We start from the raw sequence: 144,179 nt of genomic DNA, 5'->3' as shown, positions 1-144,179 counted from the left end.
ACTGAGCAAAAAGCTTGAAGAAATCAAGTCACACTGAATCTCTTCCCTTGGCAGCCGACACACAATGGCCCTGGGGGAGCTTCCCCAGGCCTAGAAGTATAATGTGCAGATCAACATAGTAAGGAATTTGATCTGCGTTCAGATCTTGCACTTCTTCTGTAAATTCGTCAGCTAGATTTCCAGTTCTTAAGGACACTGACCTCTTTTCTCCTTCTCTAATTTCTTTTTCAGTGCCTGGAACATTACTATAACCCTGTCTAGTCGTTGATTAGCTAGTTGGTATTAAGTTCATCTTTTTACCTATTACATAAAGAAAAGCCTAGGAAATGTGTAAACTGGTTAGTATAAAGAAAGAAATCTGACATCGTTTTCCTCTCAATGAACAAAAACACAGTGGAAATGTTATACTAACAAAGTTATTAACAGGAAGAAGCACATCTATATTTTGAAGGAAAAAAAAATGCTCTGTTCAATCGGTACATCTAAATGTAATGTGTATAGAATTTCAGGAAAAAATATGTAGCTATATTAGGTCATGGCATTTGGGTGAATTTTTTATTCTATTTTCCAATAGAATTATTCTTTTCTGTGAAAATTTTATATCATGCTAAAATTAAGAAATACAAAGAAAAATCCAGACAGATACAGTGTTGTCCATTAAAAATGTCTTAACTCTTTAATTAGAAAATTTTAGAATAAAGTATTCCATTTAAAAATAAATGGACGGGGCTTCCCTGGTGGCGCAGTGGTTAAGAATACTCCTGCCAATGTAGGGGACACACACGGGTTTGAGCCCTGGTCTGGGAAGATCCCACATGCCGTGGAGCAACTAAGCCCGTGTGCCATAACTACTGAGCCTGCGCTCTAGAGCCCGCGTGCCACAACTACTGAAGCCCGCACGCCTAGAGCCCGTGCTCCACAACAAGAGAAGCCACCGCTATGAGAAGCCCAGGCACCCCAACGAAGAGTAGCCCCCACTCGCCGCAACTAGAGAAAGCCCGCGTGCAACAATGAAGACCCAACGCAGCCAAAAATTTTAAAAATAAATAAATTTTAGAAAAATAAATAAATAAATGGATGGGGGGAAAGTCAGCCTTTAGAAACTTTACACTCTGAAAAGGGAAGAAAATTATATTAATAAAAATAATTTTTACCTTTGGTTTATTGGTAGCATTTATGGCTATGACAGCTTCAGAAGTCTCAAAAATAGACTTTGTAAAGGCAACTGCAGCTACAGCCACACTATTTTAGATAACGTAACCTTTCTAAATAGGTAATATTTACTTCAAGGCCTTAACGTAAATCAGTGAGTGAACAGTTTAGCTGAATATTGAGTACATATGTTTGTCTTTTCTCTGTTTAAATGTTTGCCTCAACCCAAATCAATTCAATTATGCTTACCCTGTAGAACTTGGCCTAGATCAAGATAACATGATAGACAAGAAAGACAGGCAAAGGTTCCAGACTTATGGCCTAAGGAAGAGAGGAATTTGTTGAGATGACCATGTTTATGAGGCCAAGTCCTACACCTCTATATTAATTTGTGAACAACGGTTATACATTGACTTGTGTCCCCCACCCCAAAAGATGTTACAATCCTAATCCCCAGTACCTATGAAAGTGACCTTATTTGATAATAGGATCTTTGCAGATGATCAAGCAAATATGAGATCATTAGGGTGGGTCCTAATCCAGTAGGACTGGTGTCCTTATAAAATGGGGGAAATTGGGACACAGAGTCAGAAACATACACAGGGAGAAGGCAGAAATCAGACTGATGTATCTCAAGTCAAGGAGCACCAAAGACTGCCAGCAAACCACCATAGGTTAGGAGGGGGGCATGGGACAGATTCTCCCTCAAAACCCTCAGAAGGAACTAACCCTACCAACACCTTGACCTTGGACTTGTGGCCTCCAAAACTATGAGACAAATTTCTGTTGTTTAAGCCACCCGGGGACTTCCCTGGCGGTCCAGTGGTTAGAACTCCGCACTTCCACGGCAGGGGGCACAGATTCCATCCCTGGTCAGGAACTGAGATCCCACATGCTGCACAGAACTGCCAAAAAAAAAAAAAAAATGCCTTGGGCAGTTCACTCAGGCCCCTTTCCAGTCAACCCCCCAGACTGGGCTCCCAGGCAACTAGTACATTTTTTGTCACTATAGATTGATATCACTTGTTCTAGAACCTCATATAAATGGAATGGAATCATGCAATATGTATTCTTCCTTCTCTGCCTTCTTTCACTCGGCATTTTTTTTTTTTGACATCTATCCATGTTGTTGGGTATCAGTGGTTAATTCCCTTTTATTTTATGGATGTATAACAGTTTGTCTATCTATCCAGCTGTTAATGGGCCTTTGTGTTGTTTGATTTTTGGTTATTATGAATTAAAAAGTTATAAACATTCAGGTACAAGTCTTTGTACAGACATGTATTTTCATTTCTCTTCAGTAAATATGTAGGAGCAGTACTTCTGGGCCATATGATAAATTTATGTTTATGTTTTCAAGGGACTGTCAAACTGTTTAAAAAGTAGCCATAGGGCTTCCCTGGTGGCGCAGTGGTTGAGAGTCCGCCTGCCGATGCAGGGGACACGGGTTCGTGCCCCGGTCCGGGAAGATCCCACATGCCGCGGAGCGGCTGGGCCCGTGAGCCATGGCCGCTGAGCCTGCGCGTCCGGAGCCTGTGCTCCGCAACGGGAGAGGCCACACAGTGAGAGGCCCGTGTACTGCAAAAAAAAACCAAAAAACAAAAACAAAAAGTAGCCATAGAATTTTATACTCCTACTTTTCCTACAAGGGTCAGCAAACTTTCTGTAATGGGCCAGAGAGTAAATATTTTCAGCCTTGTGGGACATGTAAAGTCTCTGTCACACATTCTTTGTTTTATTTTACAACCCTCTAAAAACATAAAAACCATCTTGGCTCAGGAGTGATACAAAAGCAGGCCTTGGGTTTGATCTGGCACCACTGCCAATTTGTATCAGTCAGGGTTCAAGCAGGAGCCCTGGGTGATACAACCATATATAGATGGCCCTTCATATCTGCAGGTTCCACATCCGAGGATTCAATATAAAAAAAGAAAATTTTTTTTAATTCCAGAAATTTCCAAAAAGCAAAACTTGACTTTGCTCCCCACTAGCACCTGTTTACATAGCACTTACATTGTATTTACAACTATTTACATAGCATTTACATTGTATGTCATATTATAAGTAAATTCAGATGATTTAAAATATAAGGAAGAATGTGTGTAGGTTACATGCAATGTTATATGTCGTTTATATCAAAAAAATTTGAAATCAAAAAAGAAAAAACGTAAGTAAGGATTTTAATAATGATTGAAAATATGACCCATATGCTAGAACTATTCAATCACACCTTGAGGCAGAGACAGCATCAGGCAAGGTGTGATCAATCTTTGAAGAATGAGTGAACTTTTTAGAATATAGTACAGGGGCTTCCCTGGTGGTGCAGTGGTTGAGAATCTGCCTGCTAATGCAGGCGACACGGGTTCGGGCCCTGGTCTGGGAGGATCCCACATGCCGCGGAGCGACTGGGCCCGTGAGCCACAACTGCTGAGCCTGCGTGTCTGGAGCCTGTGCTCCGCAACGGGAGAGGCCGCGATAGTGAGAGGCCCGCGCACCGCGATGAAGACTGGCCTCCGCTTGCCACAACTAGAGAAAGCCCTCGCACAGAAACGAAGACCCAACGCAGCAAAAATAAATAAATTAATTTAAAAAATAAAAATAAAAAATAAAAAAAAATTTAAAAGTACCTATGGTACTTAAAAAAATATATATATATATAGTACAGCTGGCCTAGTTGGTAAAGCCTATCCACGTGATAAAACAGGATGGTTAGGAAATAAAGCCACCACTGTGGATACACAAATGCAGTGATTCTCAAACTTGCGTGTGCATCAGATTTACCGGGGAGTCTTGCTACAATACAGATCACTGCTCCCTCTCTCCTCCCCGCAGAATTTATGATTCAGCATGTCTGGAGTGGGGACCTGAGAACTTTCATTTCTGGCAGGTTCCCAGGGGACACTGATACTGCTGGTTCCAGCCTGCATTCTGAGACTCACACAACTCATGGTATTTAAGTGAACTCTGGCAATATATTGCCGATCGTATTTTAACAGATGTAAATTCATTTTGGTTTCAGGATGTAAATAACTTCTCTCCCTGATATTGATTACTATTAAAAATAATGGGGGAGATGTTTTCCGAAAGACAAATCTTTTTGCCTATCTGAAAAGTTATTTAGAACCAGTCGAAAGACGTGAAGCTCAAACTGCTATCTGGGGACTCCCAGAGCATATATAAGCGGTCATGAAGAAAATGATACACACATTTAATGTTGAATGAGTTACTATTAAAAATTAACCTGTCTTGGGGCTTCCCTGGTGGTCAGTGGTTAGTACCCTACCCTTCCACAGGGGGCCCAGGTTCGATCCCTGGTGGTGGAACTAAGATCCCGCAAGCCACGTGACGTGGCCAAAAAAAAAAAAATTTTTTTTTTTAAATCAGCCTGTCTTTACCATTTAGCCTTGTCTGGACTAAATATTCCTGGGCTACAATATAACTCAGGCCTGAAATAGATTTTAAAAAGATGAATTACAGGGCTTCCCTGGTGGCGCAGTGGTTGAGAGTCCGCCTGCCGATGCAGGGGACACGGGTTCGTGCCCCGGTCCGGGAAGATCCCACATACCGTGGAGCGGCTGCGCACGTGAGCCATGGCCGCTGAGCCTGTGTGTCCGGAGCCTGTGCTCCACCGGAGAGGCCACAACAGTGAGACGCCCGCGTACCGCAAAAAAAAAAAAAAAAAAAAAAAAAGATGAATTACAAATCGAAACTGAAACTTGTTTTATTTCCCCATTTCCATCCCTATTTATTCATTTCTCATCCTGATGGATCTTTCTTTTTCTGCCCTTTCTTTATTATTATTATTTTTTATTCAATGACTCTACTTTACTAAATACCTACAAATACTTTTTCTCTTTTTGTAGGGCCGCTAAGTACTTCATGTCAAGTGTAATAAGCAGGATCGACTGTACAAAGGAATCTATTCTAAACAGCCAGACTTAGTGGATTTGAACTAAATCCAGTGTGTTCTCTACGCGGCTCCAGATAATTTTTCCAAGCTAATGCTATTATGATGTCAAGTGGAAACGGCTCCCCTGACCCCACTTCATCTTATGAAATTATCACCCTCTGTCCTTATCTAATAATGGGTATAACACAGTTAAGTTTTCTGTGTTTAGCCTACCCACTCATTCAAACAGGAATAGTGAAAAGTCATTGGGGCAGGGCTGAGCTATGAAAGAAATATCGATTCCTCGTGTTTAGAGGAGCCCAGAAATGATGTTGATTTGTCAGCGTGAGCTCTAGTGACTGCATTTTCCCATTATCAAAGCCAGCTCACAGAAGCTTAGTCTCTCCTGGGGGAGAGGAGTCACTGAAAATATAATACTTTATTGCTTTCACATATTTGATGTCTATACAGTGACTTGGTGGATTTTATGAGACTCACATTGATGTGATTTGTCAGACTCCAGACAGCTAACTCTTACAGAGCCATGTTGAGACCCAGGCATCTCAGTTTGCTGGAGACGGACGGGGTTCTCGGGATGCAGGACTTTGACTTTTAAAATGGGACAGTCCCAGGTGAACTGGGGCAAGTTGATCATCCTAATAGATCTAGCACATGCGGATGCTAAAGCGTCATTTCTGAAGGTTCAGATGCCTTCTACAGCGCTCTGAAGCCCCACCAGAGGAGATGGCATTCATGTGAAACCCAGAGCACTTGAATAAGGAAGGTAGTTTCTACCTCCTGACTGACCAACCTGAGGACTCTAGCATCACAAGTGTCCTCCCAGAGGAGGTGGCTCCTGTCATCCTGTCACTACTTGTGGGTACACAGCTATTTCCTCACAAAATTTTTAGCCATATTTTAATCTGCCGTTGGTGCTTCTCACCAGAACCGATGGGGTCAGAACTTCAGCTCCCTCAGTTCTCCCTTGTAAGGTGAGGCTGATAATACCAAACACTTTAGGTTCGCTGTGGAGAGTAATGAGGTGACGAATGAAAGCAGCTAGGAGCGTGCCTGGTGCACACGTGTCCTGCAAATGTGAGGTTCACCCTTCTTTGAGTTTCTACTGATACCTATAACGGAGAGGAAAATGAATCTTTTAGAAGAGGCAACCTCTAAATGATCACTTCCTAAAGCCTAGGATTTATTTTTGTCAGCCTCTTTCATCTTTTTTTTAAGTGTTCTCTTTAACAACTTTATTGGAGTATAATTGCTTTACAATGGTGTGTTAGTTTCTGCTGTATAACAAAGTGAATCAGCTGTACATATACATATATCCCCATATCTCCTCCCTCTTGCGTCTCCCTCCCACCCTCCCTATGCCACCCCTCTAGGTGGACACAGAGCACCGAGCTGATCTCCCTGTGCTATGCAGCTGCTTCCCACTAGCTATTTTACATTTGTTAGTGTATATATGTGCATGCCACTCTCTCACTTCATCCCAGCTACGCTTCCTCCTCCCCGTGTCCTCAAGTCCATTCTCTATGTCAGCCTCTTTCAATGGAAACATTCTGCGAGAATATTTTAACTGAACTTGTATATTGAAAAGGTGCTGGTTTACTATGGTAACAGATTTTTTTCCATCCTACATACATAATCTGAAACAGACCCGAACAGAAGATACAACTTAGGGCACAGAAACCTTGAGATCACCGAGATGACCCAGATTGCACTTAAAGGGTTTGCCTCAAAGCATTAGACGTAAGAGACACTCCCTGACTTATTTACTATGAACAATAAATTGGTGCAGTGGGTGGGAAGTTTTTAAAGCACTTTTTTCTATGAAAAATTTCAAACACGCACAAAAACACAATAGTACAATGGAGGGAGTTGTTTTAACATAGCTGAAGTTATATTGCAACACAGGGAGCAGTGTGATTAAAGGAAAATGTTTGAACCTAAGCTTATGCCTCCAGTAATGAAGTAATAATTTATTTAGTAGTCATAGGATTCTGTTTAAAGTGTCATATGGTACTCTCTCTCTCTCTTTTCTTTTTTTTTTGTTTTGTTTTTTTGGGGCGAGGGTGGTAGTGTTTTTTGTATGATACTCTCTTATCAGCAGTGATTAGCGCAAACCACAGTAAAAAAACAAAACAAAACAAAAAAATTTTACCTCGTGACTCATACTTTATGTATGACCAAGAGAAAAGTTTTCTAAAAGAATCCTTACCATTTGCAATGAACTTTGATTCATTCACTTATTCCTCCATTTGTTCAGTATATGTTTGTAATGTTATATAAAATAGGTGGAATAACATCTGTTTAGAGAACAGGGATGTAGAAGAGAGAACAAATACCCCATTTGTCTCACTTGATCTCCTTTCTGAAGATCTAACTAAAATTATGCAGGAGACATAATTTCTTTTCTGCCATAGGAAGCCCACAAACCTGATGTTCATGTAGCCTGATTATCATAAAGGAAACTTGGAGTATTTTTCTTGAGAACTGGAGAACCGAGGCACATATGTGTCATTTAGATCCTGTGACCTGTCCTGGGTCAAAATGCATAATCCTAAAGGGACTGCAGAACTTCTGCCCCCAGGCAACAGCCTCCACTCCAGTGCTCTCTTATGCCCTCTCCTGGTGGATTTTCTGCAGCAAAGTATACATCCAGGCAGCTCAGAGTCCCAAATCCTAGACAATTAAACATATCCTTTGCTTAAGCAGTGGGCAGACTACTTGAACTTCCGTTCACCCTGGACCCAGCAGAAAAAAGAAAAGGAAAAGGATAAGGAAAAAAGAGAAGAAAACATTTGGCTATGTCTAGCTTTGGTAACTCCAATTAAATTAGAATTAGAATTATTTCTCATCAAGCCATCTACCACTTAGTCTCTTTTTCTTTTCTTTTCCTTTTGTTCCTTTTTCAAGAAATAAACACAAAATAGCTCATCAAAATAGCAATGACTAAGGGGTTGGGAAGAAGGAGCCCACGTTTGATGTTGCTTTGTTTCTAACAGAATGAAAAAAAAATTCTAAACCCAAACCCTATAATTCAACCCAACTTGTCGTGACCCTCTGATTAAAGCATTTTTTAAAAATAACAGATAGACGTAGAGATCTGCACTGAGATAAGGATGGTTAGCATAGATCAAAAGGAATTGTACATATGTCAGTTAGATTAAGGGACAGGATGTGGGGAAGCGGTGGGGTCCATATCCAGTTACTTCATGCAAGAGTACATTTGTTGAATGCAGGTACTCTAACGGGAGCCGCACATAGACGGAAACTGGGGAAATGAATGGAAGGCGACCTATAACGGTTAGAGTGTTTGTTCTAATACGGATCCAGGACCACATTTCTCCTAATTGGTAATATTACTGTAATGTTTTATAACTGCCTATCTCGCCCCGCCCAGGATAGTAAATTATCTTTGAAGCTTTCATCTGGCATTTCTGAGAGGTCAGCATTATGTGGTAAGTACTCTATAGCCCACATATATAAACTTAGTCATCAGATATAGACAGACTACTTCCCCAAGCCTAAGAGAAGGAAAAATATTTAAAATCCTCCCCCTCTCCACACACACACAAAGATTCCATCTATGGCATTTTAGGGAACAAAAGGGGCAAGTAATGTAGAAGAATGTCAATAGCAATGGATCCCGAAAAAGAAGAGTCAGGAGGCTTTATGGTGAGGTGGGGCTGGGAGATGAGAGGATGAGAAGGAGAAATAGTAAAATGGGAAAGTCACGCCGTGTTTATTTTTCTGACAGGGAAATTTGCAATAGAAGAGTGTTGCTGCAGAGTATAGTTACTGCCACGTATTTCTTTGGGATGCCATTCATACATTACATTTTATAATGAAGATGATCTTGGCTAACTGAGGCCAGGCTATAAATCAGAGAAGTTAGAAAGCCATGTTACAGAAGTTCTGTGCAGCTTAACGTAGGGGTTGCTTCCTTATTTAACTTAGTCACCAAAATCTAAAATTCTAGAGCTGGAAAAGACCTTCTCATTTACCTCCACCACGCTTAACTATTCCTCAGCTTAGTAATACTCAAATCGAATCACCTTTTAGCTGAAACGATTCCACACCCTTGATAATCCAACAGGTCAGGACTAGAGTGAGGGGACTGAGGTCCTTGCCTGGGGCACAAAATTTAAGCGAGATGCCGCAAACCTCAGTAATCAAGATAGACAAGATTTTAACTTCCTCTACGCAAATCCCATCTCTGTTGGATCCTGTCTTTATTTAAAATTTTGATACACTGTTCATCATGGATTTTTTGCACTGATTTTTAAAAAATATTATTTATCTTGATTACTGAGGTTTTTGACACTCAAATTATGCACCCAGAGGCCAATGCTTCACTCACCCCACAGTAGTCCTGGACCTGTAAACCCATTCCACTACTTATATAACTCCAAGTTCAGAAATTTCTTTCTTACATCAAACCCAGAGTTTCTCAACTTCAACACTATTGACATTTCTGGCTCAGATAATTCTTCGTTGTGGGATTTTTTCCTGTGCATTGTAGGATGTTTAGTGGCATTCTGGGCCTCCACCCACTAGATGCTAGTAGCACCCTCCCTTTTCCGTCTCCTTACCATCATTGCCAAATCACCTCTGGTTGAAAGCCACTGATCTAAGCAAAGTCACCTCATTTCTTCCCGTTCTCAGGCGAGACAGAAAGCAGCTTTTCATCATCCTCTAAATAACAACCCCATGAAAGTCTTTGCTTTGTAGAGTGTGTGTTTAATTTACAACCTGATTAGAGTGACGATAATCATATTAGTGTGTCTAGACTTACGAAGGTCAAACCCCTGGCCTCTGCAAGGTTTATTCCTATCTTATATCTGACATCTCAGTAGACCACTTGGCCATCTGAAGCAGTAGCTTCTTCCAGAAGTTCAGAGATGCCTTGTAATTATAAAACCCTTTGTCAAACGGCAAATTCAACTCTCTCATTGCATTAGGCCAGAGAGATTCGTTACCCGGCAACCACATTTCACTCTCTTCAAAGTGAATTCCATCTTGGAATTTATCAGTAACTTTTTTGTAAGCTATCGTATCTTCTTCCATCTCAGAAGCTAAGCCTCTAATGAGTCAGATTACGTTAAATAATTCAGCAGTTCAACTTCCTCTGTGATCTCAGTTTTGTAAGTACTACAATTTGAGGAGGCCATTTTGCTTATAACAGCAGGAAAGATATGTAGTAATTTTCTTTCTTACTATTCAAAGGCCAAATTCATCACAAAATTTTTAAAGCACAGAGTCAGACTTGGAAGTCAATTTACACTTGGAAGGTAAAAGTCCACTTCTGGACACCGGTTTTGTAACAACACGCTGAAAAATCCCATAATCGTCCATGCACACTGCAACGTGAATCATAAATAGATCAATGAGCTAGAAATTGTTCCCAATGATCCACCATCTTCCGCCTTCACCCTCTACTCTGTTGAACTCTCATAAAATTCTGGGTCCGTGTGTGTTTTTTCTTCCAGGTGGGAATGATGTATGTTGGAGTCAACCTACATTAAAGATAATGAGTCTATATATTATACCAGTCAGGGTTGTTGGCTGCAAGCAACAGAAACTAATTCTGGTTGATTAAGCAGAAAAAAAAGCATTCGTTGGTGACTTGTGAAATAGTTCCAGGACTTTCCAACGTGATTGGAACCAGGCAAGAAAAGGAAACCAGATGAGGGAAGCTTTGCCGCAGGTGGACCCCAGCCAAAACACATCACCTAACCCACCTAGTAGGGAAACCACCACCACTGATCCACCATTGAAAACTGGAAGCCACAGATTGCCTGGCAACCACAGACACCGGACTTTAGATGATGCTCCTCCTGCTACCACCCCCCTGGCACCTCTGGATTCTCCACTGTCTCTGCCTCTTTAATGTCACCAACTCCCAATTCAGAGTCTCTAGCAGAGGCATCTGTTTAGTCAGGCCTGGGTCATCTGCCTGCATTCTAGCTGCAAGAGAGGATGGGACAATGTCTGGACTTTTCAGCTTCTAAAATAGGAGGCAGGTCGCCAAGGAAATGACAGGTGTCCATTAGAGGTGTGGTAAAGGGAGGTGGTTAATAATAACAGATGAAGTTTTGGTCTCTGAAGTCGGACTATCTGAATTTGAATTTATGCTCTATTACTAGTTACGTGACCTTGGGCAAATTACTTAAACCTTTAATCATTTCTCTTTCCTTATGAGGATTAAATTAAAATATCCCTGTATGTACAGTATATGGTACATAGTAAGTAGTTCTATCTATCTGTGTATGTGTGTGTGTGTATAGACACATATGTGTGTGTATGTGTGTGTATATGCCAGCATGCAACATTGATAACAGAGATAGAGTTCCTCCACCTCCATTCCCTTCCCTCTTTTATAAACACCTACCAGATACTGAGACCGTACTTGCCTATCTTAGACTTTTCATTTAGTTTAATGCAGAACAAGGAAATTCAGTTTAACTTTGGTCTCCCCAGTTAAAGCATACGTGATCTAGCAGAGTGAAACCAATGAAGGAATAATTATAATTCAACATATGCTATAGTAGCATGAAAATGAAATTTCAGAGAAGGATAGGATTAATTTTATCTGGGGAGCTAGAAAAATCATTATAGAAGGAACTTCCCTGGGAACATAATGAATGGGTAATAAGATTTTTCCAAAGAGTTGAGAGAGAAGGATTTCTACCAGGCAGCGAGAATACCCTCAGCACAGCTGTGTAAGTGCAGGGTGTGCCTGGGAATTGGGAAGAGTTCAGAAGGACAAAAGCAAGGAATTGATGGGAAGGTGGGAAAAGATGAACTGGGAAAGATAGACTGGGGCCAGATGGTCCAAACCCTCAGGGTCACACCAGAGTGGTATCTTTTCTTCTGCTAACACACATGCCAGCAAGACTGCTAAGAACTGATCAAAAGCCCCAGCAATGTGTCTCATCACTGCTACCAACATGTTAGGTCAATATTTATTCCTGGTAAGATTTTTAATTCATTATTCAGAAGTTCAACCTATCAACTGAAAAAAGATGCACAACTAAAAGTTGAGAATTATATTTTATTCAGCAGACTTGCTGACGACTTAAGCTTGGGATACAGCCCCTCAGATAGCTCTGAGGGAATGTTCCAAAGAGGTAATGGAGGGGCCAGGATATATTGGAGGTTTTGCAACAAAAAACGGGTGGTCAGAACATCAAAAATTAATTACTGTTAATTAAAGAGAAAGCAGATATCTCAAAGTAATGAACTTAGCACTTTTCTCTGTAGGGGAAGATGCGAGAGTCTGGGCTCAGTGAAATCATTCCTTTGATATGCACCTTAACTACCTAGGACCACTGTCCTGCTTTTCTCCATCCTGAATCCCCTCAGGGTGGGTGCACAGTCGGGGCGACTGCAGTGGTTGACAGTTTGATGGTTGCCCCATCCTTTGTTTACTGATATGGCAGGTGACATTTTTCGTCCACAAACCCCAGGGATTAAGGTTGGCTTAAGGGAGACAGGGGAACAGGCAAAGCTTGTCCCAGTTCTTCATTTTGTTAAGTCTTCCTGTCCCTCCTAACCTAGGTCCCCAAGGCCACCTGGAAGCCTCTGCCTGTACAGGACACCCAATGCTATACTGCCAGAGGTTTCAGGCTCTCGCTTGTGCTCCCAGCTCCATGTCCTGCCATTCTTCTTCCCCCACCACTCATCAGAGCCCCGATTTCTGTCCAGGACGAGATTGAGAATGGGCCAAACAGCTAAACCAGCCTCCACGGCAGCCCTGGTCCATGGCCATTCTTAGTAACACATTGTGCTCATCGCACAGGTCTCCCCAGAAACACCATGAACAGTTCTCCAACCTCAATTTCTGTTTGCTCCTAGACATACATTTTTCCCAACCTCTCTTCCGCCCACCCCTGCCACAGTTAGAACAGATGCTCTCATCAGATAGAAGAACTTCTATCCACCACAAAATAAGGGTGCTCGAAAGAGGATTGCTCCAGAAAGTCTAAAGAGAGTGGCTGCTTCTTCGTTTCTCCTCAGGAAATGGAAGCAGCTTTGGGCTGGGCCTGAATCTGCTCTTTCCTTCTGCACCTAGAGTTGGGTCTCAACTTCTCCAACCCTATGAACCAACAGATCTGAGCCCAGTGGCTCCAGCCTCCGCAGGACTGGAAATGGAAGGGTTTGGCCCCTTGCTATGAACTGGGGCTTCAGCACACTGATCGCAGAGCCGAGTGGGTTTCTTCCAGCTTTTGTTTCAGCTGCCAAGAGCCCGGGGGCTCATGACCTGGGAGAAGCTCAAGAATGTCAGGGAGGAGGGGTGAGCCCAGCAAAGGCAAGGAGGCCTGGGGCTGAGGGCCATCCGCAGAGCTCAGGCTAAGAGGCCTCTGTGCTGCGGGGCCAGCCTCTTTAATAACCTATTCTGGTAAGACACGAGGGATGGATAAAAATGAGCCATTATACACGAGACAGATCCGTTCCTCCAGTGGCAATATATTTTCCTCACATGCTTTTCTCTTCACAGCAAGTAAATGCATGTGAAGCCAGTGACTCTGAAGTCGGTCATATTGAATTTACTCAGTTTTCCTCAAGTCTTCAAGCGTGAAGTGTTACAAACCTTCATATGTACACTGGGGAAAGAAAGGATGAAAAAAAAGCTCCAAGGCAAGGCCTAAGGAAAAGCCTGTGAAAGAAAATGGTAAGATAAAGCAACACAATTTCAAATCTTAATCTCTTGAAATGGTGCCTTGAAAGCCACACTTTCCACATTTCTGAGTGGAGGCTTCAAAACTCCGTGTCAAATCACGTTATAACCTTGCTTCTTATCTGTTTGTGAGAGATTTCAAGGGCCAGTAATTCCCCCAGATGTGGCAGAAAAGTTCACAGTAGAGATTTGCACACTTGACTAAGCTTCCTGCATTGCTTTTTGTGAGGACTGGTGAAGGAGAGAGATTTGTTCTCCCTTTCAGAACTAAATCATGCCACCGCCAAGGACACAGTCTCGAAGCCAACTCCCTTGGTCAGATACTCTCCAGGACAATGACTTAATACTATATACTCCCTGCTTTGGTCCAGCAAAACACGTAGCCTGGGAGAATGTCCCTGCATTTTTTTCTACCTCATTTTTTTCTTCTCAAGTAAAAGCTAAGAGACAAGACCCCTCCTATGAGGGACGCCTTTGGGTGCCCTCTCCCCAGACACTCTCCTGTGATACCCCATCCCATAACCAGCGATGGCCTGGATATTTGGGTGCTGGCTGGAGGCTGCGGTGATGACAGTGCAGGGGGGCTTAGGAGAGAAGAGTCACGGAAACACTAATAGCTGTGGAGAGACGGTGTCACCTGCCATAGGAAGGGCAGGAGACAACTTATTTTGTCTTCTTCTCTACCCGCCTGGTGGCACTCTGACCGGTCTGAGGCTTCCACAGGAAGAGGCAGGCGTGATGAGCTCTCAACAGCATCCTCAGGACCAGGGGTCCCAACACAAGCGTCAACTGGGGTCAGGCAGGTAATGTCAGTGAGTGACTCACCTCAGTTGGTGAAGTGTAAGGCTGTAAAGATGGCTGGAGTCTAGAAGAGAAAAGAAAAAAAAGAAACATCTACTGTGTTATTTGTTTGTTTGTTAAAATAAAGATAACTTTCTGAAACAAAACCAAAATTAGTGCTTCTTGGCAAACTAATATACTTTCTTGTAGGCATGACATTCATCATTCCCTTTTCCTCTTGACTGTCCAGAGGCTCAAAGCTATATTTTGTGCTTCTCTTTGATTTTTTGATTTTCCCTTTGATTTTTTTCCCTCTCCTTCCCATCCTCTTCCTCTCCCATACACACACACACACACACACACACACACACACACACACACCTGCTTGGTAGTCTGTAAAGATGTGACATAGATAACATAGGAGTAATACTGGTTAAGTATTTCAGAGTTCTTAATTCCTTTTTATTAAGCATTAATATATGCCAAGGTCCTGTTTTTTATTTTCTTCTGTTTTATGTATTTTCATGTAAAACTCTCTCCTGAATGTCCAGACTCAATAGAAAAGGCTGTTAGGTTAATTCTAAATTCTGGCTCTGCCAGTGAACTCCAAGGGATTCTAATTTTAAAAACACCCTGTTATCTTCATTTTCAGGACTTAAAGTATCTCCCTTTGGAAGCTTTTTCATTTTGTTGTTGTTGTTGTTTTCTTTCAATCACTATCATCTCTGTCTGCAAGCCAAGATCATGAATAGAGATAATATATTTTAGGGAGGGGCCGTAGATCAAAAATTAATCTCTGCCAAAGTTAATTCCTGCATAAATTAAGCTGAATGTGTTTTTCAACACCATAAATCCTGTGTAATAGGTATAAATAAAACGTGAACGTGGGTTTCCTTATTTATAACTTCATATCTATGACACTCCAGTGCAGAAAGGGCAAATTTGTTTTTTCTTTTTTAGAGCTGTGGCGCTAGCCATCTCAAAGGTGGTAGCAGACAGTGTAAAATTAGATTTCCTCTCTATGGCTGAAACAGCTAATAATCAGAAGCTCACAGAAAAATTTCCTCTGTGTACTTGTGCAATACCTCATGACCCTCCTCTCGGAACCAGCAAACCAGTAGAACTGCCAGGGATGATTTGAGAATGAGGTGGGAGAGAAACCAACATCTCTGGGGACTGGGAAGTTTGTTCTGCTCCATGAAGTCGTTGGCCAGGTTGTTGGCTTCAGGTTATTCTGGGACTGTAATTCAGTTCTTAGAGAATCTGTGAGGTAGGATGAAAATAGGGCGTCAGGATGACCCAGTTGATCATCCTGTGACCTGCAGGGGGCGCGCTACTGCCTCATCCGCTTTGCTTGGCCAGAACGCACACCCCACGCCCCTCGACTGTCTGAATGCCCACTGCTAACAGTTTTTTAAAAAATTTTTTATAGAAATAGAGTTGATTTACAATGTTGTGCTAGTTTCAGTTGTACGGCAAAGTGATTCAGTTATACATATATATAAATATATATATTCTTTTTTTACATTCTATTCCATTATAAATTATTACAAGATATTGAGTATAGTTCCCTGTGCTATACAGTAGCTCCTTGTTAGTTACCTATTTTATATATAGCAGTGTGTATATTTTAATCCCAAACTCCTAATATAGCCCTCTTCCCTTTCCCCCTTGGTAACCATACGTTTGTTTTCTATAACGTATTTACAAAACATAAATAGACTCACAGACATAGAAGGGATCTGTTGATTAAGAAGAGAAATGTAGAGTGAAAAGCACTGCTAACAGTTTTGCCTGGGAAATTATGCTCTACCTACCCTCCCACCAAAGCCAGGGCAGCCCATAGCCAATGAGAACATAAGACGCTCACCCCTTCTTCTCAATTCTGATTTGACGTTTATACTCCAGGACTGCGTTGTCCAACAGTAGCCATGACTCTTATGTAACTATTCACATTTTAATTTAATTTAATTAAAAATTGTATGTCAGTTACACCAGCCATATTTCAAACGCTCGATGGTCCTATGTAGATAGTGGTAACTGTACTGGATTGTGCCAATTACATAGAACATTCTCCTCAGTGCAGTAACTTCTACTGGACAGCACTGCTCCAGAGTCTACCCCTATGGATCACACAAAGGCCTGTCCTGCTTCCATATCTGACTTCCCTGCTTCCCTTGTATTTTTTTATTTATTTTCTTTTTTTTTAATAGTTCACAGATTTTATTCTAACAGCTGTAATTATAGTGTTTGTTTGTCAAAATGAAAACTGAAAACAAGTATACAAAACAGTGGATTATTCATTGTGTATTGAAAGCCGTAAGAGGTTCCATGACGCCAAATAAACCAGTTGGGAGGTTTTCCCCAAGACAAAGTTTAACAGCTCCAGCTTCTTCGGTGTTTATCCAAATACAAAAGAAAAAAGTAGAGGTTATCGTTTTCGATGGCAAATCTGACGTTTGCAGGCTGAGGGAGTGAAAGCACATGTAGACAGGGGCTCCGAGGGGCTGGCGCTCAAGGATGACCACCCGCGCCCCTGCTGGTGAGACCCCAGAGCCCGGAGCAGGCAAGCAAGGGGACTGCAGGGCTCCCGCTCAAACCGGAGCGTTCAACCAAAGTGCCCATGCTGACCCAAGAAAAGGCTGGGGTTCCTCCAAGGGGTCTGAGAGTGGTGGATGCAGCCTCCAGCCCATCTCCTGGGAGGCCATGTAAGCACAGATACAAACACAAATGCTGCGGTGTATGGGATGACCCGAGACAGAGCAAATCACAGGGACTCTACTGTGACCATGCAGAATGGATCATGGCTGGTTCTGCCCCGTTTCAAGTTCCCAATGGGAAGCAGACCACTGGTGGACTCAGGCCATTACTGCAGAACCTACACTAGGCACATTGCTCCCTTCTGTGTGTTCAAGTCTTCTCCTTATCTTGTATTTGTAACTGTTTTTAAAAATGCACTGCGGGCTTCCCTGGTGGCGCAGTGGTTGAGAGTCCGCCTGCTGATGCAGGAGACACGGGTTCGTGCCCTGGTCCGGGAAGATCCCACATGCCGTGGAGTGGCTGGGCCTGTAAGCCATGGCCGCTGAGCCTGCGCGTCCAGAGCCTGTGCTCCGCAACGGGAGAGGCCACAGCAGTGAGAGGCCCGCGTACCACACACACAAAAAAGGAATACAGTTCAATTCAGAGTAGCCGCATTTTTTTTTAATCAACGTGTAGTTGACTTACAATGTTGTGTTAGTTTCAGGTGTACAACAAAGTGATTCAGTTATACATACATATATATCTTTTCTTCTTCTTCAGATTTTTTTCCCTTATAGGTTATTACAAAACATTAAGTATAGCTCCCCAGACGAGCCACTTTTCAAGTGCTTGCTGTCACCGTATTGGGTATTGCAGTTCCAACCATGGCCTTAACTTAAAATCTGTCCATCTGTCAGTATATCAGGAATGAGTTCCATGAACAAGGACAAATAAGTTTGTCTTCTGGGGCCTCATGTACAACTACTTGATCTCTAAAAACCCCTCAAGCTCTAAAATTCTTAAGCTCTGTGATGTCTGTTTCCAAAGTCTCCTCCAGCTGATTTAACCAGTGTGACCTACTGCCTATCAAACCAGCAAGATTTGAGGTAGTGAGCTACCATTCGTGTGTGTGTTTGGGCCTGTGTGCAAAAGCCGGCCCGTTTTCAGATGGCATAGGCTGTCTGCAACTGGGAAAGGAGACTGGCCTGTGAAAAGAGTACAGTTTGGTTCATGGCTTTTAAAGATAATTAAATTAATTTTTAAATCATTTTTTAATTTAGTTTAAAAGCAGTGAGCTTTACCCATCTATGTGTAAAATTTAACTGTATATCCACACAACTATTAAGTAAATATATACATACACACAGGGATATTCATTGCAATAGTTTTTAATATAGCAAAATATTGGAAATTAATTTTGTCTACCCAAAGGTAGCTATTAAAAAAATAATAATAAGAGGCAGTTCTACAAACTAGTGGTTACCAGTGGGGAGGTGGGGAGGGGTAATATAGGAGTGGGGAAGTAGGAGGTACAAACTATTGGGTGTAAGATAAGCTATAAGGATGTATTGGACAACACAGAGACGATAGCCAATATTTTGTAATAACTGTAAGTGGAGTGCAACCTTTAAAAATTGTATTAAAAATTGAACATGCATGAAAATAAAGCCATAAATCAACTAAAAAAAATGAGGCAGTTCTAGACTGAAGTGGAAAGATCCCCAAGAAATTTTATAAAGTGAAAAAAACTAGATGCAGTACAATGTATACTCTCACGTATAAGGGGAAAAGAAAATACACACACATGTTGCAAGTGCATAGAACAGTTCTGGAAAGTTGCAAAATCAACTGGTAACAGTGAACAGGTGGATGTCTGTGAGGAGGGCAACTATATAGTTTCCTAAGGAATAGAAGAGGGGAGAGATTGACTCTTACTCTTGCTGTATACTTTTTCATACACCTAAACTTTGTGCATATATTATCTACACAAAATAAAGTGCAAATGATTAATTTTAAGTGAGATTAGAAACAAAATAATTTAGAACAAGTGTTTCCAAACAATTAAACGTGTCCACCTTACAGAGGATTTTAAGGTCAAATAATATTGCTCACGTGGATGCCCTGCACAGACTGCCATGGAGTAGGTGTGAAATAGATCATCAATAAGCGTGAATTAAAACAAGAAAAATTACAGCTACCCTCATTTACATTAAATAGTGAATTCCTTTAAAACCTATGGCTTTCCAACTGTCATGACACTATTTCTTTGGAAGGAGCGTGATGGGCTGGAAAAAAAGAAGCCGGTGGGATTAGGTGGGCTAGACTGGAATCCCACTCAGCCACTTCCTAGATGGGTCACTTTTGACAAGGTGTTTCACTTCCCTTTAAGCTCCACTCCACATTTGGGAGTGAGGCGGGGAGGGGGGTGGGAAGTCTGCCAATTTGTAGATTAACCGAATCTGTGCATGGGTTTAAAAAGACAGAGCCACATACAGAAAATCTCACCCTCTCTTAGGAAAGCCAAATGGGACACACTTTAAATGTTCTCAACGTTGCCCAGATATATGCTGCATTCACTTCTCCCTCTTGCTTTCCCTTACTCTTCTCCAGTGGAGCTCCTTTGCCATCAATCAGGCATCCAGCCTGGGGATTTGTATCAGAACAGGACACTCCATCTGTATGATAACGGCTAGGTTTGTCCGTGGAAAGAAGGAAGAAGTAGATAAAGCAAGTGGGGTGAGACAAGGAGGGCAGTGTAGAACCACCAGTTATCTGGACAAGAAACTTCCTAGTCACCAGCCCAGGAGAAAAGAAATCTGGATAGGTGGATAGGACAGTAATGAACTCTCCTCCTACAGAAAAGCGTAAAGGAAAGCCTCTGGATTCTCTTTTGCAAAAACATTTCATCTGGTTCTGGAGTATCTCCCCTGGGATTTACAATGGCCCTGGGTGTGGCCCCAGGTATGAGAAGCAACCTCACTGCAGAGGCTCTGCCTGTAGACTGGTCCATAAGGTCATGCAAATAAACATATTCTTCAAAGACTGTGGTCTGAGACCACACAAAATGCAAGGTGTTCGCAAATTGGAAATAACAGGATAAACTTTAAACAGTCATATTAGTTACTTTTTTTTTTTTTTTTTTTTTTGCGGTACACGGGCCTCTCACCGTTGTGGCCTCTCCCGTTGCGGAGCACAGGCTACGGACGCGCAGGCTCAGCGGCCATGGCTCACGGGCCCAGCCGCTCCGCGGCATGTGGGATCTTCCCGGACCGGGGCACGAACCCGTGTCCCCTGCATCGGCAGGCGGACTCTCAACCACTGCGCCACCAGGGAAGCCCCATATTAGTTACTTTTTAAAGAATCAGCTCAGTATGTTTTCAGGTGAAATATCTCTAAATTTAAAGCAATGGGCCCAATTTTTAAAAATCCGGGGCCCAATTTTGAAAAAATTGCAGTAAGACCTCCATTTTTAATGTGTTTCTCAGACTTGTGAACACCCTTCGGAATTTCTGGAATGTATTCACAGTAGTCCCCCACCTTATCCATGGTTTCTCTTTTTGAGGTTTCAGTTACCTCGGTCACCTGAGGTCTGGAAACGTTAAATGGAAAATCCCAGAAATAAACAATTCCTAAGTTTTAAATTGCATGCCATTCTGAGTAGCATGATGAAATCTCACACCATCCCTCCCCGTCCTGCCCAGGGGTCCCCAACCACCAACATCATCTGCTCCTGATATGTAACCATCAACATCATCATGTCTTAATGATCCAGGATCACCCAAAGTCGATGATCCTCCTTGATGTATTTTTATGTTTTGTTTTGTTTTGTTTTGTTTTTTTGCGGTACGCGGGCCTCTCACTGTTGTGGCCTCTCCCGTTGCGGAGCACAGGCTCCGGACGCGCAGGCTCAGGCGGCCATGGCTCACGGGCCCAGCCGCTCCGCAGCATGTGGGATCTTCCCGGACCGGGGCACGAACCCGTGTCCCCTGCATCGGCAGGCGGACTCTCAACCACTGCGCCACCAGGGAAGCCCCCGTGATGTATTTTTAGAAGGTCAGTAGTAGCCTAACCCTCCGTCACAATGCCTACATCATTCACCTCACTTTATCTCATCAAGTAAGCATTTTGTCATCTCACAACATCATGAAGTACAGTGAGTCCAGTACAATAAGATATTTTGAGAGACCACATTCACATAACTTTTATTACAGTATATTGTTATAACTGTCCTATTTTATTATTCATTACTGTTTTAATCTCTAACTGTGCCTAATTTATAAATTAAACTTTATCATAGGTAGGCGTGTATGGGAAAAAACATGGTATAATATATATAGGGTTTGGTACTATCCACGGTCTCAAGCATCCACTAGATAAGGGGGGACTACTATATTACTTTTTTTTTTTTTTTTTTAGAATTGTATTGAATTGTCAGGACACCCAGCTGGTGTCTGGAGCATTGCTTGGTGGTGTGGAGGAAACCCCCTTCTCATGTTGGAATCGGTAACAATGCTTTTAGTAAATTAACAGTAAGTTTATCCTATAATTCCCAACTTTGAAGATATCCTACTGAACCACTTGGTTAAAAATGCAGACTCCTGTGCCGACTCCAGACCTACTGCAAGCGCGTTTCTGGGAGGGTAAAAATTTGCATCAGTAGCTGTCCTTCTCTCCCAGGTGATTCTTACATATACCCAGGTCTGAGAAAAGGACCCCTCTGGACGGGCTGCACAGGCTACTGCATAGCTGTCAGCTAAGACAGATTCTGAGGGCTGACCGCAGTCCATCACCTTTGATGGGACTCACAGCAGAACGGGCTAAGAGCACCAGCTCTGAAGTCAGATATGCTGGCCTGAATCTTGGCTCTACTGAAACCACATAACTCACATGGCATTCGAACGCAGCCAGAACTCAGATTGGGACTCAAACCCACTGTCTTTTAATTCAGCCCCCAAACTTTTTGGCACCAGGGATTGGTTTCGTGGAAGACAATTTTTCCACAGATGGCGGGGGGTGGGTGGGTTGGGAATAATGCGAGTGGTAATGCGAGCGATGGTTCAGGCGGTAATGCGAGCGATGGGGAGCGATGGGGGCAGGCAGATAAAGCTTCGCTTGCTCGTCTGCCGCTCACTTCCCGCTGGGCGGCGGGATCCCTAACAGGACTTGGACCAGCACCTGTCCTCGGCCCTGGGGTTGGGGACCCCAGGTGTGTAATTGAAATCACACACCTGGTCTTAGGACTTAAGAAGTTCAGGTTCTTTATGTCTCAGCGCGGAAAGAATTCAGCAAGAGGCAAAGTGATAGGTAAGAAGTAGATTTATTGAGGGATAAACAATCCATAGACAGAGTGTGGACCATCTCAAAAGGAGAGAGCGGCCCTGAAATAGGGGGTGGTTAGTTGTTTTATGGGCTGGGTAATTTCATAGGCTAATAAGTGAGAGGATTATTCCAACTATTTTGGAGAAGGGGCAGAGATTTCCAGGAATTGGGCCACCGCCCACTTTTAGGCCTTTTATGGTCGGCCTCGGAACGTTCATAGCACCTGTTGATGGGGTATTTAACTAACGTATTACAATGAGCATATAATGAAGCCAAAGGTCTATTGGAAGTCGAATCTTCTGCATCTTGGGCCTAATCAGTTCTAACCAGATTTTGTCGTGTTGTCAATGGCTATGTCATCCTTTTCAAGGTTGTGCCCTGCCCCCTTCCCTCCTGTCTCACTACAGTTAGTCCACTACATAAGAACCTTCAAGTTGCAAACTTTCAAAGATGCTAATGTGCATTCTCGTGTCCAATCATGTAAGTTAGTTCACGTATCTGGCGTACATTGTCACTTGTGTGCATCCTCTACAAGTGGGGTTGTGTTTTTGTGTACCTTCCTGTACAGTACTATATAGAGTACAGTAGTACAGTGTCTTTATTTCAAGCCCAGGATGTCAGGAAACAAGCATAAAAGCACAAGTGATGTAGCTGGTACTGCTAAGAAGTGCCAGGTGTTGTACCACGCTACTGTACTTTTCAAGGTACTGTACTGTAAGATTAAAAATGTTTTCTTTACTTTTTGTGTTTGTTTTTTATGTAGTATTTGTGTGAAAAGTATTATAAACCTATTACAGTACAGTACTACATAGTCGATTGTGTTTGTTGGGTACCTAGGCTAACATTGTTGGACATACGAACAAATTGGACTTATGAACTCGCTCTCGGAACAGAACTCGTTCGTATGTAGGGGACCTACTGTACCACTTTACAGTTGGGTGACCAAGAGCAAGCTACTTAGACCCTTAACCTTTATTTCCTCATCTACCAAGTAGGGTTAATGATTGCACCTAACTCGTAGGGTTGTAAGGATGCCATCAAGGGAAGTGACGGTTAATTCTGTGTGTCAACTTGACTGGGTGACAGGATGTCCTAATAGCTGGTAAAACGTTATTTCTGGATGTGTCTGTGAGACTGTTTCTGGAAGAATTGGTAGACTGAGTAAAAAAGGTCATCCTCACCAGTGCAGGTGGGCACCACCCAATCTGTTGACAGTCTGAATAGAACCAAAGGGCGGAGGGAAGGTCAACTTGCTTTTTCTGCTTGAGCTGGGATGTCCATCTTCTCCTGCCTTTAAACGTCAGTGCTCTTGGCTATTGGGCCTTTGGACTCAGACTGGGACTTTCACCATTGTCTCCCCCCTTTCTCAGGCCTTCGGGTTGGGACTGGAACTACCGCACCAGCTCTTCTGGGCTTCCAGCTTGCAGAGGGTAGATGGTGGGATTTTTCAGTCTCCATAATCATGTGACCCAACCCCTCATTCTAAATCTCTCTCTATCTCTATAGATCCTATTAGTTCGGTTCCTCTGGAGAACCCTGACTAATACAGACTTCAACATATCTTTTTTAGGGGGGCACAGATCAATCATTTATTACATGACACATGGCGACAGCCAGAGAAGATCAAAATCTGAGGAAGAGTTAGGAGCTGGAAGCCATGGACAGAGGACCAAGTCAGGCATCAGGCATCAGGCCGTGGATCGTACTTCCTGAAGTTAAGGGTTTGAAGGAGAGTGAAGGCGGTTAGATATGAGCTGCTATTTCTGTCTGTCTCCAGCCGAGGAAGCCAACTGCAATTCCAAAGAACACAAAGGGAAGCGCTCTAAAATGTGCCGCAAAATGCCCAGTTCCTGAGCCAGACGCTGTACTGGAGCTAAAAAAAGAAGAAAGTGGGGGCAGAGGGTGGCTTTGTACTTATTTTCCTCCAGTCCCAAGGGAACAGACAGTTTTAGCTGGAGACTTTTACTGCCGAGATTCTAGCAAGGTTTTTCAGAATGCTCCAGTCATCAGCACATCCATTATTGCTTGGGAATCCCAATTTCTTAGGCATTTTCCACAACCCATTCAGACTCCGTCAGCAACCAAATCCTCCTACAGGGATGTCTCTTGATTTAATTTCATCAGACCTGAATGACTTGGCTGGAGCCCTCAGGATGCTTCACTTAGACATTACGCATTCAGAGTGAACATCCAAAAACATTCTGACGCACAAGCCACATCTGCTGGGCATTAACACAAAGATTCTGGCCCTTCATGCTTAGAATTCCCTTCTTGGCATCCATATACGTGCTTTTAAATGCTTTGTCGGACAAGCCTTGGCTATCGCTCATGCTGATGCTTGTGAGGGGGGCGTGGAGAGGAGAGGGTCTGGATGCTAGCATTAAAGCTGAGATGCACTGGGGTCCTAGAGGTGAAAATGAGTGGATTACACCCTGACACATGACCATCGATGAACCTGATTGCACACAGTGACCAGAGGGAGGGAATATCCAGAAATAAAAGTAATAATAATAATTGCTCCTTACATTTTCTGAGCATTTACTAAGTGCTCTACAAGTATTATATAAGCCTCTCAGAGATAGGAACTTATTGCCCCCATTGTAAGGGTGAGAATACTGAGGCTTGAAGGAGTTAAGTGATTTACCCAAGGTCATACAACCAGTTAAGTAGCAGTGACTGAAACACAGGCAATCTGACTTTGAAGCCAGCCCTACTCTCACTATTTTTTATTTTGTTCTATAATAATTGATACTTACACATACACACACACACACACACACACACACACACATATATGGCACATATGTTACAAAGTGTAGTAGTGACGTACATACTCATAAACCCACCATGCAACTTAAAAGATGTGTCATTACCAATATCTTTGAAGTGAGCCACATGTTTCCATATGTCCCATCTCCTGCCTACCCCCAGCAGAAACCACCATTCTGGGATTTTGTGTTTATCACTCTCTTTGTGTTGTAAAACAGCTTTTATCTAATAGGTATATATCCTTAAAATTAAGTTTAGTTTGGTTTTGAGCTTCAAAAATGGGGTTATATTATATACAATCTTCTGTGACTTGCCTTTTTTTTACTCAACATTATGTTTCTAAATTTCATCCACATTTACTGGTTAGCTGCCCTTTCATCATTTCCACTGTTGGGCTCCGTTTGTTTAAATAGACCACAATTTTTTTTTGGATGAATAAGTGTTTTATTCACATTTTAAATTATAATTCACATTTAATTGCATGGAGAAACAAGGATCTTATATTGAGAAAGATAATTCAGGATAACCTGCTTGAAACTAATTACTAAGTTCAACCTATAATCTCTATGCAATTTCTTTTTTTATTGAAGTATAGTTGATTTATAATGTTACTGCTATACAGCAAAGTGACTCAATTATACACACATATACATTCTTTTTAATATTCTTTTCCATTATGGTTTATGCCAGGATATTGAATATAGTTCCCTGTGCTATACAGTAGGCTCTTGTTGTTTAGACCACAATTTATTTATACATTCTTCTATCAAGGAACATTTGCATTGTTTCCAGTTTTTGCTGTTACAAACTATGCTGTTATGAACAATTTTGAACTTGTCATCAGGTACACATGTACAAGGATTTCTCTAGATATTGTAGGGCCAAATTATTTTCCAAAATATTTGCATCAAAATACACTCTTCAAGGAGTTCTTGCTTGTCCACATTTTCACCAGCGCTAGGTATCGTCAGTCTTCTTCTTAGTGTTTACTAAGTTGGTGGGTGTGTAAAATGGTGTCTCACTTGGTTTCAATTTGCATTTGTATCTTATTATTATTATAAATCATATTCAGACAATGTTTGTTTACATTTACCTCAATTTAGCCTTCAGGTTTACTAGGTATTTTTGCTCATCACTCCTGCTTATATTTCTGACCTTGCTACTGAGATAAATGTTGCTTCTTCTTGAATTATATCCTTTAGAAGTTCATGTTGTTAAGAGCCATTGGTTGTAAATCCTCTCATTCTTTGCTACTCTGAAGATGCCTCTACTTATTCCTTGTTCTTAAAAAAAAAAATCTGGAACACAATCTTATTTTGACAGTATGTTAACCAACTTGAAGATATTCTTCTATTGTTGTCTGTTTTCCTTTGTTATAATTGAGAAGTTTGCCATCAGCCAATTTGTCTTTACTTTGTGGGTGATCCTTTTTCTCTGGTTATTTTTGAGATCTTCTCTTGGGCTTTGGTATTTGGTAGAATCATACGGATATGTGTCTAGGTGTGGAAATTTTTATCCTGCTTGATACATGTTGGTCTAAACTCCACTTGATCATGGTGTATGATCCATTTAATGTGCTTTCGGATTCTGTTTGCTAGTATTTTGTTGAGGATTTTTGCACCTATGTTCATCAATGATATTGGCCTGTAGTTTTCTTTCTTTTTGACATCTTTGTCTGGTTTTGGTATCAGGGTGATGTGGCCTCATAGAATGAGTTTGGGAGTGTTCCTCCCTCTGCTACATTTTGGAAGAGTTTGAGGAGGATAGGTATTAGCTCTTCTCTAAATGTTTGCTAAATTCGCCTGTGAAGCCTTCTGGTCCTGGGCTTTTGATTGTTGGAAGATTTTTAATCACAGTTTCAATTTCAGTGCTTCTGATTAGTCTGTTTATAATTTCTCTGTATTAGTCTGTTTATAATTTCTCTTTCTTCCTGGTTCAGTCTCGAAAGGTTGTGCTTTTCTAAGAATTTGTCCATTTCTTACAGGTTTTCCATTTTATTGGCATATAGTTTCCTGTGGTAATCTCTCATGATTCCTTGTATTTCTGCAGGGTCAGTTGTTACTTCTCCTTTTTCATTTTTAATTCTGTTGGTTTGAGCCTTCTCTCTCTTTTTTCTTGATGAGTCTGGCTAATGGTTTATCAATTTTGTTTATCTTCTCAAAGAACCAGGTTTTAGTTTTATTCATCTTTGCTACTGTTTCCTTCACTTCTTTTTCATTTATTTCTGATCTGATCTTTAGATTTCTTTCCTTCTGCTAACTTTGGGATGTTTCTGTTCTTATTTCTCTAATTGCTTTAGGTGTAAGGATAGTTGTTTATTTGAGATTTTTCTTGTTTCTTGAAAACAAGAATTGTATTGCTATAAACTTCCCTCTTAGAACTGCTTTTACTGCATCCCATAGGTTTTGGGTCATCGTGTTTTCATTGTCATTTGTTTCTAGGTATTTTTTGATTTCCTCTTTGATTTCTTCAGTAATCTCTTGGTTATTTAGTAGTGTATTGTTTAGCCTCCAAGTGTTTGTATTTTTTACAGATTTTTTTCCTGTAATTGATATCTAGTGTCATAGCGTTGTTATTGGAAAAGATACTTGATACGATTTCAATTTTCTCAAATTTACCAAGGCTTGATTTGTGACCCAAGATATGATCTATCCTGGAAAACGTTCCATGAGAACTTGAGAAGAAACTGTATTCTGTTGTTTTTGGATGGAATGTCCTATAAATATCAATTAAGTCCACCTTGTTTAATGTGTCATTTAAAGCTTGTGTTTCCTTATTTATTTTCATCTTGGATGATCTGTCCATTGGTGAAAGTGGGGTGTTAAAGTCCCCTACTATTACTGTGTTACTGTAGATTTCACCGTTTATGGCTGTTAGCATTTGCCTTATGTATTGAGGAGCTCTTGTGTTGGGTGCATAAATATTTACAATTGTTATATCTTCTTCTTGGATCGATCCCTTGATCATTATGTAGTGTCCTTTGTCTCTTCTAATAGTCTTTATTTTAAAGTCTATTTTTTCTGATATGAGAATTGCTACTCCAGCTTTCTTTTGAGTTCCATTTGCACGGAGTATCTTTTTCCATCCCCTCACTTTCATTCTGTATGTGTCCCTAGGTCTGAAGTGGGTCTCTTGTCGACCGCATATATATGGGTCTTGTTTTTGTATCCATTCAGTCAGTCTATGTCTTTTGATTGGAGCATTTAATCCATTTACATTTAAGGTAATTATCGACATGTATGTTCCTATTACCATTTTCTTAATTGTTTTGGCTTTGTTTTTGTAGGTCTTTTCCTTCTCCTGTTCTTCCTGCCTAGAGAAGTTCCTTTAGCATTTGTTGTAAAGCTGGTTTGGTGGTGCTGAATTCTCTTAACTTTTGCTTATCTGTAAAGATTTTAATTTCTCTGTCGAATCTGAATGAGATCCTTGCTGGGTAGAGTCATCCTGGTTGTAGGATTTTCCCTTTCATCACTTTAAATATGTCCTGCCAGTCCCTTCTGGCTTGCAGAGTTTCTGCTGAGAGATCAGCTGTTAACCTTATGGGGATTCCCTTGTATGTTATTTGCTGCTTTTCCCTTGTTGCTTTTAATATTTTTTCTTTGTATTTAATTTTGGATAGTTTGATTAATATGTGTTTCTCCATGGATTCTTCCTGTATGGGACTCTCTATGTTTCCTGGAATTGATCGACTATTTCCTTTCTCATGTTAGGGAAGTTTTCAACTATAATCTCTTCAAATATTTTCTCAGACCCTTTCTTTTTCTCTTCTTCTTCTGGGACCCCTATAATTCAAATGTTGGTGCATTTAATGGTGTCCCAGGGGTCTTTGAGACTGTCCTCAATTCTTTTCATTCTTTTTTCTTTATTCTGCTCTGTGGTAGTTATTTCCACTATTTTATCTTCCAGGTCACTTATCCGTTTTCTGCCTCAGTTATTCTGCTATTGATTCCTTCTAGAGAATTTTTAATTTCATTTATTGTGTTATCACTGTTTGTTTGCTCTTTAGTTCTTCTAGGTCCTTGTTAAACATTTCTTGTATTTTCTCCATTCTATTTCCAAGATTTTGGATCATCTTTACTATCATTACTCTGAATTATTTTTCAGGTAGACTGCCTATTTCCTTTTCATTTGTTAGGTCTGGTGGGTTTTTACCTTGCTCCTTCATCTGCTGCATATTTCTCTGTCTTCTCGTTTTGCTTAACTTACTGTGTTTGGGGTCTCCTTTTCACAAGTTGCAGGTTCATAGTTCCCGTTGTTTTTTGTGTCTGCCTCCAGTGGGTGAGGTTGGTCCAGTGGCTTGTGTAGGCTTCCTGGTGGAGGGGACTGGTGCCTGTGTTCTGGTGGGTGGGGCTGGACCTTGTCTTTCTGGTGGGCAGGGCCACGTCCAGTGGTGTGTTTTGGGGTGTCTGTGAACTTAGTATGATTTTAGGCAGCCTGTCTGCTAATGGGTGGGGTTGTGTTCCTGTCTTGCTAGTTTCTTGGCATGGGGTGTCCAGCACTGGAGCTTGCTGGCCGTTGGGTAGAGCTAGGTCTTAGTGCTGAGATGGAGATCTCTGGGAGAGCCTTTGCAGTTTGATATTACATGGGGCCGGGAGGTCTCTGGTGGTCTAATGTGCTGAACTCAGCTCTCCCACTTCAGAGGCTCAGGCCTGACACCAGGCCGGAGCACCAAGACCCTGTCAGCCAGACAGCTCAGAAGAAAATGGAGAAAAATAGAAAGGAAAAAAAATTTTTTTTAATTATTAAAATAAAATAATAATAAAAAGAAGAGAGCAACCAAACTAATAAACAAATCCACTAGTGATAACAAGTGCTAAAATCTATACTAAGATAAACATAAAATTCAGAAATAAATCAGTCACAGACAGCAAACCCCAAGTCTACAGTTGCTCCCAAAGTCCACCGCTTCAATATTGGGATGATTCGTTGTCTATTCAGGTATTCCACAGATGCAGGGTACATCAAGTTGATTGCGGGGATTTAATCCACTGCTTCTGAGGCTGCTGGGAGAAATATCCCTTTCTCTTCTGTGTTCGCACAGCTCCCGGGTTCAGCTTTGGATTGGGCCCCGCCTCTGCGTGTAGGTCGCAGGAGGGCGTCTGTTCTTCGCTCAGACAGGACGGGGTTAAAGGAGCCGCTGACTCGGGAGCTCTGGCTCACTCAGGCCGGGGGAGGGAGGGGCACAGAGTGCGGAGCGGGCCTTAGGCGGCAGAGGCCGACGTGTCGTTGCACCAGCCTGAGGCGCGCTGTGCGTTCTCCCGGGGAAGTTGTCCCTGGATCCCGGGACCCTGGCAGTGGCGGGCTGCACAGGCTCCCCGGAAGGGGAGGTGTGGATAGTGACCTGTGCTCGCACACAGGCTTCTTAGTGGCGGCAGCAGCAGCCTTAGCGTCTCATGCCCGTCTCTGGGGTCCGCGCTTTTAGCCGCGGCTCGCGCCCATCTCTGGAGCTCCTTTAAGCAGCGCTCTTAATCCCCTCTCCTCGCGCACCAGGAAACAAAGAGGCAAGAAAAAGTCTCTTGCCTCTTTGGCAGCTCCAGACTTTTCCCGGACTCCCTCCCGGCCAGCCGTGGCGCACTAGCCCCCTGCAAGCTGTGTTCACGCCGCCAACCCCAGTCCTCCCCCGGCGCTCCGACCGAAGCCCAAGCCTCAGCTCCCAGCCCCGCCCGCCCCGGCGGCTGAGCAGACAAGCCTCTCGGCCTGGTGAGTGCCGGTCGGCCCTGATCCTCTGTGCGGGAATCTCTCCGCTTTGCTCTCCGCTTTGCCCTCCGCACCCCTGTTGCTGTGCTCTCCTCCACGTCTCTGAAGCTCCCCCCTCTGCCACCCGCAGTCTCCCCCCGCGAAGAGGCTGCCTAGTGTGTGGAAAGTTTTCCTCCTTCACAGCTCCCTCCCACTGGTGCAGGTCCCGTCCCTATCCTTTTGTCTCTGTTTATTCTTTTTTCTTTTGCCCTACCCAGGTACGTGGGGAGTTTCTTGCCTTTTGGGAGGTCTGAGGTCTTCTGCCAGCGTTCAGTAGTTGTTCCACATGTAGATGTATTTATGATGTGTTTGTGGGGAGGAAGGTAATCTCCGCGTCCTACTCCTCCGCCATCTTGAAGGTCCTCTCTCCCAGCAAATGTTTTTAAAGAGAACAGGCATGCTCTTCATGCCCTTCCTTCCACCGTGACCTGGAGTGTGCATATCTGGAGCCCTAGCAGTTCTTAGATCATAAGAACAAGGGCCCTAACTGAGATCTCAGAGGATGCACGGACCGGCAGGAAGCAGGTCCCTGACAAATTTGTGTTAAACCTGCTCTGGATACCTGCTTCCTGACTTCTTTTACATAAAAACAAATAAAACCATGTATGTTTAAGTCACTATGACTTTGGATTCTCTGCCAGGTTTGGCTAAATTTTGTCCTAAGTGACATAATCATTGCATCTTGTTTCCTTGTGTGTTTGGTAATTTCTTATTTTGATCTTTTTTTGGTTTTACATAATCTGTGGGAATCCTGAAAGCCTGAATTAATGACACCTTCCTCCAAAAAGGATTTGCATTTACTTTTTCCTGGAGTCATGTGTCCTACCAACAGGGATTGGCTTTAAACTTCTTAATGAGGGCATGGGCCCTGGCAGCAGGCTCAGGGCTTAGCTTCCAATCCCTACGTTTGGGGCTGACACTGGCATTGATCCTCCAAGCCTTGCAGTATGCTTCCCTCTCTTGATTCTAGTTTTAGCTCATTATGCATGTATGTGTATGTTCTATTATTTTGTTTTGTTGTCATTGGAAATTTCCCGCTGTTTCTTGTGAGAGTTCAATGTATTACAAAGCATGTTTCATCTGGATCTAATGCCATTGTAGCAGAATATTACATCAGGGCATCATTCTGCCAGCAGCATCCCAGTTTCACCCTTAAGATGTGCTGCAAAGGCTTCACATCTGCTTGGCCCACCCAACATTTGGGTGCAAATTTGGTCCAAGCAGAACTCTTCTGGAAGCTAGGTTAGTACCACTTTCTCTGACCACAGACTTGACTCTTTTATTTTTATCAGGAGTTCAGCTCAGTCATTAATTATGTTTTTTAGCATTTCTGACAGCTCTTTCAAATTACACAGGCTCATTTCTCTGTCTGCTAAGACTCTGATACATCTCCAGGAACATGTATAATAAAATGTTACTAATGGGATCATATACTTATTACAATATGTATAATATCCTGCGGCTTGCTTCTTGGTTTAAGAACATATCCTAGTCCATCTCAATACTTACAGTCGCCTCATGCTTCTTTCATAGATGCAATACTATTCCATCATATTACCACAGTGTTTGAACAATTGGATAATTGATGGACATTTAGGTTGTTTCCAATTTTCTGATATTATAAATAGTGCTGTGCTGTAATAAACGTGTGTGTGTGCGTACGTATGTGAGAGTCATCTGTAGAAAGGATTTCTAAGAATAAAATTTTTGTTTCAAAGAGTATGAATATTTCACATTTTGAGGGATGTCACCAATTTGTCTCCCTCCAAAACTGTGTTAATGTAATGGTGCTTGTGACAGAAACTACTAATGCCAACGCAGTGTCCATTTCCCCCTAATTCCTTAGTAAGAGATTCCCTTTTTCGTTTCAGAGTGGTGTTTTGCCTAACTAAAAGCTGCATTTCACAGCCGCACTTTCGTTTAAGTGTGACCACATGACTACCTTCTGGCCACGGAACTGTGAGTGCAAGTGTTTGTGTGGAACATTCTGGAATACTGCTTACTGGAAGTAATGCCACTCTTGGCCCTTCTGCCTTTATTCCTCCTTCCAACATGCATGGTGGTTGGATGGCTAGCATCCCCCTAGCCATCTTGGACCATGAAGTGATGAGAATAGAAACCATGCACTAGGCATTGTGGAGAAGAAAGAAAGGAGGCAGAATCATGGAGCACCACCCTACAACCCTAGACTGCCTACATCTTGACTTCCATCGTATTGAGAATAAACCCAGGATTTCGTGGTCTTTGTTACGTGCAACTGAATGCAATTCCTAGATGACACCTTTCCTTCCAAACATTTAACCAATAGGCCAGTCTTTACTGAGTACTTGCTATGACGAGCCCAGTCATGTGCTGTGGATTACTATCACAGTGCCCTTGCCCATCCCCAAATTGGGCTGTCATTCTTGGAGGGGTAAGTGCCACCAGGTGTGTGGCCTTGTACATTGACTCCCCATCCTTTCTCCCTCAAAGGTGATCTCAATCCACAGGACTAACTGAGCAAACTTGACATTCTCATCTTTGGCTCAGATCACCTAAGGAAATCAGTCTATGGACGTGCACACACAGACACATACACAGACACAGACACACACACACACACACCAGTGCATACAGAAAACCAAACAGCTTCTCGCAGGATCCACAAAACTTATCTTCCAGTCTCAGGAGTTTTCCAGAATAACCCTTCAGCACTCTTTAAGACAGGGGTCCCCAAGCCCCAGTACCGGTCCGCGGCCTGTTAGGAACAGGGCCGCACAGCAGGAGGTGAGTGGCGGGCGAGCGAAGCTTCATCTGCCGCTCCCCCATCGCTTGCATTACCGTCTGAACAAACCCTACCCTCCCACCACACGCCCCAGCCCAGTCCGTGGAAAGATTGTCTTCCACGAAACTGGTCCCTGGTGCCAAAAAATGTCGGGGACCGCTTCTTTAAGAGACGTCCTGCCTGATGACTAATGTGACACGTCTACGGAATAAAAATGTGCAGAGTTAATAATTCAAAACTACTATTGCATCAATGCAATTCTTGTTGGTTTGTCAATATGAACTTTTTCAATTAGACAGTTTTATTGCAGTGATGAATATCAACAGCACAATTAAGAGACTACTGTCCTAACTTAAGGTTGGCTTTGCCTAACAATCCGTATTTGCTATTGAATAAATGTGGTGTCTGTGGCCTTCCAAAGACTGAGGGGCCTTTATCAGCAGCTGAGCCTCTCCTGTCCCTGGTGAGGATCTGGCAGGAGTGACCTTGCCGCCAGGATCCTTCCTGACCGTTGTAGTGGCCCATCACCTCCCCTCCCTCCCCGGGGTCTTCTCTACTCTACGTCAGGAGCCCCACCCTGCTGGCGACAGGTGTCACAGAGAGCGCCTGACAAGTAAGCTCTGAGTCCCAAACCAAATCTCACTTTTCCTGGTAAATAAAGACAGCAAATAAAATTCCTTTTCAATCTCCATGGGGTCCTGTAGAACTTGTCAAATGGGAATCATGTGTGGCAAAAGCTCAGTCAAACCAAGGGGATCTCTGTTCTGAGTAATCATTCATCGCCACCTGAGTCATTTTACCTGTTTGTAGGGGAAGGAACAGAAGTCTGGGGACCGAAGCTCACTGGCCTGGCTGGGCCTGGGCTCTCCTGAGCTAATCGGGATGGTCAGAGAGAAGGAGTGCTTCCATCTCTTGACCCAGGCTGATAAAAGAAATGCTCACATACTGAGGTCTGGGGAAGTCATTCTGGCTTGGCCGTGAGTTAACTTGAATTTTATGTCAACTAAAACAGCCTGTTTGGGGCCTGTCAAGCATACGGTGTACACGTGCTTTAATTATTAAAGAGAAGGGCACATTGACCAGAAGTAAAGATGGTCCATGTTAAAAATAAAGATTAAATGCCTCCCTTCTGGGACACCAATGATGGTACTCCTTCCGTGATAAGACTTCCTTTCCAGGTGCCAAGGCCATATGGACCCACTGTGTATGTGCTGATGTGGTTTTTTTTTTTGTTGTTCTGTTTTGTTCTGTCTTTTTGAAACCTTGAAGGAATATATCCCTGACTTGTTCAATGTTCTTTATTCTGACAACATAGAAAACTGTGCTGGAAACCATGCCTCTCCAGAGCACTTCCTCAGTCATCTGAGAGTTTGTCTCCCAGGCTATTGTCCTCAATTGGCTCAAATAAAACTTTCTATTCCTATTATAGATTGTTTATTGATTATTTTCATCAACAAGGCCCAATCATAGGTCCACAGATTCTAAGCAACGTGAAGTTTGGGGTGGTTCCCACAGCAAAGTCAGGCTGCACCCGCAGAGAAGCAGGCCTGCAGCTGGGCGGCCGGGACCGCAGATGTGTGTAGAAGGCTGGGTCACAGTCTGCCCTGTGGACACCGAGCTCCGGCATCAGACCTGGGGGCGGCAGCCTTACAGAGACTGCTTAACCAGCTTCCACAAGCTGTAGGGTCACATCCCTGAAACAAGCCCTAGTGACTTCGCTTCTCTGATTGAACACCAACTGATACCCACCCCCAAGCCCCCTAATAGAGTCCTCTTTAATATAAGTTATCTAGAGTCTATTTCTGTTGCTTGCAGCCCCCAAATCCCAAACCATACACATTGCATAATGCATGTGAAAATGTTTTCAAATTATAAAGCACTACATACATGCACGTTCCTGTTCCTTTTGCTAGTATAGACTGTGCTAGAAAGATGAAAACTCTAGGGTCAGATGGACAGATGCACATCTGAACTCTGCCAGGTAATACTTGGATGACTTTGGATGAAGATACTTACTCTTTCTGAGCCTGAGTTCCCCTTTGTAAGATGTGGGTGAAAGTCAGTAGTTAGCACGAGTATCCACGCATACAAGAAATTCCCAAGCTGTCTCTGGCTTAAAAAAGAAACAAGTTCATTTGTCTTCAGGCAGCAGTGAAAGTAAACAGGCTGGGGCAGGCCGTCGGCAGAGGGGGGGCTCCCCGGCCATCAGGCCCCAGGCTCCCCACATTCTAGGCTGTACCGTCTTCCTCAGGGTGCCCCCCTCCCCATGGTAGCCACATCTACCTGAAAGGGAGGCCGACAAGTGTAATCTTCATTATGTGTTGTAATAAAGGCTGGGCTCCTGTTATTGAGGAAGGGGGAAATCGTGGGCACGGGCTGTCGTTAGGTGCGGTGGAAACCGGTGCCAGTGTACCCGTGAGGGGTAGTTTTCCTTCTCCCCTCCTGCCCTTACAGTGCTCCCTGCTCCCTTATGCTCCCACCAGAATCCCTCCCAAAGTCTCCCTTCACTCTGATAACAGTTTTTTTTTTTTTTTTTTTTTTTTGGCGGTACATGGGCCTCTCGCTGTTGTGGCCTCTCCTGTTGCGGAGCACAGGCTCCAGACGCGCAGGCTCAGTGGCCATGGCTCACGGGCCCAGCCGCTCCGCTGCATGTGGGATCTTCCCGGACCAGGGCCCGAACCCATGTCCCCTGCATTGGCAGGCGGCCTCTCAACCACTGCACCACCAGGGAAGCCCTGATAACACTTTTTAACAGGACTTATATCCTTAAGTTAAAGTGGCAAAATTGATGGGAAAAAAAAAATGCACCAACAGCTTCCACCAATGTATCAAAGAGGTGAGGTTCAGAGTTTGGGTTCTAGAGATGGACAAACCATGTTTCCACTTCCTGCTTCCTGGCCGTGGGGCTTTGGGCAAACCTCCTAGCCTCTTGAAGACTGTCCCTCAATTGCCAATGTCCACAACGACAGTGCTGACCTCAGAGTTCTGTGGTGAGGACTGAAGAATCTAATGCAGAAGGGGAGACACTTAGTATAGTGCACAGTAAATATCACCTGCTATGATTGTCAATATTACTATCTTTATATATGTTATCTCGGTCAAGTCTCTCTAGAAGCAAGCTAATGGTTTTCCCTCCTCGTTCACCCTTTACGGGCTTCTTCAGTTTCAGTAGCCTGAACAGTGAGAAAGAGAATGAGGCTTCTGACGTTTCTCCTAAGAAGCTTTACTGAGCAGATCTGGGAAATCCAGAGCAAGCCTGATGGCCCTTTGCAGATGAGTAGGGACTGTGGCCGCGAGCACTCCCGAGACTTCTGGGTACGTCCTCTTAGCCTGTGACCGCCCCCCACAGGAGCTCAGCACCCCCGGGCGGGTGTTAACATTTCCCCCATCTATTGTTCCCGAGTCCATCGTTCAGAGCCATTGTTCTGTGGCTGTGAGCACCAGGCCAGCTCCACTCTTACTGCAGGCACAGGCTTCCTCGAGTGTGAATGTTATCTGTCACCAGATAACGGATGTGCTCAGCCCAGGTCAAACACTTGCTTATCTGCAGGCTGCTGAGCGCCAAGTCTCTGCTTCTGTTCCTCCAGGTCGTTTATTTGCTACCCTTATCGCCTCTGACCATGGTGTGGTTTGCACACCGGATCTCAGATTCTGGTTTGTGGCCTGAGAGGTGCCCTGCTTCTAGGGAACTGGAGTGTGGAGTGGCCTCCTCGGGCAGCGCAGGGAGAAGAGCCCTGGGCCAGGGGTCAGGACACGCAGCACCCAGTCTGTCTCTAAATGATCGGATTGGGCTCAGCGGTCTCTGATGCTTCTTCCAGAGCCAATATCCTGATTTACTACAAAAGGCCCAGTGTGAGCATTCTTAGGGCCTGTGGATGAGGAGTGTCGCCTGCCACATCAGTAAACAACGGATGTTGCAGCCATCAAGCCCTCAGCCACCGCAGCTGCCCAGACTGTGCACTCTGAGGGGATTCAGGATGGAGAAGGGCAGAATACAGGCCCTAGATACTTAAGGTGCATGTCAAAGGAATGAGTTCAATGAGCCCAGACTCTTGCACCTTCCCATACAAAGAAAAGTGCTAACTTCATTGAGATGTCTGGTTTTCTTGAATTAACAGTAGCCTTTTTTTTTTTTGCGGTATGCGGGCCTCTCACTGTTGTGGCCTCTCCCGTTGCGGAGCACAGGCTCCGGACGCGCAGGCTCAGCGGCCATGGCTCACGGGCCCAGCCGCTCTGCGACATGTGGGATCTTCCCGGACCGGGGCACGAACCCGTGTCCCCTGCATCGGCAGGCGGACTCTCAACCACTGCGCCACCAGGGAAGCCCAACAGTAGCCTTTTGATGCTCCAACAACTGGTCTTTGTTGCAGAACTCCTGTGTATCCTGGCTACTCCCTTACCTCTTGGGGCAGAGTCCCTCAGAGCACGTGAGAGGCTGCCTCGTGGGCTTGAGTCCTCAGAAAGTCCGCCAAATAAAACATCATTCTCAAATTTTAGGTGGTGGGCTTTCTTTCAGTTAACAGGCCAAAGAAGAAACGTTGAAGAAGATTTAAAATGAGGAGCAGGAAGTGGGAGTGTCTTCAGCCTCCTAGTGAGGGAAAACCGTGAGTTCCTCTTGACCGCACTGTGGATTTGATGTTGCTTGTTTTAGCTTGTGTGGTCCACGGCGCCGAAAGTGGGCAGGTGGAGGCCTCCCGCTCATCGACTTGTTCATTCAGAAATAGCTTGCAGGGAAATTCCCTGGCGGTCCAGTGGTTAGGATTTGGTGCTTTCACTGCCGTGAGCCTGGGTTCAATCCCTGGTTGGGGAACTAAGATCCCGTAAGCCACAAGATGTGGCAAAAAAAAAAAAAGAAAAGAAAGAAATAGCTTGTAAAAACAATGACTATATCCCATGCAGATCCCAAACAAGGTGGGGGAAAATTCTAGAACGATTGCAGGAAGTTAAGTAATGGCATAAAGTACTCCTTACTTTAAGAAATACTTCACGTTACAAACAACTTACAGAATGAACTGGTGGGGGAGGTGGAGGCATATACTATTAATTTACTTTATAAGATGATTCCTCACTTTATAAAAAGCCAGATGTCTCCTCTTGGAAGTCAGCTCTCATGGTGCACTAAAAGTACGGTTGACACTATAATAAAGCTAATTAGACAACTTTTGAGTAATAAACCCATTGTGTAAAACAAACATAGCTATGTTATGCAGTGTTATATACGAAGTGTTTTGGGGTTTTTTGTAATAAACACACTCACATTTGGGGGATAAATTTCTGTTAAGATAATGTTTTTCTCAAGGTCCAATGTGACTTGTGTGCCTACTGTGAATTGAACAGTGAAGATTTTTCAGGTGCATGTGAAGGCAAAATCCATTTTCTTCTGTGATGAAAGGTCTGCAGTGCCCACCTTTTTCCACAAGGCAGAAGCGTGCCACAGGGTAAGTAGTTACAGCAAAGGCCTGGGGTTGGGAATGCATAGCCTTGGGCGAGAGTGCCTCCTTCCCCGGGGAAGACAATTCACTAAAAGTTGAGCAGAGGCATATCTGATGGTGCCTTGGCAAACCGAAAGCCCAAAGTACAATATTTGCCAGGAAACTTTTGGCTGTTCTCCTGCAGAGAAAGGATGAAATCATTTTGTGTGATGGGCATTCCTTAGACAGAAACAAATTATTTTTCCTATATAAATACAAAATTTGTCCACCTAAGTCATCAACAAATGTGATTTTAGGTAGATACCAATACACACTGAATCATAAACATATTGTTTTCCCTTCAAGTTTCTTTTGTGAATTTATAGAAATGCATGAGTTAAAATAATTCATTCATGTTCTAGTGCTTGTGTCTTTGGACAAGCCCTGGATGGAAAGAGCGCTTAAGACTTGAAGTAAATTGTTAGTAAAAATAAATTCCCAAGAAAAGAAATTTAGGGTAGAAAATTAGAGTTTGGCTCTTTGGTTTTTTTTAGGGAGAATTTCCATTTCATATTTTTGTACTGGGCTGTACTTCCATTGAATGTATGTAAAGGATAATAAAATGATTCAACAGGTCAGGAAAACAAGTGATTCTACTGTATCTTGTCTATACCAGCTGAAGGAGAAACCAAAGGGCCTATTAGGTGCCAAGACCCAGATCTGGCCTAAAGCAACATGAATTGATCACTCCATAGTTTTCACTTCATGGGAGAACTTAGCCGGGGGGACTTTATGCTTGACTATGTGGCAGAATCCACTTATGTCTCCTAATGCCCATTTCCCTGTCTTCCTCGGTACCAGAGCTCCCAGCTGTCAGCTGAGTATATCACTGCAGAGAATAAAGTCTATGTTTCTCAGACTTACTCTGTAGGTGTAACCAAGCCGTGGCCAGTGGGATGAAAGCAGAAGTGGTTCTTTAAAGTGGCAGGGCATTACTTTCCTGATGGTTGAAATGTGGATGTGATGGTTGGAGCCGGAGCAGCCACACTGGGTGTTGAGGAGAAAGGTGGATCATGAGGAGGGTGGAAAAACAAGAAGGAGAAACCCAGGTCTCTCATCATTATGGAGCCATCATAGCAGCCTGGACTGCCTACCTAGATTTTTATAAAAAAGAAAAATACAAATATTTTGTGTTCTTAGTTACCTGTAGCTGAACCTCTACATCAATAAAGGTATTTTGAGAAAACAGGTCAGAGGTAAGATGGAATTTTTACTCATTTTGTCATTATTTCATAATTTTTATCACCAATCAATGCTTAATTGAACATTGTGTGAAGGACAACGCTGGGTGACCTGGTGTTATCCTTAAGGATGGGGGTGGATCAGGACACCATAAGCAAAGGTCAGTTGCTAAAAAAAAATCCTTCAAGAAAATTGCTCCAGCACTACTGTATAAATGCCGCTATATGTGGTCACAGCCATAGCTGTGTTTTCCCTGGGAGCAGTGGTTGTGTTTATCCTGACTTTCTCTTTGTGATTTAAGAACACAAAGTCAAAAGCCTGTTCCTCCCTTCAAGGCTGATGTTTGATGCAAAACATGCAAAACCCATGCATACTGCATTAATAGCTGTGGCATTGTGAGGCCAAGATGCATCTGCTCCCTCTGTGCTGCTCTGATTAAGAACCCTTTTCTGATTCTAGGTTGAGGACGGGCAGGTTATTTTCCCTCTAGATCCCTAAACAGTGTCACAGATTCTAAATAAATGAGTTCTCGTGCTGTCCCTTGTCCACGCTAGCCCCACAGGGAAGATGGAGTGGGGAGTCCACGGGCCAAAGGATTTCTCACCACTCCAGGGGTGTGAGGTCAAGTGGGGCAGGGGACATCTTCTAGCAGCCTTGAGTCCTTAGCAGGCTGGGTGAGGGACAGGACTTCTGTCAGCAAGTCCCAACAGATCTGAGAGCGGCATGTGCCCAATGCCCAGGCGCTCTGAGGAGCAGGGTCAGGCCCTTATAGGGACTTATTATACGACTTAGAGGGCCTGCTGGGTCCAGCCTAGCTCTAAGGGAGAGCTCCGTGCAAACAGGGGCCTGGCAGCCTCATCTCATCCAGAGTAACATGGTGGGGCTGCACAACACGATGACATTCCAGGAGGAGGCTTCCTGGGCAGAAAGCAGCAACCAGTCCCTTTTAGACAGAGCTAAAAGCCAACGGCCCACTTATTTTCCAAACTAGCCATAGCATCTGAATGCAGATGGTGGTATTATACTCACGTTGCACCAGCCAGCTTTATAAAATCCAAAGGCTACATGCTTCACCTACGTCAGGGGACAATCTGGTGACCAAAGGAGAAACATTTTTCCATGAAGCAGCCCTTGCCTGGAAGGGCCTAGGCCCCATGGTGAGAATTATTCCTGGGGTTCCTTACCAAAACATTCCATAATTTACCACCCCACCTAGCAAAGTGCCACATGTTAACACAAAAGAAGAGTGGAGACAAACTTGCAGTAAGAATGTGCCCGATGTCCAAGGGACTCCCTGAAGACAACAGAGAAGCATGTTTTAAAGAAGTGTTCCATCACCAACAATCTGACAATATTATAAGAAAAAACACAAACATTAATGACTCAATTCAAAAATTTCTTCCTCTGAGTAGGAAGAAATTTGAGGAATACCATATGCAATTTATTTTGTATATATTTTCCTTTTAAAGGACATACAATATAATGAAAAACACCTACATCTAAATAAGTTTAAAAGAACATTCAATGAATATTAAAGAAATGCTAAGTGATAAGAAAGCATTGTATCAGTTTCATTGGCAGTATTTTTCTCAGTGGTATAAGATAACCTCACAATCAATGACATCTTAGATTTAATGAAATTCAAGTGTTTATTGTTTTTGACGTAAGCTTCTCTACTTATATCACCAACTATAAGTGTTCTAAAAGAATTTCACAAATTTTTCATTTTTTCTTTGAAAATTAAAAACAAAACCCATCAGGGATAGGCTTTTTTAAAGTTCAATTTAATTTTTACTTTCATAATTATGTCCATAGTATTGCTCTATAAACACTTTGGGAATTTCTTTTAAAGTTTAATTTTCTGAATTTAATATTCCAAACAAGTGACTTTCCAAGAACCCCCGAAATCACATGAATTTTATGAATGTTTTAGGTGATTCTCTCTTGAAAGGGGGGCGGTGCTTAATTAAAGGGTGATGAATTCAATTCCTCTGAGCTTAGCTACAGACATGGTGGGCACTGGAGAAACAAAGTGACTTAAGAGGTACCTATTAAGCATTTATAAAGCAAAAAAAGGGACTGTGTTGGCTTTATTACTCCTGTTAAAAGAATCAAAACTTCTAGGGCTTCCCTGGTGGCGCAGTGGTTAAGAATCCACCTGCCAATGCAGGGGACACAGGTTTAATCCCTAGTCCGGGAAGATCCCACATGCCACGGAGCCACTAAGCCCATGAGCCACAACGGCTGAGCCTGCACTCTAGAGCCCATGCTCTGCAACAAGAGAAGACACAGCAACGAGAAGCCCGTGCACTGCAACAAAGAGTAGCCCCCGCTCTCCGCAACTAGAGATAGCCCGTGCGTAGCAACGAAGACCCAATGCAGCCAAAAATAAAATAAATAAATTTATATATAAAAAAAAAGAATCAAAACTTCTACAGATTTCAAAAACAAAATTTATTCACAAAATATATTAGAAAGTTTGACAAAAAAACAAGGCTACAAAAGCCCCACAATCTTATACATCTCAAACAACATAACCACAATCAACAACCAGAAAGTCTCAGGAATTCAACTCCTGTTTTTTAAGTTAAAAAAGAGGTCTCTGTCAATCATAGTATTTCATTTTATGAGTTAAATGGTCGAAGACAATGGCCTAAATCTTGGCTGATCATGTCATTTTGGTATTTTATAAAGTAATGTTCTTTACAGAGATTTACTGACGCTGAAATGTCTCAAAGTGTATTTATTTATGAAGGTTAATTCACAATAGTCTTACCAAGGCAAACTATTTTAAACCAAATTAAGTCACTGCTACAAAACTGTAAACTCTAAAATGCAACACAAGTATTATTATAGAATATGGAACTTTGGGGATACAAAATGAATTTAAAATAATTAAATACAGAAAACTTTCAACTTTTTACCAGAAATAGAGGGGAGAGGAACAGAGTTGGCACTGGAGACTCTGGTGCCCCCATGTGCAACAGCAAACCACCATCCAGTCCGGTCGCTGGACACACCATGTGGCCTTCACCCGGAGGGATGCTGGCCCAGAGGTTTGCATCTGGGTCCTTTTTTCATCAGGCAAATCCCACTTTGTTCAATGAGACTCAGAGGATCCCAGAACGTAGTCTAAATTCTCTGAGTGTTGCTTTGGAAGGTTTCAAGTCCAAAGTCTTCAGATCAAATTTTGTTGAGTTTTGTAACAATCAGTACTCTTACCATTTGATCAAATGAACTACAGATGCACAGACCCCTCTTATCTGGACTCCAGTCCAAACTTGAAATGGGCTGGGTAGACAATGTAACATTTTGCAGAAGGCTGACTGAACCTGCAACTCCCATCTCTACACCCTCGGAATCTTTCTTTGACCGCTGAATTGGGTATTCGCTGAAAACAAGATCAAAGTGGTAAGAGGAGATAAGTCTTAGCGTCCGTCATTTTATTCTTATACATATACTCCAATAACTATTTTTATTTCTCACTTGACTACTGGAACTGATAAATACTTAAGGCATCTTTCTAATAATGAGTTGTACGGAAATAAGGAGACAATATTTCAACCTCAATCCCAGCCCCCCAAAGTCTCATAAAGAAGCATTCGATCTACTAAAAACGTTTAAACATCATTTCTGTTCAGCATGAGTAGGTATCTTTTCTTTTACTATGAAAGTCCTAGGTTGATCTAGCATTCTTTAATAAATTGACTTGGTGCTCTAGACATCATTGCCTCAAAAAAGAAAACAGTGATTCCTAGAACATTTGATTTTCTATCAGCTGAAAATATAAATTTATAAAATGATAAGGGCTGAAGGGTAACAGCTCATAACTATGACTTGGTCTAGATTTGAGAGAGGGAAAAATGGAACACCCCTCCCCCATGGAGGGATACAGGGGTATTCCTCCTCAGAAGGTCTTTTAAAGCCTGTTAGGTATCAACTATGATACTACCTTTATTTCAAAAGTGCTAATAGAGACCAAGACTTTAAAAGGCATGAAGCAACTCAGAAGCAGAACAGAAACAGAAGTAGTGATAAGCAGATAACATTCTATTCTTTCTTCCTCACAGACCCTACACCTTCTTTTGATTTTTTTTTTTTTTTTGCGGTACTCGGGCCTCTCACTGTCGTGGCTTTTCCCATTGCGGAGCACAGGCTCCAGACGCGCAGGCTCAGCGGCCATGGCTCACGGGCCCAGCCGCTCCGTGGCATGTGGGATCTTCCCGGACCGGGGCACGAACCCGTGTTCCCTGCATCGGCAGGCGGACTCTCAACCACTGCGCCACCAGGGAAGCCCCTTTTGATTTTTAAAAGGAATAACACATTCAGACGGATAAACAGGTTACAGAACATTTTTCATGTCTCTTGGCAGAGGCTGCAGTTATTTAGTATTTAAAAGATAACATCAAGATTTTTTTTCTAATCCTCCATATCATCTATTAAAGTTTTAAGAGCTCACTGAAAACTAACTGGAAACTAGCAGAAGGGCTCCTGTACAACCAGGGCTGCAAGAGAGATACACAAGTAAGTGGGAAGGGAAGAAAAGCGATCAGGTCAGGACCTGTGCCCCTGGGAGGGGACTCAGGAAAAGGGAGAATACACAGGCGGACGCCCGCCCTGGGGAGTGACTGATGAGAGCTACAGATTGGGCGCCCCCAGTCCCCAGATCCTACGTTGGGGAGACCAGCCCCCTTGGCTGGTTGGAGGGCCGCTGGGACCAACAGGAAGGCTGTCAGAAGCCTAGGCTCTGTTCGTGAGGAGTGTCCACATGCTGGCTTGCCCCCAAGGCAGGGCGGAAAGGTCTGCCCTAGTGGCTGCTGGATTTCCCACAACTGCCTTGGCGTGTGCCCCAGCCCAAGAAAAGCGAACACGCCAGCCCCACTGACTCCACGGCACAGCACGGCACAGGATCTGGGGCAGCTATGATCAGGGAAAAGACTCGATCTTGGAACTCAGAGGCGAGCGGCCCCAGGGCGGAGGCCGGTGGGGCAGCAGTGCCTCTTGCTGGCTCTTCACTCAAGCAGCACACCAGAAGCGGCCTGTACCTCTGATGGCGGCCGCTGCCCCACACAGCTCACCCCTCCCGACACAGGCCAAGAGTCTACACAGGCCCCTCCCGCCCTGCAGTGTGGCTCCACAACAGCGTGGGGCAGAGGGGGCTGGGGACAGTGCTCAGCTGTGAGGGACAAAGGGGACTTGCACCCGTGGATACACCTGAACAGAGCAAGGGAAAACAACTGTGGGCGCCTACACAGGCAGCGCATTAGAGACAGCTTGGACCTTGGTCCGTGGCCAACACAAGCCGAGAGCCCGCACGGGCCGCACCTGCTTCAGCACCTTCCCACTCCAGGGCAAGGGTGCCGGTGGAGGAAAAAACACACTAAGAGAATAAAGCTAGTTTGGGCCGACCCTCCTGGCTTCTGTTCCAGCAACTTGGGATCAGATCCCTACCCTGATAGGGCAATAATGGCCACTGAACAGAGGGGACATCCCACCTCATACGTGGCTCCAGCTCTAGCCCCTCCATCTCCAGCTACATCTCCGACCAGGGTGATAGCTGCCAGCACACCCCAAAGATGTAACTTGTGTCCACGTCAAATCCAGCTCTCTCACCAAAGAGCCTCCCATATGAGAACACCCCTTTAAGACTTAAATAAGTAACTATTTCAACTAAATTCATAGAGGCAGAGAAAGTTAAGCAAAATGAAAAGGCGGAGGAACTGCACTCAACTGAAAAGGCAAGAGAAAACCCCTGAAAAAATAAATAATGAAACAAATAATTTACCAGATAAAGAATTCAAAGCACTAGTAATAAAAATGTTAACTGAATTAGGGAAAAGAATAGATGTACATGTGAAAAATTTAACAAAGAACTAGAAAACATAAAAAGACCCAATCAGGGACTTCCCTGGTGGCACAGTGGTTAAGAATCCACCTGCCAATGCAGGGGACACGGGTTTGATCCCTGGTCCGGGAAGATCCCACATGCCGTGCAGCAACTAAGCCCGTGAGCCACAACTACTGAATGTGCGCTCTACAGCCCGTGCTCCGCAACAAGAGAAGCCACCGCAATGAGAAGCCTGTGCGCAGCAACAAAGGCGCAATGCAGCAAAAAAAAAAAAAGACCCAATCAGAAATTAAGAACTCAATAGGTGAAAAAAAAAAAAATACAATAAGGAATGAATAGCAGTAAGTGATACAAAAGAACACATAAATGATCTGGAAAATAGGATAATGAAAATCACCCAATTAGAAGAGCAAAAGAAAAACAAATCTTAAAAAATGAAAACAGGGACTTCCCTCGTGGCACAGTGGTTAAGAATCTGCTTGCCAATGCAGGGGACACGGGTTCAAGCCCTGGTCCGGGAAGATCCCACATGCCGCGGAGCAACTAAGCCCATGCGCCACAACTACTAAGCCTGTGCTCTAGAGCCCATGAGCCACAACTACTGAAGCCCGCATGCCTAGAGCCCATGCTCTGCAACAAGAGAAGCCACCGCAATGAGAAGCCCGCGCACCGCAACAAAGAGTAGACCCCCCTCACCACAACTAGAGAAAGCCCACGTGCAGCAATGAAGACCCAATGCAGCCAAAAATAAATAAATAAAATAAATAAATTTATTTAAAATAAATGAAAACAGTTTAAGAGATCTCTGGGATAACATTAAGTATACAAACATTCTAAAGGCAGCAAGAGAAAAACAAAAAGCCATATACAAGGGAATCCCCATAAGGCTATCAGCTAATTTTTCTGCAGAAACTTTGCAGGTCAGAAGGGAGTGGCATGATATATTCAAAGTTCTGCAAGGGAAAATTCTGCAACCTAGGATACTCTACCCAGCAAGATTATCATTTAGAATAGAAGGAGAGATAAAAAAACTTCTCAGACAAGGAAAAACTATAAGAGTTCAATACTAAATCTACCTTAAAAGAAATGTTAAAGGGTCTTTTCTAAGTGGAAAAGAAGAAAGAATCTATAGGAAAGAGAAAAGCCCACTGGAAAAGGCAAATATATAGTAAGGGCTGACGCTCAAACACAATGACAAGGCTTTTCCTGGAGACCAATCAGGGTCCTCATGCTCTGTGTCCATTCTATCATAGTGATGTTACCTGAACTTGGGCAAGTCAATTATCAGGAACCGAAAATAAGAATTTCAACCCTCTTCCTTTCTTCTAGAGGTACTGCTCTAATGGCTGAATTATAATATTTCACAAAAGCCTTTGGTCAAAGTTTTCCCATTTTTTAAAAAAACTAGCAAAAAGCATGATTTCAAATATATGAAAAGAATTGTTCATAAGCTACTCTAATATATGGAAGATGTCACTAAAATACATATTTGGTGTGTCAAAAGAATGTTAATATTTACAAAGTATAAAATAAGTATATGAGTAAAAAAAAGGCTTAGAGAGTAATGCTTATGTAATACCATGAAATTTAAAATCATATCAAAATGAACGAAGTCAAAGGAGGAAAAACAGACAAAAAGTTTAATCGAATCCTACTTTACACCCACAAGTAACTTAAAAAGGAGCACTGTGCACTGGTAGGAACTTACTACTTCCAGAGGTGCAGGCTGCCGGCGCCTCCCGCTGTCAGGAAGAGCTCTCTGTTCTGTGGTAGGTGTCGGACCTGCCACACAGTCGATTTATGAGCCTGAACAGAATGAGAGGCACACAAGTGGTTTATAAGTTTATATGATAAAGAAAGACTATCCTACACAGAGAACAGATTTGTGGTTGCCAAGGGAGAAGAGGGGTGAGGGAGGGATGGATTGGGAGCTTGGGATTAGCAGATGCAAACTATTATATACAGGATGGTAAACAACAAGGTCCTACTTGTATTGCGCAGGGAACTATATTCAATATCCTGTGATAAACCATAATGGAAAAGAATGTGAAAAATAATGTATACATATGTTAACTGAATCACCTTGCTGTACAGCAGAAATTAACACAACATTGTAAATCAACTACACTTCAATAAAATAGAGGAAAAAAAGACCATCCTAGAAGAGAAGCCTGTAAAAAAAAAAGATTTTTACCTCTATCACTTCAACAACAATTTCAACAGCTTCTATCACTTCAATTATAGTTACTATTATAAAAGTTAACTATTTTCTGGCACTTCTCTTTATAATGGCTACAGAGAGTTACAGGGGCTTATCAGGAATTAGGAAAAGAACCATTCCTCTTTACTGCTTTACAAAACAAAGTTCTGCTGGATTAAAAAAAAAGATTATCAGATTAAAAGTCTTAACATTTAACCTTATAGTATCATACAAATTACACAAATAATTTAAATATCTCTAGCTCACTCTAAGGAGGAAAAAAGCCTCAAAATACAAAGAAATACTTCTTCCTAAAGGGAAAGAAAGGATAGATTGAACTTCTTTTTAATAAACTTTATTTTTTTAGAGCAGTTTTATGTTCACAGCAAAACTGAGTGGAAAGTACTGAGAGTTCCCATAAACAGAATGAATTTTAATGTAAAGCTCTCAGAGTCTTACCTTCAATTTACACTATTTGACTTGTCTAGTCTTCAAAATAAGTACCGGGAGGACTTATAGACGGTGTTTATGGTTATAATAAGCCCGGGCCTTTATCAGTCATATTAAACAAAAGGATAGAAATGGCAACTGGATGAAGGGTAACAGCTTGTAAATCAATCCTAATAATGCTACATGCACTGTGGAGAATTTAACAAGACAGGGAGAGGGAGAGAGAGAGAGGGAGGGAGGGAGGGAGGAAGGAAAGACTTCTGCTTTACAGAAGCAATGAGACCAGCCAACTTGAGCTAAGCCACACATAAGACACTTTGCATTTTAGCTGATGATCAGTCTTGACATTTGATTTTAATAGTCTTTTAAGAGAATTACCATTAGCAGAGAAAAACACATATCTCAAAATGCACACTTTAAGTGTGTGAGAGTCCTCAAGTGATTAGGTTCAAGCTGTTAAACCTTAATTTGTTTTGTAGCTTAAACTTCTCTTTTTCTCCTGGAAGTTGATAAAAAGCAAAAAGAGGGGAAATGACTTGTTAAAATATACCAGTCATGTATTTGACAGATTTAGCAATTACTGGATTAACTAAACGTAACAAAAAAATTTTGGAGACACACTATAATTTCCCGTTAATGAGACATGTGTTGCACTTGTATTTGGAACAATTTAGTAAGTGCTTTATGTTGTGGACAGATACTTCTGAAATGACAAAGGCAAACAATATTATAGTGTATAGTTAGTTACCTTAAGAATATAGTTCATCAGGCAGTAACAGTAATTTACATGCAATAATAATTATTTTAATAATGAAATAAGACAAAATAGGAAGGTCTGGGAAGTACTACTGACTCCACGACATAGGGAAAGGGAGCAAGGGAGTGAATTTTTATTTCCTGAGCAACTTACATATTTTAATCTTATGGAAACTACAAATCTATAACTGATTTTTCTTTATTTTTATATTCAAGAAAGCTCAGAGTGACATTTCCAACCCATCTCTTGCAAATGACAGGATGTTTCAGCACAAATTTTATGCAATGCCCTTACTCCAGACATCAACTTCAGTTTTTTAAACCAGTGTTTTCCATTTGTGCAGCTTTCTTCATCAATTTTTCTAATGTTGTAATACCAAATGTTTCCCTGTAAGCTACCTAAAATACTATTGGGAACAAGGCAAAGTATGCATATATGTATGTATGAATAAAAAAATTTATATTTACATTGCTACTATGTACCAATCACAGTGATTTGCACTTTAAATAATCTCATTTAATATATCAAACTGGAATATAAAATGTGATGAAATGACATAATGTATATATGTTGATATACTTTGCAAAGTATATAATTAGTATTGAATATATACTGGCATATACCTAAAAGTATATAATTAGGTATTAATACAAATATATATTTATTAGGAAACACCAGGCTAGGTTTTGTTGACCAAATTCCTAAACCAGCTAGTTTTCTTGCGATTGCTCCTAAACTACAAAATAAGAGTCATTACCAACTGAGGCCTTTATTATAATCAAGAAGTCTAGCAGAGAGTGGCACAACACTGTAAATCAACTACACTTCAATAATAATAAAAAAAAAAGTCTAAAATTGACAAACTTTAGAAAAGTACTCTTTGCACAGAAAAGCTTGTCAAGATCCTACAATATATTAAAAATAGTTCCCTTCATACAAAAACCTGGAAGGAACTTGGTGACGCATTCTATTTATCAGTCTAAAACAAGCTATAGCGAATATTCCTCTTCATAGAAAGACATTTCCCTCGTATTTACCTTTTCTGAAACAGAAGCAAAACCTTTGGTTGGATGCTGTGTTCTCATGTCAAAAACATGAAACTTTCCTTCCAGAGACGTAGCTACTAACTTATTCATACTTATGTCTTTTCTGTCAAACTCCAAGCTACATACCTGAAAATAGAGAATGTTTATTAGTGATCATTCATTTAATAATGTTAATTCAAGAGGTTCTTTCAAACTAAGTAAAACAACTTTAACATTATCAGTTCATGTGAAAGTATTTTAAACAATCACTTTATCTTTGAATCCATATATCAAATACTTGTAACTATAAAAATTTCTTCTTGGTTAATAAGATCCACAAAATCATCTAGGGTACCCTGTTCTCGTGGGTACATTTGAAAAGCCATAATTTAGCTTTTAACTGTTATTATGTAATTATTTTATAAAGTTAAGTCAAGGCTGACTAGAGAAAACAGGAGGGAACCACATTCTTCACTAAAGATGTACAACCTGGGAACCAAAAACCTGAAAGTACTTGGGAGGCTATTACAAGTTCAAGCTTCCTGATGTTAGCAGAAGGCCTCTTACTAGGTCATTTTAATACTACACTGCATGGTCCACAGGAGTCCACAGATGGGCCACAGGCGTAGTGACTCACCTGGTACATCACACCACATCTGGGTGTGTGTTCACTTTCTGATGAGAGCATCCCTGATTTTTATCAGACCCTCCAAGGTTAAGCCCCAAAAGGTTAAAACCATACATGCACAGAGGGGTTTTACTGAAATGAGTTATTAGAGGAGCTTTCCTTTTGTAGTAGTTCAGGGTGGGTAAAAACACATTCAGAGAATCTGGAAAGAATCCAAATGTACGTTACCCCATTTTTTATATTTGCCTCCCACCGTAAAGACATATTTCTGAGATCAAACAGCTTGATATCTCCGTTGTCATAGCCAGCACACACTACACGTTCCTCTTGATTGTAAGCACTGCCTGGAAATCAAAACACAACATTTCAGATCTTCATAAATGCTCATATGAAGACTGCTAAAAAAAAACTTACGAAACTACACAGATAACTTGTATCAAATCAGGTGAAGAAATCACATTAGGTAGAATCTCATTTTATTAACCCTGACAGGACATCAAGATTATTAATTTGGTATCTAATATTGTTTACAAGAAAGAGCTCATTCATTGAGATTGTACACTCAAGGGATACATAAAAGTGTTTATTGGATTTCAAATTCTCTCTATTCTCTATTTGCAAAGACTAACAGTTCAAATGGTAGTAGGATTTGGTAGAATAAATACAGCTAGGCTTCCATTGCTTTCTTTGGCAGTAACTATATTTGAATGCCAATAGAAACTACTTTAAACTTATTTATATTTTGCAAAATGTTGTTCTGGTGTTATCTCGTCTTTGCAAGGAAACCTCAGATAAGCTGTGGTGCACTGTGATGTATTTTTAGTTGTATGGATGACTGCACCCAAAGTAAATCTATAATCTGCAGTGAAACACATCCTGCTCGGATCCAGGGATTTTTTTTTCCAGAGTACCTCTTGCTGAGGAAAATGTGTTAGGTGAGAGGGAAGCCCCTGTTAACTGTGCCAGGCTCTGTGGGCATCTTAACCCAATGCCTTTGTTCTCTGCTGCTTGCAACTCCCTTTTTCTTATAAACTCCAGCCCTGCATTTCCACTGTAGGCTCCACCGAGATGACACGACAGCATCTGAAACTCATGATGTCTAAAACTGACCTCACCATCTTCCTTTACAAACCATCATATCCTCTGTGGCACTTCTTCAATTAATAACATCATTCACCCTACATTCAGCCTCAAAATTCAGTCACCTCGGAAATAATCCTTCCCCTTGTTCCTCATCTCAAAAAACCTGCCAAATTTTATTTCTTTTGCCACAATATTATCTTCTGAATCGACCCGCTCTGCTCCCTTCTTATTGCATCTAACCTACGTGTTTCCTGGAATATTGCAAAGAGCTTCGGAACTCATATTCCCTCTGCCACTCACCTCTCTCCCCTACATGACACCAGTTCAGTTTTCCTAAAGCTCTGATCACATCTCATCCTTGCAAAAGCCTCCAAAGGTTTACCACTACCTCCAGACCATCGAAACACCTCTGGCCATGGCCCTGTGCCATCTTTAAGGCTATTCCTACCACCATTCCTTCTCTGTACTTTCCTCCCAATGCTTGCAATCCCCTCCCAATTTCAGTGGTTCAAATGCTACATATCCTTGGTCTGAGGTTAGTATGTTCTTCCTCTCCAGTTATCACTCCCTTGGGATTCCTTCTGCATTTATCCATGCTTCTGTGACCTTTTATCACTCCTACCTCATACTATAATTAATGTAGATAGCATGCCCTCTTTATTAAAATTACAAGCTTCTTGAGGCAAGAATATGAGTCTGTTTCACCTTTGTATGACCACAGCTATGCACATACTTGGCATTTACAAAAACAAACAAACAAAAAATGGTCAAATCAATGGATAAATGTTCTTTCTTTAAATTTAATGTCCTACATTTAAAATGGAACTTACGTCCCTTAGATCAATGATAAAAAGCCTTTAATGGACCCAAAGTTAATTACTTTTTAATTACTACATATATTTTTATATGATGATTCTAAACACTAACTCTGAAATTTCTGCACAAGTGTGCATGTCTTCAGTTTATATTATTGCTTGTAATATATATACACACAGAGTAATTTTAATATACACACACAATGAAATCTCCTCTCAATTTCAGTGGTAATTTATTTTTAAAATCGGAAATCTAAAACTTTCCTCTGATTAAATAACAATTCAATTTAAAAATAACATAAAAAGCTAAACAGTTCACATATATCATTTAATCTCACTTTTATGTCTGTTAACTACACTGGATTATATAAGAAAATAAAGGTTTAAAATGAAATATGGCCCATATCCTTTCTTCCTTTTTTTTTTTAAATCTTTGGCTGCACTGTGTGGCATGTAGGATCTTAGTTCATGGACCAGGGGATCAAACCTGTGCCCCCTGCACTGGGAGGGCAGAGTCTTAACCACGGGACCACCAGAGAAGTCCCGGCCCATATCCTTTAGTAGCAAAAATGATTGTAATTTTGGTGCTCAGTAAGAGATACAAGGGCAAACATCAATTAGTCCTACAAGATCAATATTCATTTTAAGTATATTACTAGAGGAACATGGCTAACAACTTTATAAGAAATAATTCTGTAATGGCATAACTATTTTCTAGAAAATAAACATACTCTGTACATAGCAAAATGTAGGATTTGTTAGGTTACCATTCGCATCTGAGGCTCTACTTAGTTTCACTAATGGCATTTGGTTCTAAACTAGGTCAATATTATCAAGTTAAACAGAAGTACACAATAATAGCAAACATTTTTGAGCACTTAATATCTAAGCACTTTACATGTACTAACTGAATCCTCACAACAACACTATTATTTGTTACTTCCATTTTATAAATGAAGCAAGCAAAAAGCAGAGAAGCTTGATAACCTGCCCCAGGACACACAACCAATAAACAGCACAGTGAGGATTCAAACCTAGGCCCCAGAGGCTGCCATTAAACACCATGTCTATTTGCCTCAATAAACTATCAGATAATCCACAAAACAGACTATAAAGAGACTATCAGGACTTTCTTGAAGCACTGTCCTTTTTACCATCTGATACTTCAAATGCAAGGGTACTTTAGTAATTTACCAAATGCCACCGTCCAACAGTCTCTCTTGTTTTCTCCTTGTACAGGTTCCATATTAGCAACAGGGTCATCTTTTTGCCTTGGGTCCCACACCTTCACGGTTCCTGACATTAAAAAAAGTGAGTTGGCAAAATTCAACAGTGAATGATGACATTTCCTTCTGCATTCTCTTCATACGGCTTCCTATGTACATGAAGATATTATAGATGTTATAGTATCTGAAAAATATTCACATTTTTCTGACTTCCAATTGGGCAAGTTGCACTTAATATCAGAGATATAACCCACGTGTTACTGCCTGATTTGGTTTCCGATTACTAGATACACACAAAAGCCAACAACTGTTCCTAAGTCATCATCAGCAAGGTATGATTGACAAGGCAAACACAAATGTTATGTAATTCAAATCATGTCTTACTTTCTTGGTTTAAGACTAAAACAAATGTAGTATTTATTTAGAATAAAGCCGGCGTCATTTTAATGCTGTTTCCTTACTCTTCATATAATCATTGCCATTTTTCTTATGCAGATGAATAAAGTAATTTTTACGTCTACGATTTCTTATTTGGAGTTTTAGAATACCATTTCATATACAACTAAGTTTAATTTCCCCGTGGCAATAAAGAAGAAAGAAGGAGTTAATAAAAGTAACAAATAATTCTTCTCAATTTAATTTCAACTCCCTCATTTTAATGCAAATTACACGATAACTAACTAGCTAGTGTCACTAACTTTGAGAAACACAAAGACATAATAAAGTGGCTAAAAGGCCTAAGTGAGAACAGGAAAAGGGTAAAAAAATTATTAAAAAAGGATACTAAATCCAGGAAAAGGGAAGATATTCCACTAGACTTATCAGGGATAAAATAAAGTTGGTCATTAAAAAGGCTGCTTCAAGGAGAAATAAATTTCCTACAAATGTGATGAGTTACATCATTCTACAGGGTTCATACAAATTGATAACATTTATATTAAGTCTGTAACAGTTAAATGAGAAAAGAACACAAATAGACAATTCACAAAGCAAAATTAACTAATAAACAAATATAGAAAGAAGTTAACACAAGTCGGAATGGAATACCATTTTATCTCTAAAATTAGGGGGGAAAAAAGGAAATCAATGCTGGTAGGGTAGACTGGAAATCTACCTCATCTACTGTAGCTGATAAGGTAAACAGGTACTTTGGAAAGTTTGACAATTTTTTTAAATCATAAAGTATGATTATTCCAAAAGACCTATATACATGATAATCTTTTCTTCATTATTTTAAAGTCACTCTCCCAAAATAAACAAAAACCTAAAGCAAATCGAATGCTCATTAACAGGGGCATGGCTAAGGACACTGTGACACATCCACAGGATGGAATATTATGAAGTCATTAAAATGATAATTATGAAAACCACATGGAAACAGCAATATTTACCTAAGGACAAAACATTAAATAAATAAGATACAAAATCGTATTTACACTGATAATACATGTAAAATTGTATCTATGACTGGAAAGGAAAACAAATCTAATAGTTATGCTGGTGTAGCAGACTGTTATTTTTCCTTCTATATTCCACACTGTTTCTATGATTGGAAAAAAAATACCTGATTTCTAAAACACAGCTGCTCTTGAGAAACTATTAGAAAATTAAATTCCACTTTTCTTTGGAAACAATTTCCTCATGGTCTTGAGCAGCCACTAAAAAACTAGCTGAACCAACTAAGGTACCAAATCACTTACATATCCCTTGTGAAGCAACAAAAATTCTGACTCTGTTACATTCAGAACAGCTCAGGACACCGAAAGACCTTCCCTTGTTCGTCACTGCAGGCGGGAAAAGCAGAGTTGGAGCTCTTGGAGCTTTCTACAATGCTCAGCGGAAAGACCACAGAACTGCAGTGTTCAAGCAGCTGTCAATATGACCATTTTCACAAGTACTAATTCTGCTTTGCAAAGAAAGAAAAAAGCTGCCACCCACAGTATATCATCAGCTGCCTCAAAAACCTGTAGAGACATTTTAAATCCTCAAGGTTCAGAGGAAACTCTGGTTGTTAATAGTTGAACTAGCTCAAAATTAAAATAGTTAAGTGCTATGCCTCTAACTTGAAATACCCCCGAAGTCTGAAACAACTGAGGGCTATGCAATCAAACCTGCCTATCAAAAAAGTAGAATGTTAGGTTTAGGGGATCAAGGATTGAGGAAGATTTCCACATAGAATATACTGTTGCACAGAGACTTACCTAAAAATAAAAAAAGTAAAATACACAGCATATTCTGACTTACCGTCTCGGCTGCCGGTCACAATTTCAGGTGCCCCTTCCCCGATTCCGAGTCCACCTACACCATCTATAGTATTTATAATTTCTTTATGGCCCTGTACAGAATATACTGGGATCTCTGGAGCTTCCAAATTCCTAAACAACAGAACACAGCTTCTTACTTACACATGCCCCAAATGTTTAGTATACTACTCAAATTTAAGAATGCATGCCATATTGAGATTTCTGTTTAAAAATAAGGGTTTTGCAGTTCAGGTAATTTACACACTTACGTCCACATTTTCCTCTCCACTTTAGCTTCTGTCAAGGCCTCAATGAGAGTTGTCATCATTCAACTTGGAATTCTAAATCCTGAGCCCACTTTCCTCAGTGGTCCTCAAAGATGATCGATCTAGGACCTCTGCACATGAATTACCACGTATGCTTGTTAATAAATGCAGATTCACGGGCTCCTCCCCAGACATAACGAATAAGTATCTCTGGGATGGGGCCCCAAATCTGCTGACTTTCTGGTACACTGAGGTCTGATAATCACTGCTTTAAATACAGAGTAAATGCAAAGTGATTTAGAATATTTCCAAAGTAGTCTTGGTAGTTTGATCTTGGGATCTTTTGAGAGATTAAAATATGAGCAGTGTTTACTTTGTATACCTTTCTTCCTTAATAATATATTATTTTCTCACTGAGTTCCACACTGATTTTCAACTAGTTATGTTTTTCAGTTTATCATCATGCTGGTCACAATAAATATTATAGTCAAACTGGATCAAGTTTGTCTAATTCTAGGTTAGTTAAGTGAAGGGAATGCAGGAAAGTACCCACTCCTATGTGTGTCTGAAGACTACACTACAGGGCTGGGTGAGCGGCTGAAGTAGGTTATGCTAATACACCCTTCTCTTGCCTCCCAGCCCTTGCCCCCCTCTTCTGCTTTTCTACTGGAGCCTCCTTCCACATTTCTTTTTAACAAGTCAGTTTTTAACAACTTATATTTCTTCTTTTTTAATGAACGTAGCTCTTCATGACACGTAATCCCAATTTATTACTGGGCCCAGATTTATCAGTAAAATCTTGCAAATCAAAATTTGAGAAGTTCAACCTAGTTTAGAGTTGATGTTTATCTTTGTGGCGTAATTGTGAAAGCATCAAGAGACTAAACAGGACTGAGGTTCTATTTAAAAGAACTGTTTCCACAGACTTTGAAACATCACTTCTTTTAACATGAAATTATGACTCACCAATGAAAATAAAGCAGTAATACGTGCACTAGACTAGGAAGCTCTATTAGGGAGATAGTCAACCGTTATATTTGTTGCATATTCTTGTGTTGAAATATATTTATTTTAAAAAATAATACTCAGACTGGTCTCTCTCCCAAGTTCTTTGAAAGTTTATGACAGAGCAGGTAAAAACTAATGCATTCTAATAAATGCTAACTTAATTATTAAGTAGTTAAAGCAAGGGGAATTAAAATAGCTTCATTCTATGTTATATTATGACTCTAAGACAGATAAATATATCGATGTAATTTAATTACAAATAGCAAATTCTAAGTTAGAATCAAGAAAGGTCAGAATAGAAAACATAATGTAGGGAAGACAGCTCCTCTAGAACATTACTGTATACTTTACATGATTAAGAGATATTGCTGAAAAGTAATTAAGAGGAATTTCAATTTATTCAACTCTAATTTAAATATGAGGAAATAACTCTAGGTAAAACACGAAAATTAAAAGCACTTGGGGGATTTCCCTGGTTGCGCAGTGGTTGAGAATCCACCTGCCAATGCAGGGGACACGGGTTCGAGCCCTGGTCTGGGAAGATCCCACATGCCGCAGAGCAACTAAGCCCGAGTGCCACAACTACTGAGCCTGCGCACCTAGAGCCAGTGCTGCAACGAGAGAAGCCAACTTAATGAGAAGCCCGTGCACCGCAACGAAGAGCAGCCCCCCGTCTGCCTCAACTAGAGAAAGCCTGCGCACAGCAACAAACACCCAATGCAGCCAAAAATAAATACATTTATTAAAAAAAGAACATTATAAAAGCATTTGGCACACTTGTGATTTTGCTCATTCGAAACAGGTTTATCTTGATTTACTCAACAGATGTGTTCCTAAAAACTTGTACTCAGCTAAAGCATTAAAAGAAAAAGTTTTAATGAATTGAGAGTTCTATGTTAAAAAATTAAAACATACAAAAATACAGTGTTTCATTCTGTAATGCCAAGTATCTTTTAAAAATGTAAATGATATCTAATGTTTTAGTGTTATACACGAGCATTTTTATATACTGTATCCTTCATGGTGGAGGGGAAGAGCCCTTTATTTACAAATATGGATCTTAAATGCTAGCAACAAACAGCATGTGTGGAAATAAATATTAAAAACATTATTTGAAATAGCTAAAGAAAAATAGGTTAGTATTTTAAAATGGATATTGAACATGAAATCTAAAAATATATATGAGGTAACTGTCATATTCTCATAAATAGTTAAAATTTAACAAAAAACATTTCAAAGTTAGAATTCTTTCAGAGGAAGAGTAACACAACTATCAAAAAAATTGCTTATCTCATGTCTTAACACTGATGAAATAATCTTACCATATATGAAGGTTTCCAGCAAAATCTCCAGTAGCTAAGTATCTCTGCTGTAAAGATGTGGCACCAAATGTTCCACATTTAATGGGTTTGGCCTTTTCAATCTTGATGTAAGGGAAAGAGAGAGGATACATTATTTATGTAAGCAGCTATCCATAATCCACGATATTTATGGCTCTATTATGGGAATTAAATAAGGCACACAATAAAAAAGGCAATTAAAACGTTTTCTGATTTAAAAAAATGATCATGCTTTTCCTTTAGTCATTTTTGTATAGTTTAAAAGTACAAGCAGACCTCAGAGATATTGCAAGTTCGGTTCCAGAACACCACAATGAAGCAAATGTTGCAATAAAGCAGGTCACATGACTTTTTAAGTTTCTCAGTGCATGTAAAAGTTATGTTTATTCTATACTGTAGCCGTGCAACAGCATTATGTCTAAAAAGACAATGTACATACCTTAAATAAAAAATACTTTATTGCTAAAAAATGCTAACCACTTTCTTTGCTCATCCATTAAGAAGCAACTCCTTATCCATTAATGTTCTCTCATAGGATTGCAGCAATTCAGTCACATCTTCAGGCTCCATTTCTAATTCTAGTTCTCTTGCTATTTCTACCACAACTGCAATTACTTCCTCCACTGAAGTTCTGAACCCCTCAAGGTCATCCATGAGGGTTGGAATCAACTTCTTTCAAACTCCTGTCCATGTTGAAATTCTGACCTCTTTCCATGAATCACTAACGTTCTTAATGGCATTTAGAATGGTGAATCCTTTCCAGAAGGTTTTCAATTTACTTTGTCCAGATCCATCAGAGGAATCATTAGCTATGGCAGCTATAGCCTTACGAAATGTATTCCTTAAATAATAAGACTTGAAAGTTGGAATTACTCCTTAATCCATGGGCTGCAAAATGGATGTTGTGCCAGCAGGCATGAAAATAATGTTAACCTCATGGGTACATCTCTATCAGAGCTCTTGGGTGACCAGGTGAATTGTCAATGAGCAGTAGTATTTTGAAAGGCATTTTTTTCCTGAGCAGTAGGTCTCAACAGTGGGCTTAAAATACTCAGTAAAATATGTTGTAAACAGATGTGCTGTTATCCAGGCTTTATTATCCCATTTATAAAGCACAGCCAGAATAGATTTAGCATAATTCTTAAAGGCACTACGATTTTCAGAATGGTCAATGAGCACTGGCTTAAAATTAGAGTCACCAGCTGTAATAGCCCCTAACAAGAAAGCCAGCTTGTCCTCTGAAGCCAGGCACTGCCTTCTTCTTTCTAGCTATGCAAGTCCTACGTGGCATCTTTTTCCAATAGAATGCTGCTTCATCTACACTGAAAATCTGTTGTTTAGTGTGCCCTCCCTCATGAATTATCTCAGCTAGACCTTCTGGATAACTTGCTGTAGATTCTACATCAGCACTAGCTGCTTCATCTTGTACTTTTATGTTATGGAGACATTCGTGTGTTCACCGGAGAACTTTTAACTTCCTTCGAGGACTTTTCCTTTGCGTTCACAACTTGGCTAACTGTTTGGTGAAAGAGGCCCAGCTTTTGGCCTATTTCGGCTTTCAACATGCCTTCCTCCCTGAGCTTAAACATTCTTAGTTTTTGATTTAAAGTGAGAGACCTATGACTCTTCCTTTCACCTGAACACTTAGAGGCCGTTGAGGCGCTAATTTCAATATTGTTGTGTCTCAGGGAATAAGGAGCCCAAGGAGAGGGAGAGGGACGGGGAACGGCCAGTCAGTGGAGCAGTCGGAACACATACAACATTTACCAATTAAGTTTGCAGTCTTGTCGGGGTGTGATTCGTGGCACCCCAAAACAATTACAACAGTAACATCAAAGATCACTGATCACAGATCACCAGAACAAATATATTGTGAGAATTACCAAAATGTGACACAGACACAAAGTGAGCAAGTGCTATTGGAAAAATGATGTCGATAGACTTGGTCAACACAGCGTTACCAAAACCCCGCAATTTGTAAAAAATGCAGTATCTGCGAATGCAATAAAGAGAAGTGCAATAAAAGGAGGTATGCCTGTATGTCCAAAGGATGAGTTTTGCCTTTCCTCTCACCTCGCTAATGAGACATTCAAATGCTGGCACCTCTAACACCTTCACTGGTTTGCAAATATGCAGATTTCAGCATTTAATGTGGTATTCTTCTTTAAGATCCTCAAAGAATAAGGACAAAATGAAGGTATTATTCTTTCCAAGTGACTAAAGAAACAAAAATGCTTATGCGTCTCTTATAGTTTTCCCTGCAAAACCCTATAAACTGAGAATGGTTATGTCCTCTGAGACCCCTTCAGCACACAGAGGTTTGTATACCTGTGTGCACCAAAGGCACTGCTGTCAGCATGGATTAGCCAATCTTTTGAGGTTTCTTTAATTTGAAAGGCTATTGGGAGTTCCCTGGCAGTCCAGGGGTTAGGACTCTGCGCTTTCACTGCGGAGGGCCCGGGTCCAAACCCTGGTGGAGGAAGTAAGATTCTACAAGCCACACAGTGCGACCAAAAAACAAAAACAAAACTATTGGTCCAAGTATTATATATAACAGTTGACCCTTGAACAGCACAGGAGTTAATCCACATATAACTTATAGTCGGCCCTCTGTATCCGAGGTTCCTCTGCAACCGTGGATTCAACCAGCCTTGAACTGTGTAGTACTGTAGTATTTACTCTTAAAAAATACCTGAGTATAAGTGACCCGTGCAGTTCAAACCCATGCTGTACAAGGATCAACTGTAATCACATCAGTAAAACAACCACATGCAAACTCCACCTGCCCAAGTCACTGAATCAGTCAGTCTCTCTTGGAGTCTACCTGTCCGGCTGCCTTGGCCCCCGGAAACTCTAGGCAATATGGAATTGAGGGCTGCCCCACACCACACTCTAGATGTATAATAGCACCTTCCACTTACTGTCAGCCTAAACAGGGCAAAACAATTTCTCTTATTTAGTTTCTTACAATCTTTTTTTTTTAATTTTTAATTAATTTATTTTAATTTTTTTATTCCTAACATTCACAAAAGTAATACGTGTTCCCTATAGAAATTCAAACAAAACTGTGGAATCTAGAAAAATGGTACAGATGAACCGGTTTGCAAGGCAGAAATAGAGACACAGATGTAGAGAACAAACATATGGACACCAAGGGGGGAAAGCGAGCAGGGGGGAAATGGGAGATTGGGATTGACATATATACACTACTATGTATAAAATAGATAACTGATAAGAACCTGGTATATAAAATAAATAAAATTAAAAAAAATTCAAACAAAACCAAAGACTGAAGGATGAAAAGTGAGTTTCCCTTCGACACGCCTCAGAAGTAATCCCCACTCTTCTAGACCCTTTTCTACACATGGACAACCACATATGGATTTGTTTTAATATGCAGAGGGTCATAATATAGTGTTCGTTAACTTGATGTTTTTTCACTTAGCAGTATATCCGGATGAACTTTTTTCCCCTCCACAGAGCTCCCCAGTTTCTAGGGCACCTCCTCTTGTAACCCTTCAGTTGCTGAGCCGATCTTCCACCCCCCACTCCACCAGGTGGGTCCGATTCACATACTTTGTGAAAATAATTTCCCCGCCACTTTCAATGTTTGGTTGGGCATTTCCACATAGGATATACATAGCAATTTTCAAAGAAGAAAATAAAATTCACGTAACACAAACTATAACTGAACTTTTCCTTCATGATTCAAAAGCCATCAACATATGCTCCAGGGCTTTGGAAACTCCCACCTTGCTGAGCTTTATCACTGTTTGGGATCTGGATAAATTAGCAGTTACTATGTAGCCTGGTCTAAAATAAAGCATTCACAGCCTCCTTGGAATTGTCCGGTAAACTTTGATTAAATTGTGTTTAATCAGTCGCCTATAATAACACGGTTGTAAAAGACCGTATTGATGAGAAGCACAAAACCACAGAATGTTATTTTTCTCCTTTTTAATATAGGTGGTCCAGGAGAGCATCAGTTATTCACTACACCAGAAAACTGATATTCATTTATTTCAGCTATTTTTCCAATTTTATGAAAAACCTATCTCACAATGGGGCAGCATGGAGATCAAAATCTTGTCAATTTAACAAAGCAGACAGTTTCCAACTCCAAATCACTTATGTTCTCCTCACCATCCCCTCCCCCAAATAAAAGTACCTGAAATAACATATTAATAGTGATATAGCGGACTTCCCTAGTGGCGCAGTGGTTAAGAATCTGCCTGCCAATGCAGGGGACACAGGTTTGATCCCTAGTCCGGGAAGATCCCACATGCCGCAGAGCAACTAAGCCTGTGCGCCACAATTACTGAGCCTGCGCTCTACAGCCCGTGAGCCACAACTACTGAGCCCACGTGCCACAACTACTGAAGCCCATTGCCTAGAGCCCGTGCTCCGCCACAAGAGAAGCCACCGCAATGAGAAGCCCACGCACCGCAATAAAGAGTAGCCCCCGCTCGCTGCAACTAGAGAAAGCCAGCACGTAACAACGAAGAGCCAACACAGCCAAAAATAATTTTTTTTAAAAAAGGAAAGCTTTGCTTAAAAAAAAAAAAAGTAGTGATATAGCTAATCATCCTTAATTAACTAATTAATCACTGTAGCTAATCACCTAATCACACTATTAGAACACACTTTTTTTTGGCTAAACTAATTCAGACTTCCAACTGAGGCCAACTGATAAAATAGCTACCCACCTCTTCCTCCCATTTGTCTCCCCCAGCACCAAGTCACTGATAATGGCTCCCATGATCTCCCAAGGCAGAGGGTGAAGACAGGCCTCTCAGGCAAGAAACAGGCGGGCCCTGATGGACAGGAATATGCTTCCAGGGATTCGGGTATTAAGAGCTGCAGGAGGGCTTGCACCATACACTGATAAAACTCTCTGGGAAAATTCTTCCCCAAGTAGCCCTGGGAAGACTGGTCACCCATTTTCTTCTCTTCCACCAGCTAGAGCATTCTGCTTCCTGTAATTCCACTGCTATCCCCGGGAGCCTCTGGTCGGATCTCTATTCTTCTTAGGCCATGGAAGAGATAAAAGCTGACCCCTACTTTTCAGTCCCTACAGTAAGCACACAGTTCTAAGAGTTTAGTGCTGCTAATAAAAAATTGGGAAGCAAAAGCTTTCCTGTTATGGCTTTACCTAACTTTTGCCTTTAGGCCCTTTGGAATAGAGAAACCATGCAACTGGAACCACTGATCTTCCAGTACCAACATAAATTCTCTTTCTCTCTCTCTCTCTCTCACACACACACAGCTAATGGATATGTTTTACTCAAATTTAGGTTTTCTTCAGTAATTTTTTTAGCTTGTCTATTAGGAAATACTAGCTAATAAAAACCAATAAGAAAACCTGGAAATGAGGATTAAAAATTTTATGTATGGTTACTTCTTGTGACCTAAAGATCAGAGTATGTATAATATAGTCAGATTTTTCTACTGGGAAAACCCTTCCTTGTGCAGAGATGGAACTGATTATTGCAATATTTCATGGTGTTCTAAAAACAGCACCATAATGTCCAGATGTTCTGACACCTGAACACATCTGAGAATTCCTACCTTAGGAGAAACCAAACTGGGAACCATTCCATTACATGATGGGCCCTATACTAGTTTCACATTTGTCATCGCAGATTCTAAAAGTGGGTTTTATTGCAAATACAATGAATGAAATGAAACAACATGTATCTACATTTAGAGGCACAGACTCACAAGAGTAGTACAAAGGCCTGTGGTATATAAAATGTACAAAGCCCTTTGAAGTCTGACCTTGCCTGTCTCTTTGACCTCATTTCCTGTTTCTCCCCTTCCACACTCCAGCCACACCTGCGGCTTTTTGTTCTTCAGATTCACTGAAGTCACTTCTACCTCAGGGAATTTGCATTTACTGTTCCCACTGCCCCGATTGCTCTTCCCTCAGGTCATCATGTCCTCTCCCAACTCAGATTTCAGTTTAAATGTTACCACCTCTAAGAGGCCTTCCCTACCCTTCCAAATCTGAAGTGAAACCCCCAAATCACTATCACTTGCCCTCTTTAATCTTCATTTAACTTATCAACAAAATTCTTGTATTCATTCAATTACCTATCTCCTCCCTTTCTAGAATGAGTACCAGGGGAATGGGGCCGTGCCCAACTTGCTCAACATGTAGATGGTGCTCAACATTTGTTAAATGAAAGTATAAATGAACATGGATTAATCGCTCAGTCCTAGCGCTGGGGAGAGAGAAACCACTGCCAGAGGTCATGTTCCTATTTCTCCCACCATGTTTTCACCTGACAGACTGTACAGTTTCCGGTGTTGTTTATATGCAATAATGAAAATGGCACCCATACATGGAACACTAATGTATCAGACACTATTCTGGATGCTCTTCTGTACTAGACCATCCTTTCTCTTTCTAACACATGCAACTGCAAACTAAGTGTTTGAGACACCCCTTTCCAGATGAGGGACAGGCTCGGAGGACTAAGTGACTTGCCCAAGGTCCCCAGAGCCAAGTAGATTCCAAGCTCCTTCCACTAAACTACGTTGTCTCCAGGCCTGTATGTAAATCAATTAAATAAACATTTTCTTATGTAGCCCCCATTCTGTCAACCTGAGTCATCAGAAGTACCAAAGAAATGTTCCAATCCTGAACTAGACTGGTGAAGTAAATGAGGCCTGAATTAAACCTACTTTCAGATTTGTGTCCTTTGGTTTTACCTTCATTCATGTCTTTATTTTTTTTTTTTACATCTTTATTGGAGTATAATTGCTTTACAATGGTGTGTTAGTTTCTGCTTTATAACAAAGTGAATCAGTTATACATATACATATGTTCCCATATCTCTTCCCTCTTGCGTCTCCCTCCCTCTCACCCTCCCTATGCCACCCCTCCAGGCGGTCACAAAGCACCGAGCTGATCTCCCTGTGCTCTGCGGCTGCTTCCCACTAGCTATCTACCTTACGTTTGGTAGTGTATACATGTCTTTATAAAATACAAATATATGGTATTCATGCTTCCCTGATTCATCCTTAAATCAAATCTCTTTTATCCTTGTATACTTATATCAAAGATTTATAGGTACTAGTGGTCTGTTCTGCAAGAATCAAATTAAACTCAAAATATAGAAACCTACTGAAAAATAAACTCAAATGTATAAGCATCTTGTCATCTGCACTGCAGCGAGGGCTGCACTTTGCTCAGAAAGGCTGAGCTATGCTGGCAAGTGGACTTAAAAAAGCAGAGGTGTTTGCTCTTTCCTTAGACATTCATGGAAATCATAATAGTAGCTAAATTAAGAGGACACTGGAATGAAGCTAATTTTTTTTATAGCTCATAAAAGGGCCCCCTCCCTGTCCCTGTTAAATCTTTTACCTTTGGAAAAGGAAAGATGCAAAGAATTCAGCAAACACTTAAAACTTTTCTTGTTGGAAAACTGGGTAAAAAAAATAAAGATCTATTTTGCGAAATTTGTCCCACAAAGAAAATTAGTATATATTAACTTTTGCCATATGATACTGAAAATGACCATCAGTGATGAGCATATTTGACCTAGCTGTTGGTTCTCTTTGCTCTAATAAGTTAACCTGACTAAGGAAGCCCAGGATCCATAATTCCCAGCAGAGCTATTTTTGTTCTGTCTGTGGGTGGGTCTAGTACAGCTTGTCAGTGTCTCCTCCGCCACATCCTGGCACCACTTAATTAACGTTAAAAGGTTTAGTCACCCAAATGTTAACAAGCAGTGAACTCTGCTGCACAGGGGCTAAAAAAGCAGAACTTTATTAGCCTATTACTAATTTTTAAAGTGTAACCAACCCCAACTGTGATTCCACTTTGCAGGGCCACCCTAGTCCTTTGGGCCAATTAGAAAAACAGGTGCCCGCTATGGGCTGAGGGAAGTCTCACACACGCAAGGCTTGATGAGAGACAGAGATGGATTACAGCTCTCTCTTGAACCCTTGGCCAGACACCTGTGTGCACTTCAACAAACTGCTTAACCATATATAAAGGCCCTGCCTTCACTCCATATCTATCTGCTTAGTAACAAGATAAGGAGGCACCAACAAATACCCATTTGCTTCCTTCATTTTATCTTGGACAAGACTTGAATTCTACAAGGATATAATCAAGTATGGTTCCTAATATTTTAACAAATAGTTCATCTAGCCCAATGATAGTCAACCCTAGTACTTATTAGAATCACCTGGTGGAAGTTTAAAAAATACCGATGTAAAAAAAACAAAACAAAAAATCGATGTCCAGGACTCACTCTAGTCTAGAGGCGAGAGTCCCAGTGCATCAGAATTTCTAGGGGTGGGACCAAGGCACGAATATTTTAAAACACACAGACAGACAGACAGACACACACACACACACACACACACACCACAATAGCAGCAATACACATTCGGGTGATCCTGATGCACAGTAAGAGTTGAGAATCACTGAGATTGTATTTAACATATATTCTTTCCACTGCATCATCACAGCTAAATACAATGTAAGCTCTCAAATTTGTTTGTGCATTTGTTTTATCCTCTCTTTAGACAGTAGGTTCTTTAGGAGGAGGGACTCACCTTTCAAATATCTTTGGTTCTTCTTTAGCGTAGTACCTTGAAATGACAGGTTCTCAATGGACAGTTTATGGTAGAAAAAGAGAAGAGCCAAAGGATATAGGCAAAAATATAAAAAGTGGTTACTCCTAGTGTTGAGATGGGTGACATTACTTTTCTCCTTTTTCCTATCTATATTTTTGGTATATTCTATCATGAACACACATTACTTTCATTAAAAAGCAAAGTTATTAAAAAAAAAAACCTGCTAGAATCTTCCAGAATCTCTAGAATAGACAAAGAGCACTGTTTCTCTTTACATAACAAGTGTATTCCTGAAATGTACCCAAGTCATACAGCCTTATAAAAAGAAGTCAGGAGTCTATAGATACTCTCTGGTTAAGCTTTGACTAGTATTTGTTCCTAATAATTCACTTTTCTTTCTGCAATTCCAATGTTTCCTATTTGTTCCAACTCCTGACCCCAAGTGATTAATGATCATCAATAAACCAATATTTAAATGTCCCAAGTTATATTTTTTTACAGACATAAATTTACTCATTCTTTTAACAAGTAATTTATTGTGCGGCTGCTTCTTATATAACACATTAAAGAAAGAACTACTGTCCTTACTCTCCGGGAGCTTACAATCTAATTAGAGATACATGGGACAGAATGATATATTTCTGGCACAGATAGTAAGTACCATAGGAATGCAATGTAAAGAAAAGTTACTTTGTGTTGACTGGGGACTAAGTGATGAACAACATAAGGAAAGGTAGAAAAGAACAAGCCATGTTTAGGAGTAGAGTGCCTGGCTAGAGAAGACAAACTGAACAAGAAAAGTGGCATTCATAGAAATTTAAAGTGGGATGAGCCTTATGTACCTTCGAATGTAATCCTTCCTATTGCAAGTGTATTCACCCTTTACCTACCAGTTTAAGCCCTAAAAGCCGTAACTCCTCCAAGCAGATTCTCTCCATAGCTTTTGGTCCCTGGAGTTACAGACTTCCCTGCAGTCTATTAGGACTCTAAACATCTGAGTATGACTGATCTTTTTTTTTTTTCAGGCAACCCAAATAAAGACATTTAAAAAACTGTAAACAGGTATAAAAGTGTTATTTAATATAGTTATTCTCCAATTCTTTCACTAGTAATCTTTTACAAAACTTGTAAACCTGATCGTGCCACACCCTGCTTAAAGCCCTTCAGTGATGTCCCATTTTTCTTACAAAGAAAGGCATAAATCTTTTAAATGACCTACAGCTCTTGCAATGTCTGGTCCCTGCTTACTACTCTTTTTGTTTCTGAAGGAGATAAATGTGTCACCTATCGCTGAGCTGCTTCCTCTGGAGCTATCCTCTACTCCTAATTTGGCCTAGTTAGCTTCTACTCAACCCAAATCTGTTTTTTTGTTTTTGCTTACTCTCTTAGAGAATTCATCTCGGTTTGTGTTTTATGTATCATTGGTTTGATTCTTTAACTGATTCTCTGTCTCACTAGAAAATAAAGTCCATGATATCGGGGACGTTGTCATTTACATGCCTGGGAATACCAGGCAATCAGCTGATACTTGTTGAATGAATAATTGTTGTTAGATTGTCTCCTCCGATTACATAGCAGGCAGTCCAGTGCCTGCTTTGGCTCTGCTTGTCTGAAAAAGCATTTTACTAATTTGTACCTATTAAGAGACTCTCGACAAACAACTGCGCGCTGCCCAGAAAGGCCTCCAATTTAAACAGGAAGTCGTTACGTCACTTCCACGGGCCTCGCGCTAGACTGGGCGAGTGGCTCTGGGGTGGCTGGAGGAAGGGACCCGCGGCGCGCGGATGAACTAGCCCGACGAGAATTCAAGTCTCCAACCAAAGCGTTTTGCCTCTGAAGTATTCCTCAATCTCGGTCAGCTTAGCTTCTCCCGCGCAGCTCGAGCGGAGCTCTGGGGGGACGCTGAGCAAACGCTTTGGCCAAAAGGAATACAGACTCCCCCCGCCCCGACCCCCAAGATCCGCACTTACCCCCCAACGGCAGTCCCAGATCTTGGAACTGGGCAGTCTCGAGCCGGCACCTACCTCCCGAAGCAGCTTTAGGTCCCCCTGCTGGATCTCATACAGCTGAATGACGCCGGTGCCGCGTGCGAAGTTGCCCATGGTCACAAATTTGGCGCTGCAGGGCACCCACTTACAGTCAAACACCGTGTAATTGAGGCCCTTCTGGATATGGGTGATGATCTGAGGCTTCTCGAAGGCCGACATGGTCCAGCCGATTGATTTCGCCTCCGCCAACAGGCACACTGCCGACAAACCCTGACAAAACACTAACCTGGAAACCAGACTCCAAACGTCAAGAATAGTTTGTCCCTCCCGCTTGCCGTACGCGCCCGCAGACGCCCTAGCAAGTTGGTTTTAGGTGTCTCAGATAATGCCGGATGCTCTACTGAAGGCACAGAAGATTTTTCTTCACCAACAACACAGACTTGTTTATGCCTTTACCTTTTACCTTTAGTACATATACAGGTTAGAGATTACAAAAATTTTGGCTGCGAGCGGCGGGGCAGAGGGCGACCATAAGAATCAGTCATATTTTAGGACAGCCCTTCCCACTGCCCAACAAACACACACAAACTCCTGCTCCAGGTCCCCTGCCTGGGACTTCTTAGGAAAGGGGGCGGAGCCCTAGGGCTGGTTGGCGAAGGCTGGGTCCTGCGAGGCGCGCCTGCGCTATGCAGCCCAGCACGTGTTCGAGCAGCAAGCTTCCGCTGGAGTTTCTTGAGGATGCAAACCGAGATGGAGGCACAGAGTCCCTTGGCCGAGGCCGGCTTCACCCAGGTCACCCGAAAAGGTGGCCGGCGGGCGAAGAAACGGCAGGCTGAGCAGCTGTCCGCACCGGAGGAGGGCGGGGACGCGTCCCGCATGGACACCGAGGAGGCCCGGCCTGCCAAGAGGCCCGTCTTCCCGCCCCTCTCCGGGGACGGGTTTCTGGTACTGGCGGGGACCGAGGGACAGGAACGGGGCAGGGGCCAGAGGCGGGTCAGGACGGTGGCCTCTGGGTGATGTTGAAGCTTCTTCTGGCATGAAGCTCTTAGAGAGGTGACTCTCCTGATGTTTAATTCGTCCAGTTAAAGGGGTGTTTTTGATAATCAGCTGTTGTTTCATATCTCCACCCACCCCCTATTCCTCCAGACAACTCCTGAGTTGTGTTTTCTTGTATCATAGGGTGGGAAAGAAGAAACCAGAAAAATTCCAGTCCCAGCTAACAGATATACTCCCTTAAAAGAGAACTGGATGAAGATATTTACACCTATTGTGGAGCATTTGGGACTTCAGATACGCTTTAACTTGAAATCGAGGAATATAGAAATCAGGGTGAGGATAATGTTAACTATTTTCAAATATACTGCGGTTTCTCTTTTCTACGGGGATGAAAAGGTATGAATAGACTTTCCTTCATGAGGCTTATTTTGAATGATTTTCTTCCAGTTTTCTAATATATTTTAGTGTTTGAACTTCTCAAATGCCTTCAAAATTTGCATACAACACAATTATTAGTTGAACTCATAAGTTCGGTCTGAAATCATACTAAAATACCAGCTGTGTCTTAGAAGACTTTTAATAATGTTCTGTTTTAATTGAGAAAAGGCTTAGTAAAGAGGTTGTCATGTTTCAGAAGTATTTAAATAAGCAACCAAAGTATTTGCTGCAGTACAGGTGCTATATATTTTAGTGGTATTTTTTTGAAAAAAAAAAGTATTAAGTGTAAATTATGTATAAGTGTGTTTATTTACTTTTTCATTTGTTCATTCCATGATGTCAGTCTAGGAGTTAGACAAAAGTAGTAAACTTTGGGGTATTTTGGTTTTTTGTTTTTAATTATTTATTTATTTATATTTGGCTGTGTTGGGTCTTCGTTGCTGCATGCAGACTTTCTCTAGTTGCAACGAGCGGGGACTACTCTTCGTTGCAGTGCACGGGCTTGTCACTGTGGTGGCTTCTCTTGTTGGGGAGCACGGGCTGTAGGCGCGCCGGCTTCAGTAGTTGTGGTGCATGGGCTCAGTAGTTGTGGCACACAGGCTTAGTTGCTGCGCGGCATGTGGGATCTTCCCAGACCAGGGCTCGAACCCGTGTCCCCTGCACTGGCAGGCAGATTCCTAACCACTGTGCCATCAGGGAAGCCGGGGGGGGGGTTCAGGGTGCCAATTTTGTATCAAAATCAGTGACCAAAAGTAATTATATCTTCCTTTTTAACGATTCATTATCAGGACTGGTATAGACTCATCTCTGTTGAAGGACTAGAATAATGGAATAAAGCAGGGAGGCACTGGTCTAAATAGTTGGCAAAGTTTAAAATACAGAACTTGACAGTAGAATTCCTCTTTGTTCCCACTGGCACTTTCATTCAGGTTTGTATGGCTTTCTGCCAAAACCTCTTGTTTGCTTATAAGCGTCCTTTACCTCATTGCTTTAAACCTCCTTTCACCACTCCATCCTCTATGCCAGAGCCAGATTAATTTTCTCAGACCACACTGTTTTTATTGATATCTTGGTATCTTCAGTAATTCTGAAAGATAAAAGTTTTTGACTGAATTTGCCTTTCAAGTAGAAGTCTCATTCCCAAGTTCTCTCACCATCTCTTTGAACATTTTTCTGTCCGTCATTATGGATGGATTTGCTCTCTGAAGGCCCTCTCCTCCCTACTCCCTTTTTCTTCCTCAGTTTCATCATATTTCAGCGTCTAGCTCAAGTTCTTTCTCCTTTACCGTCAGTCCATTTTTCAGTCTTGTCTTCAGGGCCTAAACGTTTATTGTGCTTAACTGTCTTATGAATTGCAGCACCATCAATTTGGATTCCACTGACATTTGTTGATACTGCTTTGTGCCAGACACATAGCAGTGGTTTGGCAGGCACTACGTCATTTTGGTCTTCAGGACAGCCCTATGAGGTAGATGACATACCCCATCTAACAGATGTGAGGAAAACGTCATTTTGGTCTTCAGGACAGCCCTATGAGGTAGATGACATACCCCATCTAACAGATGTGAGGAAACTTGCCAAGGAGTTTCTTGGCCAAGGTCATCAGTGCTAGTAGGGACTCTTCCATTCCAACCTCCTTATTTTACAAATGAGAAAACTTAAGACCTAGAGCATTCATGGGACTTGCCTAAAGTCACATATAGAATTGCGACTGGGATCTAGTTTTATGCCATTACACAACCCTGTATGGCTTCAAATTTGTCAAATATGTGGTCTCCTCAACTCAATTGTGAGTGTGTGTGGGGGAGGAGAAATGATGGTTTTGGAATCAGATCTGTGTTCAAATCTTATGTTTTTACTTTTTGGTACTTGAGTTTCCTCAAATACAAAAGTATTTATCTTACTTAAATTTAGGTTGACACGAAGATTAGAGCTATAGTGTGTCAAGCACCTTTGTAGTACACATCATTTACAGGGATGGGCATTTTATGAATAGCACCTGTATCTGTGATTATGGAATAAACTCTTTGAGGGCAGGATCCCCTGCTTAAACCATTCTTGGTAATTAGTACTAGAGTTGTGGCTTTGGGAAAGAAAAATCAGCACAGGAATGATGGTTGAAGTCGGGAGATTAGATCAGGACTCCCAGGGAGACTGCATTGAAGGAGAAGAGAAGAGGACCAGCTTGGGTGGGATGGGCCGAGGATGGAGGTCCTTCAGAATGGGAGCCATTGGAGGAATCTTGCTGGTAACTCCAGAGTCAGATCAGCCTTGGAGTACAGTAAGTCATTTGACAGTCTTTGGGGGGCACTGCCCAGTTCTGGAGTTAGCAAAGTTTTGTTTTGAAAATTAAACACGGTACTTACCAAAAACTGGGTCATAGAGAATATATTGGGGAAGGGTGGTAGCGAAGGAAATTATAATAATTGGAAAGGTCAGTCCTAGTAGTTCGTTAGAATATTATCTTTTTCATTCCAAGCTATAATTTGTGCTACGTAGCCACACCTTTTTTTTTTTTTTTTTTTTAAACAGACTTGTAAAGAAACCAAAGATGTTAGCGCTCTGACAAAAGCAGCTGATTTTGTGAAAGCCTTTCTTCTTGGGTTTCAGGTAGAGGTGAGTGATTTCATGATATCTGAAATGGGGGCTTGGAAAATATGCCATATGACTGTTTTGATGGATTTGGGCTTTTTTTTGTTTTGTTTTTTAATTTGAGTGTTGTAGTTCTACAATTTATGAGAGTTAGCTTAACACTCATTCGCAGGTGCCTGAATGGAAGAGCTTCACAGTGTGTATTTCTGTATTGTAGGACGCACTTGCCCTCATTAGGTTGGATGACCTCTTCCTAGAGTCTTTTGAAATTACAGATGGTGAGTGTATGGTGGTCTTTTCATATGAACTACTGGATGGTACTTTTCTGTTGCTTTGTCTTGTACTTGAGTCTCAGCTTTCCAGTCACATCAGTTGAGTTGTGTTATTAGCAGCTTTTCAAAAATGTGTTTTATGTCTTTCAGTAGGGAAATTTGGCTAATGATTAAACTTCCCATGGAAGTGGGTGATGCTGGGATGGCTTCCCTCCTGAGGTCTTGCTTTTCTCATTTAGTTAAGCCCTTAAAGGGAGACCACCTGTCGAGGGCAATAGGAAGAATCGCTGGCAAAGGAGGAAAAACCAAATTCACCATCGAGAACGTGACACGGACGCGGATAGTTCTGGCTGATGTGTAAGTATGTGATCTTGAGAAAATTATTGTCATAATTTATATTTGATTGTTTGCTGGTTTCAAGAAGTGATAAAGATTGTATTTTACGTATAACGTAGCCACTAAATCTTTGTCAGGATATGGTTCTGGATGAATAGTTACCTACTTTGAAAACAGATTTCGTTGAGAAAATCTTAGATATTATAGCCTTTTTCTCAATTAGTAATGAAGGAAATGTTTAGAATCACTGTTAAAAGAAATTATATGACAGGTGAAGATTGAAATAGTATCTCAGGAGAATCTATTAAATCAGTAGAGGAGAGCAAGGAGTAGGTGTGTTGAATGCCATCGTGAGACTTTCCTTTAAAAAAGAAAAACATAAATGTATATACACACACATGCACGTATATATAAAGGCCTTTCATAAAAGGAAGGTGACCATTGCACATTGTGGGAAAAACTAGAGAGCAGTTATATGTGAACATCAATAAGATGATACAGGCTTAAAATAAGGGTGCAGGAAGTCAAGCTGGGATTACCCTTCCCTGCCGGAGGTTGAAGCCGCTCTGTTGCCAGTTTGGGGTTACTGGCAGATGGCGCAGAGATTATATAATGCCGTGAAGTTGGGAAACGAAGCAGTTGACTGAGAGGAGGAGGGACCTGCCTACTGCTAAATCCAGAAATAATTTTATTTAAAATCATCTCATCTTTGCTCTGAACCAAAGTACTCACCATTATTTTCGAATCTGAATTTTAGACTATTTTTTATACTGTAAATAGAAAACTGTTAACACTATATTGGTGGCCCTGTTTACCTGAAGACAGGTGCGTTATAATTTTGACCTTTTATGACTTAAGCCTGGAGTTGGGACCACGGAGCCATGGGAAAAACTCTTTTGAACTAGAAATTTCAAAAATTGAAATGTTTACCACACTTTAAAATATCATAAACAGCCCTAAAAGTTTTTGTTAATTTAGAAATTTTAAAATAACTGATTTGCTAGTCCAATTATGGTTAACGCATCATATTAAGTTTATAATTTATAAATGTATCAGTGTATTTCTAAGGGTTAACTTAAAATTTACTCATTGAACTAATTTTTTAAACAGCTGTATTACAGTGTGGTTTACATACAATTAAAGTCACCTGTTTTAGGTATATAATTCAATGGGTTTTTGGCAAATACTCTGCAGTCCTGTGATCCCACTGTGCTCATTTCCATCAACCCAAAAGTTCCTTGTGCATCTTTGCAGCCCCTCCCAATTCCCAGGCAATCACTCATCTCATTTCTGTCACTATGGTTTTGCCTTTTCTCGAAATTCATATGGGTGGAAATACACAATATGTAGTCTTTGATATATGGCTTCTTTTAATTAGCATGTTGTTTCAAGTTTCTCCATTTTGTTGGGGGTTAGTAGTAGGTTTTTTTTCAGTGCCAACTACTGGCAAAGAAATGTACTGTCTTGCAGTTTTTGCTGTAAATAGGCTAATTGGAATCCACATGTTCAACAATTTATATTAGTTGTGATACAGCCATAAGATAGACTGTTATGTACCCATAAATGTTATTTTTGATGAGTTGCTGAAAACCTGGCAAAGATCACAGTAGGATGTGAACAAAATATAAAACTGAAAACCATTTGTTCCAGATACATTCAGGATATCAAATGGGAAAGAATGTGACCTATATGTTCTGGGACCTGTATGCCATTCCAACCACTGCCCCATTGCTTTGGTTGTTTTAGCAGCAAAACTACTCACACTGTATGTATCCTTGCTTCTGTATCTCCTCATCTTTCATGCTGTACTTCACAGAATTTTGTTTTTATCGAAGTTACACATACACATACTTTAAAATAATTCCTCCTGTCTGCTTCCATTTCCCCCTCCTCTGAGGGAGGAAATTTCAAGTCTTCAAGTTCAGCTAGCTGACTTGTAAAAATTATTTTTCCTCTGTATTTCCAAATATCTTTGTATAGCAGCTTAATTTTTCCCCCTCAGATTCACTGTTGCTTTTCTCCTGTGAAAGATGAAGATTCCTCTTTTGGACTTCCCCACCTCCGCCCACATGCTCAACCTTTCCAGCGCTCCCGTTTGCTTGCCCCTCCCTTTACACTGTGGGTTTGGTTCGACTCAAGCTCAGTATTACCTGAGCATGAAATCGGTGCTCAGGGTATTAACAGCTGAGCCAGGTGGTGTACTGTGGTTACTTTATCTGTCCTCTGCAACTTTGTTGTCACATGAAGAAATAATTCTTATGTTTCTGTGTGCTTTCTCAATATTTCAGTGTACTAATTGAATAGAAAGCCATACATTGTCTGTATCTCCGCTTGGTGGACTCAGATGCATCAGACATTTTAGAAATCTCTCCTGGAACCTTCTGTTCCAGAAGCACTGCTACCCTCTGCCTGGCACACAGTTGCCATCCCGGCTCCTTCTTTCACCATTGCCCCTTTGGTGTTTGAATCCCTTGGTTCTTGGATTCTTTGTCCTGCGTCCTCCTTGTTTTGGTGGTAGGTAGTCCTGGAGCTTGCTTAGCACAGGAAGGACATTTTGTGAGACCTGGTTGGGAAGATGTCTTCTATTCTGGCCGAGTATACAAATCTGTTGTAAATCATTCTCATTCAGAATTCCTTCCTGCAACTTCATCTTCTAATCCTTCTATTCAGTTTTCTTAACATCCTGTTGTCAATTCATGAGTGCCTGAAAATTGCTTTTCTAATCTCACTGGTTTGGGGGTTTATTTTGGTTTGTTTTTCTTCTTTTCTCCCTAGAGTTTCTGTTTCTGTACTGCTTTATTCCCCTTGCTGGTTGTGCCTTCTACTCTTTTGCACTGGGTGCTTTCCTCGGATTCTGGTTCCTCAGTGTGGGCGTCATATGTTAAGGGTGGGGCCGTAAGGAGCAGACTAGAAACCTGGGCTCGGGATGCCTGTGGGTGGGCTAGGGGCGGGGGGCTGGTGGCCTGTAGGCTTCACTTAGGATGATTGCCAGCCTGTTTCTTTGGGGAAGCCCTGATGTCAGTATCTTTAGTCTTTCCCAATGAGCAGGCCAGGCTCCCCAGAGAAGTATTCTCCAGTCTCTCTGCTGACAGACTCTGGGAGCCCAGTCACGAAGACAGTTGGAAGTCTCGCGGCTCATCGTGCAGACGTTTGCTTGACATTGCCCCTGTTTTCGTCATGGTGCTCCTACTTCCACTGTGCCTCGTGCCCCTGGTCCAGCCCCCAGGGCTTTCACCTTCTGCAGTGAGCAGCCCCACCCCTTAATTTTACCAGAGTTACAGAGGGGTAGTAAGGTGGTTGCCTGGTTGCCCGGAGTGGGGAAGGAAACCTGGGGATCATCCTGAACAGACTTAACTGATTCTCTTGTTTTTAGCCTCGTTTTTACCCCAATTTCAGAAATGCCTGAGCCTTTGGAAGGGAGAGGGTTCTGTTTGACGTCCCCCCTGAAGATTTTGGTGTCAGTTTACTAAGTTTACTGATATTTTGGAAGATGGGCTCAGAAAAGCAAAATGCTATGTTCTCAGTCTAATTCGAACTATTTGGCAAGGAATGCCCAGTAAAAAGGTCTGGATGATCTCCAGAGAGTAGTGAAGAAATTTAGAGAATCTTAAATCTTTTTTCTTTCTTTTAATTTATTTTTATTTATTTATATTTGGCTGTGTTGGGTCTTCGTTGCCGCGTGCAGGCTTTCTCTAGTTGCAGCAAACGGGCTTCTCATTGCGGTGGCTTCTCTTGTTGTGGAGCACGGGCTTTAGGCACATGGGCTTAGTAGTTGTGGCTCGTGGGCTCTAGAGCGCAGGAGTTGTGGCGCACAGGCTTAGTTGCTCTGCAGCATGTGGGATCCTTCCGGAGCAGGGCTCGAACCCATGTTCCCTGCAGTGGCAGGCGAATTCTTAACCACTGCGCCACCAGGGAAGTCCCTAAATAATCTTCAGAAAGCTTTGCAGTTAAAATACAAATATGTTTTAACTAAGTACAGTATTACCTGCATCTGGGTACTTTAATATTCCCAGCTCTGCCAGTGCGTCATCTCGGACAGGTGTTTTGATTTCTCACTAACTTGTTTCCTCGTATGTAAAGTGGGAATAGCTTCTGCCTGATAAAGCTCATGCAAGGATTAAATGAGAACATGTATGTAAAGCCCTAGCGTATTGGAGAGCACTCAGTGGATAGGAGCCATTATTCACCAAGGGTCTTAAAGAACTGAGTTGTTTTTTAATTTTTTATGTCCTTCCCTCATAATTTTTTACTGGGATGTAATGCACTTATCATTCCCCTTCAGAGTGGTTTTCGGTATACTTACAGAGTTGTGCGGCCATCACCACCACCTTTATTTAGGCATCTGTATCTATCACGAGTTTCCAGAGTTTCTGGATCATGGGACTTCGTTAAGGAAATGCTTTTTGTTGCTAACCTGTCTCACTTTATCTCTTGCAGGAAAGTTCACATCCTTGGTTCTTTCCAAAACATCAAGATGGCAAGAACTGCTATCTGCAACCTCATCCTGGGTAACAGCAGTTTCTTCCTATGTTGTCTTCTCTGAAGGAAAAGAACAGGGAATTTAGGAACTCAGATCCCATTTGCAGGTCACTTTAGGGTCAGGGTGATGATAAAGGTAGCAAGCAGAAACTCTTGGGGGCTGGCAAATGTGGGCCCAGAGAGAAAGCAGGAATCTTTTTGCTTGGATTCCATCTGCAAACCCGAGAGAAAGGGTTTATTGGATTACATTGCTTACATCGTCGCCGCGTCCCCTGATGAGGTGCGCTAGGGAGCCCTTCCAGAATAGCAGGCAGCATTGTTTTAGGTTCAGCCAAAGGGGAGCTGCTGAGCAGCATCAGTCAGTCATCTTAATCGATTGACTTAGTCCCATTTTCAAACCACACTTGCGGTCAGAGCCATGGGTTGTAGCGCGTGCTCGAGAAATGTGTGGGATCCACCGCGGTGCCCAGGTCAGTTGTGCCCAGGTCTGACTGGCTGCTTTTCGAAACGTTTTGACAACTCGGAGTCTTTGGCTGTTAGGATTTAAAATGTGCTTTGGAGAATATTTATGTGGTTTCCTTTATGGTTCTTTTGTCGATTTAAGGTAGATCCAGCGGAAAATGTCCCTGTCCTTTGTAGAGTTGCAGACCATTTTCCATGTAGCATCTATATGTATACGTGTGGATAATCTTTTTTATTTTCTCCTGCAGGAAATCCTCCATCAAAGGTTTATGGCAATATCCGTGCTGTGGCTAGCAGAGCGGCAGACCGATTCTGATTTCAAATCAGAGACTTTTTACCTTGTCTTTGAATTCTAGAGAAAATGCCTTTCCCCTCTACAAGTGGTCACCAGACACCATGTGAAGAACTTTTCAGTCGTGGATACCATTATTTATACTAGCACATTAAGTATAATTTATTTTTTCCGTTTTAAATCACATATCGATTTGCATAGTTTATAATCCTCTCATTTGGAGGGAAACTTATTTAAAAAAACAGTTCTATATTAGCTTCCAAGTTTTTTGTTTATAAATTTATAAAAAGTTATTTCTTCTCTATGAGTTGTAATTAAAAGAATTATCTCAGAAAACCTCTCTTGACTTGTGACCCTTAATACTGGATGGTGTGTGAATATTTTAGACCCAGGTCATAGCAGCAGTTTGGATATACTCTGTGGACCAAGGAAGGCTAATATTTGTACCTATTTTTGCAGTTTGTAAAATTAAAGACTACATCACAAGGTTGATGTGAGGAAGGAGTTTTATTTTTTAAATAAGTGTTTAATGAAAGCAGTCAGACCTTACCAGTGTTTGGGTGTACTTCTTCTAAGTAGTAAAGGTGAAATATGATAAAAGAATATTTTTACCCCTAAGAAAACTACTATATTCTGCAAATGTAATAGATTGTTTTAACAGGTGTCTGCCTAAATGTTCTGATTTATATTATGCATTTTTTTAATGAAAGGAACCTACTTCATTAAACTGATGTTATTCTCTTGTACATTTCTGCAACCCTTGACCAAAACTTTAATGATAGGAGTATTAGAAAGTACATGTAAGAACTAGAAAAAGTGTTGTTTTAAAGTATTGCTATTAAGCTTTCTATTAGTTACATGTGCCACTATCCCAAACTATTTTGTACATTGCATTGGGATTAGATATACTTAATATTACAGTGGGAATCCAGTGGGAAATTGCTGGAAATGTCCCAGCAGTAATTTTTTTATCCTTTGGCAACACAACAGCATGGAGAGTGTATGTGTATGTTGATATCATTTTACTCACATCCTTTTGAAAAGGAATTTGTCGGGACTGCCTTATTCTGGAGCCTGCAAAGGCTTCAGGAGGTACTTGCCTACCCGCCACGCTTTGTCCGGGAAGTTATATGCAAAATTGTGAGTGCTTAGGGTGTACTTTTCTAAGGAATGGGTCCACAGTTTTAATCAGGTTTCCAAAGCGCTTGGCTGAGATGAACCATCGCTACGTAACCATAAACATTTTGTGCTGATTCTTAAAGAGCATCATTTTGATTGGAAAAACACGGGTTTTCTATGTTAAAGTGAAGTAATCTTCTGGTATTTACTTCCTTTTGAAGATTTCTTATGTAGTTAGAACTATCAGTAATATAAGAGCAAATATATTTCTTGGGCAGTTGCTAAAATTTGGGATACTGAACTTTTACCGTCTTGAGTTTTGGGCCTCTCCCTGGGCAAACATCCCCAACCCCCAGGGAATCAGCACTGCTTGGGGCTTGAAAGGGAAACAAAATGTTAGAGGAAACCCAGCTAATTCCTGGAATGGAATAATGAAGAAAAAATAGAGGTAATAAATCTGACTATATCACAGTGGTAGTTGCAGTGGGAGTTGATCTTGACCTGGATCAAATCACTTCTTCAAATTCTTCTCTAAGGCCTGGACATGAAATCTAATAACCAAAAACCTCAGCGATGCTTATCCGTATTTCTGTGGCGTCTGTCATGCTAACCTGTGATTATTTTAGTGTCTGCCTCCCACCCTAAAGCCTCCGATCTTTAGATTCTCAGTATCTAGTACAATTTCGGACACATCATGTAACAGTTTATTAACATATTAATTGCTACTTGGCTGGGGAATGGGCATGAAAGAGGAGTATTTTCTTAGATATTCAGTGGCCGGTAAGGGAAGAGAACTTGTTTCCTCCTAGTCGTTCCAGAAGATTTGGACTCCAATTCTCATCCTATCTAGAGAAGAAAGCTCATGTTCATTGAGCATCTGGGAAAGAGACCTGATTTTCCTGATTCCAGAACCATGGGACAGCATGCTTAATGTTAGATTATTGAGTACACGGTGACAGTGTACATAACCATCCTACAGCTTGCAAAATGCTTGGATTATACAAATGTTAATTACTCATTTGGTGAAAGAAATCATTCAGAGACACCAGTAATCTGAAGGAGGTTTGGGAGAGCAAGGACTCGCTAATTTGATCTGGCTAGCTGATAAATTTATAATGCCCAAGGTTAGTAAAAGGTGGAAGTGGCAGTGGACTTTAGCTTAAAATGTGAGCTAATTTAATGAGCGATTTTTGAGCATGTGGGAATTTCTGAAGACTAAGAATTGTTTGAAGAACTTCCCTGGTGGTGCAGTGGTTAAGAATCCGCCTGCCAATGCAGGGGACACCGGTTCGAGCCCTGGTCCGGGAAGAGCCCACATGCCGCACAGCAACTAAGCCAGTGCGCCACAGCCACTGAGCCTGTGCTGTAGAGCCCATGCGCCACAACTACTGAAGCCCGCACGCCTAGAGCCCATGCTCCGCAGTAAGAGAAGCCTGCACACCGCAGCTAGAGAGAGCCCACGTGCAGCAGCGAAGACCCAATGCAGACAAAACAAAAATCCATTCTATAAAACAAAAATTGTTTCAAGACATATATGAGCTTGAACAGCATTTCTTTCTAAGTCCTGGAAAGTATCCAGAAAGATTTCTACCATCTTGTCTACTCTTTCTTTTAAACTGTGGTAAAATAGACATGATTCACCATTCTAGCCATTTTGAACTGTACCGCTCAGTGACACTAAGTACGTTCTCATGCAACCATCATCCACCCTTTCCAGAACTTTTATCTTCCCCATCTGACAGTGTACCCATTCAACACTAACTCTACCTCCCCCTCCTCCTGGCCCTTGGGAACCACCATTCTACTTTCTGTCTCTATGAGCTTGACAACTCCAGGAACTTATATAAAAAACACAGTATTGGGCTTCCCTGGTGGCACAGTGGTTGAGAGTCCGCCTGCCGATGCAGGGGACACGGGTTCGTGCCCCGGTCCGGGAAGATCCCACATGCCGCAGAGCTGGGCCCGTGAGCCATGGCCGCTGAGCCTGCGCGTCTGGAGCCTGTGTTCCGCAACGGGAAAGGCCACAACAGTGAGGCCCGCGTACCGCAAAAACCCCCCCAAAAAACAGTATTTGTTCTTTTGTGACCGGCTCTTTTTTCTTAGCATGTCTTCAAAGTTCATGTGTGTTACAGCATGTGTCAAAATTTCCTTTTATGGCTGAGTAACATCCCATTGTATGTATATACCACATTTTGATTATCCATCTGTCATGGATGTTTTGGTTGCTTTCAAGTTTTGGCTACTGTGAATAATGCCGCTATGAACACGGGTGTGCCAACACTTCTAGTCCCTACTGTCACTTCTCTTGGGCAAGTATCCAGAAGTGGAATTTCTGGCTCATATGGTAAATCTGTGTTTAATTTGAGGAACCATTATACCATTTTTCCACAATGACTACACCATTTGATATCCACACCAGCAATGCACAACAAGCCTTCCAGCTGCTTCATATCCTTACCAACACTTTTATTTGGCTGATGGCAGTGCTGACGGGCCTGAAGTGGTATCTTGTTTTAGTTTGCATCTCCATAATGACTAGTGATACTGAGCATCTTTTCACGTGGTGGTGGCAATTTGTGTATCCTTCTGGAGAAATATCTCTTCACGTCCTTTTGCCCACTTTTTAATCAGGTGGTTTTTGAGTCGTAGTCTTGACATATTCTAGATAGCAATCTCTTAGCAGATACACGATTTACAAATGTTTTCTCCCATTCTGTGCATTGCTGTTTCACTTCGTCATCTTTTCTACTCTTAGGACCATTAGAACTAGGTAAAGAAAGGGAGACCTAGGGTTTAAAATGTTAACTATTGGTTTAGGCCTAACTAACCTATACTCCTAGTTCAAAGAGCCAAGGAATCCAGTGCACAGTATCTCATAACTAGTGCATGCCTGACAATATGGGTGTTTTGGGTATAAAACACCGAGAGCCCATAATTCACGTGGGCCAGGTACATCATTTCCCGTCACAAGAACCTCAAGTGCTTATTACAGCGCAGGCATGGCGTGGGAACCCTCCAGAGTTGCTGAATGAATAAAAGTCTCAAAATTATACTAATGCTTACCTTTTATGAAGTGAGAAAGTAGTGGATAGAATTTAACATCACAACCTGTAGAAACAAGGTGTCTCCTATTACCTAATTCATTGATTACGTATTCATTAAACACTAAGAACTAGGCAGAATCTAGACAACCAGGTCTATCAGTGAACAAGGGACAGAAATCCCTGCCCTTGGGGAGCTTTCATTCGTGTCATTTCCATAACCGGGGAAGACAAATACAAAATGCTTAAGTGAATCATGTCAGAAGAGGTTAAATGCTATGGAAGAAAACAGTGGGGTAAAGGAGAATCAGGTGTATTAGTGTGTTTAAATGGTGGCCAGGAGAGTTCCTGTTGAACCAGGACACGGCTGAAACCCTTGGAAGCATTCCCTGTGGGTAGCCTGGGGGGTGAAGAGACGGTGCACAGGCCTACAGAGGAAGCACGCCAAAGGCTTGGGGAAGCACGGAGGCAAAGGAGGCTGGAAGCAGAGGGAGGGTGACACACCGGGTTCTGCAGGTCACTGTGATGACTTGTGTTTTCACCCAGTGACAGAGCAGACTTACTTATGGCTCATAGTCAAAGATCAAATGTCAACTTACTAGAGTTTTTAAAAAATCTGAAGAGTGAAAAAAGACTATCCAACGGCCGGGAAAGCCTGAAGACCACTGTGAATACACTCAATCAAGTTTCAAATATTTTATTTTCTTATTCATACAGTATGAAGTTTTCTAAAGATCCCACAACATGATGTTTCATGCAGAAGAAAAACTAAACATTCAACATAAACCATCCCTCCCCACCCACCCACGCACGCTAAAAAAAAAAAAAAAGAAAAAGAAAAAGAAAAAACCCTCAGTCCCCAGTAAGGAAATAATGTTTGCACTATTTTTCTGTAATGCCAGCCAAGATATGCACAAGCAAGAGAAATAGAAAGCATTTGCTAAAATATTTGTAACAAATACTTATGTACAAAAAATTCACAAAAGACTAGTTCCCTCCCTTGAAGCAGAGCACATGGCAGTTGACACTGGAACAGATCAAACCACTGGCTGGGATTATAAGCCACGTACTGATCCAGAGGAAGAAAGTTACATGTAGTGGAGATTTTCAGTTTGAACATTAACATTTCCAAAGTTTGGCAACATTATGTTTTAAAATTATGCAAATTATGTAAACAAGAGGTACATACTTTAAATCGATCTACATGCAAAACTCCATGTCATGCAAGGACACCAAGCACCGGGATTTCTCTCACAGACAGAGCCCATGGCGTGCAGCACTCAGCTGAAGGAACAGCGATGGCAGGCGGGTGTGCCCAAATTAAGATTCTTTCCTCTTGATTCAACCTGCCTTTTCCCACTCATGATTATAAAACCAGTTTTCTAGCAAAACTATATAGGGAAAGACTACAGTCCTACAAAGCTAACCAGAATGTCTTCTTCCAGCCAATAGTACCTTTGCAGAAAAGGGAAGGGATAATATCAAGTGGTGGAACATGGTAAACTACTTTTATATCACACAAATTTATTAAGTTACCTGTTACGTATGTGGGCAAATCAAGAACACCATTATGCACTCTCTATGCCTTGTGGTAAAGAAATTTAAGAGGTATAAGTTTGGATATAATTTTGCTCTTCTGTGGCATATAGATTAGTAAGGTCTCTCCCATGTAAGTCATAAATAAGTATATGTGGGTGTAGAGATACACACATGCACATTAAATATCACCAGTTTTAGATTAGCTGCAAGTCTTTTGAAACAGAGAAAGGAAATTTATGGTTTAAACGTAAGCTTAATGACAATTTACCACCCATGTAATGAAACAAATAAACGGATATCCTAAGCAGTTACATGATTATTTCAGGAACTCTTCAATAAGTCATGTCCGAGATAAATCAGGATTGCCTCAGATAGCTTCTGTCCTTTGCGAATAAAATCACAACAAACTGACACTTACTCAGGGACATCTAGTGAATGTAATGGCTCCTAGTTATGAAGTAACAGAATGAGGTGGCCATAAGCTCTGTGCTGTTGCTATATGAACACAAGAGCAGCAGCGCTGAACTATACTTTCTGCTCAAGCAGAGACGTCGTCAAAGCTGCGCAGCAATGAGACACAGTCCCTGGAAATATATCACAGGTATAAATAAAGTTACAAACTCCTTTGTTACAAAAATGTAATCAAGGTAAATAAGAAGATGTTAACAAATGCTTTGTCAATCTCTCAAAAGAGAAAGGGCAGGACAAGGAAAATAGCTGGCCTAACACCTGGCTCAAATTGTACAATCTTCAATCTATACATAAAACTGTGTGAAATAAAAGTAAGGATGTTGAATGTTCTGCTTGGCACTTTTGTACTCTATCATTTTGCTTCTGAATCAAGTATATTAAATTAAAGCCAACCTACTACACATATAGAAAGCTACATATATCTATATATAAATATTTACATATGTATATATAGATACTTTCTTGTTATAAAAGATGAAGAAAAATAAATTAAAAAGCCAACCCCTTCCCTTTCTTCACCACATTGATATGCTCTTTTCATGCTGCTGTCCTTCAGCTTTAAAGTGCTACACTGAGTTATTGAGAGAATAAGAGTTCAATAACACTTAGTTGGCTTCATGAGGCTCATGTTGGAAAATGTGGCTTCACAGAGAAAAATACTTCCATTTAAATACACAGAGAGCATTGCTGGACGTCTTGAGCAGATCTTCAGAGATGGAGAAGAAAGCAAAAGTGTTGGGTGGTACTCTTTACAGAAGAGTCACACGTCTACCACCATCTTTTTGTGAATATCGAGGCCGCCTACAACCTGCAACAGAGAGAACAAATCAAACTTGACCAGGTTCGACGGACTCCCTTGTACTAGTCTAACCACCTTACCAAAACTACAGCTTAAAAAACATACTACTTTAGCCATTTCCAGAAGCTGTTGTTTTTAAAAACCTGCATTGCCTTTTGTTAGAACTTTCGTGGCTTCCTTCTCCTAGGATAACATTTTCTTGTGTTCTAGCACTAGGGCTGGCAAATTTTTCTGTAAAGGGCTAGGCAGTAAATATTTCAAGCTCTGTAGGCCATGTATAGTTTCTCTTGAATTCTCTTCTCCCATTTTTTTTTTTAAACACCACTTTAAAATGAAAAAACTTTTTTAGTTCAAAAACATACAAAACAGGCCACATGCAGGATTTGGCCCACTCTTTCGTCTGTCGTTTCGACATGGCCTTTAGTAGTTTAATATTAAATGATAACCAGATGTTACCATAAAAACTGTCAGAAACCAAATGCAGGCTTCACTGTCAGTCTGTTCTACAATATATCAAAAAGTAATAAATGAATAAAATTTTCTGCACATTACTTTCCCATGGAGTCAAATACTTGTAAAGTTGTTACAGACACCTCAGTGAATACTGACATGGCCATGTGAAGTGCAATTACCTGTATTATTATTTGGGGCATAAGTTTTATTAAGTATAACCTATATAAAGAAAGTAAACCATAAATGTTCACAGCCTGATGAATTTTCAGAGCGAACACCCAAGTAAACAGCAGCCAGGGAGGGCATCACTGGGGCTCTTCCGTGGCCCCCTTCCCGCACTGGCCACCTCCCTCCTCCCAAGCCACCGCCCGCCAGAGGTGGTCACTATCATGATTTAACACCATAGGTTACTCTGGTCTGCTTTTATACATTTTATAAATGAAATCTTTTGTGTCTGGCTTGTTTCACTCAGCGTTGTTTGTGAGATTCATCCATGTTGTTCTGCATAGCTACATCTGTATTATTTTTAAACCTTAAAAATTTTTTTTTTGAAAAAGAAAGCTTAAACAGCCAGCTAGTTCTACAACTTCTGTTATGAAAACAGCAGTTTGCTATCCTGCCCTCAAATTTCTTTTTACTTAGAGGCAATCATTTAGAATTTTCAGCTGATTCTCAGTATTTACCTATAGGTGTCCAAATAACACCCCTACATTGCTTTTTCTTGGATTCAAAGTTTTAGGCATCATCCACTGACTTCCCACCACAGAAGATGAAGATTATACTTTCACACACACCTCTCCCTTCTGTCTCCTACCACATATACTTCCCACCTCTCCCACGCTTCAAAAAATTGTATCTTTTTTTTGATTAGGCAGAAATTCAGCATTTTATTTATGACTATATAGAATACTACTTACAGCAGAAGAGAACTGTGTACTATAGTTACTTTTTCTTTCCTGCACATTTGTTTTGCTACAGTTAATAACTGATCTTTTTCTTTGCCAGGTGTTCTATGTATTTATCATTAATTCAACCCTAAACTTTGTTCTAAACGCACTTAAATATATTATGTAATTCTATCAATTTTACTGTCTTGAAATCACTCCCAGAGCTTTCCAACCTGCTCCCATCCAGGCCTGTCATCTATGGATCCTCCTTCACCATCATCCTAGAGATTTCCTTCTTTCATGTTGGACCTTCTGCTTCCTGGATCCCACATTGTCTTCTTTTTTTGATTTATAACCTTTTTATAGTGGGAGCACATCCTCTAGTAGTTTCCCAGAAAGGGAGGCCTTGCATACCTAAAATGTCTTTATTTCCACCACCTAGTTTGAGTTTACTGAGAGTTCTCACTTGAAAATAACTGTCCCTCAAAATTGTGAAGGCAATGCTTCCATTGCCTTCCAGTTGCCAACTCTGCTGAGAAATTTGCCACCATTATGATTCTTTGTATGACACCCTTCCCCTACCCCTCTACTTTAGCTCTTTGGAAGTTTGTAGAACCATCTGTTTGTTTTAAAATTTCATGACAATGTGCCTAGGCCCACATTTTTATATACTATGCTGGGTACTCAGTAAGTCTTTTTGGTCAAAGAAGCTCATTACTTTTGATTCTGACATATTTTCTTGATTCATTTTTGACATTTCCTTCCTTGCATTTTCTTTCTGGACCCCTAGCATCTGGGTGTTAGACCTCCTAGAATCTACTTCAAAGTTTAAATGTCCGAGAGCTCTTTTATATATTCTCCAATTTTTGTTTCAAAAATCCAATATATTATATCCCTGAGGATAACCATGACAGATTTTTGTTCTACTTTGAAAGTTGTCACTGGCCTTGCATAGCCTGCTTCTCCAAGCTTCTTTTTCAGGTGTTATCTCATCTCTATAATCCATTTTAGAGGCTTTCCTTGAATGTCTGGTGATCCATGGCTCTCTGCTCCTGTGGAAAGGGCACTAGAGCCTCCACATACAAAGTGGGGCTGTTGACTGTGGCCTGCGCTTTGAGTGATCAGTTAAGACCATTTCTGGAGATCAGATTTCCCAAAGAGGGCTGTCCCACCTCTTGCCTGGAGGGTACAAGTCTAGCTGCCAGGGAATCAGGTTAGGGAACTGAGCCTTTCAGGGATTCCACTTATAAACCAAGTTGCTTCTCAGCTTTCCAAGTTTCTAGCTTAGAATTTTTACTCCTGTCTGCTAAACCAATTAACCATTCAACTTTATAAGTTGCCAAATCTAGTTAACTATCCTCTCTGCTATTCACTTGGTCCTTGTGGGTTTATAACCTTTTGTTTTTAACCCATTTAATTTCAGTGGAGGTTTGAGAGGAAGCAAAAGTAAATAGATGTGTTCAGTCCACCAACTTTAATCCTGTCACTAATCATTTATAATATTTGTGCATGGTAAAGTATTCTGAAAATGTTAAAGTAGGTATGTAGTATGTGATTTTATTTAAAATAACTTCCTTGGGACTTCCCTGGTGGCTCAGTGGTTAAGAATCCGCCTGCCAATGCAGGGGACACAAATTCAAGCCCTGGTCCGGGAAGATCCCACATGCCATGGAGCAATTAAGCCCATGCACCACAACTACTGAGCCTGCGCTCTAGAGCCCATGAGCCACAACTACTGAGCCTATGCACCACAACTACTGAAGCCCATGCGCCTAGAACCCATGCTCCGCAACAAGAGAAGCCACTGCAATGAGAAGCCCATGCACCACAACGAAGAGTAGACCCCGCTCGTCGCAACTAGAGAAAGCCCATGGACAGCAATGAAGACCCAATGCAGCCATACATACATACATACATACATAAACTGTCTTTCTCTTTCACTGTTATAGCTTAAGAAATCAGAATAAAGAAAAATCAATGAAGCCAAAGTTAAGAGCTTGATAAATGTTCCAAAAAGTTGGCTTAATACACAAAACATTTTTCTTCATTCCTGAACTATGCCCTCCAAAAATACAAGTAAAGGCAATATCACAAAATGCTGAAAAACAAACTCAAAGCTTAGCTTATGTCTTCAGTGTAAATAGTACCATTTTTATACCTAGGGATGTATTTTAATTTCCTTTCACTGGTAAGTGATTTACATGCAAGTTTTAGTTTATATTTACTAAATGCAAGTAGTCTTCACTTATATACATCCTTTCCATTAACACTCCAGTCAAGAGTTTCCCTTTTTTGTTTTGTTCCCTCAAGTCTTGGAATTATTTTTTTTTCCTTCTTTCGAAAACTGGCTGCTACCTATGATGCCACTACCAGCATGGTCTCAGGTCGCACACAATGCGATGTCCGTCCACGGGAGTCCTTCAGCAAGTACTGGCAACAGTGAAGGAGGAAGGACTTCCCTGGTGGCGCAGTGGTTAAGAATCCACCTGCTAATGCAGGGGACACGGGTTAGAGTCCTGGTCTGGGAAGATCCCATATGCCGCGGAGCAACTAAGCCCATGCACCACAACTACTCAGCCTTCGCTCTAGAGCCCATGAGGCACAACTACTGAGCCCATAGGCCACAACTACTGAAGCCCAAGTGCCTAGAGCCTGCACTCGGCAACAAGAGAAGTCACCGCAATGAGAAGCTCATGCACCGCAACAAAGAGTAGCCCCCGCTCGCTGCATCTAGAGAAAGCCCGTGCACAGCAACAAAAACTCAACGCAGCCAAAAATAAATTAATTAATTTATAAAAAAACAGTGAGGGAGGAGACACAACGGAGGGACAGGACACAGAGCAGTACCACCTGGCACGGGTTCCAAATCTCAAGGCTCAAGCCTATCTAATCTCTTCCAAAAAGACCTCGAGTGTTCTTTAAACTAGAGCACCACCCTACTTTTTGAAACAAAATGCAAAGATAGTATTCCCTTGAGATGAAGAAAGATCCTTAAAGGATCACGTGAACTTCTACTTAAATGCTGAAGTAGATACTTAAGTCCTTATATAACACACAAAGTAATTTGTTTTCCCTGGTGTCATCTAAGTAAAAAATGAGAAGAAGAGGAAAGTCTTTTATAGAAAGATTTCCCAGTCATGACTGAAATTTTTCAAAACTTTTTCTTTGTTATCTTTGCCTTTCCTTTGCATTGCTCAGTATCTCTAGCTTACAGTTAAAACTGCTTTTAACACATCAAAAAGTTAGTATCTTTGCTTTAGGGGCAGGAGTAAAGAAGAGAAGTAGTAAACTGGAAGCTAAGCCGTTGCCCCAGTTTCCACCTAGAGCTAGTTGTCGAGGCCTTCCCACAACTGTAGCCCCTGCCTCTGTGGAGCCCTTGCCCCAGCGTACAAGGACTACCCATCAGTAGCTTAGAAAAATAAAATCACCCTTTTACAAGGCCTAGCTGCTGAGTTTAAGACGGACAGGGACTCCATTTCTGTTGTCCTCATGAAACCAAGCCTCTGGATTCCTAGCTGAAACTCATGAACTCATATTTCCCACAAAAGTATTTTCAAACAACCTAGCTGTTCATTTGGGAGGCTACCAATAATAAGTAAAAGTTACTAGTACCATTCTTGTGGCATTTTATCAGACAATCACTGAGAATAAAATCAGTAACACAACAAAGAACATTTCAAAACCTTGAATATGGAGCAATTAGGCAAAATCAAAAGTAGAAATGTCTAGGGCAAAATAAAGGAATTCTCTATTAAGTGGTATTAAAAATGTTTTCATGAAGTGTAACTAATGAATGTACTTACAGCACAGAATTCTTCAAAGGATATTCTTCCATCTCCATCCTTATCTGCATTTATTATGGTTTTGTCCACGATTTGCTGTAACTGTGTATCTTTCAGATTGTTCCCCACCATCATCTTCAGCACCTGGAAGAGTTCCCCATTGGAAATATAGCCATCTTTATCCATGTCATAGATACGGAAAGCAACTAAAAAGAGAGTAAGGAAAATCAATGGCAAAATCAAAGGCAATCACAAACGAATACTTTCAATGAGAGAGAGAACAATAAGCTGCCAAACAATTAGAATTCTACTCTGAGGACAGCTCCTTCCTACACAGAGATGTCTCTAGGTGAAAATGGTTAAGAGTATATGGGCTATGGGACTTCCCTGGTGGTCCAGTGGTTAAGACTTCACCTTCCAATGCAGGCGGTGGGTTTGATCCCTGGTCAGGGAGCTAAGATCTCACATGCCTCATGGCCAAAAAACCAAAACATAAAACAGAAGCAACAAATTCAATAAAGACTTTAAAAATGGTCCACATTGGGCTTCCCTGAATCTGCCTGCCAGTGCAGGAGACACGGGTTCGAGCCCTGGTCCTGGAAGATCCCACATGCCGTGGAGCAGCTAAGCTCGTGCACCACAACTACTGAGTCTGTGTTCTACAGCCCGCGAGCCACAACTACTGAGCCTGTGTGTCACAACTACTGAAGCCTGCGTGCTAGAGCCTGTGCTCCGCAACAAGAGAAGCCACCACAACGAGAAGCCCATGCAGTGCAACAAAGAGTAGCCCCCGCTCGCCGCAACTAGAGAAAGCCCACGCACAGCAACGAAGACCCAATGCAGCCAAAAAATCAAAAAAAAAAAAAAAAAAAGGTCTACATTGAAAAAATCTTAAAAAAAAAAGAAGTGTATATGAGCCATGGAATCAAGACTGCTTTGGCCAATTAGTGTAGCCTAGTGGTAAGTTATTTACCCTTCCTAAGCTTCATTTTCTGCACATATGTAATTGGGGCTAATAATAGTTCTAACCTCTCAGGTTCTTTACAGTACCGAATGAGATAATATACAATCAAAGACAGCAAATGCTATTACTATTATTCTCATTTGTATCAAAAAGAGTTCGTTTGCAAAGGATGTTTGCATATAGCCTGCACCTCAGAGAACTGTTATAAATACAACATCTCTCTAGTTAAGAGCTGAATGTTTTAAAAAGATATCAGATGTTCCCTATGATAGAGGCAGCCTATGTAAACCAAAATAGTGGACTTCTGGCTAAATAATTCTGAATACAACGAGTGTAAATAAAGTTAACCTAATCATATTAGAGCATTTCTTCTCACTTTCATGCCAACATTTTATAATAACTATAAATGGAATATAATCTTTAAAATTGTGAATCACTATATTGTACACTTGTAACTTATAAAACACTGTACATCAACTATACTTCAATTAAAAAAAAATCTCTTATCTAAGACATGTAATTCATACGGTTGTAGAAGGAAATTCTATTTTCCTTCTATCCAACTAAAAGCAACAATGACACATCATTAAAAAATGCAAACTGCAAATGTCCAGAAAGGATTTTCTCCAGAATGTAAAATTTTTGTTATGTTTACTAAGGATCTAGAATAAAAGACATCTTTTAGAATATTTTAAAAGGAGGTTATAATGCAGTATGGGGTAGTGGTCTTAAGAGGGAGAATGAACTCAGTGGAGAGAAATACTTACACCTCAACTTCTGTTCCTTATCTCCTTTGACACTGAACTGAGAGACTCCCTCAATGAACTCTGAATAAGAATAAAATATGTTTACAAATCAGAAGTTTCAATTTTTTACAAAGAAAAACAACACATACCCCCCCACACACACACACACACAAACCCCTACGTGCTGACAAAAAGATATTTTCTTGCTGCAAAAGAAAATATTACTAGCTGTGTTTAAAACTGAAAAAGCCAAATTTGAAACTTCGTAACAAACGAGGTTCTATATATATACATTTTAATCTGAACCTGGAGTTCTCTAAAGTCAAATCAATTTAAACAAATATTTACTTACGCTACAGAGCATAACACTCAAAAAAAAACCCATATTCTTTAAGCTATTTAACTCTTTTTTCTTAGAATATGACAAAAGGAGGCTTTAAAAAAATTTACATTGTTTGGCAGAAAAAAAAAAATTTTGGATTTCTGGCTCCAAAATTCAGAATCATTTAAATAAACTGTTGGATGTTTCATTAACAAATGGTCATTTTTCTTCACTGCCTGCTAAACACTAAATCATAACCAGTTTTAAAGCCCTTCACTTATAATCCAATTCCTCAAACTAAAATAACAAAATCTGTTGATTCCCTGGTGAAATGAAATGTTTATTTACTTTAAAGTGTAGAATCAAATGGTTAATATTAGCAAAAGCGCTACTGTCTTCGTAAAATCTTAGATTAACTAAATTAATCCTTTCTATGATAATACTCATATCCTTATTACTTCAGCTTACTTTTTATTGCTGACTTAGTATTAAGTCTCATTCTTTTATAAAAGGTTTTAAAAATGTAGCTTCTAATATTGTAAGTTTCCCTAAAGTGAGACTAATTTTCGAACAACAAAAGAAATTCTAAATCCCATTTTTCAGATTACCTTAAAGGGCAATTTGATCATTTATGACCCCAAAAGTAAAAGATCTTATTAGCCCATTAAGGTTCATATATCACAGACTTTGAGGTTTTAATGTAATCTATCTTTATAAGAAAACCAGTAATACACATTCAAGAAAAACTAAATTTTTCAGACATTTTTGTACACAGAGCTGTAAGATGCTATTCACAGATTATCTAACTGGTAGTTTAAAAAAAAACTACTTCCTTACCTTTAAAGTCTACTTCTCCATTCCCATCTGTGTCAAATATATCTATTACTCGCTGTACTAAGGGATTCTGTTGTAACTCAGGCAGAGACATGAACTCTTCCACACTCAAAGAACCAGAATTGTCCAAATCGAGCTTCTTAAATCTCTTTCCTAGCCTTTTAATTTCATCAGCATCAACTAAAAGCAAACAAAAAGAGGCAGCAAGATTTAACAAACAATTTTGTGATAATTATAGGAAAAAAATTCACCACTTATCCAAGAGTTTAATTTCCAATTTAAAGAGTTGCATATACGATTGACTAATTTCTTATAACAAAGAAAATATATCATAAAATTTTTTTTGTTACCCTTTTGTTTGTCTGCACCTGCCATAACATACAACCAACTGTATGCTGAGTAAGATATTACAAGATTAACAATGCTAAGCTGATCATGGAAGTCACGTGGTTTTACCAGGCAGACTAAATCAATCTCTATGTACCAGGCACTCTAATTTTCACTTATCTTGTAAAATTTTAATTTAGTTTATTTCTAGCAGTTCGTGGTTCAAAATTTGAACATGGTTTGAACACAGTTCAATATTCAAAGCCTCCCTCCAACGTTGCCAGCTTCTTGAATATTCTTCTAAAGATATTCTTTGCAAATATGAGCAAAGAAAACCCAGCATTTTTAGATTTTAATCCTTTAATTAAATTTTTAAGAAAAAATTTTATAAAGGTTAAATTTTTAAAGGTTACTATCCGTTTACAGTTATTACCAATATCCTAAAAATCAGGCCCAGATCTTTAAAACAGATCAAACCCGCCTTGGCAGCACCATCAAGTGCTTCAGCTTTGCACTTCGTACAAGCTAAATATAAAGAATTCCAACTTTTGGCACCAACTTTCATCAAAGATTTTTTTCTGCTACTTGGGATCATACTCCCTTAAAACAGATGAACAAGGAAAAACAAACAAACCTCACCCTTTTGACTCATCTTGTGACTCAGAGATACTGTTTTTCATATGTTTTGCCAAGCTGAAACTCATGTTACTTTTCCACTTTTTGTAAGGATACCTTTGGGAGGATTATCTTTTTTAGTAGTTGGAAGTGCCTACATATTCAATTTACATTATATTATACAAAGTATTGTAATAGTTAATCTTATAGTCATACATATATGTATGTCTCTAAAATTTAAGATATTAAAAACTTAGATATTTTAGTCTGAGTTTATAATATAGGTATATATTATAATAATATAGGTATTACTATGGAATGTTTACATGGAAAACAGCAAATTAAATTGTTGAGACCATACCCAGATCACTGCACCCTTGAATATACTCAGGAATAAATGTGAAATCTAGATGGTTTCCTATTTTAACAAGTGATTTCAAGAATCTTATTACCACATAAAATAATTAAGAAGTTGCCTTTAGAGAGCTCATGTTGCTACAGTAAGTTTAAATAAATATTTCCAACTGGACATATTAACGCTAGAGAGTATATAATGTTAATAGAGATAGAAAGGTTGCTTATTCATTCATCATCTTCTCAGATGAAGAAACATTAACCACCTCTCTTTATTATACATGTATTTTTTATCATTTAGAAAAAAAGAATGTAAGAGATTCCCAACAGTAGCAAAGAGATGCAGGCCTCTGGCTCTTCAAGCACTGTTATTACTATACACACACACCAAGCTGCTACTCCACTGTTAGGTGATTTTGAGGTTTCTCAGCATGAAAAGGAAAAGGAATAAGCAGAATGGTAGAAAAATAAATTTTCCTCAAATTTTAGCCAATTCTCCAAATTTGTAAAACAGTAATAAGTAGCAACAAGACTACTCCTTCAGGAAATTCTTTTAATAGCCACTTTATAAATAATTTATTACCTATTAGTCCATAAACAATTTAAAACAAAATAAAGCAAGTCTTATCAAATCCTCCTAGTGATAATAGTATCTTCAAAGAAACAACTAAATGCAATGTGGGATCCTGAATAGAATTCTGGAAAAGAAAAACTTTCCAGTGTCACAATTTCTTTTTTCACTAAAATATACAGTTTAACAGTACTGTAAAAATGTTAATTTCTTGATTTTGATAATGATAATTGCACTTTAAGTCTGTGAGATGTTACCATCAGAGGAAGCTTGGGTGAGTGATATTTGGGAACTCTATGATTTTTGCAACATTTTTGTAATTTTTCCTTAAGCCTCCTCCTATTTGTAGCAACTCTTAATTTTTCTCCTTGTGTTTCATGACTTTGAAACTTCTGATCCAGTATTTTGTAAAATATCCCTCAGAGTGAGTTGCTGATGTTTTTTTCATGATTAGAATGCTTTGGGGCAAGAATACCATAGAAATGATATGTCCTTCGCAGTGCATCATTATCAAGGGGTTCATGTCAACATGTCTTTTCACTAGTGATGCTAATTTTGATCACTTGGCCAAGGTGGTTTCTGCCAGATTTCTCCACTATAAATCTACAATCTTTCCCTCTGTATTAAAATATATTGGGAGAGGGCTTCCCTGGTGGCACAGTGGTTGAGAGTCCGCCTGCCGATGCAGGGGACACGGGTTCGTGCCCCGGTCCGGGAAGATCCCACGTGCCGGGGAGCGGCTGGGCCCGTGAGCCATGGCCGCTGAGCCTGCGTGTCCAGAGCCTGTGCTCCACAACGGGAGAGGCCGCAACAGTGAAAGGCCCGCGTACCGCAAAAAAAAAAAAAAAAAAAAAAAATATTGGTGGGGGAATACTCTGAGACTATTCAAATATCCTACTTTCTCCTCAAACTCTGATCTAATTGGAGCATCACCTAGGTAGGTCTTGTTTGCAAAATTTTATTACTGTGGTATTGCCTAATAATGATTTTCTTTTTCCCTCATTATTAACTGGACTGTTCCTGTCAAAAAACAAAACAAAACAAACCTGTCCCCTTTCCCTATTTGTTTCTTTATTCAATTATTCGTATCAGCATGGATTCATGGGTACTTATTTTATCCTATGGGTTAAAATCCAATGTCACATTACCTGTTAACCAAATTATTCCAGCTTTCTTCTTTAGGTACTACCTCAAGCTGGCTCCTGTGTGACTTTTCAACAATCCCCAATTTGAGCATTTCCTTATTTTCTGGCACCATAAAATGTTCCATTCTCATCCTGACTATGTATTTAAGAAGATATGCCCCAATCTCGTTTGTATGGCAGGATATTTAGAACTATGCTATAGAATGAAAACTATAGATCCCTAATAAGGGATCTTAGAGGTACTGTGGAAAGAGCCCTCAGATATGATAAAATTACCTATGGAGAAACATGTGTTTTTTTTTTTTTAATTTATTTTTATTTCTGGCTGCTTTGGGTCTTCGTTGCTGCACGTGTGGGCTTTCTCTAGTTGTGGCGAGCGGGGGCTACTCTTGTTGCGGTGCGCAGGCTTCCCATTGCGGTGGCTTCTCTTGTTGCGGAGCACAGGCTCTAGGTGCGCGGGCTTCAGCATTTGTGGTGTGTGGGCTTCAGCATTTGTGGTGCGTGGGCTCAGTAATTGTGGCTCGTGGGCTCTAGAGCGCAAGCTCAGTAGTTGTGGCACACGGGCTTAGTTAGCTGTTGCACGGCATGTGGGATCTTCCCGGACCAGGGCTCGAACCCGTATCCCCTGCATTGGCAGGAGGATTCTTAACCACTGTACCACCAGAAGCCCCGAGAAACATGTATTGAATAACCTTGTAAAGACTAGCACAACAATGAAGCCTTATAGTGTTGTCAATAGAAGCTATTGGGTAGTTTTTCAACATAAAGATTAATTTAAAAGTTTTAAAGTCTTCTGTAAAATTCATCTTCTACAAAAGTAATGACTGTATTTCCAATGTTATCCCAAATAAGAAATCAAAACCACTAGGGGGCGCAGATAAAACCTTCATAAGCAGCTCCAAAAAACTGCCTAATTTTATAACAACCTTGTGATTACCCTAGCAGTCTAATATTTATATTCTACACAGAATACTTTAACAGAACAAAGCAAAGAAAGCTCCCTATTAATACTGAAAGAGAATCAAAAGGGCATATTATGAAAAATGGACATTTGTGCTGTGTCTTTTCCTTACAAATGAAAAACTTTCATCCACTTTAAAAGGTCTAGGTTCTAGAGGTATATCATAATTTTCTAATGCTAGAGGCAACACATGCTCTTGGTGTTTCTAGATTAAAATTATGACACACTTAAAAATTATTAATTATCAAATATACAAGAGCTACACATCAGCACCAACAAAAGAATTATCAAGTTGTAATCAAAACGCTAAAAAGAAATTTTAAACCAACTTTGGGAAATAACTGATATTCCAAAAACGCATTATTAAATATACAATTCTACAGGTTTTGCCAAACATACACACCTACGTAAGCAGCACTGCAATCAAGACAGAAGCACATTTCTATCATCCCAAAATGTTTCCTAAGGTCCTTTCCAGTCAATCACAAACACACCGCACCCCCTCCCCACCACAACCCTAGGCAACCACTGTCCTGCTTTCTGTAACTAAATTCTGTCTAGAATTTCACATAAATGGGATCATAGATACGTACTCTTGTGTCCATCTTCCTTTTCTCGTTAAGTTTTTGACACTAATCCAAGTTGTTTCATATGTCAGTAGCTTCTTCCTTTTTATGGCACAGTAGTATATATATAGTCCATTGTACGGATATACTACAATCAGTTTATGCATTCATCTGTTAACAGACATTCCTATTGTTTCGTTTGGGACTATTAGGAATAAAGATTCTAAGAATATTATACTTAAGTCTTTTTGTAAACCAATGTTTTCCTGGAATTGCTGGGTCATAGGGTAAGCATACATTTGACTTTCAGAAACTGTTAAAAAGTTTTCCAAAGTGGTGTACCATTTTACACTCCCACTGGCAATATCTGAGAATTCCAGGAGCTCTACATCTCCTTGCCAACTCGTGAAATTGTGAGTCTTTCTAAGTTTAGCCACTCTGCTGGGTGGCAGCACTATGCAATTATAGTTTCAGCCTGCGTTCCTCTGAGGATTAATTATCTTGAGCATCTTTTTCATGTGATTATTGGCAGCTGATATATCTTCATTTAAGTGACTTCAAATATTTTACCCTTTTAAAAGGTGGGCTGTCTTTAAAAAGTTGTCTGATTCTCTCTTTATACTGATTAGTGCAAGTCCTTTGTCAGGTGTAGGCATTTCAAGTATCTTCTCCCAGCTTATAAGCTGCCTTTAAGGAGCAAAAACCTTCAATTTTGATGAAACCCATTTTTTTCTTTTATGATTCATGTTTTACAAATAAACTAAAAATCCTTGCCTATGGTGGTCGTGAAGATTTTCTCTGATGTTTTCTTCTAGAAGTTCCATAGTTGTGGCTTTTATGTTTAAATTTTTGACCCATGTTTTTTGTACAAGTAAGGGTAAACTTTTATTCCAGTTATTTTGTTCAAAAGGCTCCCCTTACACTGGTACCTTTGATGTTTTTGTCAAAAATCAGTTAACTGTATAAAGTAACATGTTGTACACCTTAAATTTACACAATGTTACATGTCAAATATCCAATTAAAAAAAATTTTTTTAATCAATCAATGGACTGCCCTGGTGGCGCAGTGGTTAAGAATCCACCTGCCAATGCAGGCGACACGGGTTCAAGCCCTGGTCCAGGAAGATCCCACATGCTGTGGAGCAACTAAGTCCATGCGCCATAGCTAGTGAGCCTGCGCTCTAGAGCCCGTGTGCCACAGTTACTGAAGCCTGCACGCCTAGAGCCCGTGCTCCACAACAAGAGAAGCCACCGCAATGAGAAACCTGTGCACTGCAACGAAGAGTAGCCCCCGCTTGCAACAACAAAGACCCAACACAGCCAAAAATAAATAAATAATTAATTAAAGAAAAAAATGTTTTTATCGAGTATAGCTGAATAAAAGACTAGAGTTATTTAAAAAAAAAATCAATCGAATACACACACATGGGTTTATACCCTCTACTCTGTTCTACTGATTTATTTATCTTATGCTAATACCACAGTTTTATGTTTTAGTCTTTAAATCAGGGAACACTGTCCTCACACTTCGTTGTTCTTTTTCAAAATTGTGCCAGCTCTTCTAAGACCTGGGTTTTCCCATATAGAATTAACAATTATTTGGTAATTTTTATTAAAACCCTGCTGAAAATGATTGGGATTGTCTTGAATCTACAGATCAATCTGAGTAGAACTGATACCTTAACAGTATCAAAGTCTTCCAATCTATGAATATGGTACCTCCCTCCATTTACTTAGGTCTTTTTAAGTTTCTCTCAGTGACGTTTCATAGTTCGGTGTATAGATCTTACATATATTTGGTTAAATTTACACTTGAATATCCCAATGTTTTTATTCTATTATAAATGGTATCTTTGTCAATTTCTTTTTTTTTTCAATTGTTCACTGCTGTTATAGAGAGATTCCACTGCTTTTTGTATATTGCCCTTGTATCCTACAATCTTGCTAATAAGTTCACTTCTTATTTCTAGGAACAGGATTTACTACATACACAACCATGTCATCTGAGAATAAAGACAGCTTTACTCCTTCCTTTCCAGTCTGAACGTATTACGTTTCTTCTACTGGACTTAATGTACTGGCTAGAACTTCTAGTACAGTTTTGACTACTATTGGTCAGAGTGAAAAACTACTTTTTTCCCCATGGAAAGCATTCAGTCTTTCATCAACAAATAAGTATGATGTTAGCTATAGGTTTTTGGTAGGTGCCCTTTATCAGGTTGATATAGTTCCCTTCTGTTCCTAATTTGCCAAAACTATTAATCATGAGTGGCTACTGAACTCTGTCAAACAAATGCTTTGCTACAACTATTAAGAAGATGTTTTTTCTCTTTTATTACATCAATATAGTGAATTACATTAATTGATATTTCTAGATAAAATCGTACTCCTGGGATAAACTCCACTTGACCATGCTTTACTGTCCTTTTTACATATTGTTGGATTTGACTTACAAATATTTAAGGATTTTTACACATATGTTCATGGTGAATACTGGTCTACAGTTTTCTATAATGTCTTCGGTACTGCTATTGGTATAACGCTAGCTTCTATTTTCTTAAGGATTCTTTATTTTTTTCCATTAAATGTTTGCTAGAATTTACCAGTAAAGCCATCTGAGCCCTGGAGTTTTCTTTGTGGGAAAGAATTCAATTTTATTAATAGATATAATGCTATTAAGATTTTCTATTTCCTTTTGTGTCAGTTTTAGGAACAGGCATACCTTGAAGATATCGCAGGTTTGGTTCTAGACCACTGCAAAATAGCAAGTCACATGAATTTTTTGGTTTCCCAATGCATATAAAAGTTATGTTTACACTATACTGTAGTCTATTACGTATGCAACAGCATTGTCTAAAAAAAACAATGTACATACCTTAATTTAAAGGTAAATTAAATTATGCTAAGTTTAATTAATAAATTATGCTAAAAATGCTAACCACCATCTGAGCCTTCAGCAAGTCGTAACAGAAACATCAAAGGGGCTTCCCTGGTGGCGCAGTGGTTGAGAGTCCACCTGCCAATGCAGGGGACACAGGTTCGTGCCCCAGTCCAGGAAGATCCCACATGCCATGGAGCGGATGGGCCTGTGAGCCATGGCCACTGAGCCTGTGCATCTGGAGCCTGTGCTCCGCAACGGGAGAGGCCACAACAGTGAGAGGCCCGCGTACCGCAAAAAAAAAAAAAAAAAAAAAAAAAGAAACATCAAAGATCACTGATCACAGATCACCATAACAAATATGATAACAATAGTGAAAAACTTTGAAATATCGCGAGAACTACCAAAATGTGACAAACAGATGCAAAGTGAGCAGGTGCTGCTGGAACAATGGTATCAATACACTTGCTTTATACAGGGTTGCCACAAACCTCCAGTTTGTTTAAGTTTTTAAAAAGCCAAAAAACAGTATCTGTGAAGCACGATAAAGTGAAGTACAATGAAAAGAGGTCTGCCTGTATTCGTTTTTTCAAGGAATTTGTCTTGTTTCATCCAACGTGTAGAACTTATTGGAATAAAACTGTTTATAAAATTCCCTAGTTATTCTTTTAACATCTGTAGGTATGTAAGTGATGTCAGTTGTTTCATTACTAATATTGTTAACTATGTTTTCTTTCTTTCTTCTAGAATGCTTCTTCAAAATGTGAATGCTATGTACCACTAACTTCCTCCTACCTTAGGTAAAAGATACAGTCAAAAATGATTCACCACCTCAAAACTCACAAAGGCAAATGAATACTGTCCAAAGATGTCACAAAAGAAGCTACACACTTAATCCTAAAAATACATTCTTAGAATTGTCTTCAAAGCTCACTGAGTTTCGGGAGAAAATCTGTAATAGAAAAGCCATGTAATGTAAAAAGTTGGAAGAAACCTTGGAGATGAAAAACTCCAGATGAGGATAAAGATCCAGAGAGTTAAGTAAGTTGCTCAGCCTGTAAAGCTTGATGGCAAAAGCTGGGCGACAGGATTTCTTGAAATACTTTCCGATCTAATTTCTTTCCTTGTTAGTTACATCAGAAGAGTTAACATAGAAGGTTAGGCTAAGAGATACTAAACACTGTTGTTCCTCAACCTGCACTCTTGGGCCAAGTATGGAGAAAAGGGAATAATAAGAATATTTCCACTTCAGATAGATAAAAATCAAACAACATATTTTTAAGATGTTCTCCTACTGGTTTTCCTGCTGAAGGTGTTTGTATTACTGTTGTTCTTCTCTTTTCGGTTTATTTACATTGTGGTTCAAATGAGAATATGCAATAAGCATATATTTATAAGATCATAAAAGCACATCTTCAAGTTTTCTCACTAAGTTATTAATAACCCTGGCTTGAAAGTCACACACTTTTTTTCTTTTAACCTAAGTATACCGTGTAGGTCAGTAACATATCTTAATCAAAAGATATGGCTCTCAAAGAGTTCCACTGTTTTTGTACGTCAAATCCAACCCTAACCCATTATATCACATTCTCCAAGCTTTTCTTTTATCTTTTCCTATGATATGCTGCAGTTAAACATATTAGTTGCACTTTTCTTTAGCTTTGTTATCAGTCCCCACCACCAACTCCCCCCAAAATATGGTATTTTCACAAAAGCATGCATATTCAAGAGTCTTCTTTTACTTTCAGCCCCATTTAGTCAAAAGACTTATTTATGGCTGCTCAAGAGCTCAATCTGGTTTATCGCCAAGAATGTAATACTGCATCCCCAGTCTCTGCTTTTTTCCCTTGCTGCCTTGCCTTTTACCTTAACATTAAGAAATTCCAGCATACAATTTATATAATGACTTTTACTTTCTTCTTGATGACATCTTCCACAGACAATTCTGGCTTCTTGCTCTAATTTGAACCACCTGCTTTCCAGGTCCCTGGCATAGTTGTTATCCCAGGATCTTCACTGGTGTCTTAAGAGATTTAGTTTCTTGGATCTTGTTTCATCTTTTTTCTCTAACTGCTCCTTCATTTTTCTGGGTACATATTCAAGAAGGTATGAAAGGTAAATTTGCCAAGTCCTTACATTTCTGGAAATGTCTTTAATTTGGCCTCTCACCTGAGTAATCATTTGGTTGCTATCAAATTCTAGATTTAGGAACTCAGAACGAACTTTGAATTAACTGCCCTATTGCTTTCTAATATCTATTGCTGCTGCTAAGAAATCCAATGCCAGTAGACTCTTATTCTTTTTGAGGCCAACCTTTTCCCTGTCTAGCAGCTCTTAGGATTTTCTTTTTGCTCTTGGACTTTTAGAACTACAAAAGAGGTTGACACCAAATGGAGATCTTTTTTCATCTAAACTTCCCGAGTATCAGAATGCTCTTTCAATCAGAAAATACGATTTTTTAGGTGAAGAAAATTTTCTCCTACTATTTCACTGATTATTTTTGCTTTTATTTCATGTAATATAACTTTTGAGATGTCTTTTAGACAGATGCTATTACATTCTGTATTTGTTCTCCAAGTTCCTCTTTTCTTGCGTATTTTTCCATCTCTTTTGCTCTAACATTCTGAGGGAGATCCAAGAATTTATACTTTTGCTAAATGGCTAGCTAGGCTTTCTTAAACCAGCTAAAGTAACTGTCTTCTACATACCAGCTACAAAATTACTCAATTTTGTGGTAGACTGTGAAATTACTACATGCCATGGACTTCACTGCTGAAACTACCAATTTGTTAAGTGCTACCATGATGCCAAAATTTGACAGTATGGATAAAGAAAACAGAGCTAGCACTTCACTTTTCTTAAGACTACTCATCTAAAAACCTGAAATTTTTAGAATACTGTAAACAATCCAGGCATTGTTTTTTAAAAAGGTACTGTGATGGCAAAACAAGGTAGCAACTTCAAGCCTAGGCGTTCAAGTTCGTGCACTATACTTCATTACTCAGCAATAAAGCTTTACTGAAAGAAAACAGAATATAAGTAATTCTCAGTGGACTAGGTGAAATAAATTAGAGTTCAGGATCACTAATTACTAAGTAAATGATAAATCATGGCTGGTAGATTAAGCAGCATGAATTATTTGATACATTTATGAAGATTTAAACCTAAAGTAACAAGTGTACAAGTCAATTTCAAAGTTAGTGACATAAAATTTTTATGGATATTAAAAGTTTCCTCCAAAGATTTCTGAGATGATAAATAAAGATTTGGGAGTAAACCAGAAATTACTCTTTAGAACACACATCACTGAAAAATTCAAGTGAACTGGAGGGCACGAGGCGCTGGCAGGACGTGGGCCTGCAAAACCATGAGCGAAGCGGGTTCGAGCCCTCGACAGTGGGCGCGAGTGTCCCGCCTGCTCTCCTTTAGCGCAACCCATCGGCTCCACAGGAGGCAATTATGAAGCCCCTTGATCATAAGAAGCTGGATCTGGATGTGCCATATTTTGTAGATGTCGTAAGACGACAGAAAATGTAGCTGTTTATATCTGGGAAGACCTTCAGAAATTTCTTCCTGCAGGAGTTCTTCATAAAGTAAAAGTATATGAGGGCTTCCCTGGCTGCGCAGTGGTTGAGAGTCCGCCTGCCGACGCAGGGGACACGGGTTCGTGCCCCGGTCCGGGAAGATCCCACTTGCCGCGGAGCGGCTGGGCCCGTGAGCCATGGCCGCTGAGCCTGCACATCCGGAGCCTGTGGTCCGCAACAGGAGAGGCCACAACAATGAGAGGCCCGCATACAGCAAAAAAAAAAAAAGCATATGAAACTGACAATAATATTGTAGTCTATAAAGGAGAATAACTCTTAGAGGTTAGTACTATAGAATGATTTAATTTCTTTCCATATTTGAAGAAGATCTTCATCCCCTTGGACAATTAAGAAGTCATCACATAATTGTTACATCTCCGAATTGTGTTCTGGAGCACTTGATTTACCGGAATCATTGTGAGTAAGACCTGTTTTAAACTCAAATCTATCTTAAAACCAAATTGTAATGTATTCTGAGTATCATTTAAAGAGTGTTTCACCTATAGATTAAAATCATTTCAGCAACAAAAGAAAAAAATTAAAGTGAGTTAAGCTGGTACATATAAGAAAGAAAACATAAAAGAATGCAGAAAAAAATAAATGTAAAATATTTAAAGCAAACTCAAAAAAAAAGAATGCAGAAATGAAGGAGGAAATCAAATTAACTTTAGATTAACCTTTTCAGTGAAAAAGTTTTGTTTTCAAAACAAAGAAAAACCCTAGTCTAAGTAAAGAATATGAACATGTAAACCTCGCTGAGACAACTGACTGTGAGCAGAAATTAACAGCACAAATTGAAGTCAATATCTCTATGTTTTCAAGTCACTTGTAAGTATTTAAACCAGAAACAAAACTGATTGAATGAGACTGTTTACTCAAAATGAGAGCAGTGTCCTAATGGCTAAAGGTGTCTTCAAGGTTTCTACAGATAGTTCATTATGCAAAGGGAAACGTTCCTTCAGAGGCTGCCAAGCTCCTCTTGGTTCACCTTCTAACGAAAGAAAATTGAGAAAGCTCTTCAGATAAAAGACTGTTTTAGTCTTTCATCTACATTCAATCTACAAAATAGTCCCTCTGTTCACCAACTTTATCAAAATTATTCAGAATTATACTGGTTTTATCAACAGTAAAAAAATATTAGTTGAATCTGACTTTCCACTCATACTTCCTCCCGTGCTCCAATCTAGCCCTCTGCTGAACTATCTAACCTAGTATCTTGCACTCAGCCACTTTTCCAAATTATCATGCCAAGTTACAACAACAGTCTCAACTTTGAGCAAATCACCCCAACAGAGTATACATTTCCTACTCCAGACAGGCTAGCCAACAGACAGAAACAAAGTCACAATGGCCTAAAATAATTTAACTCAACAAAAAGCAAACACTCAATTAAGAGACAAAAAAAAAATCAGAGAATACCTAACTATGTCTTAGACAAGTCCAGTTTTGCCTAAAATCATTCATGTAGACAAACATAACATTAAACTTGTAAGAGTTACTATAAGAGAGGCTGTACAGTATTGTTATTAAAAATATAACTCTAGAGCACGACTGCTTGAGATTAAATCATGGTTTTGTTACTCTACCTGCTGCTGTGTGATCTCAGGCCAGTTATTGATGCCTGTTTTCTCATCTATACAATGGGGAAAGTAACAATATCTCTTTCATGAGGCTACTGTGAGGATTAAGACGGTAAATAAATGTATGTGAAATGCTTAGAACAGTGCCTGGCATGTGTTAATGCCATGTAAGTACTTGTTATTATTTATGAAAACAAGTGGGGTGATTGGTAACTACTGGGTTTTTCTAAAGATACAGCCTTTAAAATTATCCAACTAGCTGTCTCTACAGTCCAGCTCTGAGCTCTTACTAGCTTATTCAGTCAACAGATACTTACTCAGTATCTGCTCTATGCCAGGCATCGCACTTCCACTTCCACTGTCAATACCTCAAATCTTTTACGGGTGAAAATGAGTTCAACCGCCTCTTATTATTAAGGCTTGCTGTACTGCATGCCATACTTAACTATAATTAAATAATTACTTCTCCTTGATATTACTCTTAGTTATTTCCCGCCTCCTTTTTCCACTCATTAAAAAAAAAAAAACAACTTTATAAAGGAAACTTTCAAACACGTACAAAGGTTGAGAGACTCATAAAATGAATCCCACATATCTATCACCCAGTTTCAACCACTGACACATTAGAACCTTATTTATACACCCACTTCAATTATTTTAGAGCAAATCCCAGACATACCATGTCCTTATAACTGTTCAGTGTTTATCATCTATCTCTAAGGTATTCTTTTACACCACAATATTATTACAACTAAAACATTAATTATTAATAATTAATTCCTTGATATTAAATAATCAGTGCTCAAATTTTCCCAAATAGCACAAATGATTTTACAGGTCTTTCCACTCCATCAGATTTAGCAATTAGGCAATGTGTCAATAAAATGAAGGTGACCATGGGAATTCCCTGGCGGTCCAGTAGTGAGGACTCTGTGTTCTCACTGCCAAGGGCCCAGGTTCGATCCCTGGTCGGTAAACTAAGATCCCACAAGTCACACGGTGTGGCCCCCCCAAAAAATAAATAAATAAAACAAAATAAATAAATACAAGGAAGGTGACCTTAATAACAACAGTGTCAGCAAAGTAGTAGGAGATGAAAGCCAGATTTGAGCAGGCAGAAATAAGGAAATGGAGATCACTGTATATGCTCATGCAAAGCTCAAATATGAGAAAGAAAGGAGAAGAACGGGGAGGCACGCGCAGGATCAGGATCAAAGGGGAGTTGATTATGTTTGTAACGTGAAGAAAAATGAAGACGCGGAGACACAGGTAAAAACAAAGAGAAACTAAAAACATAAGGTCCTAGAGATGAGAGGGGATGAGATCAAAAGCACAAGTGCCAAGGCTGACCTTGAATAAGAGAGGTATAACCTAAACTCTGATATTGAAAGGAAGGAGTTATTAAGCATGAGTACGAAAATGGGAAAATTTCCGTGTGTGGCAGGCAGGGGGTGATGGGGTGAGGAGGTAATGAGGTTAACACTTAAAAATGTTCTCGGTTTTCTTAAGCATTCGGAGATGAAAATCACTGATTAAAGGTAGGGTACTGGAAAGAATTATGCAGGGGGTTTAGATAAAATATTGAAGATCTGGATGGAATTTAAGGAAACTGAAAGGGACAAATGACCAGACAGGTGAAAGAATTAATCAGCATTCAAATCTTATGTAGATTTCAAAAAACAATTTCAAACATCACCCCTTCCATGAAGCTTTTCTTAATTTTCTTAACCAAAGGTAATTTTCCCTCCTTGGAACCTTTGCTTCTATTGCTCATAATGGTTTGTTTCCACTGTAAAAATTGATGCATTTCTTCTCTTTATCCCAGTAGCTAGACTGTAAGCATTCTGTGGGTACTTATCTGTGTGTCACAGGGTTAAAAACAGTACTTTACAGCATACAATTTAGAATCTTACTACCGTTTTAAAAAAGAGCATAATTTAAATACTAAAAGAACATATGAGACAGTAACTACTAAGGTGAGAGGACTACTGAAGGCCTCACAGAGAACACAGACCTGAGCTAGGTCTGGAAAGGAAGAGAAAGCACAACTTGAACAGGGGAAGTGTAAAAAGTAAAGTGCCTCAAGGATTGGTTTTAACATTTTATACATGGTAACAGCTGTTTACAAATAACACTAAGCTCTCCCATTAATAAAGAAGTTTTGCAAATGAGCAAAACAAGACTTACTACAATGTGTGGGTGGGGAAAAAAGTGGTGGTTTTAATGTGAATACGTTCAAATTCATCCAAATCATGTATAAAATATATTCTAGTAAACCAGTTAGAAAATAGAGGAAAACTACATTTTTACTGGATGACAGAAGAATTCAGACAGATTCATATCTAGTTGAACAATCACTGACAAGTACAGATCTTTAGTGACAAGGCTCAAATTTCATCAAAGCACAGATGAAGTCCTAAGAAAGAAGACTTACTAAGTTCTAAAGATAAAACGGAAAGAGATAGCTTTTAACACTGTATGAAATCTATTTCAAATACTTACTATTTAAAAAAACTTGGCTTTCACCATCCTGGATGTAGCGAGGGGAACATCCATCTTGCCTTTTGCCCTGGTACATTTTTCTTTGCAATCAGGTAAATGACCCTCAGTCCCAGATCTTAAAGGAGTGCAGAAGGTAAGAACCTGGGACATCTTGCCCCCTTAGGACCTCTGTTCCCTGACCAAGAAACAAAAACTAACCTCCTAGTACCTCATACTTTTCAGAGCTGTACTCCCAACAGCCTACCCCCACTCTATTTGCAGCCTGAATCCTAGCTAATTACAGGCTTCTACACCTCCTTCTTGCCCACTAGCAACAAGAGGAAAACACCACAGGCTCAAGCTGAACAGTAAGTGGCAAGGCACAATTCTGAGCAGAACTCTTTCAATTCTAAAGAAACTATACAACTGACATGTCAATTATGGCACAGACAAGAATTATAGATCTAGATAACACTCGGAGCACTAGTCTGTAAGTACTCTATCTTGACCACATTTCAGAGGTCAAACAAAAACAGCCATAGACAATGTGAGTAAATGGGCATGGCTGTGTTCCAATAAAACTTTATTAAAAAAACTGTAGGTAAGGCAGTAGTTTACCAACCTCTGGTCTAGAGAGTCATAATTAGGTTTGGTTTTGGTCAGTTCTAACAATACACTGGATACAACATTTTATCTTCATGTTTAAAACAGAAATACACACCTACATATGATCAAAATTATATAAGAAATTCATAAAGGAAAGCCTGGGAGGAAACAGTAAAATAAAATGTAAATAGTAGTACGGATGGCCAAACTATGGGTCATTGGTCATAGAGTATCACCATAAAAAAAAAAGTTTAAGAAACTGTAGAAATTATAAAATGGAAAATAAAATGGATTAATAAACAAGTAATTTAAGCTTATGGTAACTGTTCTAAAGAAAATAAACAGGGTACTGCCCATGTTAGAGAGAATCTGAAGAGGGCATAGAAAGAGAAAACATCTCCGAAGAGGGGACATTTTATAGGAGACATTTATGCTGAGATCTGAAAGACGATGAAGTTGCTCAAGAAAAGAGCTGATGGAAGAGCATTTATCCAGAGCTCATAAGCAAGCAAAGGTGTTGATGAGAATGAAAGAAACTGACAAGTGTTCTGGGAAAATAAAGGAGACTAATGAAACAATGAGCAATGGGGAAATGGTTTTAATAAGACAAAAAAGAAGAGACATCTCATTGCAAAGTAAGATGTCTCCAAACAAGGCAGGACCAGCTTCATCAAACAGGGATGGCAGAAAGGGCAAGGAAGGTTCAGAAGACTTTGGGAATTCTGGGACCTCAGGACGGTATCTAAACTTACCAGCGTCCCCATTCCAATTCTCATGATCTCCCTCTTCCTCAATCATTGTACTTTCACACAAGAGACCTTTTGATTTTTATTTAAGCTCCCTGGTCCTCTGATCCTTGAATCAAGAATTTCTAAGATTGTCATTTTCTTTCTTTATGTTCTCCAGTATAGTCAGAACAGCCAGCCCACCCACACTTCTTATACTCCTCCTCCCCAGAAACGTCTTGTACGATAGCTCCTTAGTCTCTCAGTTTTGCCTTCAATAAGCACTTCATTTTACATAACCACAAGTTAAGTAAGTTAACTGTTTACTTGCAGCTTTGTTAATCTGAAAAACTTCAGTTGGGTTAAGCCACTGAGATTTGAGGGTCGGTTTGTAATTACAACATAGTGCAGACACTAATAATAAAGAGGTCTATAAAAAAATCTTTCCCTATTCTGGTAACTCAGAAACACTCTAAGTCAAATTCACTGCCATTTAAAATGGTTAAGGGCTAACTTCGCTATATAAATTTATAGAGGCGTAAGATTTACATACATACATATATAGAATGTGAAAATAAAAGAAGTTCTTGATAAGAATATTTGACTTACAGTGTGAGCACATTTCCAAAGGATAACTTGCCTCATTTCCCTGGAGGAAAAAAAAAAAAAAATTAGTCATAAAATTGGCACAAATGTCTTTAAAAGATTGAACTTAAATATTCTGAGTCACAAAACATCGGGAAATAAGCCATAAACGAAATGTGTCTAGATCTATAAATATTTTTGATGAAAAAATTATACAGTATGATAGAAAGAGCTCTTGCATTAAACAGGCCTGAGTTGTGGCCCTGTCACTTAAGATTTATGCAAAGATTTGATTAAAATTTATTTTAAATATTTTTAACACCCTAAACATACTGTATATCAAATTTTAACACACTACAGACTGTCAGTGCACTAAGCTGTCTTGCTGGATGAACTCATTTTTGGGTAGAGCTCAGAATAAAGCTTCTCCTGCCATTTCTATTTAATTGAAGAGTTTACTGAGACTGCAAAGCTGTTAAGAAAACAAAAATCCTTTTATACCTGCATTGAAACAGAATGTTCTGTACGCTATGCAACAAAAATAAGAAAAATATTAATAGGAAGGTAGGTCCAATGTAAGACAGCCAGCCACTTGAACTCCAAATTTTTCTTTTCATGAGAAGTCTTATCTCATGGATAAACTCTAATATAATTCGCCTGAACTCCTAATTTACAAAAAGTTTACTTAAAAGTGCTCTAGAAAAACTACAGACCTGACCCAATGCCTACATTTAAAATTCTTGATGACTGCGTCCAGGGAGGTCAAGTAAGCTGGTGAAAGATCACACCATTTGATTAGCAATGGAACCAGAAGTAGTTCTAAATCTAAAACTGTAAAAATTCCAAGTATAACAGACTCACACAAAGTAAAAATCATGAAGAAAATCTTTTTAAAAGTCTACAGAGTTTAAAGTAATACAAATTGAATTTTTAAAGTTCAACAACAGATTGACTATACCATGCATCCTATATCCCATCTATCTAATCTTGACCCTGTCTAGCAGCAAGTGTACAATGGGATTAACATTTAAATATTGATATTTGAATATACCTATGTATCCTAAGAAGTTATTGAGTGCCGCCTGAAATAATAAGTACCATTTTAGTGTGGCTGGCTAGCTTTTAAACTCTTAAAAGTATCTCTTATTCTGAGTAAACTTAAGGTCTGAGAAAAGTTTATCAGTAAATTAGCATCTTTAATTCCTATCTTGCTGACAATAATTAGTCTTTTCCTTGAAAATTATAGCAGATAATTTAACTGGTTAATCTAGTTTTAGGTCACTTTAAACATCAAGTATATATTAAAACAGAGACAGGAGTAGCAAACATTAATAAAAATGACATTATTAATTAGCAGAGATGGAGTTCTACTTATTTTGCACCTTACTTAATTGACCTTAAGATTCTTACCATGATTCCTATCTTTTACTGTCTCACATATTCTTTCATGTCTGAATTTTTTAAATACCCTTTAAAAAATATTATTCCAGGGCTTCCCTGGTGGCTCCCTGGTTGAGAGTCCGCCTGCCGATGCAGGGGACAAGGGTTCGTGCCCCAATCCGGGAAGATCCCACGTGCCCCGGAGCGGCTGGGCCTGTGAGCCATGGCCGCTGGGCCTGCGCGTCCGGAGCCTGTGCTCCGCAACGGGAGAGGCCACAACAGTGAGACGCCCACGTACCGCAAAAAAAAAAAAAAAAAAAAAAAAAAATTAATCATAAAAATACTCAATCCAAAAAAAGGCAGATAAATAGGAAGGATCAAAAATCAAATGAGGAAAAAAATACAAAGTAGCAAGATGGTAGATTTAAATCCAAGCATTTTGAGAATTATATTAATTACGTTCAACGTAAATGGTCTAATAACTCCAATTCAAAGAAGATACAACTATATACTATCTAAACGAAGTCTACTTTACAGATAGGCTGAAACTAAAAAGACAGGAGGAGATACCACACAAGTAATAATCAAAAGAAAGATACAGTGGCTAAGAATACTGGACAATGTAGAATTCAGAACAAGGAATATTACCAGGGATAAAGAGGACTATTTCATAACCTTAAAAGAGTCAATTCATTAGGAAGATGTAACAATCCTAAATATATTGTGATATATAATGAGAAATATCCTAGCACAAGAGCTCCTTAGAATGTCTCAAGTGTGGAGAGCTATAAAGATTTCTTTTGTTATGTTAATGAGGTGACTATAGGAAAGGACTAAAGGTAGGGGTTGGTGGCCAGGAGAACCAATCGTGTGATTCGAGGTTGGACCTTCCAGTCCCACCTTCCAATCTCTAGGGAAGAGAGATAGGCTGGGGGTTAAACCATTCGCCAATGATTTAAGCTGGGCTGGAGACTGAGCTCAATCACCACTGATAGTGATTTAATCAATCATGCCTATCTAATGAAGCCTCCAGAAAAACCAAAAGGATGGGTTGGAGAGCTTCTTGGTTGGGGGGCATGTGGAGATGCAGGGAGACTGGAGCACCTGGAGAGGGCATGGAAGCTCCACACCCCTTCCATGCACCTTGCCCTAGACATCTCTTCCATCTGGCTGTTCCTGAGTTACATCCTCTTATAGTATGTCAGTGATCTAGGCAGTAAAATGTTTCTCTGAGTTCTGAGTGGCACTAGCAAATTACTCAAACTCAAGGTGGGGGTTGTTGGAACCTCCAATCTATAACCGGTTGGTCAGAACTTCAGGTAACAACCTGGACTTGCAATTCGCATCTAAAGGAGCGGGGGAGGGGGCAGTTTGTAGGACTGAGCCCTTAACCTGCGGAGGCTGATGCTATCTCTAGATAGTGTCAGAATTGAGTTGAATTGCAGGACACCCAGGTGCTATCTGAGAATTCTGTGGATGTGTAGGGAAAAATACGTTGTAACTGGGTCCCAGAACCCTTTCATATATAGTTATCCCTCAGTATCTACAGGGAATGGGTTCCAGGACCCTGGCAGATACCCAAATCCATGCATTCACTTGGATCATGTAGTATCGATGCTACAGTATTTATTGAAAAAAATCCCTGCATTAGTGGACTCACACAGTTCAAACATCTGTTGCTCAAGGGCCAACTGTATATACTTAATAACAGGGCTTCAAAATTAAATGTGTCAAATACAGAGAACTGAAAGTTAAACAGACAGTCATATTTGGAGATTTTAACATTTCTCTCACAGTAAATAACAGAAAATAAGTAGACCAAAGGAAAAAATAAGTTGTGGAAGATCAGAACAACACACTATCAACCAAGATGTCCTAAAACAACAAAATATTCTTTTCTACTGCACACGAACATTCACGAAGACAGACATTATTCTGAGCCTAAAAAAAAGTCTCAATAAACTTTAAAGGTTTGAAACCATACAGAATATATTTTTTCATTACAATGGAATTAAGCAAGAGAGGTATTTAGAAACATCCAAATATTTGAAAATGAACAACACAATTCTAAATAACCCATGAGTCACAGAAGAAATGATGAGAGAAATCAGAAAATATTCTGAACAGAGTAAAAACGGAAGCTATCAGAATTTAAAGGATGCAGGTTAAGCAGTCTTTTGAGGAAAATGCTATTACAAGGGAAGTCCAAAACCCAGTGATCTGTTCCCACCTTGAAAAGCTAGAAAAAGAATAAATTAAACCCAAGGCAAGGGGAAAAAGAGAAAAAAAAGCAGAAATTAATGAACTAAAAAATGGACAAACAGAAAGAAAAATCAGTAAAACCAAAACTCATTTTTTGGAAAAGGTCAATAACTAACACCCCAGGCAAATCACTAGAGATTTTACAGACATTAAAAGAAAAATAAATGGATATTCAAAAAAAGTATGAAAATAAAATTTATAACTTAGATGAAATGGACAAGTTTCTTGAAAAATAAAATCTACCAAAACTGACTCAAGAAAAAAATAAAGTTGAACAGCTCTATTGCTATTAAAATAAACTGAACTGGAGTTTAAAAAGAACACACAAAACCTTCTTAACAAAGAAAACTAAAGACTTTGATGGCTTCACTGGTCAATTCTATCATATATTCAAAGTCTGAAAAACATACCAATCCTATACAAATTCATTCAGAAAGCAGAAGGGGAAGGAATAGTTCTAACTCATTTTATGAGGCCAGCTTACCCTGACAGCAAAATCAGACAGTGCCATTACAAAAAAGAAAACTCTACTCCAATATTTCTTCATGACCATGGATGGAAAAATCCTTAACAATATTTGATGAAATTAAATCCAGAAAAATATTTTAAAGAATAAAAATCATGACCAACTGAGGATTATCCCAGTAATGCAAGGTTGGTTTAATATTCAAAATTAACATGGTTCATTATACTAACAGAATAAAAAATGCCATACCTATGGTCATCTCAACAGATAGAATAAAAGCATCTGACAAATTTAAAACCCCTTCGCAACAAAACAAGAACTCAGTAAACTAAGAATCTTCCTCAGTCTATAAAGGCTATCTACAAAAAGCCTACAGCTAACATCATACTTAATATCGTGAAGGAATGCCTTCTCCCCAAGATCAGGAACAACATAAAGTTATCTGCACCAGTGCAATAAGGCAAGACAAAAGAAATAAAAGACATACAGATTGGAAAGAGGAAGTTAAACTGCCTTTACTTGCAAATGACATCATTGTACATGTAGACAAATCCTAGACAAACTACAAAAAAGCTATCAGAACTAATAAATGAAACAAGGTCACAGGATACAAGGTCAATATATAAAATCGAATGTACTTCTACATTCTGCAAGCAATGAAAAATGAAATTAGGATCCCGTTCACTTAGAAAATCATCAAAAATACAAAATATTTAGTAAAATATGTGCAAAGATTGTACAATGAAGACCATGAAACATAACTGAGAGAAATTCAAGATGATCTAAAAAAACAGAAAGCTATATCATGTGCATAGATCAGAAGACTCATTAAGATGGCAATTCTTCCCATACTGATTAACAAATAAAAAACAATCCCAATTAAAATCCCAGTAAAATATTTTATAGAAGTCAATACACTGATTCTAAAATGTATATGGAAATGCAAAGGATATAAACAGCAAACAAGCTGAAAAAGAAGAACAATGTTGAAGGACTTAAAACTTGAAGAATTATTATAAATCTAAAGTCATCAACAGAGTAACAGTGGTATAAGAGTAGACATAAAGTTCAATGGAGCAGAATAAAATGAAAAAAAAAATACATAAACACCCAGAGTCAAGTGATATCTAACAAAGATGTCCAGGTAATTCAGTGAGGGAAAACCTCTGCAACAAGTGATGCTAAAACAAATAGATAGCAGTATACAAAAGAAAAAACCCCCCAAAGGTCTGAATAGATATTTTACAACAAAAGATATATACATAACAAATAAGCACACGAAAAGATGTTTCACACCATTAGATATTAGAGAAATGAAAATTTAAACTACAATGTGATACCACTACATGTGCAACTAGTGTGTGTTTGTGTGTGGCTAAAACTTAAAAACAGAGATACCAAGTGTTACTGAAAATGTAGAACAAATGGTTGTGTGCGCAGAATCCCAGGATGTCCTGAAATTTCCAGCCTCTGGTATATAAACATCTCCCAGTTATTCAAACACTAATCTAGGTACCGCTGCAAAGTGATTTTGTATATGTAATTAAGGTTCCAAAACAATTGATCTTAGGATAAGATTATTCAGGTTGATCTGTTCTAGTCATAAGAGCCTTTTAAAAAGAGAGGGGAAGTCAGAGATTCAAAGCCAAAGAATTCAATACCAGGGAGATGGAGTGAGTCTCTAAGAGCTGAGAGTGGCCTCCAGCTGACAGTGAGCAAGGAAACAAAGATCTCAATCCTACAACGGCAAAGAACTGAATTCTGCCAATAACGTAAATAAGCTTGGAAACAGAATCTTCCTCAAAACCCCCAGATAAGAACTCAGTCTGGATTTCAGCCCTGTGATCCCTGAAGACCCCATGCTAAATTTCTGACCTACAGAACTATGAAACAATAAATAGGTGCTGTTTTAAGCTACTAGGGTTTTGGTAATTTGTTACTCAGCAATAGAAAACTACCACCCAGACATACAGTACATGTAGCTAAAAGGAAAATGTTGACATATCAAGTGTCAACTAAAAATGAAACTCTTATACATTGCTGGTGGGAACTAAAATGAAAACATGGCCACACAAAGATTTGTACTCATATGTTCATAGAAGCTTTATTGTTAATAGCCTAAACAAGACACAACCTAAATGTCCATCAGCTGTCAAATAGATAATACTGTGGTGTATCCAAACAACGGAGTGCTACTCACTAATGAATAGGCAAAGACTACTGATACACATAACATAGATAATTCTCAAAAGTTACGTTAAAAGAACGCAGATACAAAAGGTTACATGCAGCATGATTCCATTTATAAATCCTAGAAAAGGCAAACTATAGTTACTGAAAGATCAGGGGTTGCCACGGATCGGAGGGTGAATGCAATGGGGTACCAAGTAACATCTGAGGGTAACAGAAATGTTCTACATCTTGATTGTGGTGATGCTTAAAAAACTATATACATTTATCAGGACACATTAACTGTACACATGAAATTGGTAAACTTTATTATATGGCAAGTTATACCTCAATAAAGGTGATTTTTATAACTTAATAAGGAGTCCCAGGTATAATGGAATTGTTTCAGAACACATAAATTTAAGTCTCTAGTTAAGATAAAAATCTTATCACTTCTTAAAAAATAATAATATAGTTTCCAGTCATGCTATTATTCCAAAACCATATGGGATCTTTAGTTTCATAAGACACATATGCATTTCAAGATAACAAATTATATATTTTTCAGATTATCTTGTAGTATCATGAGGAACCAGAAACTATTTATTAGTAATCTTGACCCTTATAATTTTTTTCATCTGTTATTTAGTCCCTTTCTCAGATTATAAAGTCCAGGATGGCAGCAATCTCTTATTATCTTTTTATATCCCTAGCCAGATTTAACATTATCCTAAATTTACTGAAGGAAGAGTTTTACAGGTGCATGTAAAAATCTACATAGCCTTAAGGAACTTGGTTTAAGTGGAATTTTAAGCATCAATGTGTTGAACAGTGAGCCTGTCACTTTGAGGAAAATAACTGACACATGAAACATGAAATATAGAAAACCTCAGCAAAGAAATAAAAGATATAAAGAACAACCAAACAGCAATTTTAGAACTGAAAAACAATAATTGATACAGTAACGCAGTAAGTAAACTCAACAGAATAGAGCTGACAGAGGAAACAGTCAGTAAACTGGCAGATGGAGGAAAACAAACTACCCAGTCTGAACAACAGAAAGAAAAAAGACTGAAAAAAATAATCTACAGAGCCTCAGGGAACTGTGCGACTATAAAAAAGATTTAACACTTGTCTTCTACTTCTGAGAATAAAGAATATCTGTTTTAAAAGTTACTAAGATGGTCTGATTTTATCCTAGAAAAAAAACTGATTTGTGGTAATTGGCAAACTTTTGTCTTTCAGCAAATAAAGACATTTGGATTGATTCTAACTTTTTCCTCAAGTCCATATTATTCAGCATTTTAAAAATAAATTTATTATGCTTATCAATTTTGGTATACAAAAAAATCAGTAAGAATATGAAAATATGTTCTAAAGAAATTTTCTGGCAAAGAAATGAAAAAAATATTTTTGGATCTTTTTATCTCATTTTGTTTAGAGTTTCTTTGATCTTAAAGTGTCAAGATGTGAGAAAACCAAAATAAATTTTATAGATGCATACTGTAAAGTTTAGAATATTTTCAAAGGGCATGCTGTCAGAATATTTAGACATTCATCTTTATCTAGCAGACTTTAAGAAGTGACAGCATTGTCTTACTTGGTTATAGACTCTCCTTGTGAAGTATAAATATTATTTCAGTAATAAGAGTAACTGCTTGCTTATCTGAAGTGCATATAAATGCTTAAAAGATAAAAGTGAGCATCAAGGAAAGTAAAAATCTAAAGTTTTTTAATAACTGAAATTTTAAGAATTTGATTCTCCCAATACACCATTAAGGATAAGGTAGGTTTTTATAAATGTTCCTTATCTGAGTTAGCTCCTCCTAAGTATCTTTTTCCTAAATGTTTTTTTTTCAAATTATGAATGGGTCCTGAATTTTATCAAATGCTTTTTCTTCATCAACTGATATGATCATGTAATTTTTCTTCTTTAGCATGTTAATATGGTGTATTAGTTGATTTTCAAATAGTGAAGCAGCACTGCTCCATCCCTGCCTGCAATGAGCCATAAATTCTATTTGCTTATATTTTGTTAAGGACTTTTGCATCTACATTGATATAGTAATACTGACCTACAGTTTTCTTCTTGGGATTTTTTTTTTTTTTTTTGTATCAAGGCAATAGGGCTAAACTACCTAATTCATATTGGGTGAGATGTGGTGGTCTGTATTTTTCAAGAAACTGGTCCATACATCAAAGTTGTCAAATTTATGTTTGTAGGGCTTCCCTGGTGGTGCAGTGGTTGAGAGTCCACCTGCCGATGCAGGGGACATGCGTTCGTGTCCTGGTTCGGGAAGATCCCACATGCAGTGGAGCGGCTAAGCCCATGAGCCATGGCCGCTGAGCCTGTGTGTCTGGAGCCTGTGCTCCGCAATGGGAGAGGCCACAACAGTGAGAGGCTCGCGTACCGGGAAAAAAAAAAAAAAAGATTTTTAAAATTTATGTTTGTAGAGTTGTTCATAGTATTCCCTTTATTATCTTTTTCATATCTGCAGGGTCTATGGTGATACCTTTCTCTTTTTTAAAAATTTATTTATTATTATTACTTTTTGGCTTCATTGGGTCTTCGTTGCTGCGCGCAGGCTTTCCCTAGCTGCGGCGAGCAGGGGCTACTCTTCACTGCAGTGCATGGGCTTCTCATGGTGGTGGCTTCTCTAGTTGCAGAGCACAGGGTCTAGGCACACAGGCTTCAGTAGTTGGGGCTCGCGGGCTCTAGAGCACAGGCTCAGTAGTTGTGAAGCACAGGTTTAGTGCTCCGCGGCATGTGGGATCTTCCCGGACCAGGGCTCAAACCCATGTCACCTGCACTGGCGGGCGGAATCTTAACCACTGCGACACCAGGTAAGTCCAATACCTTCTATTTCATTCCTGGTACTGATAACTTCGTTTTTTCTTTAATTTCTCTCAGTCTTGCTAAAAGTTTGTCAATTTATTGATCTTTTTGAAGAACCAGCTCTTTCATTGATTTCCTTTACTGTTCTTCTGTTTTCAATTTCATTTTTCTTTATTCCCTTCCTTTGGGTAGATTTTTCTTTCTTTTTGGTTCTTGAGATAGAAGCCCTCTTTCTTCCTCTCTCAGGAATCCAATGAGACAAGTGTTAAATCTTTTTTATAGTCCCACAGTTCCCTGAGGCTCTGTAGATTATTTTTATCAGTCTGTTTTCTTTCTGCTGTTCAGACTGGGTAATTTCTTTTCCTCTATCTGCCAGTTTACTGATTCTTTCCTCTGTCTGTTGAGTTTACACACTGCATCAGTTTACACACTGCATCACTGTATCAATTATTGTTTTTCAGTTCTAAATTGCCATTTGGTTGTTCTTTATATCTTCTATTTCTTTGCTGAGGTCTTCTTTATTTCATGTGTCAGTTATTTTCCTTGAAATGACAGCCTCACTATTCATTTTTGAGAACGTGTCTGTCAAATACTCAAGTGTGAAGGACCAGATTTTGTCAGTTGTTTTCAAGCAATTTTGGTGTTCTATGAAAAAGATAGCTACTTCAGCTTAAAAATCACATAAGTGCTTGTTTTCCCTTAAAACAACCACCATAAATTACATACGCAGAAGTGATTTATACATATCATTTCGTCATACAGGGTATTAAAGATACATGTAGTGGTTAGATTTGATAAAATTAATACTTTTTACTGCTTTACCAAGGATATTGTGAAACTGGTATTTTTTAAAACTGCAATGGCGTGGCAGTGAATACAATGATTACTGGTACAGTACAGTGTCACTGTTCTGATTCATGCTAAGGTATCAGCAGTTTTACCAGCCAGTGCTTTTGCACCATCAGTGCAAATGTAAACAGAGTGGATTAAACAAATATTATTTTTGTGTTATAATGAAAACATTTTGACCTCATGGACCCCCTGAAAGAGCCTTGGGGATTTCCCGGGTATACATGGACCACTCTGCAAACTACTGATCCAATCCAAAGATCATATTTAAATTTTGAAAATTGAGAGTATTAGCATTTGAAGAGAAATTCACCAGTGAAAAAGAAAGCAATCCAATACAGCAACAAAACCAGTAGACTATGCATCTATTTTCTATTTGTTCTAATACTTTATTATGGTTCCATAATAATATTCTATATTATTCTACAATACATATGTCCCAATAGCATTCTTTATAGAAAAAAGAAATATTGGATCATGTATTGTATTCAATAGTCATGTCTCTCTTTAGCATACTTTAAGTCGGAACAATTCTTCAGTCTGTTTATATCTTTCATGACTTGTGTCCACCGCATCGGCAGGCAGACTCTCAACCACTGCGCCACCAGGGAAGCCCCCTTCAACATTTTTTACTTTGCTTCCTCCTGCAGGGAAAGATTTCTTTTTCCTTCCTATCTATATGTACTTAGGTATTTCAGTATGGACTTAATGGATTTTATTTCAATGGGTTATAATCTTTTATCATTATCTAATTTGATGTTTAAATTGTCCCACATTTGGCCAGTGGGAACCTTCCCCTTCAGGCTGGTTCCTGTGTCCTTTTAATATATTCCCATCATTCTATGGGCCTTCCTAACCTTCTGGCACAAGACGTTCTAAGCATACATTGTACTTTCCCTGCCCCAGTCCTGAAATCAGCTATTTCTCCAAGGAGCCCAAGATTCTTTTAGTGGAGAATGGTTAATGGTACCACTTGATGAAGAAAAGTTCTTAATTTTAATGCAGTCTAACTTATTTATCTCTTATTTTACACTATGACTAATTCATAACACACCAGATTATTCTTTTACTGAGCTGTCTGAATATAAATATAGCTTTACTATATGAATTTATAACTGTTTATATTGCTTTATTAATATTCTGAAGTGTTTTTCTGCACGTAAAGAGCCTGCTATTTATACCCTTTAACAGAACAATTAGTGAGGAGAGGGGGAAATGCCCATCCATGTGTCATGCAACATGCTAGGCACGATCAAAGTATAAACACAGCAGATTCTCAAGTCCCCCAAACATACAATTTTGAAACTGTAAAGGGGCTACGGACATGCAGGTAGATATATCCAGCAAGTACAGAACCTGGGCTCAGGGGCAAGATCGTGACTAGAGATACGATTTTGGAAATTATCAGCATACAGATAATAGCCTTCACCACTAAAAGGAGAGTCCATTAAAAAAGGGAAAATGAAATAAAAAATAGGAAAATACTAACACTTAAAAAATTATATGAGAAATTCACTAAGAATAAAGCAAATTATTAAATACAGAAAGAGAATCAGTAGAATACGGATCTATTTTAATAGTTTAATATTCCGTCATGGCTTTATCATAATCTATATTATTCCATAATGTTTTCTTAGACTATAATAGAGCATATATAGTATTTTGTTTCTATTATGTATCATATTCTTATATTGTTCTAGAAAGCATACAAGGAAAAATTTTAAGAGGGAGTTAAGAGTCATAAAGGAGACAAATAACAATTATTCCCATTTTGGGGTGTAGGTTCAGACTTTATAAAGTCATACTATTAAAAGCAAGGTGTAAGACTTCCCTGGTGGCACGGTGGTTAAGAATCCGCCTGCCAATGAATCCCAGGGGACACGGGTTCAAGCCCTGGTCCGGGAAGATCCCACATGCCACGGAACAACTAAGCCCATGTACCACAACTACTGAAGCCCACGTGCCTGGAGTGCACGCTACGCAATGAGAAGCCACTGCCGTGAAAAGCCTGCGCACCGCAACGAAGAGCAGCCGCTGCTCGCTGCAACTAGAGAAAGCTTGTGCGCAGCAACGAAGACCCAACACAGTCATAAATAAATAAATAAATACATTTTTTTTTTAAAAGGCAAGGTGTAACCTTAATTTGCTCAGTAACAACTCTTAGTTATGCAGATTGCTACACAAAGAGTAATTACCAACACTAGCCCTACAAAACTATCTCTAAAATGATCTTAATTGAGGGCTCTTTTCATCTGGTTTTATTCTAACAATGAAATTACTTTTCTTCAAATTAAGACAATTTACATGAAGTTCTAAAATCCTTCAGCTACTTTAAATGTACCAATCTAAATTTCAGTAACTACTTTAGCTCAAACTAAACATGCAATTGGGATTTTTTTTTTAACTTTAGTTCTTTTAAAATTATTTATTATTTATTTATTATTTACTTATTTATGGCTGCACTGGGTCTTCGTTGCTGTGCATGGGTTTTCTCTAGTTGTGGCGAGAAGGGGCTACTCTTCATTGCGGTGCACGGGCTTCTCATTGCAGTGGCTTCTCTTGTTGCGGAGCATGGGCTCTAGAGGTGCAGGCTTCAGTAGTTGTGGCACATGGGCTCAGTAGTTGTGGCTCGCAGGCTCTAGAGTGCAGGCTCAGTAGTTGTGGCGCACGGGCTTAGCTGCTCCAGGGCATGTGGGATCTTCCTGGACCAGGGCTCAAACCCATGTCCCCTGCATTGGCAGGCAGATTTTTAATTTCCTTTAGAATTATTTTATTAAATCATAAACGTACAACTGCTTCTTAACTCTACACACATACAAAGTTTTTCAAGGAATAACATTCTATCCTATTGCACTATGATCCTGGCTAATATTGTTTCAAAACTTTGAGAAAAACTGTTAAAAGTATTTCACATGTTACCACTTACACATTTAACATTATCTAAGAAGGAATGCTCCTGTTGCAACAAAAAATAGAAATGAGGTTTTTCCTCTCCTGGTAACAAGGAAAATAAAGGGAAGAGTGAACAGGCTAGGGAAGCAGCCTGAAAGAGTTAATCAATCCTAGTTATCTTGTAACTGTTACTAGTCTGTATTATCTGTAACTAGATTTGTCCTTCACAAAGCTAACCTCTAACACTCTGACTCTGTGTGAATTACATCCTGCACCTAACTGCAGGCGGATTCTTAACCACTGCACCACCAGGGAGGTCCCTGCAATTGGGATTGACATGTACACACTGCTGATAAAATGCCTTTCCATGAAAACAAACTAACTAAAAATGCAATACAATAAATGTTGTTACTCTGTCGAGTTCTAATAGATTTTTTTAAAGGTAAAAACTGATGGATCTAGAAAACAATCTTTAAAAGTTAGCTTTGTGAACATAAACATGGATGGAAAAAGGAAAGTTAACATCACAGAATACAAAAAAAAAAAGTATTATGTGCTGGGTACTCTGTTAAGAGACTTTATATACCTTCTCATTTATCCTCCCAACAATCTTCTGGGTAAATGGGATGTCAAGGTTAAACAGTTTGCACAAGGTCACACGGTTGGTAGTGGCAGAGATCAAATTTGAACTCAAGCTAATATAATTCCCATAGTATTCTTACCAATATACCATAAAGCCACACGCTTTCTGTATTATACAAGAGAAGAAGTAAGTTAGTGAAACTGTTTTCATTCCAACTTAGAACACTTAAATTCAAGTGGCTTGTTGCTGACAACTCACACAAAGCCATTTAAAAATGTGTTGTTCATATATCTAACACAGTAGTAACAATCACAGAAACATGACAATGAGAGGGTGTGAGATAGGTGGAGACAGCTGAGAAGAGGAGGAGTAAAGGGATGGAATACTTTACATGGAAACAAACTGTCCAACAACTTCTTGTAGAGAACAATACTAATTTGGTACTATATTTTAATTTAAAAACACACACAATCCCAAAACAAAACTCTAAAGTCATAGCATTTTCAGTAATTATAATTGAGAAAATAATCTCAAAACAGGAAATAAAGTCCTAGCTGTGGAAGAGTTCTGGATTATGGTAAGAGACCACCCTGCCTATGGCCATAGGATATAGTTTTAGTAGAGAGAAAGTATATGGGGTTATGGAGGTTAATGTTGCTAAAGCAAGGGTGTACATGAAGACAAAGTGATAGTGGAACCTAGAGGGACAATATGACACAGGTACTTAAATTCTGAATGAAAAACTGTAGTATCCAGAAAGATGTCAGATGATAACAATGAGAAGAAATAAGGAAGGTTCAGTCAGAAGAAATGACTTTGCAGGAGAAATTAGAAGTAATAATCTGTTAGGTAGCCAAATCAGGCCTACCACCTCAAGTATTTTTTTTTAACTGAGATATAAGTAATTGACATATAACATTATATTAGTTTCAGGTGTATAACACAATGACTCGATATTTGTATATGTTGCAAAATGATCACCACAATAAGTCTAGTTAACACCCAACACCATATACAGTTAATAATTTTTTTTTCTTATAATGGGAACTTTTAAGATCTACTCTCCCAGCAACTTTTAAATATGCAACACAGTATTAACTATAGTTGCCATGCTGTACATTACATCCCCATGAGTTGTTTATTTTATACCTGGAAGTTTGTACCTTTTGACACCTTTACCCATTTCCCCCACCCACCACCCCTTGCCTCTGGCAAACACCAACTCTTACCTGTTACGGGTAAGTTTGGTTTTGGGGTTTTGTTTCTGTTTCTGAGATTCCACATATAAGTGAGATAAGGTATTTGTTTTTCTCTGACTTATTTTAGCAAAATGCCCTCAGGGTCTGTCCATAATATTGCAAATGGCAAGACTTCCTTCTTTTTTATGGCTAATATTCCATTGCATATACAAATAGATATACCACAATTTCTTCATCCATCCATCCATGGACACTTAGATTGCTTCCATGTCTTGACTACTGTAAATGCTACAATGGATGGGGATGCATGTATCTTTTTGAGTTAGTTTTTTCATTTCTTTTGAGTAAATACACAGAAGTGGGATTGCCGGATCATACAGTAGTTCTATTTTTAATTTATTAAGGAAACTCCATACTGTTTTCCATAGTGGCTGTCACAATTTACATTCCTACCAACAGTGCACAAGGGTCCCTTTTTCTCCATATCCTTGTCAACACTTGGTATCTCTTGTCTTTTTGCTAACAGTCATTCTAACAGGTGTAAGGTAATATCTCATTATGGTTTTGATTTGCATTTCCCTGATGATTAGTGATGTTGAGCACATTTTCATGGACCTGTTGGCTATCTGTACGTCTTCTTTGGGAAAATGTCTATTTAGATTCTCTGCCCATTTTTCAATCAGACTGTTTTTATGCTATTGAGCTGTATGAGTTCTTTATATATTTTGGATATTAACTCCTTATTGGATACATAATTTGCAAATACTTTCTCTCATTTGGTAGGTCTCCTTCATTTTGTTGACGGTTCCCTTTGCTGTGCAGAAGCTTTTTAGTAGTCCCACTTGTTTATTTTTGTTTTTGTTGCCTTTGCTTTTGGTGTCATATCCAAAAAAATCACGGCCAAGACTGATGTCAAGGAGCTTATTGCCTATGTTTTCTTCTAGGAATTTTATGGTTTCAGGCTTTATGTTCAAGTCTTTAAACAATTTTGAGTTGATTTTTGTGTATGGTGTAAGATAGTGGTCCAGTTTTCCCAACACCATTTATTGAAGAGACTGTCCTTTCCCCCATTTTATATTCTTGGTTCCTCTGCCATAAATTTATTGACCATGGATGCATAGGTTTATTTCTGGGCTCTCTATTCTGTTCCATTGATCTATGTGTCTGTTTTTATGCCAACACCATACTGTTTTGATTACTACAGATTTGTAAGGGTTTTTTTTTTACATAATAGCTTTATTGAGATATAATTCATATACCATACAATTCAACCATCTAAAGTGTACAATTCAGTGGTTTTTAGTACATTGACAGAGCTCTGCAGCCATTACCACAATTAAATTTAGAGCATTTTCATCTCCCCCAAAACAAAGTCCATATCCACTGGCAGTCACTCCCATTTCCCAGCTTCACCCCAGCCATAGACAATCACTAATCTAACTTTCTGTCTCTTCTACATATTTGCCTATTTTGGATATTATATATTAATGGAATCATACAATATGTGTTCTCTTGTAACTGGTTTCTTTTACTCAGCAGAATATTTTCAAGATTCATCCATGTTGAAGCAAAAATCAATACATTTCTTTTTACGGCCAAATAATGCTTCGTTATATGGATATACCACATTTTATTTATCCATTCATCAGTTAATGGACATCTGAACTGTTCCCATTTTGGGGGCTATTCTGGAACATTTGTGTACGTGTTTTTCATTTTATGTCTTATGAGTATATACTTAGGAATGGAATTACCAGGTCTTATGGCAACTCCATATTTAACATTTTGAGGAACTGTTTTCTAAAGCAGCTACAACCATTTACATTCCCACCAGCAATGTTATGAGGGTTCCAATTTCTCCACATCTTCAACAGTTACCTGGTCTTTTTGATTACAGCCATGCTAGTGGGGTGTTAAGTGGTATCTCACTGTGGTTTTGATTTGTATTTCCCTAATGACTAATGATGTTGCCCATCTTTTCATGTGTTTACTGGACATTTGTTTGTCTTCTCTGGAGAAATGTCTATTCAAATCCTTTACCCATTTTTTAGTTGGGCTGTCTTTTTATTGTTTAGTTTTAAGAATTTGTTATATATTCTGGGCAAAAGTATCTTATCAGATCTACAATTTTGGTTATGGTAAACTTGGTACAGAAAATATTTGTGTTAACGAGGCTGACAACATGGGGTGGCAGCTATGTATTGGTGAGGGAAGAGGTACAGTATAACATCAGAAGCCAGATATAATTCTCACTGCCAATGTTCCCATCAAAAATCTGGGACTTTTGTTCCAAGTACCAAATAAAATATTGATGAGGCTGTTATATTGATAGGCTATAAGGCCTATCCTCTGGTGATGTAAAGTAAGCTAGCCAGCTAATAAAAACTCAGCTGCCTGAACAAGGAATTTGGTCTTTTTTGTGGTATGCAAGAAACATGAAAAACACAACGAGACCTAAGAAAGAACTTGCTATGAGACTTGCAAGAAAGTTTTTCCTTTCTAATAAAGAGAACTTGAGGAAGTGTCCCCTGCTCTTCCTCAGCCAGATGGTAGTGTCAAATTATGACAGCCCTCTCCTGACATGCAGAGCTGTAAAGTACACTGGACTTATGTCTCTGATGAAACTGATGAACTGCTAAACTACCCTGTAACTGTCTGGCTCTGGGCTTCTTATTCTGTGAAATAATACATTCCTTATTATTTAGGCCACTTTTAGATGGGAGGATACTGTTACTTGCAATCCAAAACATTCTGATACATTTTCTACTTTGTCAATAAGCACATTACTGGATGGACAGAGCTATACAGAAATTAGAATGAAGTGATTATGAAAGCTAGATCTGCCTAGAACACTACATACTAGTTTTCAGTAGTTTGATTTTTAAAAATGTAAACAGTATTTTGCACTTTATCAAACATCTTAGGTACTAACTTACCCAATACCAGAACTCTAAATCAGGCAGTCTGTGGCTATTTTACAGAGATATATATATATATATATATATAAAATCCTCCAGTATAGGTCTTCCAATTCTATATCCCATGTGTGTTCTACCACATCATAGTATGTCTCTTAGTATCAAATACAATGCATTAAAAGCAATATAATCAATAAACCATAATGGAAAAGAATATAAAAATAGTATGTCTATATGAGTAGTATAACTGAGTCACTTTGTTGTGCAGCAGAGAGTGGCACAACACTGTATATCAACTACACTTCAAAAAAAAGCACCATAATCAACAACAAAATGATTGCAGTATTCTTTCAGCACTTAAATAACTGCTTGACATTATACAACTCTATGAGATGAGTAATGTGACTAAAATGAATAATAAAATGTCCAAAGAGCTGCTATATGTTAAGTTTAAACTGGGCAAGCAGAGTGACCAGAAGAAATCTAGCACCTTCTAATAGCTCTACTGAAGCACTTACAGTGTATTAAAAATTTTCCCTCTACATGCCTGACTCAATCTATGCTGTGAAGTCTCTGGGGCTATTTATTTTTTCCTGACATCTCTGCACCTAACACTATGTTTGACATATGTAGTATGTTTGCTAAATTAAGAAATCAAAGATTTAGAGTCTCAGCCCCCCTTTACCAGCTGTTCTAGAATACATCTAGAAAATGTTAAGATAAATCAGTTTAAGTAAACAAAATTAAACGTTCTTTATAAATTTTGAGTGTTATTTATGAAAAAGTTTGCTTACCATTTAACAAATGAAAGTAACACTCACATATAACTGACACTTTACTCAGATATGTAAAAAGAATCTTAAAGCATAAAAGAGTCCTATAACTTTTAGAATCAACAGCAATTTCCTTTTTGGTAGCTTTCCCGTTGTGCCTAACACACTTGTGCTTTCTAAGTGTTTATTCACAGGACTTTCAAAGACATCGCTATCCCTAGACGACAGATATAACTAATTCAGTTGCACCTCAGCTTCCCAAGCCACCAGGACAAGTGCCTACCTACCCATCCTGCATTCGCATTTACATTCCATGAGAGATACTACACAGGGAACTGGCTTTACCAAGATGAATAAAAATGCATGCTCTGCCCATGGCTTGGCAGAGGAGGCAATGACACACAATGAAATATGGGGTGTACTATAATGACAGTTACTTACAAATGGCCACTGATTGCCTGGAGGAGCTGGGAAATGCAACTGGGACAGGATCTTGATGTTTGCCAGACAGAGAAAGCAAGCGGAAGGACATTCAGATGGAAAAAAAAAGTACATACAAAGGCACCAATAAGTAAAAAATGATGAGGCACTTGAGAACCAAGTAGTTTGACTTGGTTACAGCATAAGCCTGGCTAGAAATAAGGATCAGAACATGAGTGCCATGAAAAGGAGTTTAAATGTTTAATTCTGAAGATATGTCACTGTCTTTTAAATAAGGTAGTGACACTAGATTTCCTTTTCAGAAGAAAACCTAGTGGCAGTATGGAAGACAGAATGAAGAAGAACTTGGGAGGTAAAAAGAGCAAAGCCTCAAGTAGGCTATAGAAATAGTCCAGGTGAGAAATAAATGAAACTGCAATGATGCCAGTGGCAGCGGGGATAAAGAAGAATTTGACTCAAGAGATATTTGGGGATCTAAATGACAGGACACACTTACCATAACATGATACTTATGTTCCTGAAAAATCTCCATGTTCTTAAAACTACACATTAAAACAAACAGTCGCACATTAAAAATAACATGGCTTAAGGAAAAGAGTTGGAAGCAAGACACTCAAAACCTGTGCAACTCTGTAACCAGAGTATTAACAAAACCAACAAGAATCCTAATAAGCATATTAACATAGTTAAAGATGTGCTAAGTAACTAATAAGCCTGGCACTTTCTAAAGGCACAGCTCAAACAAAGTACAGCTGTCCCTCAGTATTCACAGGGATTGCTTCCAGGACCTGCCACAGACACCAAAGTCCGCAGATGCTCCAGCCCCATAGTCGGCCCTCGGTATCCACGGTTCGCATCTGCAGGTTCAACCAACCCCCACGCTCGCAGTACTGTAGTTATTGAAAACAATTCAAGTGTTAAGTAAGTAGACACACGTAGTTCAAACCCACGTTGTTTGAGGATCAAATGTAATAGAAAAAAGTGTAAAGGGTATTTGAAGCTAAGTTACAGAAACAAAGAAAAAATGCACAAACATCTGGGGGAAATGTGCAATAAATTCAACACAGATAAATGGCCAAAATCAGTCAAGAGGAAGAATGTGGTATATGGACAGAGTACACAGAACTCTGTTCTTCAGTAGCTTGCTGCTTTCACCTGTGTTGGTGTACTTTAGATTCAGCTGCCACTGCTTACGGCAGCAAGCATTGATATGCTGGGAACGCTGTTAAGTACATTTTCCTCTTTATGGGCAGTATGTGAGCCAGACTGGAATGCCTCAAAAGCCCCTCGAGTGAGTGACTAAGCCTCCCACCTCCAAACCAGGTCAGGAGGTGTTCTGTGTCATATTTTTAGTACAGACTGTAACTGATGATTGCTTTAGGTACTAGTGAAGGGGAGTAAAACATATACACCAGGTTTCCAGATAGGAGTGAATGGACAGATACTGTTTCCATTAAGAAAAATTAGGGAATAATGAAGCATGAATATGAAGATAATATAATGCATGTGGTTTTTGTTATGCTGAGTTTGAGGCGTCTTACAGACATCCTTATTTAGATAAATATCAAGTAAGCAGTTAGAACTCTGGACTAGAGAAGAAGAGAATGATGTGGGCTGAAACTATGAATCATCAGTACACAGGAGATGATGAAACTTTGAGAATAAACAAAGAATTCATGCATTTACTCAATTCACTCATTCAATAAATATTTATATAATATATACGAGCCTACACTGGCAGTTAGGGGGGTATAAGAGGGAAGAAGACAGCCATGATGCCCACTCCCACAGAACTCACATTATATCATGGGGAGACAGAAAACAGCCAAACACCCATAGAGCTAATTAATCATGTGCTACAAAAACATAAAAGGTACTAAAAGAGTATAACACAGGAACATGGCCTGACCTGGCATGGGGGTGGGAGGCTCAGTCACTTACTTGAGGCACTTTGGAGGCATTCCAAACATAGTCCATGCAAAAGGCTCTGAGAGTAGAATAAACAGATGGAAAAACAAACATAGCATAAAATACTGAATAAACGTAAGGTTTAAGTGGCTATAGTATAGAGAAAGCAGAACATGGTGGAAGAAGCTGAAGTAAACAGCAAGTAGAACGAATGAAGTCTACAGGCTATGCTAAGGATTTAGTCTCTACAATGTATGAGATTTTAAATGGCAAGGTGATACAATCATATTTAAGAGGGCCCTGGACCAAAGCCAGATGAGAGGCAAGCAACAAGGATCAAAAATGGTCAGAGAGGTAGAGGAGCCACTAGCAGAAAACGTTACAAAAGCCAGAAGAGGAGAGAATTTTAAGAGTTCCCTACAAGGCCCAACATAACAAAGAAGTCAAGTAAGAAGAATGAAGAACCAAATACATTTAATGAGTGATTTCCAGACACTCTCTATTGTCACCTATCTCAGGTGCTGTGATTCCCATTTTACACATGTACTAAACAAGGTCTAGAGTTTATAGCATTTGTTCAAGGTCACTTAGCTAGAAAATGGCAGAACCAGAATCTAACGTCAAATCTTCCCAACTCCCAACCTCATGCTGATAATTAGAAGAGTACTGCCAACATACTAAGTTTCAGTAAAATGCAGATGCGTTATCATTCTAGACCAGTGCTGCCTAACAGACATTCATGCAATGCTGGAAAGCTTCTGTATCTGCGCTAATGCAGTAACTACTAGCCATAAGCAGCTACTGAGCACTTGAAACGCAGATATTGTGAAGAACTGAATTCACAATTTTATTTCATTTTAATTAAAGTTTAAATAGCCACATGTAGCTAGCAGCTACTGAACTGGACATCACAGATCTAGACTGTAGAAGACTGAAAAACAGAAAATAAGCAAATACAGATGAGTCAAAAGTATGATGGTAAAGAAAGAATGACAGCTAGACAGGAAGGCAGAGCTGAAGTATACCTGTTCATTCATAAATTCACTATTCGAGAAAGATTACTATGAGCTAGTTTATAATTCATGAAATTCTATTTATTAGGAAAACAGTTGCAACGTGAGCACACATAAAATCACAGATTTCCCTTATTTACCTATTAGCACTTGTTTTTCCTGACATTCTAATTTTTATTAAAGATTACCTTATAAGCAAATAATTAAAGACTGCCTTACAATCTGGCATGCAATAAGCTGGATGCCAGCTTACTGCATGCCTATAATAGGAGGTTGCTTGTGGCACTGCACTCAGGAGCATATGAAAGAAAACCATCCCTGAAACTAGATAAAGTATAAATAAATAAAAGTGCTAACAGACAGCTCTAACAATGCCAATGGTAAAGGTTTGACTCTTTTTGTAGGTGGCTGTGCTTCACACTCTCATCCCTAGGTTTTAAACTGCATACCTAATTCTTTTTTTTTAATTAATAAATGTATGTATGTATGTGTGTATGTATGTATACATGTTTGGCTGCATTGGGCCTTCGCTGTTGCATGCGGACTTTCGCTAGCTACGGCGAGTGGGGGCTACTCTTCGTTGCGGTGCGCGGGTTCTAGGTGCACGGGCTTCAGTAGTTGTGGCATGCAGCCTCAGTAGTTGTGGCTCGTGGGCTCTAGAGCACAGGCTCAGTAGTTGTGGCGCATGGGCTTAGTTGCTCCGTGGCATGTGGGATCTTCCTGGACCAGGGCTTGAACCTGCGTCCCCTGCATTGGCAGGCGGATTCTTAACCACTGCATCACCAGGGAAGTCCTGCATACCTAATTCTAACATACAAGTAAAAATGAATTCTCTGTATTGTTCACAAAAGTCAAGAGAGACCTGGCTAGAGCACAGTTGAATTTAATAATGCTCCCAGAACACAAGTCAAAGTGCTATCTCATTTACAGAAATGTTTTCTGGGATAGCAATGGGGCTACCACGTGGCCCTCCTGATGATACTGGTAAGAAAGGGCTTTAACTAACAAAACAAAACTCTGAGAAAGTAACCTATAAGAACCTATGACTTGCTGAATTACCTGTACTAAACTTTAAAGGATTTCCTATAGAAATCTTCAAATGTTTTAAATATTTTTATAGTACAAGACTATAAAAACCAAAGACAAACCCAGAAACATTAATTAGTCACATTTCATTTCAAAATTTCATTCCTGCACCAGATCTATACATTAGCTATAATTACTGTCAACCCATGACCACAAAGTGGATATGGGAGTCCAAGGAAAAATCAGGAAAGGGAGAAAGTGAATATGGACTGTTGAATAAAAAGTTTATTTGGAAGGGCAAAAGTGAGGAAGAAATTTTAATCTGGCAAGCTTAAAATAAAATAGATGCTTTCTCCACTACACTTCAGAGATCATTTTCTCTTTTTAATTTAAAAAATTGTTATCCATGTTGTTAATAAGGTGCTAAGTGGAAAAGTAAGTACAAAAAATGTTCTAGTAAAATAGTATTTTCCCTAGAGTAATTTCATAAGAATATTGACATAGTTCAGACCCTAGCTGAAGTACCAACCTCAACCATTATGAAATTGCTAACTAATTTAAAAAATTATGCTGAGTTGTTTTTGACTCAATGCTTACCTTGGAATAAAACTGCCTGTAATCTGTAAACTACAGCATGACATCATTAAAAATCTCTTTAAGTCTGACCTTTTTAATCTTAATAAAAGCTAAATTATAAAAGATTAATAAATCCACACACTGGCATAGCTTAAAAAAAAAGGATGGGGGGAACACACCAAAATAAACTTCTTGTAAGAATATACAAGAAACCTAACAATCATCAACACAAGGAGAATGGATGGCCAGGAAAGACTTTCCACTGTATACCTTTCAGTGTGGTATTATTTTTTAAGCAAATGTATTGTGTGCTTAGAACTTTAAAAAAGTTTTAAGAGTATTAACCTTCAACTAGATGTTCCCCTTACCATAAAACCTGAACTCAGAAAACAGTTCCTTTTAGAACTGTAATTTGATCAGAAATTACTAACGCAAAGACTGACAAAGTATTAAGCTATTTTCTTGTTAAAATTCCTGTTTCCTAGATTAATTTCCTAAGTCCTGGGTCCACCTACTATTTAATAAGGTTTACTTAATACCCTGTTAACAACTGCCTATCAAATCTTTCAAAATCTATACTGTAATCGTTTGTTTTCCATACTCCTCACCCTCAACCTCACCCCATTCACCTCAGCCTCATTCTCAACTTCAGCAGATGATCTTGCCTCAAACTATCCCCAGTTGCTGAGGTGATTTTAGGTCACCTAGTTTGAACTCCATTATTAAAACATACCTGTCATCATGGCCTACTCTCCTCACCTTGTTTTTTTCCCTCTTTTTTGATGTCCCTCCTTTCCTTTTACCCATCTTCTTTCTACCACTTCTAGGGCTCATTCCACTAATCATCCTCTTCCTCACAGATCCCTCTCCCTGCTTCTCTTCTAACTCTAAAGAATACTGACATTGGGACTTTCCTCGTGGCTCAGTGGTTAAGAATCCGCCTGCCAATGCAGGGGACACGGGTTCGAGCCCTGGTCCGGGAAGATCCCACATGCCACGGAGCAACAAAGCCCGTGTGCCACAACTACTGAGCCTGCGCTCTAGAGCCCGCAAGCCACAACTACTGAGCTTGTGTGCCACAGCTACTGAAGCCCATGTGCCTAGAGCCCGTGCTCTGCAACAAGAGAAGCCACCACAATGAGAAGCCCGTGCACCGCAATGAAGAGTAGCCCTCACTCACCACAACTAGAGAAAGCCCATACGCAGCAACGAAGACCGAACGCAGCCAAAAAATAAAAATAAAAATAAAAATACTGACATCTCCTATCCTGCAAAGAATTACCTCAACTGTAAACGACTAGAGTTAACTTTTCTTTGTCCATTTTTCCATAAATGTCTCAAAACTGACGCTCACTGCCTCCACTGTCTCATCAGCACTTACTCCTTTATTCTACTTATTTGTCCACATGTTCCTTCTTCAAACGCTACTTAATTATCTATCATATATCAAGTATTTGGAATATAACAATGAAAAGACAAAGACAAGGCCTCTGCATTCTCAGTTTACATTTCTTTGCAATTTTATTTTCATTACCTAGGGCTTAATTGAAGTTGCTGTCTCAAAGATTATAACCTCTATAATAGTTTTGATTTTTATCTCCTTCTCTCCCATGTTAATGGATGAGAAAAATCTCTCTTCTTGTCTAAGGAGACTCATTATACCCTCCTACCTCCCTGGGGCCCTCAAACTATTAAGAATTCCATCTTTTCTCTTTGAGTCTTCAACTGCTCCCTCCTTCCTGGCCTGTTCTCTTAACCCCCAAAATAAATTCTTCCTCAAACCTAAGTTTTCTAAATTTCATCATCTCTCCGTAAGTCAAAGCATTAAAGAACAGTCTATACTCAATCTCTGGCCACCCATTTATTACTCAACTCACAGCATCCTGGCTTTCCTTGCTACCGGTACAAAATGGTGTTTTTCTGTACTATTGCCAAAGTCACCAGAACTCTTCTGATCCCTCCAAAAGACACTTTTTTTTAAAAAAAAAAAGGGAACCCTAGTACACTGTTAGCGGGAATGTAAATTGGTACAGTCACTATTTATTTATTTATTTGGTGGCATTGGGTCTTTGTTGCTGCGCGTGGGCTTTCTCTAGTTGCAGAGAGCGGGGGCTACTCTTTGTTGCGGTGCGTGGGCTTCTCATTGCCGTGTCTTCTCTTGTTGCAGAGCACGGGCTCTAGATGCGCGGGCTCTGTAGTTGTGGCGCACGGGCTTAGTTGCTCTGCAGCATGTGGGATCTTCCTGGACCAGGGCTCGAATCCATGTCCCCTGCATTGGCAGGCGGATTCTTAACCACTGCGCCACCAGGGAAGTCCCCAAAAGACACTTCTAAGTTCTTCTCTTTCCTGATCTCTGCAAAATCTAGACACTGCTGACTCCTTCAAATATGACATCACTCTGCTAATTTTCCAACTACCTATTTATTCTCAGACAACACTGACAGGTTCCTCATCTCCTACCTGCCTCTTAAATGCAGTGTTCTTTAGGGTTTGTCCTCTTCTCTTATCGTTTTATATTCTTTCTCTATGGGATTTCATTCAGCTTCATGGCTTCAATTACTACCTAGAACAAATACACACAACACTCAAATCTTTAATATAAGCCCAGATTTCTCTTCCAGATCCAGATATAGCCAATTACCTGTTGGTCATATCCACCTAGGTGACCCATGACTACTTTATTTATTTATTTTATATAAATTTTTTTAATTTTTATTTTCGGCTGCGTTGGGTCTCCATTGGTGCACGCGGGCTTTCTCCAGCTGTGGCAAGCGGGGGCCACTCCTCGCCGTGGTGCACGGGCCTCCCACCACTGCGGCCTCTCCTGCTGCGGAGCACAGGCTCCAGGCGCGCGGGCCTCAGCAGTCATGCCGCACGGGCCTAGCCGCTCCACCACACGTGGGGCCCTCCCGGACCAGGGCCTGAACCCTTGTCTCCCGCATTGGCAGGTGGACTCCCAATCACTGCGCAACCGGGGAAGTCCCCCCATGACTACTATAAATTCACCATGTCCAAGGCAGAAATCATCACCACTCCTCCAAATCTACTTCTCCTGTATCTCCTAGACAGAGAATGTGCATTTCTAACAAGGTTCCAGATGATGCTGATGCTGCCAGTTCAGGATCCACATTCTGAGAATCACTGCTCAAACATATGCTGCCCCTTCCTACCTCCAGGCCGTCAGGTTCCCACATTCTGAGAATCACTGCTCAAACATGCGGCCCCTTCCTACCTCCAGGCTGTCAGGTTCCCACATTCTGAGAATCACTGCTCAAACATGCGGCCCCTTCCTACCTCCAGGCCGTCAGGTTCCCACATTCTGAGAATCACTGCTCAAACATGCTGCCCCTTCCTACCTCCAGGCCGTCAGGTTCCTTCTGCTAGCTCCTAGACCATGGTATCTATGCAGCAGGCACTGTTAATATTTCACAACACTCTATCTTATTGAACTTAGACTCGTGCAACATAGCATTCTAAGCAGTAATTACCAAATGATGAGAGAAGACTAGAGATGAAACAACAGTCAACCTAGAAAGCTGGATGTTTCTTGAGGGCGGAATAGCATTCTAGGGTATCCCTCGAATCAAATCTTACCCAAGTACATAGGCTCTTGATAAATATTTGCTGAGTGGATGGCAGTATTATCTATCCAGTCACCCAAGCCAGAAGCCACAGCAAGATTCACCCCTTCCTTCCCCATAATCCAAGTCACCAAGTCCTATCTTCTGCCTCCTAAATGTGTCTCATACCTGGTCCCTCCTCTACATCTGCATTGTTATTACGTTCTTTCAGGTCCTTAATATCTCACTTTACAGTAATAATTTTTTAATTGGTCCCCATGTCTACATTCAGCTACCCTATTTTATCCACACGACCATAAGATTGATCCCTCTAAAACAGTAAATGAGACGATGTCATTCTCCTGCTTAAAAACAATAACTTCCCACAGGCTTTAAGGAAAAAAAATATTAATTCCCTCATGTGATATACAAACCCTTCTAGGATCCTGCATCAATCTACCTGACCACCCTGTCTCTCCATTCCACCCTACCCCCCTACCCTCCAGCCATGCTGAACTGGCTTATATATTCATTCCTCAGTGGCTTTAAACATAAAGCTTTCTACCTAGAGTGTCTTTCCCACTGGCTAAATATTCATCCTTTTAAGCCTCAGCTCAGGCACCATCTCTTCCATGAAGCTTTCTTTGAGTGACATTCATTCATCTCTCCATCCAATCCCCACCTCAGTTTGGATTACACCTCTCCCCTGCCATGTGCTCTTACAGCACCCCATGTTTAGTTTGTTAATAGCACATATCACACTGCATAATAATTGTCTTGTTCACCTAGTTGATTAAGTTCCTTGGAAACTATAATTATGTCTTCTGTTTGTATAGTCAATGCTAGGTATATTAACAGACACTCAACTAAAATTTAAATAAATACATTCCATGCTATTCTCTAAACAGTGGCTCTCAAAATTTAGCATAGATCAGAGCTACCCAGAGGTATATAAATCTAGACTGCTTGGCCCCAGCCCCGGAGTTATAGATTCAGCTGGTTCAGGGTGGGACGTAACAGGTTCCCAGATGATGCTGATGCTGTCCAGGAATCACATTCTGAGTGTCAGTGCTCCAAATCTATGTTCTCTCTTCCTAGCTCCAGGATTTAGAGTCTTTTCCTAGCTACCTCCAACTCTGCCTACTGCAATGCTAATCTTTTTAGACCCAGCTCAATTGTCACCTCCTTCATAAAACTTCCCCTAATCCCCAAAGAAACTGATTTTGCTCTTTCCTCAATTTCTGTCCAGCTTTGTGTATATTATTCATATGGTAACATGCTAACTTTCTTTCACACCTATTGGCAGTTGTCTCATGTTCTCTACTTAAATGAAGGCAGGAAACCTGCCTTAATCATTTTGATATCCTCCACAACCTGGCAGAGTAACCAGTGAAATGCAGACGAAACCTACAAGTATTTGTTCATCTAAACGAATCCCTGCAGACTGCCCCGGCTCTGGGCCCACGGTCGGTCTGACTCGCTTAATCCTCCTGGCCCAAGCTGACTTCTTACACTGCCTTGTACTTTTGCTTGCCTTACAACCTATGACAGATGCCTGATCCTCGCATACTTGTCTGTCCCTCTCTCATTGCTGACTGACCCTTAGTCAGCTTCTTTGCCTTGTACTCTGAACGCTTTTATTTTCTTAACCACTACGGGACATAGTAAATGGAGAAATTTTCTCTTTATGATTGATCTGAATTTTAATTCTGCTGGCCATAAGACAGGTTGCTTGCTTTTTTCTGAAGTAGCCTTTCTTGGTCAGAGAATTCAAACTAAAATATGCTGTGTACAACTCCAAGTGCAGTTATTGTAGACAGCAATAAATGTGTTTTAGGTTCTATTTACAGATGGTGGAGATAATTGTAATACAAAGTTTAAAAACACAAAAACATAAAAAAGGTCACTTATGATATGTAAGGTTGGCCTAAGAAACAAAGCTTAAAAGAATAGCTAATTATTTATGCACTATGTTCATATATGCATCCAAAACAAAATTTGTATTACCTATTCCAATGAAAAACAGATACCCAAACACCTGGTCATATTTCTGAGTTACAGTAATGACATAGTAAAAACTACATCTGATACATAAAAAGTTAACTGTTTCTAAAAATGCCCCTACAAAATTTACTCCTTCAAAAATTACTGAGAGACTGTTTTCAATCACACCGATCTAAACATTCTACTTGATTATTTTATTCTTATTTTACCTCTGTGTGTAACACTTAAGTACTCTATCTAAAACTATACATACCTACCTAGAGAAAATATTGTGATGGTGTATTTATTTCAATAAATAAACATCCATTTATTTAATCATAGACAACTGACCAGTAATGGTTCAAGAAAAATTCTTTGGAGCTCAGTACTCACATTTTTATATGCATATGCATAATTTTCAGCCCATCTGCTCAACAGTTTAATATGACCCAAATAGAGATGAAGGGATATAACAGGAAAAAAAGAAGTAGGCTACTTGTAAGGTAGCAAGTAAAATTAATACCTGTCAAAAAAGATTCTTGATAGGCTCAATTCAATCTCTAAGCCTTTTTACTTTCCCCTTACTTGAATTAATCAGATATTCATAAATTAAAATCTGCTGACAAAAATGTATGTCCATAACACTCAGTAAAAGTTATAAAGATTTTCCAAAGGGAATGAAAGTTTTCAGAACTGTATGCCCAATTAACAAGATAAATGAACCAGATCACTCCAAAGTCCAATTTATTTGAATTAATCAATATTCCATATGGCAGAGTTGAGCTACAGTCCTGACACTTTCGAACCAGTGCTATATTCAGCAGACCAACGTAATCCTAAAAGTTGAGGGGCCACTGTCACAACAAATTATGTCCTGAAATGTTATTGAGAGGACGGCAGGAAAAAAAGCCAAGAGTGAATCAGAAAATAAATACTAAAAAGGAAACTGTAAAGAAGAGAGAAATAATGACCTGGAAGAAAAAAATCTCATACGGTGATTTTAAAATATTTTTGAAAAATAAGGAAGCACTGAGTATCAGGAAGATAAATTTAAGACCTAAAAGAGAATTTTCAAAATTCAGCGTGTTGTTCAAGGAAAAAAAACTATTTGGAAAGCAGATCATTCTGCTATACACTGCATAAACAACAAGACTAGGTCACTGTTCCTCAAAACGTATCATTTATAAATAAAGGTAAAAACACTGGACAAAGATCTTCAAGATCTGGACCTTCAGGTAAAATACATGTATAGAGAAGTTGTATTAAAGCACTAAAGTTCAATTCATAACTCCAAAAGATTATGCAAAAAAAAAAAAAAAAAAAAAGAAGGCTGCACAATGAATGGCTCCGCTCTAACTTGTTTTCTGTAAGTCTCGAAAAGCCTAAGTTTTGACTCGGAAGGCCAAAATCGTCTCTGAGCTGCCTCCGAAGTTGGCAGGGTAAAACTTCCTCTACATATCAAAACCACTAATCATTTATTAAGTCTGCTCCTAATTTGAATTTTAAGGACACTAATAGGTGCGCTTAATCATTTGTCCTGTTTTAAATAAAAGCTGACTTACTTGACTAATGTCACTTTCTTCCCCCCCAATCACACAAATTGATCCCAAGTTGCAGTCCACAGAATTTCTCTCTTCACTCACCCACCGCTCTATTTTGAAATGCTTAATATCTACATACAAGGTGAAATAAATGCAATTACAAGGTGCAAGACATTACGCCAAGCAATCCGTCGAAAAATCTTCGGACAACTGTTTAAAGACTTGTAGAAAAAGCCTAACGACCAAATCACCTGTTCGGATATCTGATATAGATGAAAAAGCACTGCAAACTTTTTCTACTATGCATGCAATTCTTGATTACAAAGAGGAAACTGCACCGGCTAGCCGGAGCGAGAAAACCGGTAGGGTAACAGGCTAAAAGGGCGTCGTTGATTTCTTGGCTACAGTGACAGAGGCGGGAGACACACCCCTAGCGTCGGTCGGAAACACTACAGCAGTGAATTCTACCTAGGGATTAATGTGAGGCTAAGGAAAGACAAATTTAAATCGCCATGATTCAAAAACAATCAGCACAGGAGAGACTTACGAAGGTAACAAAGAAAACGAAAAACCCTTGGCAGTAAGTAAGCACTAAAAAATAAGTATCTCCGTTTATCACAAACCGAATTTAGACTTGTTTTCATGAATCTACACCCTAGACCTCTCCGGTTCGCCACTGCAGAGTAAAGCAGCAGCGAAAAACAACCAAAAAACAAAACACCTCGTACGTTTGCAAACAGCAGTGAAATAAACACGAACTGGAGAGGGGGAAGTAAGGCAGAATTCCTTCCAAGGCTCGTTGCTTGAAAACAGAGTATGAGTGGGAGAAAGAGCAGCCCTGGAGAGAAAGTGGGTCTTATATAAAGGGCCATTTGCCACACATGATTTCCACAGGATTCCGGAATCTCCCCGAACTTGAGAGAGTGAGTCTGGGGGGGGGGGGCTCCACGTGGAAGAGGGTCCGGAGAAAGGGAAGGCAGGCCGAGCTGAGGGCTGTCCGGAGCGGACGGCCCAGGCAGCGGGGTGTCGAGGCCGGGGCGGAATCCCGGGGGCGCGGGGGGGTGGTGGTGCGGAGGGGCGCCCCGCGGAGGCCCGGGGGCGGGCGGCGGGGCCCCGCCGTGCTGTCAATAGGCCGCCCGCCGCCCCCGGGCCGCTGGGGCTCTCTCGGGTCTCTCGAATTTTCCACCGGGGGAAGCCGCCCCGGGGCGTCCGGACTCGCCCCCGCCCCTGGAAGCGGCGGGCGGGGAGCGATGGTGCGTGGGGAAGCCAAAGGCTCACCATTTTGCTGGGCGGTCGGCGGCTCGCTCGCGCGGAGGAGTGTCGGTGCTCAGACTGGCTCCCGCAGGAAGCTGCGGCGGCGGCGGCGGCGGCGGCCCAACTACGGTCGGCTGGGGCGGCTGCGGCCCTCGGGACGCCCGCGGGGGAGGGGGTGCGGGCTGGGGGAGGGGAGGCGGCGCCGCGGAGACCGCGCCGGCCGGGTGACTGGGCACACGCGGGATCGGGCAAGGAAAAGAGAAATTAAGGTCGAGATTCAGAGAAGAAGAGCGCGGGAGGAGAGACGGCGAGAAGAGGGAGAGACAGAAACGGGGGGGAAAGGGGGCCAGGAGGCTCGGGGGCTGCAGCCTCGCGCTCGTGCTCGCGCCCGCGCAGGAGCCGTAACGGACTCACTGCAGTGGCTCGCGCTGACCCGCAACCTCAAGGCACGAAAAAGGGGGAGGGCGGGACAGGGAGGGGAAAGCGGAGCGCAGCGGCGCTCTGGGCGGAGGGCGGGGGCGCGCGCGGAGCCGGCAGCGGGGGCGGGGCTTCTGCGAGCGCCGCACATCCGGGAACCCGCGCGCCGGCTCGGCGGCGGCCGCCGTGGCGGCGCTCTGGCGAGCTCTGGTTGGGGAGCTCGGAGCGCGCCGACCACGTTCGCCCCTCCGCCGGTCGCCCCCTGCGTGCGGGGCGGGGGGAGCGCGGGGGTGGGGGCGCGGACGTTGGTGACGTCGTGTGGCGGAGCCCTTCCTGTCATGTGGCTGCAGGCGGGCGGGGTGGGAGGGTGAAGGGGGGAGAGGCAGGGCCGGGAGCAGAAGGAGGAAATACGAGGGTGCCCGGGGAGGGAGGAAATGCGAGGGGTGCGCGAGCACCGGGCGAAGGGAGCCCTGGACCCTGGAGTGGAAGCCTCGTTGGGGAGGAGGAGCAGATGAGCGGCCTTAAGGTCGGAACCACCCAGGTTCCTCACCACAAAAAAAAAAAAGACAATCCCGGTCCTGGGGCTAG

The 144,179-nt window shown here is 40.1% G+C and overlaps 3 protein-coding genes across 5 annotated transcripts; 1 reads left to right on the top strand and 2 right to left on the bottom strand.

Moving 5' to 3' along the window:
• Positions 1-43,002: 43,002 nt before the first annotated feature.
• On the bottom strand, positions 43,003-70,062 carry DNAAF10 (dynein axonemal assembly factor 10). Its single transcript, XM_030877417.2, has 8 exons — positions 69,780-70,062; positions 59,146-59,246; positions 56,551-56,681; positions 54,275-54,376; positions 51,411-51,526; positions 50,567-50,701; positions 47,831-47,928; positions 43,003-43,665 (listed from the first exon to the last, which is right to left on the bottom strand). Exons 1-8 carry the CDS (start codon positions 69,960-69,962, stop codon positions 43,458-43,460), a joined length of 1,074 nt encoding a protein of 357 aa, XP_030733277.1. The 5' UTR covers positions 69,963-70,062; the 3' UTR covers positions 43,003-43,457.
• Positions 70,063-70,379: 317 nt separating this feature from the next.
• On the top strand, positions 70,380-79,946 carry PNO1 (partner of NOB1 homolog). Of its 3 annotated transcripts, none has more exons than XR_009566258.2 (7): positions 70,380-70,688; positions 70,923-71,135; positions 73,710-73,793; positions 73,987-74,047; positions 74,281-74,402; positions 78,815-78,885; positions 79,567-79,602. XR_009566258.2 is itself a non-coding variant. In XM_030877418.2 (7 exons), exons 1-7 carry the CDS (start codon positions 70,482-70,484, stop codon positions 79,632-79,634), a joined length of 759 nt encoding a protein of 252 aa, XP_030733278.1. In that variant the 5' UTR covers positions 70,380-70,481; the 3' UTR covers positions 79,635-79,946. The 3 variants fall into 3 exon arrangements, 2 of the variants coding, with proteins under 2 accessions (XP_030733278.1, XP_060165594.1); XM_030877418.2 differs by having other exon boundaries at positions 70,923-71,072; positions 74,281-74,398; positions 79,567-79,946; XM_060309611.1 differs by having other exon boundaries at positions 74,281-74,398; positions 79,567-79,946.
• A 4,505-nt stretch (positions 79,947-84,451) lies between these two features.
• PPP3R1 (protein phosphatase 3 regulatory subunit B, alpha) lies at positions 84,452-143,650 on the bottom strand. The gene is made up of 6 exons (XM_030877419.3): positions 143,199-143,650; positions 111,570-111,609; positions 94,571-94,747; positions 93,433-93,492; positions 91,723-91,907; positions 84,452-86,588 (listed from the first exon to the last, which is right to left on the bottom strand). The coding sequence occupies exons 1-6, from the start codon at positions 143,199-143,201 to the stop codon at positions 86,541-86,543; spliced, it is 513 nt and encodes a 170-aa protein (XP_030733279.1). The 5' UTR covers positions 143,202-143,650; the 3' UTR covers positions 84,452-86,540.
• Between the last annotated feature and the right edge of the window lie 529 nt (positions 143,651-144,179).

This window comes from Globicephala melas, chromosome 12, assembly GCF_963455315.2.
Source record: "Globicephala melas chromosome 12, mGloMel1.2, whole genome shotgun sequence".
NCBI classification, from domain to species: Eukaryota; Metazoa; Chordata; class Mammalia; order Artiodactyla; family Delphinidae; genus Globicephala; species Globicephala melas.
This window is presented reverse-complemented; position numbering and strand designations above follow the sequence as displayed.

Excerpts from the sequence above, each read along its gene's own strand:
- DNAAF10 (XM_030877417.2), bottom strand. The coding sequence starts at position 69,962 with ATGTCGGCCTTCGAGAAGCCTCAGATCATCACCCATATCCAGAAGGGC. Across the intron at positions 59,247-69,779 it reads ACCTAAAGCTGCTTCGGGAG|ATTGAAAAGGCCAAACCCAT; the intron begins GTAGGTGCCGGC and ends CCTTACATCAAG. Across the intron at positions 50,702-51,410 it reads AGGCAAATATAAAAAATGGG|GTATGTAGCTTGGAGTTTGA; the intron begins GTAACGTACATT and ends CTCTATTTTCAG.
- PNO1 (XM_060309611.1), top strand. The coding sequence starts at position 70,482 with ATGCAAACCGAGATGGAGGCACAGAGTCCCTTGGCCGAGGCCGGCTTC. Across the intron at positions 73,794-73,986 it reads TTCTTGGGTTTCAGGTAGAG|GACGCACTTGCCCTCATTAG; the intron begins GTGAGTGATTTC and ends TCTGTATTGTAG. Across the intron at positions 74,048-74,280 it reads GTCTTTTGAAATTACAGATG|TTAAGCCCTTAAAGGGAGAC; the intron begins GTGAGTGTATGG and ends TTTCTCATTTAG.
- PPP3R1 (XM_030877419.3), bottom strand. Across the intron at positions 94,748-111,569 it reads TTTGGAAATGTGCTCACACT|TTGATGCTGATGAAATTAAA; the intron begins GTAAGTCAAATA and ends GTTTGCTTTTAG. Across the intron at positions 93,493-94,570 it reads TGGAGAAGTAGACTTTAAAG|AGTTCATTGAGGGAGTCTCT; the intron begins GTAAGGAAGTAG and ends ATTCTTATTCAG.